This window comes from Bufo gargarizans, chromosome 4 (assembly GCF_014858855.1).
Source record: "Bufo gargarizans isolate SCDJY-AF-19 chromosome 4, ASM1485885v1, whole genome shotgun sequence".
In the NCBI taxonomy this organism is placed as follows: domain Eukaryota; kingdom Metazoa; phylum Chordata; class Amphibia; order Anura; family Bufonidae; genus Bufo; species Bufo gargarizans.
Window position 1 is genome coordinate 258853658 of NC_058083.1, and position 144179 is coordinate 258997836.

Here is a 144179-nt window from a genome sequence, read left to right on the forward strand (position 1 = left end):
ATCTCTAAGAAAAAAATTCCTATGCTCATAGTAAAATTATTTAGTACAATAATATTTTTGAACTAGAACTGCAAATGTTCTTTAAACAGGCAAAAATGTTGGCATATTGACCTTCTACTAATCATTCTGTATTAAAGATGCTATTATTTTCCCTTATAACCATTTTATAAGGGAAAATAATACAGTGAATAGACTTTCATCCATGCAACCATGCGTGAAAATCACACCGCATCCGCACTTGCTTGCGGATGCTTGCGATTTTCACTTAGCCCCATTCACTTCTATGTGGCCTGCGTTGCGTAAAAAACTGCACAATATAGAGCATGCTGCGATTTACACGCAACGCACAAGTGATGCATGAAAATCACCACTCATGTGCACAGCCCCATAGAAATGAATGGGTCCGTATTCAGTTCGGGTGCAATACGTTCACCTCACCCATTGCACCAGCATGGAAAACTTGCCTGTGTGAAAGGGGCCTTATACCAGATCACAGTAGTTCATACTTCATATTTATTGTTGATTACAGGGCTTGATAAAATCCCCCATAGTGCACTGAAGTCTATGTTATTATAAAGCTTAAGATGGTGCATATTCATGAGGGGAGGGCTTCTTCAACCTCTTCCTGCCTCTCCCAACACTCTTCTTCAGTCATCGATGGGCTTGGGCTGCTTTGTGTCTGCAATATTTTTTTTATGAAATTTGGACTAACAGTAGAGTGGGCTTTCAGATTCTCTTTAAACTGGAAAGCATACAGTTTGATGAATGCATTGTATCCTGTTATACATTCTACTGATCACGTTATGATTTTTTAACACTGACCACTTTGTGCGATTTGCATCAGTTGTGTTCAATTCATTTTATTTGTCTAAGGCCTCATGCACACGACCGTATTTTGTTTCCGTGTGACGATCATTTTTTTTTGCGGATTCATTTCAATGGGTCCGCAAAAAACCGTGTGCTGTCCGCATCAGTATGTCCGTTCCGTTGCTCCGCAAAAAAAATACTGCATGTCCTATTTTTTTCTAGTTTGTGGACAAGGATAGGCATTATTACAATGGATCCACAAAAAAAATATGGATGCCATATGGAACGTCATCCGTTTTTTGGGCGGATCCGCAATTTGCGGACAGCAAAACACATACGGTTGTGTGCATGTAGCCTAATAAAGATTCACAATTTACTGTGTGAAATCTCATCAGTAGTTTGTACCTGTGAATTAGTATTACAGTTGTAGTTCCACTGCTGATAAGTTAGTGTTGGCATTAAAGGGGTATTCCCATCATAATGATCACTGTTAAATCTGTTAATGGCTTGACAGTGATCATTTTTGTAATTATATTTGATTAACCAATTCCCACCATTTAGGAGAAAATTCATCCTCACTAACCTCATTGTTGTCATTCAGTCTCCCGTGGTTACGGCCACCGCTCTTCTCTGGAATCCTGGTGGCCACACTTGCGCAGAAGACTCCTTCTTTGAAAATGCAAAGTGGGAATACCCCTTTAAACCCCAAAGTGCGGGTATATATTTAGTTCAAATGGAAAACCCCTTTAAATACTGAATTACATATTATTAGGTGAGCTTATGCCTAAACAGTCTTTTTATGTTTGTCACTATGAGTGAATAAAATGCATATCTAAATGTAGATATTTTAAAATAAGGAAAAAGGGGACTCTGTTTTTTATGGCTAGCGTTATTATGTTTTCTAAGTCTTAAATCTCTTTAGAAGCATGCAATGTTGAATGCACAAGCATTGTTCTTCTCCTGATATATTAGCTTATTATATATTTGGTGCTTTTGTTGAGATTTGTTTTATTCTGGGCACCTCTGTCTGCCCTCTTGTACTGAGCTCAAATAAAACTTCTGGAAAATGCTGTTCTTTCTGTATAATTTGACACTTGTGACATGTATACTTTGAACAATTTGACATATGTACTTTGTCCTGTTCTCCTAAAAGTTTCAGGATATATTTCCTTCACAAGTCCTTCTCAGCACATTTCTTTTGAAGCCACATGTGATTCCATCTGTGATTCCATATTGTCAGTTGAACAAAAGAACAAATCTTAGTGATGTTTCTTCATTGACTGACATCTGTTTCATAAATCTTGATACTCATCTGTAAAGTTTTTTGACTATTTATTGCAGTGCAGTATAGCCAGTATAATCAGCGTATAATGAGTCATCATTAAAAATGCCAATGCTTATTCCAAAATGTATTTAATAAAATATTTTCTGCCTAAACAGTCAAATCTCTATTTTCATTTTTCATTGTAGTTAATTAAAGAAATGCTTTTTTTCTGCTTTGTTGACCTGAAGCCAAATGCTCTACCATTGAGCTATAACCTCAGTTGCCTCCTGAATACTGTCTGATTTTGTTGAAAATTTTTATAAATTTTTTCCCTTTTTTTTTATATGGAGGAGCCCAATATGAGTTGCATGGTAATTAACTATTTTCATTTTTTTTGCAGGGAGTTTTAAAGACATTTTATCAACAAGTTTCATCCAGACACAAACCACAGTGTGCAGCCATTTGTGTCCTTCCTATTCTTGTCATTTTTGTCGGAATGTAGCTAGATCTCCATGGACATGTCCATGATCCATTAAACATAATAGGGATCACGGGCATTCTGGATCCGGAGAATTCCGTCAGGCTGTTCTTCATCAGTACAGCCTGCTGGAATATATGCTCTGGATGTGAGAAAGTAGACTTACTCTTTTAGATCCTGCAAATGTAATAAAACTACTCTTGTGTCTAAACAGTGCTGTTTTGATACCCTCTCAGAATGTCCACCTAAGGTATCTATTGTTGGGTCACAAAATCTCATTAGCCCAGTCTCATGTCTTGTTTTCTGACCTCCAAAACAGTTGATAATATAATTATTCTTCAAAAGAAAATAATCCAATATAGGCCTCAAAGGTACATTTCCAACAAAAAGGAGTATGTTTGTGCACTCAATATTCATAATCAACAGTGTTTTAGGCTTTTTGTCTGCTTTTTAATTGAAAATTAATTACAAAATTATTTATTTATTTAGCAGTCAATCCAAATGATAAGACCTCCTAAATAGATAAATAATTCATTGCCAGTTTACTGCTGCTGTGAGGGTAAAATCATGTTATCTGCAGGGCACTCTTCATGATAATAGTAGGTGCAGAATATTTTTTGACAGGTCTAGATAAAGATGCCCATGGAAGAGCTTTCCATTGATTAGCCTAATGTGTAATGCTCTAATTGAATCACCACATGTAGTTTGTCTATGTGCATAGTAAATGGTATGAGTAAGCTAAGTGAGTGTAATGGTGCAGAACCCAAGCAACCAGACAGAGGTTAAACAATAGTGGATTTATTAAATAAATGGCAGTACAGTCCAAACCAGTAAGCATATACAGATAACCAACCCTGAATAATAACCTGTGGAGGGAAAACACCAAGGGGACAGCCAGTGACCAGGCCAAAGTTCATATGCGCAGTATTAGTCCATGTAACATGGTACCTAGGGATGAGACGTCAGGATTTCCAGGGTCCTATCCAAGGTCATACACGAGACAAACTGTTCAGCAAAGATGAGGTATCCAGAGGCAGTCTCTAGAGATAAATCGAGGAAGGCAGAAGTTATGCACAGTTAAGTCTGGGCGAATATGAACCAAAACATACACAGTGGGCACTGACCAGCCAGGGAGATCACCTTTTAAGTACCTGCTAGCCAATCACAAAGTGCCATGTGCCTTATACTTAATAGGTCATATAATGATCCTAATCTCTGACACTTGTGCAGGCTGGTCCTTAGTCACTTAACCCATGCCTGCCCTCTAATTTACTAGAATTTTTGTACAGGTATTTTCCCCATCATCGGCCGGCGTAGCAAATAAGATGCGCCTACGTTCGTCGCGTATCCGTTTGCGAACCTCGTCTCAAGCGTGCATGGGGACGCTTGAGCGGCCCAGCATGAATCGAGTTGGCAAGGATGCCGGAATGGAACCCGTAGCTGATATCGAAGACGGGACCAGCCACTGCGTGCAGCCACCAGTCCAGTCAATCTGCCTCCGAGACCCCGGCAGTCTTCCTCTCCGGCGACCATGTGGTCACACTACCGCGTCTGCCCGCAAAGTAGTCGGAACCGAAGATTCCCCAGGCACATGCGTGACCTGTCCCGCTACTCCAAAGGGGTCCCCCGCAGGCTGAGCCCCACGAGGACCCCTGGAGGCCCCAGTGGATCGCGGAATAGGAGAGTGTCTTACAGTGAGACTGTGCCATGCTAAGAGTGAGACTGTCTGCCATGCTAAGAGCCCAAACAAATATTAAGTCATATAGGTTGATGTTAAAAAAAAATCATCTACAGAAAACGATCCGCTTTTTGTATTAAAACATTTTACATAAAATGTTCACATATCGGTTGTAAATATGTGATAAAAATCTTTGTTAGAAGGTTTAAAGGGTTTCTGTCACTAGAATATTCAGTATTAAACAGGCGGAGGACATTAGCGATGTGCTAATGTCAGCTGCACCTAACTCTGCTATTCTAATGATTGTACGTGCCCCCGTTACTGTAGAATTCTTAATTTTATAATATGTAAATGAGCCTCTAGGAGCAGGGGGGCATTGTTCCTGCACCTAGAGGTTCCCGTCTCCCACCTCAAGTCACGCCTTCCAAGTGTTGATTGACAGGGCCAGGCATCATTCACATTCTTCTGCCTGCCCTGGGGAAATCTTGCGCAGTTCAGTATTCTGCCAGGCGCAGTGAGGAGGCTGGCAGCCTGCAAACGTCCTTCCCTCACTGCGCCTGCGCAGAATAGTGAACGGCGCAAGATTTCCCCAGAGCACAGGGTAGGCAGAAGGATTAGCACATCACTAATGTCAGCCAGTTTAATACTGAAAATTCTAGTGACAGAAACCCTTTAAGGATTACAAACTTCATTTTAGATTAGTAGAGAGTATAAATGATTAGGAGAATTCATGTTGTTTAAACCAACATAGTCTAATTTGTTTTTTTAATAAGTTTATGATGACAGGGAAAGTGATTTTTTAAATTATTTTCAAACTGCATTACCACAATAGCTTTACAGAATGTAACCTTCCTACTATCTACCTCTCAAAGGTATTGATCCCCAATTTGTACATGAAAGCTATACACAGAAGGGTTCAATTATTTTTATTTATTTTACTTGGCTATATAGCACCAACATATGCCACAACACTTTACAATAGTATCATCACTTGCTGACTCACATTCTAAACTTATCAGTATTTCTTTAAATTGTGGGAGGAAACCAATGCAAACATGGGGGGGGGGGGGAGGGGGAGAGACTACAGACATTAGTTCAGCCTGTATAGCTGCCTAGGCATCTAGGCAAAACGTTTGTTCGAGAACTGCTATATAATTATGGCCTTGCACTTGTCAATTAGCTGTGGGACTTCAAGGGTCCCACATATTAAGGGACAATTATTAAGCTAATTGCGCCACATAGACATCAGTTTCTGGTGCATGGTAGGGCATTTGCCTCTTAATAAATTTGGTGCATCTCACTCCAGTTCAGGAAGATTAAGACTGGTGTATGGATGTGCCAGTCTTGATAAATGTTCCCCAGTGTGTTATCACAGGGGCTATCCAGAAAATCAGACAACTTTGATTGCCTTCCCAAGACATACAGGCAATGTGATTTGGGCAGTGCCATGAGGTGCTATTTACTTAAGGTAAAAAAATATATATATATTTTCCCATCTTGCGCCACTCACTTGGATATGGAAGAAAGGACTGCGTATGAACAAGCAATAACAATGTAAAGGGTCCATTTTCAAATAGATACCAATGAATTCTGAGGTATGCCCTTAACTTATAATAGGGACGGTTAGGTTTCAGTTGGATTCCAGTATTTGTTTCATGGCACATGTAACAGTGCAAACTGTGGCACACTTTCAGTAAAAATAAATTTTAAAAATGCTCAGCATAAATATTATACTCAGATTTAAATTTGTTGTAGAGGTTATTTTGCTTACATTTTATTTATTTAAAGGGATTGTAGAGGATTAGAAAACATGGCTGCTTTATTCTAAAAACAGTGCCATACCTCATCATAGGTTATGTCTGGAGTTGTGCTTGGCACTATTCAGACACAATCTTTTCAAGTTAAGTGTTACTAGAGATATGGAATCTGGTACCAACCAGTATACTTTTTAATATTGCAGAAACAGATTTTCTAATATAATGTAATATTTAGTATTTGTGGTTAAGAAGCTTTCAGTTCTCCTAACTCTTCATTGTTTTCAAGGTAACCATTAATGTTATGGTGTGGTAGGATGGAAAAAAAGCCATTCACTGGAAGGTTGTGAAGACCAGAAGGTATTTTTCAATTAATTGTGTTTTTATTGGGTTTTCAAAGGATGACATAGAAAAAATTATTGTAAAATAAGAAGTAACATTATGATATACAGGCAAGAGGAAACATGACTCTATTACTAGCACATAGAAAGGGAACATACAGTATTGGTATAGGTCAGGACAACAGTTCAATAATTGCCACTGAACTGTAGTATAACTGGCAGATACAAAGGACACATGGTCCGCGGGGTATTGTGTTATTTGATTTTGCTGTTTTTATTCATGACTATTTACTATAAAATATCAGTTAATTATCCCAAAAAGTAACTAGTAAACATGAAACATCATAAGAACTTGAGCAAGTAGAAATTCATGGCCTAAGGTCATACCTACCAGGTGTAACAGAGGCACTGAGCAGCTGATAGAGCAAGCCCCTTCTCTCTTCAAACTCCTGAGATGCCACTGTCTGTTTTACGGAGGCATCTATGGGGTTAAATCAAGGCCATGATCTATGGGGTTAAATCAAGGCCATGATCTATGGGGTTAAATCATGGCCATGATCTCTTCTTTTGGCTGTTACAGTGGGAGCCCAGCTGTAGCAAAAATACATTTATAGCTTAACTGTACACCCCAAACATGGTGTAAACAGCGTCTTAGATACACAAACCTATAAAACTGCCTTCAACTCTATCATCAACGGTTCCCTTCCCAATCCATTGTCAGAAAATCTACACAAAATGCCTAACAAGAGAAGGAGGTAATACTATCCAGATATTTATAAAAAATATCTAAATGTTATCAGATGCATCAAATCACATATCATTAAAAGGAACCTGTCACTAAAAAGCCACTAAGGGGAACAGCAATGTGTAACATTAAATGCGACATTAAAAACGTGATTATACAATTACATAAAATAATAGAAAACATAGTTGCACACATTGAAAATAACATTAATGACACCTAATGTGCAATAGATAGCAAGAAGGTTCACAGCAGCATATCCGGTGTGACTTTTTATTGGGAACCAAGAGTGCACACACAAGAAAATACAACGTTTCGGCTACGCAGTAGCCTTTCTCAAGTATACAGATACAAAAGGTGATCAATCATATATATACCCAAGTGGCCACCCATGTGACATGGTGAAACCAATAAGCAAAGACTCAATCTCATTAACACCTGTGCAACAATTAAATAGCTAAATATACCTGATACCCATAAAAAAAAACTCCAAGTGCCTCCATCATATCGGTTTCACATGTCAGCGTCTCCACAGATCTATTGCGCATGTCCGTGACGACATCATGTTAGCATATGGGCAGGCCGCCATCGTAAGCATCAACCGTACAGCCACACCTCTCTCCATGGTTACACTATATACGCCCAATTGACACTGCTATCGCAGGTCACGTGCAGGGCGCGTCATCGACCAACGTGATCGTCACCTGACCAGCAAAAGGTCCTAGAACCACCTAGGTATACAGAAAATAAATCCGCTTTATAAATATCTATTATATATTACGCTTAGTACATAAATATGGACCAACACTGTATCTCACTTATATCTACTCATGAACTAGAGCATTAGATAGATTATTTAACAAAGCTCCGACGAAAATAATTACTATGTCCCTACATATCTCATACAGGACAAATAACAATGTAATTATCCATGGACATCACCATAAAGGGAAAAAGAGGCTATAAATGGAACAATGAGTGTCAGTATATACTACGGAGCAAATGATCACAAAAAAATTTACCTAAAAAGGGACAAATAATTCAAGTGGATAAAGGGGTGTAAAAAATATACCTTAAAATACCAAGTAAAAACATAATATACTGAATCGGACAACATCCTATAAGAATATTCTACCCGTCTACATTGTTTGCATTAAATTCAATATTCAGTCCCTGGGGTTGTAGGGATTGTAATGTAAAAATCCATTTCAACTCTTTTTTCCTTAGCATGGGCTCCCTATCTCCTCCTCTCTTGGGAACCTGGACAGAATCGATGACCCGGAATCTCAGTCAGTTGGCTGACAGAGTGTCCACAATCAACAAAATGTTTGGTCACCGGCTTGTCTATCATTTTTTCCATATAGTGCTTTTGTGTTTGTTGATACACTCCTAATGTGCAACAGTGAACATGTTGTAAACATGTGATAATTAGTGATGAATGAGCATGCTCGGCCAAATACTTGTTCGGCTCGAGCATCTCTATGCTCGGTACATGGCGGTACTTGGCCGCATGTTCCGCGGCTGCTAAGTAGCCAATAAACGTGCAGGTAAGTACTGCCATCACTGTAATGCCAGTAGCCATGTTGCCTGCTGGCATTACAGTGATTGGCTGGCCAGAACATGTCATTAGGTGCTATAAAGCACCCGATGATGTGGGTTCGGCTAATTGCGAGTCAGGGAGAGCTGTGCTTAGGAAGAGACAGATAGTGTAGGGAGTTTGTGATCGCAATCTATTCAATTTAAAAACATTTTAGAGACCCAAAAGTCATTTTAAGGACTATTGTGTGAGATGGCAGCAATTTAATTGTGCAAAGTCGTACTCAATTTTTTTTTATACTTTTCGAAATAGCGATTTTTTTTTTTGCTTTATGGAAGGTGTCTGCAGTGACTTGTGACATCTGTGCAGCAATACCTTCTGTGTGTCAGGGGCAGAGATCAGAAGAATATTAGTGAAAATATTTTTTTTCCCATAGACAGTGTATAAAATGAATGGAACAGCTGCCAGCCCTGGTCTGAGAGAGCAATCTTTACTAGCCACAGGAGTGGGGGTGGCATGAAAAGAAGGGGTTGCTAAAAAATTACTGTGGGATGGAGCCCCATTAAAAAATTGGCTGTGGGGCCCAGACAATTCTAGCTAAGCCACTGATGCAGCCCACAAAAGCAAGTTGGGTTTATCGATTATAAAACCTTAATTAAATCTTGGGCTTAGTGATCAGTTTAAGGCCTTTTAAGCAGCATCAGCAGAAGCATGGTGACAAAAATGAGTGGCAAGGTGACATGGTGTGGAGATGGCAGCATGAGTCTGGATAAAAGACTAAGGCCACAGATTGCTAAGAAAGATGCAGATGGAGTTGTATAACACTCACCAGCAGATTAATGCAGCCATAAAAATCAAGTTGGGTTTGTCGGTTCCACCACAGCTCACCAGAAGTCCTGCACCTAAAATATTTTACTGGGTCAGCTCACCTGCATGCCCACAACTCCAATCTTTTACTGGGTTAGCTCATATGCAGGCCCGCGACTTAAATCTTTTACAGGGTTGGCTAACATGCAGAACCTCGCATAGAACTTTTTAGAGGGTCAGCTCAGCTGCAGGCCATTGCATAAAATGTTTTGCAGGGTCAGCTCACATGCAGGCACTAGCATATAATGTTTTACAGGGTCAGCTCACCAGCAGGCCAGAACCTAAAATCTTTACAGGGTCAGCTCAGCTTCAGGCCCGCAACTCAAATCTTTTACAGGGTCAGCTCACCTGCAGGCCCGTAAGTCATGCTGCCTTGATTTGAAGTAGTCGCCGTTTATCAGGCTCCCTCTCCGAAATCCAACAATGATCCCCCGTTACCGGTGGTCACCATGTTAGGCGCATAAAAGAACATCGAAAGTTGATAGGGAAGATATCCAAATGGATCATGGACGTCACTGGGACGTGCGATCAGGCAGAAATTATCTAGATTCAACAAAGTGACAGCAGGGCCTCTCCTGTATAACGTTTCCAAAATACCACAGTGACATTCCCTGTAATTTTTTATTACTCATTCCAATAAAAGGGCATCTTAAGAGTCCTGTATTGGTTTTTATTGTCTCTAACTCCCGAATCGGGAGTGGGTAATTGCTGCGCACCTGCTGCCTTCCTTGGATGTTTCTGCTTTAATAGCTTTACCCACCCTCTCCACCCAATCAGATTTCAGCCATTGACCTCCCTTGATGCAGCGCCGGCACCATGTTCTTCCCGTTGTCGGTAACCATGGTTCCGATTTTCAGTTGTTGCAGAGAAAGCCAGGATTCAATTTCTTGCTGAAGGATAAGGAGCAATTCCTCCCCTATGTGACTCCATTCGCCCAGGCAAACGAGATGCAGAACAGTGTGACACCGCCGTGCCCTGCACATGTGGTATGCTGGAGGGGCACTGTGAATTGTCCCTGCAGTGGAGGCTGAGGACACAGTGGAGGATGAGGAGGCAGAGGCGGACATTGTTGTAGGACCAACGGTGTGGCAATGTGGAGGCAGTAGCGGCGTCACCTGGCCAAGTTGTTGGTGTGGCTGTGCAGGAACCACATTCACACAGTGGGCCGTAAAGGACATGTATTGTCCTTGACCATATTTACAGCTCCACATGTCGGAGCTGCCATGCACTTTGGCAGACACCGACAGGCTCAAGGACTGGCCCACCTTCTGTTCTACATGTGTGTGCAGGGCTGGTATTGCCTTTTTGGACTTGGACAGGAGCATATTCAGCTTCTGCGCCATTGGATGAGTGCACGCTTACTGTTGTCTCTTGCAATCGCTACGGTGATCGATTGCTAACGGAATGTCTGACGACTAGTAGGAGGGGCAGGAGTATCAGGACCAGCATATGATGGGAAGGACAGACAGCTCCCTTCGGCTAAGGTGGTGAAGACTTGACTGCCTGAAATCGGGTGATCGCCACTGGGTGATGCAGCGGTTGCCACGGCAGGCTGGACCACTACATCGGAGCCACGGTTCTCCCAGGCCACTTTATGGTGACCCTGCATATGTTGAAGCAGGGCCGTAGTGCCAACATTGGCACCCTGGCCACGCTTCACCCTCTGCCCACAGATTATACATATAACCATGTTTACCTCTTCCGGCGCCTTAAGAAAAAACTGCCACAATGCCGACAATACAAGGGGGACAGAGCCTGAACGCAGAGGTGGATGGCAGCGTGAAGCTTCAGCTCCTCAATAGAAAGCCTGAAAAGAAGCATCACCCAATTAAAAATGGTCAAATACGGCAGGGAAAGAGGCACTGACCCCTCTTATACTCCAAGATCGCAATAAGGGGCAGCAGGAAATGCAGCGTTTTCTCAAGAAGAAAGCAGCACACTCACCGGGCTTAAGTGCCAAGATAGCGGCGGCTGCTGCACGGGCTGAAGAGGAAGACGAATCGGAGGTAGACAGCACAAGAGGAGAAGAAACAGAGTCCCAAGATGACTCTCCCGTTTCCAAAGCCTTTCTTACCAAGGTACTGAGTCAAGCGCTTGAGCGAGCTATTAAGCACGTCCTCACTGAACTGTCCAACATTAAAACAGAACTTAAGCAAATAGGCCATAGGGTAGAGGCCCTTGAAACAACGGCCCAAGAAGTAGTGATGCACTCTGCAGGAATAGCGGAACATGTGGAGCTTCATACAGCGGAGCTCGACAGGGTCATGATTTTAATTGAAAACCAAGAAAACCGCAGCAGGAGGAGAAATGTGCACATAAGGAGGATAAATGTGCGCAAAAGGTTTGCCAGAAACTTGGGCGAATGAATTGCTGCACAAGGTAACATTGGAAATCTTTGCAAATCTAGTTGGCCAGGATGCAGCCTCGTGCATTATAATTAAACGAGTTCATAGGGCCCTAAAACCGGCTCCAAAGCCTTCAGAGAGCCCTAGAGACGTGGTATGTGGCATTTTATCATACGTCGACACAGCCAGCATTTTATCTGCAGCGAGAGAAAAAGATCACATCTCATATGAAGGTGCAGAAATAGCTATCTACCAAGATATAGCACCTTCCACACTGGCAAAACGCTGTATCATGAAACCGCTGCTAGATGTTCTGAGGAGTCAGAGAATACCATACACCTGGATGTACCCTTTTGGACTTTCTATGCTCAAGAATGGGAAAAGAATAGTAATACACATGCCGGAGGATTTGAACAAAGCGTGGTCGGTTTTGAGTCTCCAGCCCGTAGAGATACCCACTTGGATGCCAATTGTACAACCAACATCACTACCGTGCCTACCGGTAATTGAGCCCTGGAAGAAGATACCCATGAGCAAGGTGACCAAAACAATGAGAAACACAAGCAGACCATCTTCACCTCCACCGTGACTAACTAAAGAAACAGAGGATTTTCAGGATTTCAGTTAGATGTGGTCACTTTGATATGCCTATTCCACCCGACCTGACTAGGATGGGGGATAGAGTGACAGGCCCGGGGTTTAGCAGGGCAATATGAGGCAATAACCCAGATTTTCTTAAGATCCGTCACCACTTAAAAAAAAAGAAAAAAGTTTTTCCTTTCAGAAAATGTATTATATGCGAAGCTTAGCTATAGCCTATCTGGAGTCATAGCTGGTAACTGCATGGCAGTTCCATATCCACATCTTACACCTATAGGGGTTTCTCTTTTTCAAATAGGCCTAGCTGTGCCTATAGAGGCCGACTACATTGAGACACCAGAATTAATCCAGTAAAAGATTACATAGTCGGTTTTACTGTTACTGCTATATTATACTTAATTTTACAATTGCTGTTCATAATTTGTGAAGGTTTACGTGTTTGTATTTGTTTACTCTCTCCTCATACCTAACCCCTTATTCCTTCCAACCCGATTCCTTCTTACACACTATACTCCCGTAACAACATAGAGTAATCTTTCAAAATAACAACACAAGCTATCCTGCCAATCCTTCAGAAGTAGTGCATTATGAGTGATTTAAAGATCACAACATTCAATGTTAAAGGGTTAAACTATTGATGCTCACACTTAGAAAATTCCACTCTCACATTATATTCCTCCAAGGAACACATGTCCGCCAAGGTAAAATACCAAAAGTGCAAACTCATCCATATAAACAATGGTTTCACAGCACACATCCTACCTCTGCCTTCAAAGGAGTTTCGATAGCCATTCACCACACTATTCCGTTCACCATAAGACAACAACTATCAGATGCAGAAGGCAGATTGCTGCTGCTAAAAGGTGACATAGGTAGTCGCAGATTCACATTTGTGAATTTATACGCTCCTAATACATCCACAGTTCCATGGCTGATAAAAAGCTTTGATACACTTAAAACGTTTGCTGAAGGACACATAATTCTAGGGGGAGATCTTAATCTGACCCTTAACCCTCTAGTAGACTCATCCACTACTAGAACACACATCTCGCAAAAGCATATAGGTAAATTGCATAAAAAATTGCAAGAGTTACACATAGTAGACGTGTGGAGATGTCTTAACCCCACAGTTAAAGATTTCTCTTTCTTTTCCAATCCGCACAAGTCCTATATAACAAGCGCTATATAACCTTAGCTATATAACAACCTATATAACCTTAGCAAAAATGAAGACAGGGATAGCGCAAACACTAGGAAGGAGGACACCACTAAATTTCTAAGCTCTCTAAATCTACCCTGCCTTTCACCTGAAGGAGCATATTATTTAACAAGCCCAATTAGACATATAATAAATAGTTTTCCCCCGGGTAAAAGCCCAGGCCTAGATGGACTTCCCCTGGCCTGTATAAAAAGTTTGAGGACACCCTTATCCCCAGACTCACAGATGTGCAGGGAGAATCGTTGACACGACAAACACAAGAATCCTTTGTAATGCTGATACACAAAGAGGGTAAGGATCCACAACTCTGTGTCAGCTATAGGCCTGTTTCACTACTGAACCTAGACCTTAAAATTTGGGCAAAAATACTGGCTACCCGATTGAGTGGGCTCCTTCCTGATTGAATAGGGTCTGAACAGGCAGGGTTTGTAAAGGTAAGAGAGATTGTAGGGACAACTCTCATTGAGTGTTTCATTCCATTCATGTAGCACAAACAAGAAAACTGCCATTAGTATTTTTAGGAATTGACGCTAAAAAAATTGTTCGACAGGGTGAATTGGAGTTACGTAAGAGCAACCCAAAATAAATTTGCCCTACCAGAACCCTTTATCGACGCTATAGTCACTCTGTATGAACAACCGAATGCCAGGCTGAGAGTTAACGGCACACTCTCACCAACGTTCGAAATTACGAATGGCGCTAGACAGGGCTGCCCTCTCTCCCCATCATTATTTATTTTAGTGGCCGAGACACATTTACAAGCGGTCAGACAGGACCCAGAAATCACAGGAATTAAATATCGAGAGAAAGAGCTTAAATGCACAGCATTTGCTGATGATCTCCTGTTTCTTGTAACAAACCCAAATGTAGGACTAAGTAAGTTAGAAGAAAAAAATAGAGGAATTCGGTTAGCTCTCAGACTTTAAAGTGAACACTGCCAAGTCAGAGATTCTTAATATCACACTCTCTGAGGATAAAGTAACACAACTAAAAAGAGTATCCCCCTTCTGTTAGTCCAAGTGACCTATTAAATACTTGGGAATAAAAATTTAGGAGACTTATTCAAACACAACTATGTACCACTATGGGATAACATCAAACAATTACTTCAAAAATATAATATACCATTCTTGTCATGGATGGGCAGGAAAAATATCATTAAAGCATACGCACTGCCCAAGATCCTGTACACTATGCAAATGGTGCCAATACACATCTCACCGCAATTCTTTTCAGACATAAAGAATCTGTTTTCCAACTTTCTCTGGTCTGGGAGGAGACCGCGCATATCATATAAAGTCCTGATAAAGAGCAGAGAGAGGGGTTGCCTAGGATTACCCGACATAGGAAATATAACTACATAGATGGCTTAAATTAGCAGACCCAATAAGACAGAGAAATGTCAAGGACCTATGTGAATACAGTGTGGGGTCTTCTTTTCAAAAATACCTTTGGCTCCCGAATAAAAAGACAGATGCAATAGAGGACATGGACCCTATGTTTAAAGGAGTGTATGAGATGTGGAGCTCTGAGAGTGGTAGTTTGGCTCATAGTCCATCTCCACTGATGCCAACGAGTCTCCTCCCAGATCTGTTAGAAATTCCGATAAAAATGTTCCCAGAACTATGGTCTTCTCTTACGCATTACGATTAGAGTGTGAGATTTTATGGGAGACACAGAACACTATTTAACCACTTCAGCCCGGCTAGGTGAAACCCCCTTCATGACCAGAGCACTTTTTACACTTCGGCACTACACTACTTTCACCGTTTATCGCTCGGTCATGCAACTTACCATACAAATGAATTTTACCTCCTTTTCTTCTCACTAATAGAGCTTTCATTTGGTGGTATTTCATTGCTGCTGGCATTTTTACTTTTTTTGTTATTAATCAAAATGTAACGATTTTTTTGCAAAAAAATGACATTTTTCACTTTCAGCTGTAATATTTTGCAAAAAAAACGACATCCATATATACATTTTTCACCAAATTTATTGTTCTACATGTCTTTGATTAAAAAAAAATGTTTGGGCAAAAAAAAAATGGTTTGGGTAAAAGTTATAGCATTTACAAACTATGGTACAAAAATGTGAATTTCCGCTTTTTGAAACAGCTCTGACTTTCTGAGCACCTGTCATGATTCCTGAGGTTCTACAATGCCCAAACAGTAGAAAACCCCCACAAATGACCCCATTTCGGAAAGTAGACACCCTAAGGTAATCGCTGATGGGCATAGTGAGTTCATAGAACTTTTTATTTTTTGTCACAAGTTAGCGGAAAATGATGATGATTTAATTTTTTTTATTTTTTCTTACAAAGTCTCATATTCCACTAACTTGCGACAAAAAATAAAAAATTCTAGGAACTCACCATGCCCCTCACAGAATACCTTGGGGTGTCTTCTTTCCAAAATGGGGTCACTTGTGGGGTAGTTATACTGCCCTGGCAATTTAGGGGCCCAAATGTGTGAGAAGAACTTTGCAATCAAAATGTGTAAAAAATGACCGGTGAAATCCAAAAGGTGCACTTTGGAATATGTGCCCCTTTGCCCACCTTGGCAGCAAAAAAGTGTGACACATCTGGTATCGCCGTACTCAGGAGAAGTTGGGGAATGTGTTTTGGGGTGTCATTTTACATATACCCATGCTGGGTGAGAAAAATATCTTGGTCAAATGCCAACTTTGTATAAAAAAATGGGAAAAGTTGTCATTTGCCAAGATATTTCTCTCATCCAGCATGGGTATATGTAAAATGACACACCAAAACACATTCCCCAACTTCTCCTGAGTACGGCGATACCAGATGTGTCACACTTTTTTGCTGCCAAGGTGGGCAAAGGGGCACATATTCCAAAGTGCACCTTTCAGATTTTGCAGGCCATTTTTTTACACATTTTGATTGCAAGGTACTTCTCACACATTTGGGCCCCTAAATTGCCAGGGCAGTATAACTACGCCACAAGTGACCCCATTTTGGAAAGAAGACACCCCAAGGTATTCCGTGAGGGGCATGGCGAGTTCCTAGAATTTTTTATTTTTTGTCACAAGTTAGCGGAAAATGATGATTTTTTTTTTTTTCTCTTTTTTCCTTACAAAGTCTCATATTCCACTAACTTGCGACAAAAAAAAAAAATTCTAGGAACTCGCCATGCCCCTCACGAAATACCTTGGGGTGTCTTCTTTCCAAAATGGGGTCACTTGTGGCGTAGTTATACTGCCCTGGCAATTTAGGGGCCCATATGTGTGAGAAGTACTTTGCAATCAAAATCTGTAAAAAATGACCGGTGAAATCCGAAAGGTGCACTTTGGAATATGTGCCCCTTTGCCCACCTTGGCAGCAAAAAAGTGTGACACATCTGGTATCGCCGTACTCAGGAGAAGTTGGGGAATGTGTTTTGGGGTGTCATTTTACATATACCCATGCTGGGTGAGAGAAATATCTTGGCAAAAGACAACTTTTCCCATTTTTTTATACAAAGTTGGCATTTGACCAAGATATTTTTCTCACCCAGCATGGGTATATGTAAAATGACACCCCGAAACACATTCCCCAACTTCTCCTGAGTACGGCGATACCAGATGTGTGACACTTTTTTGCAGCCTAGATGCGCAAAGGGGCCCAAATTCCTTTTAGGAGGGCATTTTTAGACATTTGGATCCCAGACTTCTTCTCACGCTTTAGGGCCCCTAAAAAGCCAGGGCAGTATAAATACCCCACATGTGACCCCACTTTGGAAAGAAGACACCCCAAGGTATCCAATGAGGGGCCTGGCAAGTTCATAGAATTTTTTATTTTTTTTGCATAAGTTAGCGGAAATTGATTATTATTTTTTTTCTCACAAAGTCTCACTTTCCGCTAACTTAGGACAAAAATTTTAATCTTTCATGGACTCAATATGCCCCTCAGCAAATACCTTGGGGTGTCTTCTTTCCAAAATGGGGTCAGTTGTGGGGTGTTTGTACTGCCCTGGCATTTGAGGGTCCCCGCAATCATTACATGTATGGCCAGCATTAGGAGTTTCTGCTATTCTCCTTATATTGAGCATACAGGTAATGAGATTTTTTTTTCCGTTCAGCCTCTGGGCTGAAAGAAAAAAATGAACGGCACAGATTTCTTCATTCGCATCGATCAATGTGGATGAAAAAATCTCTGCCAAAAAAAAAAAATGGAGGGGAAAGGCGTCTGCCAGGACATAGGAGCTCCGCCCTACATCCATACCCACTTAGCTCGTATGCCCTGGCAAACCAGATTTCTCCATTCACATCAATCGATGTGGATGAATAAATCATTGCCGGGATTTTTTTATTTTTTTTATATATATATATACAAAGTGCTTGCCAAAGCATAGGAACGCCGCCTCCTCCTCAGCTCGTATGCCTCGGCAAACGTATCTGTCACTGCAGAGGAGAAAATCCTGTCTTGCAGCGCCGCATACACCGACTTGCGTGTAATCTGACAGCAGCACAATGCTTCTGTCAGAATGCACATCGATGCTGCAGCTAGTCAATCGGTTGGTCCACCTGGAAGGTAAAAAAAGAAAAAAAAAAAAAAAGAAAAAACCAGGCCGCAACGCAATAATTTTATTAACTTTGCAACAGAACATATAAACTTTAACTTTTTTAACTGAACATTAACGTGTTTGCTTACTGGTGTGTTTTTTTTTTTTTTTTACCTTTATAGAACAAACCTCTCCTTCCCCATGGGTCAATGTGCAAAGCGCAAATCGCCCAAAGATGTGGCGAAGTGCGTTATGCACTTTGTCCCATGTGAAAGGAGACGTTTGCAGCAGCAGTGAGTGAATGGGCCCTAATAGCCCTGTGTGCCTAGTCCTGGTGAGATGATCCCTATGCTAATAGTGTACCTGTGAGTGGTACTTCCGGAAACACTCTCCAAAGCATAGGGCAGGGTGGTCCGGACAGTCAGGACAGAAATAGCGGGTGTCACGCCTTATTCCACTCCTGCTACAGACACGACATCTTTTTCGGGGTGACTGTTGGGTTGAGGTACCAGGAACGACATTGGGGAAATGTCGCTCGTGTAGACGGCTAACTACACTGGTGGTTGGGGCCACGGAACCTCCTGGATACAGGAGGTTCTCGATGATCTCTTCCTGAAATTTGAGGAAGGATCCAGTTCTCCCAGCCTTACTGTAGAGAACAAAACTATTGTACAGAGCCAATTGAATTAAATATACAGACACCTTCTTATACCAGCGTCTGGTGCGTCGGGAAACTAAATACGGAGACAACATCTGGTCATTGAAGTCGACCCCTCCCATGTGGAGGTTATAGTCGTGGACTGAGAGGGGCTTTTCAATGACACGGGTTGCTCGCTCAATTTGTATTGTCGTGTCTGCGTGAATGGAGGAGAGCATGTAAACGTCACGCTTGTCTCTCCATTTCACCGCGAGCAGTTCTTCGTTACACAGTGCGGCCCTCTGCCCCCTTGCAAGACGGGTGGTAACGAGCCGTTGGGGGAAGCCCGCGCGACTAGTTCGAGCGGTACCACAGGCACCAATCCGTTCTAGAAACAAATGCCTAAAGAGGGCCACACTTGTGTAAAAATTGTCCACATAAAGATGGTACCCCTTGCCGAATAAGGGTGACACCAAGTCCCAAACTGTCTTCCCACTGCTCCCCAGGTAGTCAGGGCAACCGACCGGCTCCAGGGTCTGATCTTTTCCCTCATAGACCCGAAATTTGTGGGTATAGCCTGTGGCCCTTTCACAGAGCTTATACAATTTGACCCCATACCGCGCTTGCTTGGGATGTATTGTTTGAAGCCAAGGCGCCCGGTAAAATGTATCAGGGACTCGTCTATGCAGATGTTTTGCTCTGGGGTATAAATATCTGCGAATTTCTGGTTGAAATGGTCTATGAGGGGCCGAATTTTGTGGAGCCGGTCAAAAGCAGGGTGGCCCCTGGGACGGGAGGCGGTGTTGTCACTAAAGTGCAGGAACCGCAGGATGGCCTCAAAACGTGCCCTGGACATGGCAGCAGAGAACATGGGCATGTGATGAATCGGGTTCGTGGACCAATATGACCGCAATTCATGCTTTTTTGTCAGGCCCATGTTGAGGAGGAGGCCCAGAAAAGTTTTAAGTTCGGAAACTTGGACTGGTTTCCACCGGAAAGGCTGGGCATAAAAGCTTCCCGGGTTAGCGGTGATAAATTGTGTGGCATACCTGTTTGTTTCGGCCTCAAAAAATCCCAGGGCCGAACCGATCTGAGCCGTCTCAACCCGAACTCCAGACTGGGCAGTGAAAGGGAAAACTACAGGTGCGGCTGAAGTTGGGGACTGCCAATCAGGGTTTGCCAGCACCTCTGGGATTCTAGGGGCTCTACGGGCACGTCTTTGCGGTGGCTGCGACGGGGTCACTACTGCACGTGCCACCGTACCAGCTTCAACTGCCCTTCTGGTGCTCGCTACTTCACCAGGTTGTACGGCAGTGCTGGTACTAGGTCCAGGGAGGGCTGGGCTGCTGGTGTATGCCTCACCACGTAATCCGACAGCACCAGCCCCACTCTGCTGCTCTTGAAGCGGATCCTGCGCAACCTGCGGTCTAGCGACACGGGGCCGGGTACGCCTGGTGGTATCAGGGACCTCAGCCTCCTCGTCCGAACTTTGGGTCAGAGAGCCACTGCTTTCTACAGGTTCGTATTCTGACCCGCTGGATTCATCAGATGAGGGTTCCCACTCCTCATCCGACTGGGTCAGAAGCCTGTAGGCCTCTTCAGAAGAATACCCCCTGTTAGACATGTGGGCAACTAAATTTAGGGGTATTCCCTGAGACTACCCAAGAAAAAAAAAAGCAAGCCTGTCTTACAAAAGGGAGGCTAGCGAAGTACCAGAGGCCGCTGCGGTTGATAAAAAATATCAAAACTGATTTTTTTATCGCCGCAGTGCGTGTAAAGTGAATGTGCAGTGATCAAAAAAATATTATAATATTTTTTTTGTCACTGCGGTGGGGCGGGTGTGGGCGAACGCACGTGTGGGCGAACGCACGTGTGGGCGACCGATCAGGCCTGATCGGGCAAACACTGCGTTTTGGGTGGAGGGCGAACTAAAGTGACACTAGTACTATTATAGATCTGACCGTGATCAGTTTTGATCACTTCCAGATACTATAAAAGTACAAATGCTGATTAGCGATACGCTAATCAGCGAATAACGGACTGCAGGTGCGGTGGGCTGGGCGCTAACTGATCGCTAACTACCTAACCAAGGGACCTAAACTATACCTAAAACCTAACGGTCAATAACAGTGAAAAAAAAAAGTGACAGTTTGCACTGATCACTTTTTTCTTTTCACTTGTGATTGACAGGGGTGATCAAAGGGGTGATCAAAGGGTTAATTGGGGTTCAGGGGGGTGATCAGGGGCTATAGTGTAGTGTTTGGTGTACTCACTGTGAAGCCTGCTCCTCTGCTGGATCCAACCGACGAAAAGAACCAGCAGAGGAGCAGGCAGCCATATAACAGATCATATTTTCAAATATGATCTGCTATCTGGCACTTTGATTGGATTTTTTAAAAATCAGCAACCTGCCAGCCACGATCATTGGCTGGCAGGTTGCTGACGAAATACTTCTGTGCGAAATGCCGGCGCGAACTGCGCATGCGCGCTCGCATAGTCGCGTCATCTCGCGTCTCGCGAGATGACGCGTATATGCGTGACTGTGCGCAGCGCTGCCACCTCCGGACCGCACATCTGCGTTAGGCGGTCCGGAGGTGGTTAAAAGAAAAGCTCACTGAAACAATTAGAAAATCTCCAACATTTTTCTTGGCCAATTCACATATAAGAACTGTGTGCAGGAGAGGGAAATTCCTCTTTCAGAGACCCCTTATCGACTTAGAGACACTGCTGACAAAAACTCAAGCAAAACAAAGGAAAGTTTCTGAGATCTGCTTGGTATTGGGAGGTCGAGGTGTGGTTACAAAACCACCATACTTATTGGCATGGGAAAAACCGGAGTTCTTATTCAAAAGAGGGCTTTCTGATTCCCAGCGGTGTTGGAGATGTGAAGAAGGAGTGTGCTCTTTATCACAAACAGTACAGACCAAAAGTTTGGACACGCCTTCTCATTCAAGAGTTTTCTTTATTTTCATGACTATGAAAATTGTATATTCACACTGAAGGCATCAAAACTATGAATTAACACATGTGGAATTATATACATAACAAAAATGTGTGAAACAACTGAAAATATGTCATATTCTAGGTTCTTCAAAGTAGCCACCTTTTGCTTTGATTACTGCTTTGCACACTCTTGGCATTCTCTTAATGAGCTTCAAGAGGTAGTCACCTGAAATGGTCTTCCAACAGTCTTGAAGGAGTTCCCAGAAATGCTTAGCACTTGTTGGCCCTTTTGCCTTCACTCTGCGGTCCAGCTCACCCCAAACCATCTCGATTGGGTTCAGGTCCGGTGACTGTGGAGGCCAGGTGATCTGGCGCAGCACCCCATCACTCTCCTTCATGGTCAAATAGCCCTTACACAGCCTGGAGGTGTGTTTGGGATCATTGTCATGTTGAAAAATAAATGATGGTCCAACTAAACGCAAACCAGATGGAATAGCATGCCGCTGCAAGATGCTGTGGTAGCCATGCTGGTTCAGTATGCCTTCAATTTTGAATAAATCCCCAACAGTGTCACCAGCAAAGCACCCCACACCATCACACCTCCTCCTCCATGCTTCACGGTGGGAACCAGGCATGTAGAGTCCATCCGTTCACCTTTTCTGCGTCGCACAAAGACACAGTGTTTGGAACCAAAGATCTCAAATTTGGACTCATCAGACCAAAGCACAGATTTCCACTGGTCTAATGTCCATTCCTTGTGTTCTTTAGACCAAACAAGTCTCTTCTGCTTGTTGCCTGTCCTTAGCAGTGGTTTCCTAGCAGATATTCTACCATCAAGGCCTGATTCACACAGTCTCCTTTTAACAGTTGTTCTAGAGATGTGTCTGCTGCTAGAACTCTGTGTGGCATTGACCTGGTCTCTAATCAGAGCTGCTGTTAACCTGCAATTTCTGAAGCTGGTGACTCAGATGAACTTATCCTCCGCAGTAGAGGTGACTCTTGGTCTTCCTTTCCTGGGGCGGTCCACATGTGAGACAGTTTCTTTGTAGCGCTTGATGGTTTTTGTGACTGCACTTGGGGACACTTTCAAAGTTTCCCCAATTTTTTGGACTGACTGACCTTCATTTCTTAAAGTAATGATGGCCACTTGTTTTTCTTTACTTAGCTGCTTTTTTCTTGCCATAATACAAATTCTAACAGTCTATTCAGTAGGACTATCAGCTGTGTATCCACCTGACTTCTCCACAACGCAACTGATGGTCCCAATTTATAAGGCAAGAAATCCCACTTATTAAACCTGACAGGGCACACCTGTGAAGTGAAAACCATTTCAGGTGACTACCTCTTGAAGCTCATCAAGAGAATGCCAAGAGTGTGCAAAGCAGTAATCAAAGCAATAGGTGGCTACTTTGAAGAACCTAGAATATGACATATTTTCAGTTCTTTCACACTTTTTTGTTATGTATATAATTCCAAATGTGTTAATTCATAGTTTTGATGCCTTCAGTGTGACTCTACAATTTTCATAGTCATGAAAATAAAGAAAACTCTTTGAATGAGAAGGTGTGTCCAAACTTTTGGTCTGTACTGTGTCTGGTGGTCTTGCCCCCAGATTATAAAGTATTGGGAAGAGGTAAATAAAGCGGCTTAAAAAATAGCCACACCAGACTTTAACATCACTCTTGAGATTGTAGTTCTCTCAAAACCTTCTAGCCAGTACACTCCTGCAAAGAAAAACCTAATAACACACCTGATAGCAATAGCTAAGGCACTCATACCACTACACTGGCTAGATACATGGCCTCCCACATTTCAAGAATGGAAAGCCAAAGTAGATCAAATCTATAGTTTTGAGGAATTAACTAGCTGGATAAATAGAAGTCATGATAGTTTCCTTAAGGTTTGGAGATTTTGGGAACTTGTGAAAGCTGTTGGTTAGGAATTTACAGAAAAGTGAGATGGCAGTGATATATTGAATCACAGTCAAGAATGTGGAATCAATTTAAAACTAATTGAAAACCAGATAATAGCTAGCTAGAAAGGGTAAGGAGGAATTTGCTGCCCTTTCCCTCCCTCCCCCCTTTTCCCACGTTTACACAGTCCCCCCCCCTCCCTGATACCCTGATACCTTGATACCTCGAGGTTCTGATAACATTTAGCAACACTAGGTTCTTTGACCATGACAGTCCAGAATTTTATATTGGATTTCTGTTGAAGGAGGGCAAGATATATGTGTATATGCAACACAGAGGATCTCCTCCTAAACAAATATGTACAACAAGTGTATCTTGTAACAACTGCTATTTTTGGCTGGTTTGGACATAAGTCGATTGAGAGACAGTTATCAGATTGTCATTGAAATGTTTATTGAATCTGATAAAAAAAATGAAAATAAAGTATTTAAAAAACAACAAAAGGCTTTACAAGAAATAACTGTAATGCTGAGCGGCAAATATATTTTTTCTTTTTTTGCCCTAATGCACATCACAAAAGGCTTTACCAGAAATGGCTGTACCACTGAGCGGCAAATATATTTTTTCTTTTTGCGCTAATGCACATCACAAAAGGCTTTACAAGATATAACTGCACCGCTGAGCTGCAAATATATTTTTTCTTTTTATGCTAAAACACCCCACAAAAGGCTTTACAATAAATTACTGCACCGCTGAGCGGCAAATATATTTTTTCTTTTTGGGCTAATACACGTCACAAAAGGTTTTACAAGAAATAACTGCACTGCTGAGCGGCAAATACATTTTTTTTAACTCTAAAACACACCACAAAAGGCTTTACAAGAAATAACTGCACCTCTGAGCGGCAAATATATTTTTTCTTTATCTGCTAAAACACCCCACAAAAGGCTTTTCTACAAATAACTGCACTGCACAAGCGCAAATACAGGGTAGAAATATTGCCTTGTAATAGCCCTTGTTAATGTCTGTATAATTCACCACGTGCACCCTAATAAGAACGGTTTGCTGGAATTACAGAGCTGTATAATGGCAATTACGGATCCACGGATACATGGATCGGATCCGCAAAACACATACGGACGTCTGAATGGAGCCTTACAGGGGGGTGATCAATGACAGGGGGGGTGATCACCTCATATACACTCCCTGATCACCCCCTGTCATTGATCACCCCCCTGTCATTGATCACCCCCCTGTAAGGCTCCATTCAGACGTCCGTATGATTTTTACGGATCCATGGATACATGGATCGGATCCGCAAAACACATACGGACGTCTAAATGGAGCCTTACAGGGGGGTGATCAATGACAGGGGGGGATCAGGGAGTGTATATGAGGTGATCACCCCCTTGTCATTGATCACCCCCTGTAAGGCTCCATTCAGACGTCCGTATGTGTTTTGCGGATCCGATCCATGTATCCATGATCCGTAAAAATCTAACGGACGTCTGAATGGAGCCTTACAGGGGAGTGATCAATGACAGGGGGGTGATCAATGACAGGGGGTGATCAGGGAGTGTATATGAGGTGATCACCCCCCTGTCATTGATCACCCCCCTGTAAGGCTCCATTCAGACGTCCGTATGTGTTTTGCGGATCCGATCCATGTATCCATGGATCCGTAAAAATCATACGGACGTCTGAATGGAGCCTTACAGGGGGGTGATCAATGACAGGGGGGTGATCAATGACAGGGAAGTGATCAGGAAGTCTATATGCGTGATCACCCCCTTGTCATTGATCACCCCCCTGTAAGGCTCCATTCAGACGTCCGTATGTGTTTTGCGGATTCGATCCATGTATCCCTGGATCCGTAAAAATCATACGGACGTCTGAATAGAGCCTTACAGTGGGGTGATCAATGACAGGGGGGTGATCAATAACAGGGAAGTGATCAGGAAGTCTATATGCGTGATCACCCCCTTGTCATTGATCACCCCCCTGTAAGGCTCCATTCAGACGTCCGTATGCGTTTTGCGGATCCGATCCATGTATCCGTGGATCCGTAAATATCATACGGACGTCTGAATGGAGCCTTACAGGGGGGTGATAAATGACAGGGGGGTGATCAATGACAGAGGGGTGAGTCTATATAGGGTGATCAGTGGTTCATAAAGGGTTAATAAATGACAGGGGGGTGTAGTGTAGTGTAGTGGTGTTTGGTGCTACTTTACTGAGCTGCCTGAGGTGGTCGATCCAAACAAAAGGGACCACCAGAGGACCAGGTAGCAGGTATATTAGACGCTGTTATCAAAACAGCGTCTAATATACCTGTTAGGGGTTAAAAAAATCACATCTCCAGCCTGATAGCGAGCGATCGTTCCGCTTCGCTTACCTTCCGTTTCTGTGAGCGCGCGCGCCTGTGTGCGCGCGTTCACAGGAAATCTCGGCTCTCGCGGGGGGACGAGTATATGAGTCCACCCAGAAGAGCAGGGCCGCCAGCAGGACGCAATCCTGCGTACGGCGGTCCTGTAGCGGTTAAGTCACAACACAGATTTTCAATTATATTCAGGTCTGGGGACTGAGATGGCCATTCCAGAATGTTGTACTTGTTCCTCTGCATAAATGACTTAGTGGATTTTGAGCAGTGTTTAGGGTCGTTGTCTTGTTGTAGATCCAGCCCCGGCACAGCTTCAGCTTTGTCACTGATTCCTGGACATTGGTCTCCAGAATCTGCTGATACCGAGTGGAATCCATGTGTCCCTCAACTTTGACAAGATTCCCAGTCCCTGCACTGGCCACACAGCCCCACAGCATGATGGAACCACCACCATATTTTACTGTAGGTAGCAGGTGTTTTTCTTGGAATGCTGTGTTCTTTTTCCTCCATGCATAACGCCCCTTGTTATAGCCAAATAACACAATTTTAGTTTCATCAGTCCACAGCACCTTATTCCAAAATGAAGCTGGCTTGTCCAAATGTGCTTTAGCTCACCTCAAGCGGCACTTTTTGTGCTGTGGGCAGAGAAAAGGCTTCCTCTGCATCACTCTCGCATACAGCATCTCCTTGTGTAAAGTGCGCTGAATGGTTGAACGATGCACAGTGACTCCATCTGCAGCAAGATGATGTTGTATTTTTTTTAATATTTTTCACAAATGTTTAATTACTATATATTATTAATTATCATATGCATTTATGCTTAATTAGCTCTATTTATTATAACATGTTTACATGTTGCTGTTCACTGTTGTATGTCAGTTGTCTTTAATGAAATTATTTTTATTTATTTTTTTATTGTGGACATCTATGTTTTCAATTTATTTTATGTAATTATATGATGGGTTTTAGGCTTCATGTTTAATGCAGTGATAGATTGCTATTTTACGTAATTGCATGATTGGGATTTTGGTGTCAAATTTAATGATTGATTGCTATTTCCCTTAATTAGGCTTTGAATATGTGGTTCCATTGTAAACTCAGGGTTAATTTGCCATCTTGTGACAATATCTCTCTTAGATCTTTTCTATACAGGCATTCAGTTATTAGTCTCCATGGTCATAGCATCGTGTCACTTGTGTGCACTGTGTCTGCACCATTGGGGATCGCCGATTTAGTAGCTGCTATGGTGGCGACATGCTACGATATGACGCTACATGGTAGCCTGCCGCTGCATGGATGTGCTGTAACAGGCATTTCCTAGAAGACATACATGTCATGTCCCCTATCATAAGCATCACCTGTCTCAAGGGGCACACTCCTGTCTATATATTGCTGTGCTACCCCACAGTTCATTTGACCTTCTGATGAAGCTTATCTAAGAGAAACACGCATTGAGGCGGACTGGTCTCACAGACACAGCATCCCATAACATGTCCAAGGATGGGTAGTTTTTAGGGGTAAGGGGCATATTGGTTATCCACATTAATTTGAGCTTTTAGCAGCACTGTACTTGAGTTAGTGCAGAATTGTTATAATATAATGTTATGTGTGTGACGTTTTGTAAGCATTGATCATTACAATACAAGTGACACGGTATGTCTGTAGTACACTGCTGACACATCGATGTGGTCTGTTTCTTATTTGACTCTATTAGTGGGGTTATTTGTTAACCCGTTTCTGACTTGCAGTATTATTGATGTGACTACATGAGTGTGCCAGCATATTGTTGCTTCCATAGCCCTTGGTCTCTCCTCTACCTGATTGAAACTACAGTGTATGTGATAATATCCTTTTGAGGGACTCTGTGGTATATCCTGGGAGAGTGTTTTTTGGGGACAGCTTATGTTAGTATTTCTCATTTTATTCATCTAAACTAAATTAAACTATTCTGTTATTAATTACAGGTGAAACTCGAAAAATTTGAATATCGTGCTAAAGTAGATTTATTTCAGTAATCAACTTAAAAGGAATTGCATTAATGCAGCTTAAAATTAGAATTTTGTGATAAGGGTCAATATTCTAGGCTCAAAGTGTCACACTCTAGTCAGCTATTTAATCCATACCCCCTGAGCAAAGGGTACTTGAAAATTGTGACTTTGGGGTTTTCATGAGCTGTAAGCCATAATCATCTAAATTATAACAAATAAAAGCCTGAAATATATCACTTTACATGTAATGAGTCTATCTCATATGTTAGTTTCACCTTTTAAGTTGCATTACTGAAATAAATGAACTTTGCACGATTTATTCAAGTTTTTCGAGTTTCACCTGTATATGTGATTTGATCCATCTAGTACAAGTTTGACACTTTTATAAATACTTCCTTACCTTCTGGGGTATGTTTTCAGAGTCATACTGTATACAGCCTAAGAAAACATCATTCTTACATCTGATTGTATAACTTCTTGATAGTTTTCACTGTGTGCATTTTTAATGGAATTGTGCAGGGTTAGAAAAACATGGCTGTTTTCTTCCAAAAATAAAGACACAACTGTTCAGATTTGTATTGCACTGCAGCTCAGCTTTATTCATTATAATAGTGCTGAGCTGCCAAGGCCAATATGATTATGGGGTACACCAAAATGGGCATAGATGCCCGTGATGAGAACATAGTCCTGGCACTTTAAAAATCACTACTCAAACCACACATGGAGTACTGTGTACAGTTGTGGGCTCCTGTGAACAAGACAGACATAACAGAGCTGGGGAGGATTCAGAGGAGGGTGACTCAAATAATAACTGAAATAGGTGGCCTACAGTAACCAGAAATTTTATCAAAATTAGAGTTATTCATTTTAGAAAAAAGACAACTGAGTGGAAATCTAATAACTACTGTATGTATAAATATATCAGGGGTCAGTACAGAGATCTCTCCCATCATCTATTTATCCCCAGGACTGTGACTGTGATGAGGGGACATCCTCATAGAAGAGGATTCTTTACGGTAAGAGCAGTGAAACTATAAAACTCTCTGCCTGAGGAGGTGGTGATGGTGAACTCACAGAAGACTCCTCATGTTGATGAGCTTCTGACTTTCCTCACCCCTCTGTAAATAATTGACATATTTTTTTTAAAAAATCAGTTGGAATCAGTGGATGGGTGAAGAAGAGGACTCCCTTATGAGTGCTCTGTATTAAACAGCTCCAGTGCTTGGCCTTGTAGCTGTCCTGTACAGATTTTAGCAAACTGGTTGGGTCATTTCAAGTAAGATTATCTGTTAAACTTATCAGTTTATGTTGCCCTTAGATAGAGCATCATAAAACTGGTGACAGATCCCCTTCATTGTGAAATCTTGCTTTTGTCACAAGAAATATGACTCAGGAAAATAATACATTCATATGAAAATAATGTTGCAATAAGGACAGCACTGACACCAGGGCAAGTAATGTATGTGCTGAGTGTGGGGAATAGGTGTTAAATATTATTTGTGATTGCAGCAACTGAAAAAAGTTCATTTCAAAGTCACCATTTCATTACATAAATAAAGCTTATTGTAATGATGATGACTACTATAAGTTCTTCATCCTAGATTAGAAAAAAACTTGAATTGCACACACAAACATCCAAATAATGAATTTCCTTTGTAGGGCTTAGTTTGTCTTCATTACAGAGCTAGTCTGCATGCATCGTTTTAACTAAGCTGCAGTTGTTCATCAAACTCAATGTTGTAGAAAAGGCAAACAGAAAATACACTAATAAAAATAGAATGTTTACTCAATGTCCTTGCCATTAATACTCTAATTTAAGAAAGCACCACATAAAGTCTGGATTTTTTCTCCACTTAAAAATATGAGGCTCAATAAAATCAAATGGTTTACCAACTTTAAAGATGTAGGCAAGGCACAACAGTGCATTAAAGCAAGTAATGAATTGAAATATTTACATTGTGCATCACATCATTGAAGAATGAATGTAGCAATGTTAAAGTGCATTCGCAATCATTATTTCTTCTAAGGGAATACAAGGAATATATTTAGTGCTCTTGGAGAGAAGCAAATAAATTAGTATTCAGAAATAATTTATTAAACTGCTTCGAATGGATGTGACTTTTTATTTCATTGTAGTTAAATTTCATGTTAATGTCTTAGTAGCTATGTGCATTACAACTTAGTAGAAGAGCATGACTAATAGTATGGAAAGTGGATTTTTAATGAAGAACAGTAAGTTGAGGCTGCATCCACGTGAAAAAGCCATATACATAGACCCAGTTTGACAGCACACAATGACTATAGTTTAATATTAAAAATAATACGTCCCCAACTTTATGCTGCCCTAAGGATATGATCATAAGCCACATTCATGAGCCATTCGGGTTGCAATCAGCTGCGGTAGAGATTTGCACAGCCAATTAAACCATAGCTGCCTTTAACTTAACTAATGAGGCCGTACTGTATAGCCGATCTTCACTATTAACAACTGGGCAGTATTGATGGTGCCACGGGGCCATTAACATTGAAGACTGGCTATACAGTGCAGTCTTCTTTAGTTAAATAAATAGAAGTTGCAGCCGTGTGGTTCTCTAACGCAGCTGGCTTTGACCAAAATGGCTCACGACCGCGCCATGTGGTCGTACCCTCACTCCTAAGACCTAACAGTTCTAGTACATCCTGATGAGCTCCCAACTGTCCCCACCCACTTGATCCTGGTTGACAATTTTTGCTTACCACAATTAGGCTACATTCATAGGAAAGTAAAACAAAAAGAGAAAACTGTGCTGCTCAGAATAAGTATAAGTTCTTATCTCCTAGAGAACAGAAAAAATAGCCCGACATAGTGAAGTACTGACAACTGAGTTAAAATACAAGGATGTATTCTACTCACAAGATCCATAAAACAACAATAATATAAAATGTGCACGTCCTCTCATCAACGACCGACCCAGGTTTCGCCTCCTTTTCGTCAGGGGCACGACCCATGTGCGTTCCGCAATTTGCGGACCGCACATGCCGTGGCTATCAGAGAAATGCCTATTCTTGTCCGCAATTGCGGACAATTATAGGACAAGTTCTATTTTTTTTGCAGGGCCGCTGCATGGAGCAGAGATGCGGACAGCTCACCGGGTGCTGTCCGCATCTTTTGCTGCCCCATAGAAATTAATGGGTCCTCACCCGTTCCGCAAAAGTGCGGAATGGATGAAGACTCATTTATAGGGTTGTGTGAATGTAGGCTTAGCGTCAGGGCAGAACCTCATGAATATCAGGACTCATCGGCATGCACTGCACAAGATTTTAGCAAAAATGACGAGTCATTAAAGAAAGCTGCACAGCACTTTGCGAAAGGGATCTATCAATAATTTATGCTGCCCCTAGTTAGCAAGGCAAAAAAGTGGTGACGGATTCCTTTTAAGGCATTATCTCTCTATTGAAAAAGCTAAAGAGTAAGGTCACCGCTTGATAGCAGAAATCCTGGGTCGTCACAGGAAAACATGGATATACAGAAAAGAGGCAAAAAAGATTTCTTCCAGCACTTAAATAAAAATCTAGTTTTTATTATTACACTTTAAAAAATATCAAAGGGTTTGGAAGAGACGCTCACGTGAAGCATTTGACTTTCCTTAAGGTGTGATAATAAAAGTTTGAAATTTTTTGTCCATACTGGAAGAAATATTTTTTGCCACTTTTCTGGATATCCACTACCTCTCTATATTCTCCTGTATGATACTATATTCCCCCCGAAGAAGCAATACTTGTAGGTAAGAATACAGTACTTCTGCAATATGACATGTGTTTCCGCATAAAAATGGAGTCACATAGATGCACAGGATAGGCCCATTGCAGGTTATGGTGTCCATATTACAGATCTAAACAACACATGTGCATGAGACCTTAGGGTAAGTTCAGATGTTTCATTCCAAAATATGCATAGATTTAGGAACAGATTTTTTTGGCAGATTAGTCCTGAATTTGCATCAATTACCTAAATAACTAAAAACGAATAATGGGGGCTACATGGTGACTTAAGACTCTTTACATGGGCTAATGTTTGGGGCAGTTATTGGAAAGGCGTGTACCTAGAAACACTTATTTCCTAAAGCAGCTTTCTAACAACAGAACATTTGAAACTGTGTTCTGGTTTCTTAATATTATTTACTGTGTAAAGGCTTGACCAGTCACCCAAAGAACAAGCAAACACTTGTTCATCAGGTGAAAGCATCACTGCTGCTGACACCTAAATAATATATTTTCTGGCAGCAGATCATGCTGTGCAAACAGCTATCTGCTGCCCAGAAGCAATGATGGGTATGAGTGATTACAGTAGCAACTGCTAGTCGCCCTTTAGAGGAGATGATTGCTGCATGTGAATGTAGCTCTCCTCATCTGACACGCAGGCAATTATTGGGAATGAAAGGTTTGTTCAAGATAATTGCTTGCTGTGTTTGCCTGTGTATGTGCAGGAATTGTATGGAGATTGTCGATTACCTTTCATATTGTAAAAACCATTACAAAATTTCTTAACCACTTTGTAAGAGAACAATTTTTTTTTACATGATTAATATACAACTACTTTGTAAAGCCTGACTAAAACCCACACTGAATATGAGTTGTCTGTTGTCTAACAACAATAGTGTAACTTGAGCATGAATAAAAATATAAGAATTGTAATCGAAACAAATAAACATTTTGTATGGTAAATCAAATACAAGAGAAGAGAGTACATTTATCCCTGTATCAACCAGTAAATAATATTAACAACCCTTAACACAGTTTCAAATGTTCTGTTGTTAGAAAGCTGGTATCACTGATATTTGGAACTAGTGTTGAGTGAAGCGAAGCATTCGAAGTGGAATTCAGTCCGAAGTTTAGTAAAACTTCAATTTGCAACAAATCCGAATTTTCTTGTGCTTTGTGGTAATGAATCAGGTTTTCCTAAAATGGTGTCTGCACATGTTACAAAAGCGAAACTAAGTGTAGAGGAGACAAGCCTGGAACACAAGATGACCCATAATACTGTGCAGCCAGCCAATCCAGAGATGGCCATCCCCATGTGCTAGGGACAGTGTTTGTGAAAACGATTTATAGATGAATATTGAAGAGGAACAATGCAGAGAGACTTAGGGTTCATTCACACGTCCGAAAAAGGGTCCACATCTGTTCCGCAATTTTGCGGAAAGGTTGCAGACCCATTCATTTTCAATAGGGCCTCAAAATATGGGGGCAGTTCACAGTGTGCTGTCCGCATACGCACTTCCATCCCGCAGCCCCACAAAAAAAAAGAACATGTCCTATTCTAGCCCGCAGACACGGACAAGAAAAGGCATTTCTATTATAGTGCCAGCAATGTGCCAGCCGCAAATAAGTTACGGATGTGTGAATAGACCCTTATTCTGCATCAGTTTTATTTTATTTATTTATATTTACTAATATCCAGAGTAACCGCTGTAAGCAGCTCAGACAGCAGCTAGCCAGGCCCAGAGTGACTCAGTAAGATCCTGGCCGATTGTCAGTTGGGACACTATACAAATCGTGAATAAAAACTGAATGCAATGATGTAGAGGTGCCAACTTCTAATATTTTATTCAGAATAGAACAGAAATCACGGAACAAAAGTTAAAACTGAGAAAATGTACCATTTTAAGGGAAAAATATGTTGAATCAGAATTTCATGGTGTCAACAAATCCCAAAAAAGTTGGGACAAGGCCATTTTCACCACTGTGTGGCATCTCCCCTTCTTCTTACAACACTCAACAGACGTCTGGGGACCGAGGAGACCAGTTTCTCAAGTTTAGAAATAGGAATGCTCTCCTATTCTTGTCTAATACAGGCCTCTAACTGTTCAATCGTCTTGGGCCTTCTTTGTTGCACCTTCCTCTTTATGATGCGCCAAATGTTCTCTATAGGTGAAAGATCTGGACTGCAGACTGGCCATTTCAGTACCCGGATCCTTCTCCTACGCAGCCATGATGTTCTGATTGATGCAGAATGTGGTCTGGCATTATCTTGTTGAAAAATGCAGGGTCTTCCCTGAAAGAGATGACGTCTGGATGGGAGCATATGTTGTTCTAGAACCTGAATATATTTTTCTGCATTGATGGTGCCTTTCCAGACATGCAAGCTGCCCATGCCACACGCACTCATGCAACCCCATACCATCAGAGATGCAGGCTTCTGAACTGAGCGTTGATAACAACTTGGGTTGTCCTTGTCCTCTTTGGTCCGGATGACATGGCGTCCCAGATTTCCAAAAAGAACTTCGAATCGTGACTCGTCTGACCACAGAACAGTCTTCCATTTTGCCACACTCCATTTTAAATGATCCCTGGCCCAGTGAAAACGCCTGAGCTTGTGGCTTCTTCTTTGCACTGTAGAGTTTCAGCTGGCAACGGCGGATGGCACGGTGGATTGTGTTCACTGACAATGGTTTCTGGAAGTATTCCTGAGCCCTTTCTGTGATTTCCTTTACAGTAGCATTCCTGTTTGTGGTGCAGTGTCGTATAAGGGCCTGGAGATCACGGGCATCCAGTATGGCCTTGACCCTTACGCACAGAGATTGTTCCAGATTCTCTGAATCTTCGGATTATGTTATGCACAGTTGATGATGATAGATTCAAAGTCTTTGCAATTTTTCACTGGGTAACACCTTTCTGATATTGCTCCACTATCTTTCTGTGCAACATTGTGGGAATTGGTGATCCTCTACCCATCTTGGCTTCTGAGAGACACTGCCACTCTGAGAAGCTCTTTTTATACACAATCATGTTGCCAATTGACCTAATTAGTGTTAATCTTCCAGCTCTTTGCTATGCTCAAATTTACCTTTTCCAGCCTCTTATTGCTACTTGTCCCAACTTTTTGGGGATTTGTTGACACAGTGAAAATTTGAATCAACGTATTTTTCCTTTAAAATGATACATTTACTCGGATTAAACGTTTGGTCTGTCATCTACGTTCTATTACAAATAAAATATTGACATTTGCCATCTCCACATCATTGCATTCAGTTTTTATTCACAATTTGTTTAGTGTCCCAACTTTTTGGGAATCTGGTTTGTATATTACCAGGTGTTAGAATAGCACAGTGGTATATATAAGGGAATGGGAGAAAGAACTTAACACTGTTTTTTCTGATCATGATCTTAAAAAGATTCTAGCATTTTCACATGGAACTTCACCGTGTATACGCCTACAAGAAAACCACTTCAAGCTTCTTACCAGATGGTATAGAACTCCAGAGTTCTTACATAGATGTGGTGTGGCCCCTGATCGACTGTGCTGGAGATGTGGCAAAGACACAGGCTCACTGTCTCATATTTGGTGGTCGTGCCCACTGATCATACCATTCTGGGATAACATCACCAAGATAATTAAAAAAGTTACCACCCCTGAGTTCAAGCTCACTGCGGAAATGGTTTTCTTCTCCCTGCCAACTGACACATATAGGCCATCAAAGCATAACTTAGTGACCCATCTCATTTCGGCAGCTAAGGTCATTATCCCTCTTCATTGGAGAGATACCAGCACCCCTTCCACACAGGAGTGGGAGGCCAAAGTAAATCTAATATCCCAATTCGAAGAAATGACAAGTTGGATCAACAGAAACCACGAGAGATATCTAAAAACTTGGCAACCTTGGAAGAAACTGAATGAGGGTGGGCGAGGTGCCTCGCTCTAGTGCTTATGCTGAGAGTAGGTCTGGAGACAAAGACCAGTGAGTGACCAACAGGGAAAACAGCTGCAAGCTGTTCAAGGATATTGACGGACTCAATTGTATTAGGCTTCGATGTACTCACCCTCCCCCTCCCCCCCTCCCCTCTTCAGTTTTTCTCCTCTCTTCATCTTTCTTCTTTTCTTTTCCTTCTATCCTTTTCTTTTTCTTTGTCTTCTATTTATATTATTTCTTCATGCCATTGTCCAGGCCTTTACTGCATGAATGTAATGTATGACATTCTCATCGCCATATTGCCAGGATGCCTCTAATTAGTCAAAGTTGTTCAAATGACTATGATATTGTTATGCGATATTTAAAATGCCATGCCTGGATTTTGTATCCCTCCTTATGTGGAGGTAAATGATTGTCTACTGGATACTTATGTTTATATTTCTATTGAAAATTCTGAAAATAAAGAATTTATAAAATAAAAAAAAATAAAAAAAGAATAGCACAGTGGTGGAAAAGCTATGGAACTAGCAGTAGGCTGTCTATTATAGATAAATTATAAAGTACATGGATGATATACTATATTGGTATTCTGTTTAAATTGACGTGTTAGTATCTTGTAATTTTTTTTAAAATGTGGGTTTTGGGTTTGCCATTTGAATATGTGTATATATATATATATTTATGGTCGGTGCGACGGCCCAGGGCGTACTAAAACCGGACTCTAAAGATGGCTGATTAATGCCGGGAGCCAAGGACGAGGGTAGGCCTAAAAGGGGGCTTACCCTAATGAGAACTGAAGAAAAAAGGGAGGGAGGGTGGGTGGGGTACCTGGCTGCACGTCCCGCCGCTGTGTTAGCACTGAGTTATAAAGGAGAAAACGGAGGGGGAGGCCTCAGCCCCTCCCACAAATACAGGCTGTGGGGCAGCCTTAACTACATATATATATATAATACATACAAGTTTTTTCAAATGAGGTATTAGTCAGTTTTTTTTAAAAACCATTAATTCCAATTTTTGTTGGATTTTCAAAAAAACCTTAGCTCGCAAGACCACGTCAAGGGTCCTCATTGTCTTGCGAGTCCCTAATCTAATCTAACAATATGGGAACTAACTAACTATAAATGTAAATTTAGATAAATTTAGATAACCCAAGTTTTATCTACGACTACCACGAATGCTGTTCAGCTGCCATGATAATGCACCTTCTCTACTAATGAAGTAATCCGCAAAGAGTTCTCGAACTGCTAGTCCAGCAGATCCAGGTCTTCCATGCGGATTATGGTCTAATCCAACAGATGTGATAGTCGGAGAAGGGGCCACTTCAGGTTCGGAGAGTGCATCATGAATCCTGGTGAAATTGTGTAAAATCACACAAGCCTGTATCACCAGGGTGGCATTTTGCGGACTCATTTGCAAGGATGACATGAACACTCTCCATTTATTGGACAGTATTCCAAAAGCGCATTCAACATATAGACATGCACGAGACAGACGATAATTGAATACGCGCTTTCGGTCATCCAAATCGCGTCTAGGAAAAGGTTGCATTACATGTGGAGATAACGCAAACCCTTCGTCAGCCACGATTACAAATGGAGCGGCTGAAGCAGAAGATCCAGATAGTCGTTTGGGCTCTAGCAAGGCAAGTTGGTTGGCGCAAATCTGTTCACCAAGAACAGAAGATGCAGGCTTCTTCGCTTCTATAGGTCCCAATATCAACAATAATAAATCTATAATTTCTGTAAACTAAGGCCAACAGCACTATAGAAAAATATTGTTTGAAAAAAAATATTGGGACCCTGAGTGAGGCGGTTTCTTAACACATATGTTTTTGCCATCCAATGCCCCTATGCAGTTTGGAAACTGTGCAGATTGATAAAACCCATCATCAATTCTAAGCCAATCTTCTGTCTTGGGTTGGGGCATCACCACATCTCTGAGTTGCTGCCAGATAAGTTGACATGTGTGACAGACAATCCCAGATATAGTTGCGATTCCCAACAGATACTCATAATGCAAGGAGGCAAAAGAGTTCCCAGTTGCAAGGAACCTGTGAAGAGAGAAAATACATTTTTAAGTTTCCATTTTTCAAATCTACAAATTTTACAGTTATAATTCAAGATAGACTAATAAACTTACCTCAACGTGACTAGAAGTCTTTCTTCAGGAGAAATGCTGCACCTCATGTTATAGTGTTCAGGAAAGTCAGTCCAGAACGGAGAGACGCCAGCAACATATCAAAAGTAGCTACTGTCATACAGCAATAACCCATACATTTATCAGGGTGCTGCCGCAAGTCGAAGTACAAGGTGTAAAAGTGGCCCTTCTGTAGGCGCTGGGAGACAATGGGATGAACCAACCGCCTCCTCGGTTCTTCAGACAGCATAGCTGGCTGCTGTCCAAATCTCTGAGGAACTAGCCAGTACAAAAGAACCTTTCGTTCATTAGCCATGATACACAAGAAATATAGCCCAAAACCAATGCCGACCAAGCACAAGTTTCACACTAAGCTCTCTGTGCAATCAAAGCCAGACAAAATGGCGCTAAAGCATTCTGACAGGATTATTTTATACACATTTTCAAAAAAAAAATTCTAGTCAACACTTACATCTTTATATAAAATGTAAAATATTTTGCTGATCCGCAAAAAAACTGATCCTATTTTATATGGAAGAACGGATCCGCATTTTTGCGGATCCACAAAGCCATACGGTCATGTGAATGGACCCTACGGGTTTCGCACCAGATTGCAAAACTTCCTTAGGCTGCTGTGTCACTATATTTATTGCCAATCAAGCATTTATGGGGCCAGCTGGGATGCCAGCTTCAGCAACCTATGAGTGTCCAGGATCTGCGGGCCCAGATGCAACATCTGTGGAGAAATGTGCCACGGAATACCATATGGAACCTTCATGCCCAACCATATCTCATCTTGTATCCAGGCTAGAGGTGAACTGACGGGTACTAGAGCCTCCTTTCAATTCTACAGTTTTCCCCAATAAACATATGATTTTCCTTTAATATTGCAATCATTTACATATATAATCATAACATTCAGGGATGTATTTAGAGTTCATGCTGCCCTAGGCTTTTAACCCCCTCCTCGCATTGATGTCCATACAGTTTAGAAAAACTCTCCTAGGTTGTCAGGTATCCTTCCCAACTCTCCAATATGCTTGCAAGCTTAACTGAAAGCCACACCACAAAAACTATACAAAACACAATCGGACAGATTATACTACTGCTGACATTTTCTATGAAAGTGTTACTAAGAAGCCCATTGATGTGAGGTGTATCTAATCTATTAGGAGGTATACACCACTTGAAAAATGAGGTGCCTTTTTCGGCAGTCCATGCAACTAAGTACTAAACAATGCCAGCTATGAACTATGCCAAATTTTGTTCTGCTAGCAAGGTTAATGTCGCAGAGGAGATTGGAAATTATCTCTCCTACACACACCAGAACCATACAAGTCATTATAAGGGGTCTTTCTCACGAGCGGATGCTGTGCGTGGAATCCGCTGCATGAAAGAGAGCCAAGCCCCGTTCCGGACAGCAGAGACAAGGAACATTAACATGATTGATAATGCTCCGTACCTCTCTGTGATCTTTTTACTACAAAATCTCAATGAGATAAAATTGTCACTGTGAATTTGTAGTAAAATGGTCACAGATCATGTTAATGCTCCATGTCTCTGTTGTCCGGAACGGGCTTGGCTATCTTTTACTCAGCGGATTCCACGCACTGCATCCACTCCTGTGAAAGAGCTATAAAGAACTGGGGGCGGAGCTAGCGCCGGATGGAGATGGCCGTCTGATGCAACAGCTCAGGTGTACTAGAGCACCCTTTTAGCCTGGTAATACCGCATTAACGATTAACGATGGTCAAAATCGGAATTCCCAAGACAGGGGAACATACCGGTCACCCGAAATCCGGGACAAGCGGAGGAGACATGGAGAAATACATAAAGAAAGCCGCTGCTACTTACGTCTCCAGAGACTCCAAGATGGCGCCGGCAACTCCACAAACGGCTAGCCAGAGACAGCCAGAAGATGCGGGAGCAGCTTGCGGGGGTGAGGTTGAACCAGATAACCTCCCTATATCCCGCTCATACTTCAAAGATATACTGGCATTCTCTCTTACCTCAGCTTTGGAACTGCTGAGCGCAGACCTGACAACCATAAAGCAGGATGTTCGCCAGATAGGGACAAGAGTGGAATCTTTAGAAGACTCTCAAACCCTAATCCTCCAACACCAAGCAGCAATAACACAGCGCCTGCAAGTGTTTCAAACCAACTTAAATATTATGTATAACGCAATCAAAGACCAAGAAAATCAGGGGAGATGCAATAACCTGCGATTCCACGGAATCCCAGAAACAGTAGGTACAGGCGACATCCCTAACACAATTGCTCAAATATATCTGCAACTTCTGGGCCCAGATAAATGCCCACAAAATCATACTTGAAACAGCACACAGAGCCCTTCGCCCGAAACTAACTTCACATGAACCACCAAGGGATTTAATTTGTAAGTTCCTGAGCTTCCCAGTGAAAGAGGCCATTTTATCTAGAGCATGAGACGCTAACAATATTGTGTGGAATGGCCAGGAAATCTATGTCTTTCAAGACCTTGCTTAATCCACGCTAAAAAGAAGAAGAGCACTCAAACCCCTGACTGATTGGTTACGGTCACACAAAATCATCTACAGATGGTCCTTCCCTTTTGGCATATCCTTTGCACACAAGGGACGCAGAATCCAGATATCCTCTTTCTGTGACTTAAATGCCGTTTATAACCTGTTACAGATTGAACCACTGGCTATTTCTAACTGGGACCCCGTCCAGGAACTAGTGAACCTTCCTGAACTGCCAAGACAAGATCCATAGGAAAGGCAACATACTCCCAAATCCACAAGAGATAAAAGGGAAAAAAAGAATGCTACTACCAGAAGACTTCCAACAGGAGACTGACCTGTTTAAGCTTTATTCACTGGGTGCATTTACCCTAATCTCAATGCTCTCTCAGATATTGCACCTTTAGTAGGTTCTGGTCCCCCTCTTTTCTGGCTCTGCCGATTTACACCTTTCCTTCCCTTTCCTACTTCACCTGTCTAGCTTACCTGAGCTTTTGACCTGATCCTTATTTCTACCAAAGGGTGTTATAACACACTACTGTCTTCACTTCTCCCTCTCTCTCCCTCTACCCACTTCTAACATTTACTCAAAAGGCTATTTATGTTGAAGGTAGCCTCACAGTTTATACCATGTTTTTGGTTATTTTGGTCTGATATTATTTTCTGTTCCAGTGAATACTACTTAACATATGACTCTCCAAAAACATTGCAGTGGAAATCTTGCGGAGCCCCTTCGCTTCACCTCGGGAGGCTGAGTATACAAGTTCATGACCTACATTATAAGACATGTCAAATAGGAAAAGAGCTCCATTCACATGTACAACCAATCTATCATAGCTAATCTCAAAATAGCCTCTTACAATGTGAAGGGACTCAATTCCCCCTCCAAGAGGTGCCAAAATCTTTTCACATTTGAAGAAAATGGGCTGCTCTGTCCTGCTATTGCAGGAAACTCATTTTAGATCCAACCACTACTCAAATCTTTCCTATTCAAGGTTCCTTATTTGGATCAGACTCATCAGCCTCCAGGGGTGTAAGTGTGTGGGCTTCAGCAAAGATACACCTTTCCAATATTGCAACCATATCCAAGATCCTGAAGGTAGATATATCTTAGTGAAAGGCAAATTAGCCAACCAGACATATACAGTCGTGGCCAAAAGTTTAGAGAATTACATAAATATTGTAAATTGGAAAAGTTGCTGCTTAAGTTTTTATAATAGCAATTTGCATATACTCCAGAATGTTATGAAGAGTGATCAGATGAATTGCATAGTCCTTCTTTGCCATGAAAATTTTAATCCCAAATAAACCTTTCCACTGCATTTCATTGCTGTCATTAAAGGACCTGCTGAGATCATTTCAGTAATCGTCTTGTTAACTCAGGTGAGAATGTTGATGAGCACAAGACTGGAGATCATTATGTCAGGCTGATTGGGTTAAAATGGCAGACTTGACCTGTTAAAAGGAGTGTGATGCATGAAATCATTGTTTTCTACCATTGTTAACCATGGTGACCTGCAAAGAAACGCATGCAGCCATCATTGTGTTGCATAAAAATGGCTTCACAGGCAAGGATATTGTGGCTACTAAGATTGCACCTCACTTAACAATTTATAGGATCATCAAGAACTTCAAGGAAAGAGGTTCAATTCTTGTTAAGAAGGCTTCAGGGCATCCAAGAAAGTCCAGCAAGCGCCAGGATCGTCTCCTAAAGAGGATTCAGCTGCGGGATCGGAGTGCCACCAGTGCAGAGCTTGCTCAGGAATGGCAGCAGGCAGGTGTGAGCGCATCTGCACGCACAGTGAGGCAAAGACTTTTGGAAGATGGCCTGGTGTCAAGAAGGGCAGCAAAGAAGCCACTTCTCTCCAAAGGACTGCTGAGGACTGGGGCAAAGTCATATTCTCCGATGAAGCTTCTTTCTGAATGTTTGGGGTTGTTATCAGTCAGGAATTGGCCCGGAAGTTGATTGAGAGCAAGCCCAGTCAAATTGCAGAGGTCCTGAAAAAGAAGGGCCAACACTGCACATACTGACTCTTTGCATAAATGTCATGTAATTGTCGATAAAAGCCTTTGAAACGTATGAAGTGCGTGTAATTATATTTCACTACATCACAGAAACAACTGAAACAAAGATCTAAAAGCAGTTTAGCAGCAAACTTTGTGAAAACTAATATTTGTGTCATTCTCAAAACCTTTGGCCACGACTGTACGTTCATAAATATCTATGCCCCTAATGTTAATCAATTAGCCTGGTTCAAGTCTCTTTTCCCAATTATAGAATCCTTTAGTGAAGGTGTGATCGTCCTGGGCGGAGATTTTAATATTACTTTAGAACCCCAATTAGACTTATCCTCCCAAAGATCTGCTTTGTCTCAGAAAGCCCTTAACCTGTTTACTGGTACGGCATGATGTCCCAGTACTTAAGGACACATGACGTACTAGTACATCATGTGTAGTTCCGATCACCGCCGGCGGTGCCTGATGAAATCAAACAGCAGGCACCGTGGGACAATGGCAAGGGGGGTCCTGTGACCACCCCGTGTCGGTGATCGCAGCAAACTGCAGGTCAATTCAGACCTGCGGTTTGATGTGTTTCCGGGTTATTCGGGTCTCTGATGACCCGATAACCCGGAAAGGACAGTGATCAGTGATGTGATAATACGCCACCAATCACAGTGGGGCAAAGTTCGCGAACACCCATGCCCCCACACACACACGCACACTGAATAAAGATTTACACGCACGCACACACACTCTCCTATGGCCCGCCGGTTGTTTTCGGCTGTGGAGGCATACGCCCTGCTTGCCTCCGAGTCCGAGAGCCCAAGTGAGGACGAGGATGACCCCACTTTCCTGTTGTCATCTGCATCCTCCTCATCATCTAGCGATGATGATGAGCCCCCAAAGCTGTGGATCAATGGGACCTCCATAGCAGGGACCCTGTGGCCCACGCTAGTACGAGCAGCTGTGGGGATTGTACTAGTTTTCCGGCCCACCAGATCAGCCCACCTGAGCCCCCTGCCGGTAAACTTGTCAGAGAATTTTGAGCCCGCGATGCCTGATTTTGTAGACTAACCAGGAATCCAGATTTCCACAGTGGGCTTCACTGAATATGTCTTTTTTTCAGTGGACACTTTGTAAATCTGATGGTGGAGCAAATGAACCAGTAGGCCCAACAGTTCATTGCTCAACACCCGGGCTCCCTTTTGGCTAGGGCCGGTGGCTGGACTCCGGTCAGTGCAGCCGATATGAGGACGTTTTGGGGCCTCGTGCTGCACATGGGCATAGTAAAAAAAAAACTGTGTCAGGCAGTACACTCCCAGACCCCACTCTACGTCCTCTACCAGACCCCACTCTACAGTATGGCCATGACACGTACCCGGTTTGAAGCCACCCGGAAGTGCCTGCATTATGCAGATAATGCAGCATGTCCCCCCCAAGGTGATCCTGCCTATGACGGCCTGTACAAAATCAGGCCGGTCATGGATCACTTTAGGGCCAGATTTGTGGAGGCCTATGTTCATGGAAGGGAGGTCGCGGTTGATGAGTCTCTCATTGCTTTCAAGGGGAGACTTATTTTCCACCAGTATGTTCCCTCTAAGCGTGCGAGGTATGGCGTGAAGCTGTACAAACTTTGTGAGAGTACCTCAGGGTACACTTGCAAGTTTTGTGTGTACGAGGGGCGAGATTCCCCCCCCCAGGAATGTCCCCCCACTCTGGTTGTTAGCAGGAAACTTGTGTGTGCACCCACTGCTAGATAAGGGCTACCACCTGTGCGTGGATAACTTTTATACTAGTATCCCCTTGTTCCAGTCCCTTGCCGCGAGATCCACGTCCGCTTGTGGTACCGTGCGGAAAAATCAGCGCGTCCTCCCTACCTACCCCCTCCAGGTACCTGTCCCATGGGTGAGATCCATGCCCTTACCAGTGGAAACCTGCTGCTGGTCAGATATAAGGACAAGAGGGATGTCCTTGTACTGTACACAATTCACTGTAAAGGCATCACCCCTGTCCCTGTGTGAGGTACCACGGCAATGGTCCTCAAGCCCGATTGTATCGTCAACTACAATCAGTATATGGGAGGAGTTGATCTCTCTGATCAAGTCCTCAAGCCATATAACGCCATGCGAAAAACCCGGGCATGGTACAAAAAAGTTGCGGTCTACTTAATGCAGGTTGTCTTGTACAACTCTTTTGTACTGTCTCAGAGCGCTGGCAACATAGGGAAATTCCTTCAGTTCTATGAGGCAGTCCTCAAGGCCCTGATCTTTTCTGAACGGGAAAGAGCAGGCGGGAGTACCTCGAGAACTGGAGGCGCTTGGATCGTCCCTGGCCAACACTTTCCAGGTGTGGTCCCCCAAAACTGGAAAGAAGGGACGGACCCTAAAAAGGTGCGGAGTGTGTCACAGGAGGGGGATACGAAAGGACACCACCACTCAGTGTGACATGTGTCCCGATCATCCAGGCCTCTGCATTATTGGTTGCTTCAGGGAGTACCACACTTCCATGGAGTACTAAATTTATTATCCCCTTCCCCAATTTAGCCACTGACTATCGGAAAAAAAAACTATGGTTCTCAGACTTGAGACACCCCAATTTATTTTTTTCCACAAATAAACTTAGTAAAATCAGTTTTGCATACCTTAAGAAGTGTAGTTTCTTAGATGGGGTCACTTTTTTGGAGTTTTTACTCTAGGGGTGCATCAGGGGTTCTTTAAATGGGACATGGTGTCAAACAAAAAAAAAATCAAAAGCTGCCTTCCAGAAACCATATGTTGTTCATTTCCTTTTGCACCCTGCCATTTGGTCATAGAGCAGTTTATGGGGCGTTTATGTAAACTGCAGAATCAGGGTAATGAATATTAAGTTTTATTTGGCTTTTAACCCTTGCTTTGTACCGGAAAAAATTGATAAAAATGAAAAATGTGTCAAAAATAGCTGTTTTGGCACCGTTTTTATATTTTTTTTTTGAACCGTGTTAATCTGGGGGGTTAGGTCATGAGGTATTTTTATAGAGGAGATTCTTATGGGCGCGGCGATACCTAATATATCTACTTATTTACATTTATTTAGGTTTTACCCTATATTATCCTTTTATAAACAAAAAAAATAACATTTTAGTATCTCCATAGTCTAAGAGTCATTTTTTTATTTTTTATTAGCCGATTATCTTAGGTAGGGGCTCATTTTTTGCAGGATGAGGGGACTGCTTTATTGGCACCATTTTGGGGCTATGTGACTTTTTGATCGCTTGCTATTACACTTTTTGCTATGTAAGGTGACAAAACAATACCTTTTTTGCACCTTTTTTTGCTTTTTCTCGTGTTAATCTGGGGGGTTAGGTCATGGGGTATTTTTGTAGAGGGGATTCTTACGGATGCGGCAATAATAACTAATATGTCTGCTTTTTTATTTATTTTAGTTTTACTAAATATCATTAACCCGTTAGGTCTTCCTTAGCAGTTTATGGCAAATGGAGATGAAAAATGTAATATAGAGCAACTAAAAATCATATGTACCCTTAAAATAGTCCCAACAAAACCGCCACCTTATCCCATAGTTTCCAAAATAGGGTCACTTTTAGGGAGTTTCTACTGTAGGGGTGTATCAGGGGGGCTTCAAATGGGACATGGTATAAATAAACCAGTCAATCAAAATCTGCCTTCCAATAACCACACGGCGCTACTTTCCCTCTACGCCCTGCCGTGTGGCCGTACAGTAGTGTACGACCACATATGGGGTGTTTCTGTAAACCGCAGAGTCAGGGCAATAAATATAGAGTTTAGTATGGCTGTTAACCCTTGCTTTGTTAGTGGAAAAAAAAATAGATAAAAATGGAAAATTTGGCAAAAAATTGAAATTCTAAAATGTCATCTCCATTTGCCAATAACTCTTGTGGAGCACCTAAAGGGTTAACATAGTTTGTAAGATCAGTTTTGAATACCTTGAGGGGTGTAGTTTCCAAAATGGGGTCACTTTTAGGGAGTTTCTACTGTAGGGGTGCATCAGGGGGGCTTCAAATGGGCTTCAAATGGGACAAATAAACCAGTCCATCAAAATCTGCCTTCCAAAAACCACACAGCACTCCTTTACCTCTATGCCCTGCCGTGTGGCCGTAAGGTAGTGTACAACCTCATATGGGGTGTTTCTGCAAACCGCAGAGTCAGGGCAAAAATTATTAAAATGGAAACTTTGGCAAATAATTTAATGATTTTCCTAGTTTATGACGTAAAGTCATGATTTTATTAAAGACACGGAGGCGAATATTGCTTTCTCTTCCTTTACTAAATCCATAGCAGCAAGAAGAGTAACCATGGTAACAAAAACGAAACACCCCTAAAGGTAACCCCTCCCTCCATACGTCCATAAATAGCCCTTCCTCAGGGAACACTTCCTCTTTCTTGGTCCAACTGTAACAGCACGAAAATCCAGAAGACACTGGGATCCACTAAACCGGTGCACTCCAACGGGAGACGAACAAAACCGCGACCCAGAGTTGTAACGATCAGCACAGACATGCACCCAGATAAGGAGATTCAACCTAGGGGAAACGGAAACAAAACAGTATGGTAATCTCAGAGTAAAGAACACTGCAAAAAGATAGCAGTAGTATCACAGCCAAAATAAACTGAGCAGCATATATATAGACACAAAATGACATAACGAAAATGCAATATCACTGAAACAACAGGCAAATATCGACTGGCACATAAATATAAGTAAAACATATAAAACGGGAGGGAAAGGGCGGGCAATATTCGCCTCCGTGTCTTTAATAAAATCATGACTTTACGTCATAAACTAGGAAAATCATTAAATTTTATAACAAGACAAGGAGGCTTCATATTGCTAGTTCAAAGCTAAGGAATAACTGAAGAAAACGCATGAGGACCAGGCCTGAAATAAAAATCCCTAAACGTAGAGGCCCTGGACCAGTCCGCTAGTTTCAAGATATCCTCCAAACGGGCCCCCGAAACCGCCATAGACGTAGCGGAAGCCCCACAAACCGAATGTGCGGTAAAGATGGAAGTATCGACCCCCGCAAGAGACAAAATCCAGCGAGAAAGGGTAACACTAGTAACCGGGGTAAACGGCCTGCGAAAAGACACAAAAAGCTGCGGCGAGTCCCTAGACCTAAGGGACGCCGTACGAGAGAAGTAAAAAACAGGATACCGGGCAAACCGCGGGGCAATCAGGAAAGGCCGGATAGGCCACTGTCGAAATGCTCGTCTTGGTACGACGAGAAACATTAAAAGAAATCCCCTCTGGAGTGAAAGAGACCGCGTCGAAGTCCAAGGCCCGGACATCCGAAACGCGCTTACACGAAACGAGGCAGTATAACCTAACCAGCTTTGCTGAAAGCTGACGCAAGGAAAGATCCGGATTCGAAGGCCAACGAGATAAGAAGTCAATGACTAAGGACACATCCCACAAAGAGGAGAACCGAGGTCTAGGCGGCCTAGAAAGACGAGAACCCTTGAGCAACCGGCGAACCAGAGGATGTTGACCTGCCGGAAGACCCGAGAAACCTTGATGACGGGAAGAAATGGCAGATCGGTACAAATTAATCATACGATAGGCCTTGCCATCCTCGAAAAGAAACCGCAAAACATCCTCTACAGGAGCCGTAAGGGGATCCAGGTTCCGTCCCACACACCAACTAGACCAGACTCCCCAGGCTGCCCGATAAGCCCGAACGGTACCGGGGGCCCACGCACTTTCCAGGAGGAATCTAGTCGTCTCCGATATTCCAGTGATGTCCCAACGGCCCCTGAGATCTTGCACGCCAGAAGACGGAGAGTGTTGTCCAACAGAAGGGGGTGGTGCTGACCCAGCGGGCCCCGAAGAAGATTCAGTCGGGTCGGAAGAAGAACTAGGTCCGCAATCAACATCTCCATCAGCTGTGGGAAGCAAGTCTGCGGACGCCAAAACGGGACCACCAGGACTAACTCCACCTGCTGACGACGCCCCTGAGAAAGTATCCGAGGTATCAAGGCGAAGGGAGGAAAAGCGTATAAGAGGGCGCCTGACCAGTCCTGGAGCAATGCGTCCACCGCCTCCGAACGAGGGTCCAGCCTCCAACTGTAATACCTGGGCAGCTGGGCGTTCCAACGAGAAGCAAACAGGTCCAAGGAGAACGGGCCCCAAAGGGATTCGATGGAGGAGAACACCGCAGAATCCAACATCCAGTCGCTGAAGTCCGAGATGTAGCGTGAACTCCAATCCGCGTGGACGTTGAGGAGACCTGGAATATACTCCGCCACGACCGTGATCCCCCTGTCCAGACAATAGGACCAGAACTTCTTTGCTAGGTGAGTCATCATTGCTGACCGAGTGCCGCCCATGGAGTTCACATAACGAACGGCCGACACATTGTCCATCCTGAGTCGAATACAAGCATTGACCTTGCCGTTGACGAAGCTCCGAATCGCAAAGGATCCCGCCAGTAGCTCCAATGCGTTGATGTGCAGAGACGCCTCCGACGTAGACCATGGCCCTCCGGTGGACACACCATTGCAGCGAGCACCCCATCCCTGCAGGCTGGCGTCCGATTCTATCACCACGTCCGGCTGAGGACCCACAATAGCCTTGCCATTCCACGCTTCGAGATTGTGAATCCACCACGTCAGCTCGTCCCTGGTGTCCTGATCCAGGACCACCAATTCCCCGTAGGAAACCCTCGCCTGAAGATGGGCTATCTTGAGCCGTTGAAGTGCCCGATAGTGGAGCGGGGCCGGAAATACCACCTGAATTGAGGAAGACAGAAGACCCAAGACACGGGCCAAGTGACGTAGGGAAACCTGAGGCAACCGGAGAGTGTGACGTAACTCCCTGCGGATGGCTCGAACTTTGGACATCGGAAGACAAAGAGTGCGGGTGGAGGAATCCACATGGAATCCCAGGAACTCCATGGATCTGGATGGTTGAAGACAAGATTTCTCGAGATTGATAACAAATCCCAGACCTGTTAGCAGGGAGACGGACAGACGCAGATGTGCCCGGAGGGTAGCAGGATCCCGGGCAATCAGGAGCATGTCGTCCAGATAAATTATCAGACGGACACCCTGACCCCGAAGCCACGACACCACCGGCTTCATGAGCTTGGTGAAACACCAAGGGGCTGATGACAGGCCAAACGGGAGACATGTGAATCGCCATACCTGATCCCCCCACAGGAAACGCAGAAGATCCCGGGACTGATGGGCAATGGGCACTGTGAGATAGGCATCCTTTAAATCGAGTTTGACCATCCACTCGCCCGGAAGGAGAAGGTCTCTGAGCAGATGAATGCCCTCCATTTTGAAATGGCGGTATCGCACATAAATGTTCAGATTCTTCAGGTTTATCACTAGACGAAACTGTCCCCCTTTCTTTTCCACAAGGAAAATATCGCTGATCACACCCCCGTGGGGGTCTGGAGCTCTTTCTATGGCACCCTTTTCCAGAAGGGACAAGAGTTCCGTGTCTATGAGAGTGCGAGACTCTAGAGAGAACACTCGCGGTCTGAATGGGGGCAGACAAATTGGGGTGTCTACCAGTTCGATTTGAAAACCCCTGATCGTAGACAGCACCCATGGGTCGGTGGGGATGCGATCCCAGGCATGCAAAAAATGTCAGAGCCTGCCCCCAATGCATGGGGAAGAAGACAGAGGACAAACTTGGGGACTTACCAAATGGACGTCGGGAACCTGGAGCTCCTCTGAAGCCTCTGGACCTTCCGAAGGTGCCTCTGGACGGAAAGAATGGTGTCTGTCGTTGATCTTGAAACGTTTGGCGCTGCTTAAAGGAGCCTCGACCAGTGTTACGGGTCTGGAAGTGGGTACGGCCGGACAGGCGGCCCCTTGAGCTGCCGGCCCTGGTAGAGACCCTATTCTGAAAAACCTTGTGCATACTAGATTGCGCCTTATCCAAAGCCGTGAAGGCTCCCACAAATTTGCCTAACTCCTTAATAAAGGAGTCTCCAAAAAGGAGTCCCTGTGCATCTTTGCCAGATTCGGACAAAGCCATGTTGGTTAATTTAGGCTCGATTTTCATGAGGATCGCCTTCCTCCTCTCAATCGCCAGGGAAGTGTTGACATTTCCCGTGACGCATATGGCACGTTGCACCCAGCCCCTGAGCTCATCTGGGTCAATCCGAGTGCCATCCGCCTTGGCAGACTCCACCAGCTCAAAAATTTTTGTGAGGGGCCCTAAGATGTCCAAAAGTTTATCTTGGCAAGCTCGCAGGGCCAAGTCAAGGCCCCTGCGAGGGTTAAAGCCCGTTTTGGCCAGAAATTGGACCATTTTAGGGTCTACGTTAGGAGTCTCACCGACTTTATTGGGGATAATGGGGCGTGGGCATTCCAACCTTAGCTTGTTGCGGGTCTCCTTGCATAGCGGAGTTCTAATTCTTGCCTCCAAGTAATGAGCCACATGGGATGCGGGGACCCATTCAGCCGACCTGGGATGGTGGAGGCTATTGGGATCAAATAATGGCTCCCCAGCTGGATCAGTAAGAGGGGTGTCACTAGAGATGGCCGCCCCTGAGGCCCCACTAGTGGATGGCCGGGAAGCTGGGACGTAATCGTCCACATCAGGATCCACCATAACTCCGGCAATATCATCATTCGAACCATCAGGGCGGAAACTCAAAGCCTCCTCATCAGACTCATTTTCAGAGTGATCACTAGGCTCGTACTGATTGCGAGCAGATTTCCACCAACGCGACTTTTCTGCCTGGCGCGGAACAGGCTCGTTTGCGTGTGCTAGGCACGCTCTCATGTGATAGAACAGTGCTATCAGTGACAGGGTTTCTGGAGGCAGTAGCTGCAGGTAGCGGAATGCTGGGAGAAGCCATAGGGATAAGGGCCTGTGAAATGGACTGTGTGATAACAGACGACATAGATCCCATGGCAGAAGCAATCGCCTGGGATATAGATTGCTGAAGGGCCAGAGCCTGGGCCTCAGCAGGGGAGACAGGGAATGACCCAAGGCTATGAGCAGATCCCTGGGGTATGGGGACTAGAGGGCTGGGGACAGGGGTGGCCGAATCCTGGGCAGACATTATATTTATCAGGAGTTACCGAAACCGAGAGGAGAGGCTGATCCTACCTAACCTGAAACGCTGGAACTAAAATGGCGCCGGGAAGCAAGATCGCGGTCGTCTGAATAAAGGGGAAATGCCCCCTCCGCTCCCAGAACCAATAGGAGCGGGGAGGAGGGAACTTGACGCCCACAGAAAGGACCGCCCCTGGAGGCGCGTCCAGAAAGCGGTGAGGGACACCAAGATGGCGCCCGAGACCTGAACTGACTACCTGCAAGATGGCGCCCGAACTCTCGTGCCTCGCGAGAGTTCGGGCGCAAGAAGAAGGCTGAAGAAGATGGCGCCGAAACGCCCAAGAAGACAGGAACAAGAATGAACCGGTAAGAAACAAAACGGCAGGAGGTGGAGGGGGGAGGAGGAGACAGAGGGTGAATATGAGGCACCCGAACGGAGGGTAGCCGCGGCGCCCAAGGGGATAAACTTAAGTACCAAAGTAAATGTAGGAGTACACTAAATAAAGTGAAAAACAAAACGGCCTGCTAAAACCGGATAGGTGGCTGGGGAGACCCCCGACAGAGACACAAAACTAACACAATTTGGGAAAACAATGGGCTTATAAATCAAGACACACAAATATGACACAAATCTCACTACTTATCTGCTATGGAGCAGCAAGAAAGAGGAAGTGTTCCCTGAGGAAGGGCTATTTATGGACGTATGGAGGGAGGGGTTACCTTTAGGGGTGTTTCTTTTTTGTTACCATGGTTACTCTTCTTGCTGCTATGGATTTAGTAAAGGAAGAGAAAGCAATATGTCTTGTTATAAAATTGAAATTCTGAAATTTCATCTTCATTTGCCAATAACTCTTGTGGAGCACCTAAAGGGTTAATGATGTTTGTAAAATCAGTTTTTAATACCTTGAAGGGTGTAGTTTTTAGAATTGGGTCATTTTTGGGTTGTTTCTATTATGTAAGCCTCACAAAGTGACTTCAGACATGAACTGGTCATTAAAAATTAGTTTTTTGAAAATGTTCAAGATTTGCTTCTAAACTTCTAAGTCTTGTAACATCCCCAAAAACTAAAATGGCATTCCCAAAATAATCCAAACATGAAGTAGACATATGGGGAATGTAAAGTAATAGCTATTTTTGGAGGTCTTACTATGTATTATATAAGTAGAGAAATGAAAACTTGGAAATGTACAAATATTTCAAATAAATTTTGTATTTTTTTTAGAAATAAAAAAGATTTTTTTAACTTCATTTTACCAGTGTCATGAAGTACCATATGTGATGAAAAAAACAACCTCAAAATAGCCTAGATAAGTAAAATCGTTTTAAAGTTATCACCGCATAAAGTGACACTGGTCATACTTGCAAAAAATGGCCTGGTCCTTAAGATGAAATATGGCCGTGTCCTTAAGGGGTTAAAATTATACGCTAAAACCTATATAACATTCACCTGGTTGATGCCTAGTGAATGCTAAATCCCTCCAGCCGCGACTACACCTTCTTCTCCAATGTACATAGATCCTACCAAAGGCTAGATTATTTGTTCATCTCAAAAGAACATTTACAACTCTGCCAGGATACACAAATAGGATCTATTCATCTATCAGATCACTCACCTGTGTTCCTGAAGATCTCCACAGCAGAACAAGCTCCTAGAGCCTTCAACAATGAGCAATTAATTTGCACCGATACTCAGAAGGAGCAGGTGCTAAAGTTGCTGGATGAATATTTCCTATTGAACTACCTCCCAGAAACTTCCCCCACGTGCTGTGGGATGCTCACAAAGCCTTCAATAGAGGCCAATTCATTAGCATAAGAGCTAGACTCAAGAAAGAAAGGGCAGCACGGATAGATGCTCTATTAGCTGAGATACATAAATTGGAACTTCTCCACAAACAATCCTTAATTACCTCCCACTTATCCAAATCGACAGATCTTAGGTCAGAACTTAAGAACCTTCTAAACACTGCTTCTGCCAAATATTTTTTACATTCCCAAAATAAATACTTTGCCCATGGGGATAAAGCATCTAAGTTCATGATGAGCAAACAGAGGAAAGCCCATAACTACATTTGTAAAATCCATAAACCAGTTGGAGATATAGCAGTAACAACAAAAGAAATAGCCCACCAATTCCAAAATTTCTATCTAGAGCTATATAATATTCCCTCCCAAGACTCAGAGAAAGATCCAACCTCTTCTCAATGTCCCATTGACACTTTTCTTGACTCTCTAACACTCCCTAAATTAAATCATACCCAGAGAGAATTTCTGCAATCTTATTTCACTGAAGAGGAACTTCTAGCTGCCATAAAAAGCCTTCCCAATGGTAAGGCCCCAGGACCTGATGGCCTTCCAGCCCTTTATTACCGCTCCTTCAGCAAATCTATACTCCCCCACCTATTGGCTATATGCAATCAATCACTACAGGAATCCCCTCTCACGCCAGATATGACTAGAGCACACATAACAATAATACCTAAAGAAGGAAAGGACTCAGGTCACTGTGCAAATTATCGCCCCATATCGCTATTAAATTTAGATTTAAACTTATCGGCAAAGATGCTAGCAGTTCGCCTATCTGCCTACTTGCCCTCTCTGATACATAGGGACCAGATGGGGTTTATAAAAGGGAGAGAAGGCCGAGACAACACAGCAAGAATATTAAATATACTATGTCACACTAAAAAACATTCCCTTCCTTTAGCCTTCTTGAGCACTGATGCCGAGAAGGCTTTTGATAGGGTTAGTTGGGAATTCATGCGATTTACTCTAAAAAAATTCGACCTCCCAGACCCATTTATAAAAGCTAACTTTTCAATGTACAGTAATGCCTCAGCAGCCATCATAGTGAACGACATTCTGTCCTCCACGTTCCCTATTGGAAGCGACACTAGACAAATACTGAGCCTAGGCCTCAAATTCACCGTAAGGAAAGACCTCGAGATGAAATTCCCATTTAATTGGAACGCCCCATTTCTTACTTACCTAGGAGTAAAGATAGGACCCGAACTTCACAAACTATTCCAACCTAACTACCTTCCATTGCTGAAATTCATACAGGAACAGCTCTCCTCACTGCAATTTCCAACACTGTCATGGTCTGGACGCAAAAACCTAGTAATGTCTTTAGTAACCCCCAGATTAAACTTTCTTCAACATGTCCTCACAATCTTGGTACCAAGATCATTCTACACATCCATAACCCAAAGCATTCTCTCCATTTGGGGAAGCAAATGCTCCAGATTGTCTACATCACTTCTTCAGAAGTCCTCTGGTGGTATAGGTCTTCCTAATCCGTTATTATATGGTAGAGCTATCTTTATGTCTAAAATAATATGACTGGTTTAGACAACCACCAAATAGATCTTGGGTTGATATGGAAGCAGCTAATCTCTCGATGTCCTCTAGGAGACTCTTGATAGGAACAACAGACCTTAATGTCCTTAATTCCCAAACTAACTATATGGTTTGAGCTACCTTTGATACTTGGAACTTGGATCCACATGGGGGATCCCTCTGCCTTCTCCGCTCATACAGTGGAGAGATTTGATTAATGCTGCCCTATTAGAACTGAAACAAACTCTCCCAATAGAGATTCGCCATCTGGAAATACCAGTACTTTCCCTTTATGATGAGAAAGGTTCAGTGTTGGATGTGATAACTAGTGTTGAGCGCGAATATTCGAATATCAATTTTTTTTTGCGAATATCGGCACTTTGCTAATTCGCGAATATTTAGAATATAGTGCTATAAATTCGATATTTTAAATATTCTTCTTTTTTTATTTTTATTGGTATATGCTTCCCAAAAGTAGTTCTTACTAGAGTTGAGCGAACACCTGGATGTTCGGGTTCGAGAAGTTCGGCCGAACATCCCGGAAATGTTCGGGTTCGGGATCCGAACCCGATCCGAACTTCGTCCCGAACCCGAACCCCATTGAAGTCAATGGGGACCCGAACTTTTCGGCACTAAAACGGCTGTAAAACAGCCCAGGAAAGGGCTAGAGGGCTGCAAAAGGCAGCAACATGTAGGTAAATCCCCTGCAAACAAATGTGGATAGGGAAATTAATTAAAATAAAAATTAAATAAATAAAAATTAACCAAAATCAATTGGAGAGAGGTTCCATAGCAGAGAATCTGGCTTCCCGTCACCCACCACTGGAACAGTCCATTCTCAGATATTTAGGCCCCGGCACCCAGGCAGAGGAGAGAGGTCCCGTAACAGAGAATCTGTCTTCATGTCAGCAGAGAATTAGTCTGCATGTCATAGCAGAGAATGAGGCTTCACGTCAGCCACCACTGCAACAGTCCATTGGCATATATTTAGGCCTAGCACACAGGCAGAGGAGAGAGGTCCCGTAACAGAGAATCTGGCTTCATGTCAGCAGAGAATCAGTCTGCATGTCATAGCAGAGAATGAGGCTTCACGTCAGCCACCACTGCAACAGTCCATTGGCATATATTTAGGCCCAGCACACACACAGGCAGAGGAGAGAGGTCCCGTAACAGAGAATCTGTCTTCATGTCAGCAGAGAATTAGTCTGCATGTCATAGCAGAGAATGAGGCTTCACGTCACCCACCACTGCAACAGTCCATTGGCATATATTTAGGCCTAGCACACAGGCAGAGCAGAGAGGTCCCGTAACAGACAATCTGGCTTCATGACAGCAGAGAATCAGTCTGCATGTCATAGCAGAGAATGAGGCTTCACGTCACCCACCACTGCAACAGTCCATTGGCATATATTTAGGCCTAGCACACAGGCAGAGGAGAGAGGTCCCGTAACAGAGAATCTGTCTTCATGTCAGCAGAGAATCAGTCTGCATGTCATAGCAGAGAATGAGGCTTCACGTCAGCCACCACTGCAACAGTCCATTGGCATATATTTAGGCCCAGCACCCAGGCAGAGGAGGGAGGTCCCGTAACAGAGAATCTGTCTTCATGTCAGCAGAGAATTAGTCTGCATGTCATAGCAGAGAATGAGGCTTCACGTCAGCCACCACTGCAACAGTCCATTGGCATATATTTAGGCCCAGCACACACACAGGCAGAGGAGAGAGGTCCCGTAACAGAGAATCTGGCTTCATGTCAGCAGAGAATCAGTCTGCATGTCATAGCAGAGAATGAGGCTTCACGTCAGCCACCACTGCAACAGTCCATTGGCATATATTTAGGCCCAGCACACACACAGGCAGAGGAGAGAGGTCCCGTAACAGAGAATCTGGCTTCATGTCAGCAGAGAATCAGTCTGCATGTCATAGCAGAGAATGAGGCTTCACGTCAGCCACCACTGCAACAGTCCATTGGCATATATTTAGGCCCAGCACCCAGGCAGAGGAGGGAGGTCCCGTAACAGAGAATCTGTCTTCATGTCAGCAGAGAATTAGTCTGCATGTCATAGCAGAGAATGAGGCTTCACGTCAGCCACCACTGCAACAGTCCATTGGCATATATTTAGGCCCAGCACACACACAGGCAGAGGAGAGAGGTCCCGTAACAGAGAATCTGGCTTCATGTCAGCAGAGAATCAGTCTGCATGTCATAGCAGAGAATGAGGCTTCACGTCAGCCACCACTGCAACAGTCCATTGGCATATATTTAGGCCCAGCACACACACAGGCAGAGGAGAGAGGTCCCGTAACAGAGAATCTGGCTTCATGTCAGCAGAGAATCAGTCTGCATGTCATAGCAGAGAATGAGGCTTCACGTCAGCCACCACTGCAACAGTCCATTGGCATATATTTAGGCCCAGCACACACACAGGCAGAGGAGAGAGGTCCCGTAACAGAGAATCTGGCTTCATGTCAGCAGAGAATCAGTCTGCATGTCATAGCAGAGAATGAGGCTTCACGTCAGCCACCACTGCAACAGTCCATTGGCATATATTTAGGCCCAGCACACACACAGGCAGAGGAGAGAGGTCCCGTAACAGAGAATCTGTCTTCATGTCAGCAAAAAATTAGTCTGCATGTCATAGCAGAGAATGAGGCTTCACGTCACCCACCACTGCAACAGTCCATTGGCATATATTTAGGCCTAGCACACAGGCAGAGCAGAGAGGTCCCGTAACAGACAATCTGGCTTCATGACAGCAGAGAATCAGTCTGCATGTCATAGCAGAGAATGAGGCTTCACGTCACCCACCACTGCAACAGTCCATTGGCATATATTTAGGCCTAGCACACAGGCAGAGGAGAGAGGTCCCGTAACAGAGAATCTGTCTTCATGTCAGCAGAGAATCAGTCTGCATGTCATAGCAGAGAATGAGGCTTCACGTCAGCCACCACTGCAACAGTCCATTGGCATATATTTAGGCCCAGCACCCAGGCAGAGGAGGGAGGTCCCGTAACAGAGAATCTGTCTTCATGTCAGCAGAGAATTAGTCTGCATGTCATAGCAGAGAATGAGGCTTCACGTCAGCCACCACTGCAACAGTCCATTGGCATATATTTAGGCCCAGCACACACACAGGCAGAGGAGAGAGGTCCCGTAACAGAGAATCTGGCTTCATGTCAGCAGAGAATCAGTCTGCATGTCATAGCAGAGAATGAGGCTTCACGTCAGCCACCACTGCAACAGTCCATTGGCATATATTTAGGCCCAGCACACACACAGGCAGAGGAGAGAGGTCCCGTAACAGAGAATCTGGCTTCATGTCAGCAGAGAATCAGTCTGCATGTCATAGCAGAGAATGAGGCTTCACGTCAGCCACCACTGCAACAGTCCATTGGCATATATTTAGGCCCAGCACCCAGGCAGAGGAGGGAGGTCCCGTAACAGAGAATCTGTCTTCATGTCAGCAGAGAATTAGTCTGCATGTCATAGCAGAGAATGAGGCTTCACGTCAGCCACCACTGCAACAGTCCATTGGCATATATTTAGGCCCAGCACACACACAGGCAGAGGAGAGAGGTCCCGTAACAGAGAATCTGGCTTCATGTCAGCAGAGAATCAGTCTGCATGTCATAGCAGAGAATGAGGCTTCACGTCAGCCACCACTGCAACAGTCCATTGGCATATATTTAGGCCCAGCACACACACAGGCAGAGGAGAGAGGTCCCGTAACAGAGAATCTGGCTTCATGTCAGCAGAGAATCAGTCTGCATGTCATAGCAGAGAATGAGGCTTCACGTCAGCCACCACTGCAACAGTCCATTGGCATATATTTAGGCCCAGCACCCAGGCAGAGGAGGGAGGTCCCGTAACAGAGAATCTGTCTTCATGTCAGCAGAGAATTAGTCTGCATGTCATAGCAGAGAATGAGGCTTCACGTCAGCCACCACTGCAACAGTCCATTGGCATATATTTAGGCCCAGCACACACACAGGCAGAGGAGAGAGGTCCCGTAACAGAGAATCTGGCTTCATGTCAGCAGAGAATCAGTCTGCATGTCATAGCAGAGAATGAGGCTTCACGTCAGCCACCACTGCAACAGTCCATTGGCATATATTTAGGCCCAGCACACACACAGGCAGAGGAGAGAGGTCCCGTAACAGAGAATCTGGCTTCATGTCAGCAGAGAATCAGTCTGCATGTCATAGCAGAGAATGAGGCTTCACGTCAGCCACCACTGCAACAGTCCATTGGCATATATTTAGGCCCAGCACACACACAGGCAGAGGAGAGAGGTCCCGTAACAGAGAATCTGGCTTCATGTCAGCAGAGAATCAGTCTGCATGTCATAGCAGAGAATGAGGCTTCACGTCAGCCACCACTGCAACAGTCCATTGGCATATATTTAGGCCCAGCACACACACAGGCAGAGGAGAGAGGTCCCGTAACAGAGAATCTGTCTTCATGTCAGCAGAGAATTAGTCTGCATGTCATAGCAGAGAATGAGGCTTCACGTCACCCACCACTGCAACAGTCCATTGGCATATATTTAGGCCTAGCACACAGGCAGAGCAGAGAGGTCCCGTAACAGACAATCTGGCTTCATGACAGCAGAGAATCAGTCTGCATGTCATAGCAGAGAATGAGGCTTCACGTCACCCACCACTGCAACAGTCCATTGGCATATATTTAGGCCTAGCACACAGGCAGAGCAGAGAGGTCCCGTAACAGACAATCTGGCTTCATGTCAGCAGAGAATCAGTCTGCATGTCATAGCAGAGAATGAGGCTTCACGTCACCCACCACTGCAACAGTCCATTGGCATATATTTAGGCCTAGCACACAGGCAGAGCAGAGAGGTCCCGTAACAGACAATCTGGCTTCATGACAGCAGAGAATCAGTCTGCATGTCATAGCAGAGAATGAGGCTTCACGTCACCCACCACTGCAACAGTCCATTGGCATATATTTAGGCCTAGCACACAGGCAGAGCAGAGAGGTCCCGTAACAGACAATCTGGCTTCATGTCAGCAGAGAATCAGTCTGCATGTCATAGCAGAGAATGAGGCTTCACGTCACCCACCACTGCAACAGTCCATTGGCATATATTTAGGCCTAGCACACAGGCAGAGCAGAGAGGTCCCGTAACAGACGATCTGGCTTCATGTCAGCAGAGAATCAGTCTGCATGTCATAGCAGAGAATCAGGCTTCACGTCAGCCACCACTGCAACAGTCCATTGTCATAAATTTAGGCCCAGCACCCAGGCAGAGGAGAGAGGTCCCGTAACAGACAATCTGGCTTCATGTCAGCAGAGAATTAGTCTGCATGTCATAGCAGAGAATCAGGCTTCATGTCAGCCACCACTGCAACAGTCCATTGGCATATATTTAGGCCTAGCACACAGGCAGAGGAGAGGTTCATTCAACTTTGGGTAGCATCGCAATATAATGGTAAAATGAAAATAAAAATAGGATTGAATGAGGAAGTGCCCTGGAGTCCAATAATATATGGTTATGGGGAGGTAGTTAATGTCTAATCTGGACAAGGGACGGACAGGTCCTGTGGGATCCATGCCTGGTTCATTTTTATGAACGTCAGCTTGTCCACATTGGCTGTAGACAGGCGGCTGCGTTTGTCTGTAATGACGCCCCCTGCCGTGCTGAATACACGTTCAGACAAAACGCTGGCTGCCGGGCAGGCCAGCACCTCCAAGGCATAAAAGGCTAGCTCTGGCCACGTGGACAATTTAGAGACCCAGAAGTTGAATGGGGCCGAACCATCAGTCAGTACGTGGAGGGGTGTGCACACGTACTGTTCCACCATGTTAGTGAAATGTTGCCTCCTGCTAACACGTTGCGTATCAGGTGGTGGTGCAGTTAGCTGTGGCGTGTTGACAAAAGTTTTCCACATCTCTGCCATGCTAACCCTGCCCTCAGAGGAGCTGGCCGTGACACAGCTGCCTTGGCGACCTCTTGCTCCTCCTCTGCCTTGGCCTTGGGCTTCCACTTGTTCCCCTGTGACATTTGGGAATGCTCTCAGTAGCGCGTCTACCAACGTGCGCTTGTACTCGCGCATCTTCCTATCACGCTCCAGTGCAGGAAGTAAGGTGGGCACATTGTCTTTGTAGCGTGGATCCAGCAGGGTGGCAACCCAGTAGTCCGCACAGGTTAAAATGTGGGCAACTCTGCTGTCGTTGCGCAGGCACTGCAGCATGTAGTCGCTCATGTGTGCCAGGCTGCCCAGGGGTAAGGACAAGCTGTCCTCTGTGGGAGGCGTATCGTCATCGTCCTGCCTTTCCCCCCAGCCACGCACCAGTGATGGACCCGAGCTGCGTTGGGTGCCACCCCGCTGTGACCATGCTTCATCCTCATCCTCCTCCACCTCCTCCTCATCCTCGTCCTCCTCGTCCTCCAGTAGTGGGCCCTGGCTGGCCACATTTGTACCTGGCCTCTGCTGTTGCAAAAAACCTCCCTCTGAGTCACTTCGAAGAGACTGGCCTGAAAGTGCTAAAAATGACCCCTCTTCCTCATCCTCCTCCTCCTCCTCCTGGGCCACCTCCTGTTCCATCATCGCCCTAAGTGTTTTCTCAAGGAGACATAGAAGTGGTATTGTAACGCTGATAACGGTGTCATCGCCACTGGCCATGTTGGTGGAGTACTCGAAACAGCGCAACAGGGCACACAGGTCTCGCATGGAGGCCCAGTCATTGGTGGTGAAGTGGTGCTGTTCTGTAGTGCGACTGACCCGTGCGTGCTGCAGCTGAAACTCCACTATGGCCTGCTGCTGCTCGCACAGTCTGTCCAGCATGTGCAAGGTGGAGTTCCACCTGGTGGGCACGTCGCATATGAGGCGGTGAGCGGGAAGGCCGAAGTTACGCTGTAGCGCAGACAGGCGAGCAGCAGGCAGGATGTGAACGCCGGAAGCGCGAACAGACGGCCCGCACTTTATGCAGCAGCTCTGACATGTCGGGGTAGTTGTGAATGAACTTCTGCACCACCAAATTCAGCACATGCGCCAAGCAAGGGATGTGCGTCAAATTGGCTAGTCCCAGAGCTGCAACGAGATTTCGCCCATTATCACACACCACCAGGCCGGGCTTGAGGCTCACCGGCAGCAACCACTCGTCGGTCTGTTGTTCAATACCCCGCCACAACTCCTGTGCGGTGTGGGGCCTGTCCCCCAAACATATGAGTTTCAGAATGGCCTGCTGACGTTTACCCCGGGCTGTGCTGAAGTTGGTGGTGAAGGTGTGTGGCTGACTGGATGAGCAGGTGGAAGAAGAGGAGGAGGAAGCCGAGAAGGAGGAGGTGGCAACAGGAGGCAAAGAATGTTGCCCTGCGATCCTTGGCGGCGGCAGGACGTGCGCCAAACAGCTCTCCGCCTGGGGCCCAGCTGCCACTACATTTACCCAGTGTGCAGTTAGGGAGATATAGCGTCCCTGGCCGTGCTTACTGGTCCACGTATCTGTGGTTAGGTGGACCTTGCTACAGATGGCGTTGCGCAGTGCACACTTGATTTTATCGGATACTTGGTTGTGCAGGGAAGGCACGGCTCTCTTGGAGAAGTAGTGCCGGCTGGGAACAACATACTGTGGGACAGCAAGCGACATGAGCTGTTTGAAGCTGTCTGTGTCCACCAGCCTAAATGACAGCATTTCATAGGCCAGTAGTTTAGAAATGCTGGCATTCAGGGCCAGGGATCGAGGGTGGCTAGGTGGGAATTTACGCTTTCTATCAAATGTTTGTGAGATGGAGAGCTGAACGCTGGCGTGTGACATGGTTGAGACGCTTGGTGACGGAGGTGGTGGTGGTGGTGTTGGTGGTACATCCCCTGTTTGCTGGGCGGCAGGTGCCAACGTTCCTCCAGAGGCGGAGGAAGAGGCCGAGGCGGCAGCAGCAGAATAGGCCGAGGCGGCAGCAGCAGAAGAGGTAGCAGGGGGAGCCTGAGTGACTTCCTTGGTTTTAAGGTGTTTACTCCACTGCAGTTCATGCTTTGCATGCAGGTGCCTGGTCATGCAGGTTGTGCTCAGGTTCAGAACGTTAATGCCTCGCTTCAGGCTCTGATGGCACAGCGTGCAAACCACTCGGGTCTTGTCGTCAGCACATTGTTTGAAGAAGTGCCATGCCAGGGAACTCCTTGAAGCTGCCTTTGGGGTGCTCGGTCCCAGATGGCGGCGGTCAGTAGCAGGCGGAGTCTCTTGGCGGCGGGTGTTCTGCTTTTGCCCACTGCTCCCTCTTTTGCTACGCTGTTGGCTCGGTCTCACCACTGCCTCTTCCTCCGAACTGTGAAAGTCAGTGGCACGACCTTCATTCCATGTGGGGTCTAGGACCTCATCGTCCCCTGCATCGTCTTCCACCCAGTCTTGATCCCTGACCTCCTGTTCAGTCTGCACACTGCAGAAAGACGCAGCAGTTGGCACCTGTGTTTCGTCATCATCAGAGACATGCTGAGGTGGTATTCCCATGTCCTCATCATCAGGAAACATAAGTGGTTGTGCGTCAGTGCATTCTATGTCTTTCACCGCTGGGGAAGGGCTAGGTGGATGCCCTTGGGAAACCCTGCCAGCGGAGTCTTCAAACAGCATAAGAGACTGCTGCATAACTTGAGGCTGAGACAGTTTCCCTGGTATGCATGGGGGTGATGTGACAGACTGATGGGGTTGGTTTTCAGGCGCCATCTGTGCGCTTTCTGCAGAAGACTGGGTGGGAGATAATGTGAACGTGCTGGATCCACTGTCGGCCACCCAATTGACTAATGCCTGTACCTGCTCAGGCCTTACCATCCTTAGAACGGCATTGGGCCCCACCATATATCGCTGTAAATTCTGGCGGCTACTGGGACCTGAGGTAGTTGGTACACTAGGACGTGTGGATGTGGCAGAACGGCCACGTCCTCTCCCAGCACCAGAGGGTCCACTAACACCACCACGACCATGTCCACGTCCGCGTCCCTTACTAGATGTTTTTCTCATTGTTATGGTTCACCACAACAACAAATATATTATTTGGCCCAATGTATTGTATTCAAATTCAGCGGGATATAAATTTGAGGCCTAGTATTTAGGCGCTGGGTGACCGGTATGGATTTAGTGACAGAATTAGACTTGGAAATGCACAGAAGCGTGTGTGTGAAGTTATTCTGAATGACCCAATGTGCACCTTGAATATTATATACCCTTTTTGGGATAGATTTCAAATAGCTCTGATATAGCAGGAACCACTAAATTATGAAATTGCTAAATTGGGAATTGTACTTCAACCCAGAACAAAAAATGTGCTTTGACGGGCACTAAATAACTTTCCCAGCTACAACAGTACAGCGGTAACGAGAGATTTAGAGGGATTTAAATTTGAGGCCTAGTATTTAGGCGCTGGGTGACAGGTATGGGTTTAGTGACAGAATTAGACTTGGAAATACACAGTAGCGGGTGTGTGTGAAGTTATTCTGAATGACCCAATGTGCACCTTCAATATTATATACCCTTTTTGGGATAGATTTCAAATAGCTCTGATATAGCAGGAACCACTAAATTATGAAATTGCTAAATTGGGAATTGTACTTCAACCCAGAACAAAAAATGTGCTTTGACGGACACTAAATATCTTGCCCAGCAACAACAGTACAGCGGTGGGTAACGAGAGATTTAGAGGGATTTAAATTTGAGGCCTAGTATTTAGGCGCTGGGTCACCGGTATGGATTTAGTGACAGAATTAGACTTGGAAATGCACAGAAGCGTGTGTGTGAAGTTATTCTGAATGACCCTATGTGCACCTTCAATATTATATACCCTTTTAGGGATAGATTTCAAATAGCTCTGATATAGCAGAAACCACTAAATTATGAAATTGCTAAATTGGGAATTGTACTTCAACCCAGAACAAAAAATGTGCTTTGACGGACACTAAATATCTTGCCCAGCAACAACAGTACAGCGGTGGGTAACGAGAGATTTAGAGGGATTTAAATTTGAGGCCTAGTATTTAGGCGCTGGGTGACAGGTATGGGTTTAGTGACAGAATTAGACTTGGAAATACACAGTAGCGGGTGTGTGTGAAGTTATTCTGAATGACCCAATGTGCACCTTCAATATTATATACCCTTTTTGGGATAGATTTCAAATAGCTCTGATATAGCAGGAACCACTAAATTATGAAATTGCTAAATTGGGAATTGTACTTCAACCCAGAACAAAAAATGTGCTTTGACGGACACTAAATATCTTGCCCAGCAACAACAGTACAGCGGTGGGTAACGAGAGATTTAGAGGGATTTAAATTTGAGGCCTAGTATTTAGGCGCTGGGTCACCGGTATGGATTTAGTGACAGAATTAGACTTGGAAATGCACAGAAGCGTGTGTGTGAAGTTATTCTGAATGACCCTATGTGCACCTTCAATATTATATACCCTTTTAGGGATAGATTTCAAATAGCTCTGATATAGCAGAAACCACTAAATTATGAAATTGCTAAATTGGGAATTGTACTTCAACCCAGAACAAAAAATGTGCTTTGACGGACACTAAATATCTTGCCCAGCAACAACAGTACAGCGGTGGGTAACGAGAGATTTAGAGGGATTTAAATTTGAGGCCTAGTATTTAGGCGCTGGGTCACCGGTATGGATTTAGTGACAGAATTAGACTTGGAAATGCACAGAAGCGTGTGTGTGAAGTTATTCTGAATGACCCTATGTGCACCTTCAATATTATATACCCTTTTAGGGATAGATTTCAAATAGCTCTGATATAGCAGAAACCACTAAATTATGAAATTGCTAAATTGGGAATTGTACTTCAACCCAGAACAAAAAATGTGCTTTGACGGACACTAAATATCTTGCCCAGCAACAACAGTACAGTGGTGGGTAACGAGAGATTTAGAGGGATTTAAATTTGAGGCCTAGTATTTAGGCGCTGGGTCACCGGTATGGATTTAGTGACAGAATTAGACTTGGAAATGCACAGAAGCGTGTGTGTGAAGTTATTCTGAATGACCCTATGTGCACCTTCAATATTATATACCCTTTTAGGGATAGATTTCAAATAGCTCTGATATAGCAGAAACCACTAAATTATGAAATTGCTAAATTGGGAATTGTACTTCAACCCAGAACAAAAAATGTGCTTTGACGGACACTAAATATCTTGCCCAGCAACAACAGTACAGCGGTGGGTAACGAGAGATTTAGAGGGATTTAAATTTGAGGCCTAGTATTTAGGCGCTGGGTGACAGGTATGGGTTTAGTGACAGAATTAGACTTGGAAATACACAGTAGCGGGTGTGTGTGAAGTTATTCTGAATGACCCAATGTGCACCTTCAATATTATATACCCTTTTTGGGATAGATTTCAAATAGCTCTGATATAGCAGGAACCACTAAATTATGAAATTGCTAAATTGGGAATTGTATTTCAACCCAGAACAAGAAATGTGCTTGAACGGACACTAAATAACTCGCCCAGCTACAGCACTAGGGACAGATTTAGCTGGATATAAATTTGAGGCCTAGTATTTAGGCGCTGGGTGACCGGTATGGATTTAGTGACAGAATTAGACTGGGATATGGCCAAAAAATGAACAGACTATTGCTGGTTAAATGCACTTGGTGTGACAGCTTCACCCTGATGTAGGCTTTAGCCAAAAAACAACCACACCATTGAGGGTTAAATGCACTTGGTGACAGGCGCAGCTTGCCCCTGATTTTGTATATGGCCAAAAAATGAACAGACTATTGCTGGTTAAATGCACTTGGTGTGACAGCTTCACCCTGATGTAGGCTTTAGCCAAAAAACAACCACACCATTGAGGGTTAAATGCACTTGGTGACAGGCGCAGCTTGCCCCTGATTTTGTATATGGCCAAAAAATGAACAGACTATTGCTGGTTAAATGCACTTGGTGTGACAGCTTCACCCTGATGTAGGCTTTAGCCAAAAAACAACCACACCATTGAGGGTTAAATGCACTTGGTGACAGGCGCAGCTTGCCCCTGATTTTGTATATGGCCAAAAAATGAACAGACTATTGCTGGTTAAATGCACTTGGTGTGACAGCTTCACCCTGATGTAGGCTTTAGCCAAAAAACAACCACACCATTGAGGGTTAAATGCACTTGGTCGCAGCTTGTGCTGGCGCACCACAAGACACAAAATGGCCGCCGATCACCCCAGAAAAATGAGACTGACAAACGGTCTGTGCAGCCTAAAAACAGTGAGCAATTGAGGATCAGCAGCTCAATGATCCACAGCTGCAGATCGATCAGTTAATCAAGTCCTTTGGAGGAGTTAATCTGCCTAATCTCGCCCTACTGTCGCAGCCGCAACCTCTCCCTACGCTAATCAGAGCAGAGTGACGGGCGGCGCTATGTGACTCCAGCTTAAATAGAGGCTGGGTCACATGGTGCTCTGGCCAATCACAGCCATGCCAATAGTAGGCATGGCTGTGATGGCCTCTTGGGGCAAGTAGTATGACGCTTGTTGATTGGCTGCTTTGCAGCCTTTCAAAAAGCGCCAAGAAAGCGTCACAAAAGCGCGAAGAAAGCGACGAACACCGAACCCGAACCCGGACTTTTACGAAAATGTCCGGGTTCGGGTCCGTGTCACGGACACCCCAAAATTCGGTACGAACCCGAACTATACAGTTCGAGTTCGCTCATCCCTAGTTCTTACCTGTCCTTAGGATTCCTGGCTTCCTGGCTGCTCCAGTCAGTGCCTGTTGCCGCTTCTGCCAACTTCCGTGCTCACGGAGCAACCCCATCACCATGGGAACGTCTCCATACTAGAATGTACTGTCGGATTTGAGAATTACGTTGAAATCGCAATTCTATTAATTCAAGTTATAATAATCGAATTGCGATTTCAACTTGGACCTTGTTTACTATGGTTGGCTTGGTAGAATTATCGAATACGATGAATGTATTCGTCATATTCCTCAAAACGAACATAACAAATTATTCTCCATCTTCGTTTTAACTACCTATTTGTCAACTAATTCTAAGCTAATTCTAGCAATCAAATAGGAAAGTTGAGTATAGAGACAGGTAAGTTTAATTCGATATACGATTATATTACTTTGCTTTATTTTTTTTAAATAGAATAATTATAATACTTGATAATTATTATAATTATTCTATTTATAAAAAAAATATATAATATTATAATCGCATAGCGAATAAAAAACAGCTGTCTCTATACTTAGCTGTCTCTATAGTCAACTCTCCTATTTGATTGCTAGAATTAGCGAAGTTAACGAATAGGTAGCTAAAACGAAGATGGAGAATACTTCGTTATCTTCGTTTTGAGGAATATGACGAATACATTTGCCATATTTGCTAATTCTACCAAGCCAACCATAGTAAACCAGGTCCAAGTTGAAATCGCAATTAGATTATTATAACTTGAATTAATCGAATTGCGATTTCAACTTAGCACTGCTGTATTCCATATTAGGCTACAATTAACGAATATGGAATATAGCAGTACTAAGTTAAAATCGCCATGCGATGACTTCAAGTTATATTAATCGAATTGCGATTTCAACTTGGTTTACTATGGTTGACTTGGTAGAATCAGCAAAAATGACGAATATGACGAATGTATTCGTCATATTTCTCAAAAAGAAGATAACAATGTATTTGTTATCGCATTATATCGCAGTATAATCGCATAGCGAATTAAAAACAGCTGTCTCTATAGTCAACTTTTCTATTTGATTTGCTAGAATTAGCGAAGTTGACGAATAGGTAGCTAAAACGAAGATGGAGAATATTTTGTTATCTTCGTTTTGAGGAATATGACGAATACCTTCGTCATATTAGTCATCTTCGCTAATTCTAGATATCAAACCAATAGGAAAGTAGCCTTAAGTTATAATCGCAATACGCAATTATTTAATTTTGATTTATTTATCGCATTTTAATCGCGATAACTAGAATAATGATGAATATTCGATTTCGACAAATATGAGACGAATATTCTAGCGAAATCGAATATGGCACCTCCCGCTCAACACTAGTGATAACCCTTGTATCCATGTTCCCAGTTCTGAAGTCCCATCTACTTTTGAAATCCTTTTATATATACCATATACAGTACAGACCAAAAGTTTGGACACACCTTCTCATTCAAAGAGTTTTCTTTATTTTCATGACTATGAAAATTGTAGATTCACACTGAAGGCATCAAAACTATGAATTAACACATGTGGAATTATATACATAACAACTGAAATATGTCATATTCTAGGTTCTTCAAAGTAACATAGTAACATAGTACATAAGGGCGAAATAAGACATTTGTCCATCCAGTTCGGCCTGTTATCCTGCAAGTTGATCCAGAGGAAGGCAAAAAAAAAACCCCTGTGAGGTAGAAGCCAATTTTCCCCACTTTAGGGGAATAAAAAATTCCTTCCCGACTCCAATCAGGCAATCAGAATAACTCCCTGGATCAACGACCCCTCTCTATTAGCTATAGCCTGTAATATTATTAGGCTCCAGAAATACATCCAGGCCCCTCTTGAATTCCTTTATTGTACTTACCATCACCACCTCCTCAGGCAGAGAGTTCCATAGTCTCACTGCTCTTACCGTAAAGAATCCTTTTCTATGTTTGTGTACAAACCTTTTTTCCTCCAGATGCAGAGGATGTCCCCTCGTCACAGTCACAGTCCTGGGGATAAATAGCTGATGGGATAGATCCCTGTACTGACCCCTGATATATTTATACATATTAATTAGATCTCCTCTCAGTCGCCTTTTTTCTAAAGTGAATAGCCCTAATTTTAATAATCTTTCAGGGTACTGTAGTTGCCCCATTCCAGTTATTACTTTAGATGCCCTCCTCTGGACCTTCTCCAGCTCTGCAATGTCTGCCTTGTTTACAGGAGCCCAGAACTGTACACAGTACTCCATGTGTGGTCTGACTAGCGATTTGTAAAGTGGTAGGACTATGTCCTTATCACGGGAATCTATGCCCCTTCTGATGCAACCCATTATCTTACTGGCCTTGGCAGCAGCTGCCTGACACTGGTTTTTGCAACTTTGTTTGCTGTTTATTAAAATTCCTAGATCCTTTTCCATGTCAGTGTTACCGAATGTTTTACCATTTAGTATGTACAGGTGACTTGCATTTTTCCTTCCCATGTGCATAACTTTACATTTATCAGTGTTAAACCTCATCTGCCACTTATCTGCCCAAGCCTCCAATCTATCCAGATCCCTCTGTAGTAGTATACTGTCCTCATCAGTGTAAATTACTTTACACAGTTTAGTGTCATCTGCGAAAATTGATACTTTACTATGCAAGCCTTCTACAAGATCATTAATAAATATATTGAAGAGAATAGGGCCCAATACTGACCCCTGAGGTACCCCACTAGTGACAGTGATCCAATCTGAGTGTGTACCGTTAATAACCACCCTCTGTTTTCTATCACTGAGCCAGTTACTTACCCACATACAGAAGTTTTCTACCAGTCCGAGCATTCTCATTTTATATACTAACCTTTTATGTGGTACAGTGTCAAATGCTTTGGAGAAGTCCAGATATACGACATCCATTGATTCGCTGCTGTCAAGTCTAGAACTTACCTCCTCATAGAAACTGATTAAATTAGTTTGACATGACCGATCCCTCATGAAGCCATGCTGATATGGCGTTATTTGCTTATTTCCGTTGAGATGCTCTAATATAGCATCTCTCAGAAAACCTTCAAACAGTTTACCCACAACAGATGTTAAACTTACCGGCCTATAGTTTCCAGGCTCTGTTTTTGGCCCCTTTTTGAATATTGGCACCACATTTGCCATGCGCCAATCCTGTGGGACATTCCCTGTCAGTATAGAGTCTGCAAATATCAGAAATAAGGGTCTGGCTATGACATTACTTAATTCCTTTAGGATACGGGGGTGTATGCCATCCGGTTCTGGCGATTTGTCTATTTTAATATTTTTAAGTTGCTGATGTACTTCTTCCTGGGTCAGACAGGACACTTTTAATGAAAATTTATTTTTGCATTCTGCATGTCATCTGACAGTGTCACGGAAGGTGTACAGGAAACAAGACAACACAAAATGAATATACGACTCACTGGATCCAAAACTAAGGAACAAAAAGGGAGACCCCTGCATCAGACCTGGTACTCTCCCTGACTGCTCAGCCTATGCGAAAATCCCAATGGTAGATAATCGCATATCCTCGTACCTCGACTGTATAACACCTGAACACCCTATAATAGTGAGGGGACACGACCACCGGCTCCCTACACTAGATACGGAGGGAGTCAGGGTCACCTGGGATCCAGCAAACAGAAAAACACAAATGAATGCACAACACTTATCTTGTAGAAGACTGGGAAGTAGGATCAGCATGCACACACACTCCAGGAAGTAATATAAACCGCAAACTGATGCACTATGGGGAGGAATTTAAAGGGATGAAATCAGTACAACTACATGACAGCTGAGAGAGGCTAACGAGATGAGGAACTGAAAGCAAAACAAAGGAAGCTCAAGGAGGAGGTTTTGAAAGGCATCTGTCAGAGCCTCTCAGATGTCTGGTGGTGACAGTACCCCTCCTTCTACGAGTGGACTCCAGACACTCAGAGCCCACCTTCTCAGGATGGGACCTATGGAAAGCCCTGATGAGACGAGTGGCCTTAATGTCCGTCACAGGGACCCACATCCTCTCCTCAGGACCATAACCCTCCCAATGAACGAGGTACTGGAGAGAACCGCGGACAACGCGAGAATCCACAATCCTAGAGACCTGAAATTCAAGATTACCATCAACCATAATCGGAGGAGGAGGCAAAGACGAGGGTACAATGGGTTGGACATAAGGTTTTAATAAGGACTGATGAAAAACATTATGGATCTTGCAAGTCTGAGGAAGATCAAGACGGTAGGCAGCAGGATTGATGACAGACAAGATTTTGTAAGGCCCAATAAACTTAGGACCCAACTTCCAGGAGGGAACCTTCAATTTGATATTCTTAGTAGACAACCACACCAGATCACCAACATTCAGGTCTGGACCAGGCACACGTCTCTTATCTGCCACACGCTTATATCTCTCACTCATGCTCTTTAGATTATCCTGAATCTTTTGCCAAATAGATGACAAAGACAAGGAGAATCAGTCCTCATCAGGTAAACCAGAAGACCCCTCTCCCGAGAATGTACCAAACTGCGGATGAAACCCATATGCACCAAAAAATGGTGACTTATCAGAGGACTCCTGACGACGGTTATTTAAAGCAAACTCAGCAAGGGACAAAAAAGAACACCAATCCTCCTGATTCTCTGCCACAAAACAGCGCAGATAGGTCTCCAGATTCTGATTGACGCGCTCTGTCTGGCCATTCGACTGCGGGTGGAAAGCAGAAGAGAATGACAACCGAACCCCCAAGCGAGAACAGAAAGCCTTCCAGAATCTGGAAACAAACTGCGTGCCCCTATCAGAGACTATGTCTGAAGGAATAAAATGCAATTTGACAATGTGATCAATAAATGCCTGCGCCAGCATCTTAGCATTGGGCAAGCCAGGAAAAGGGATGAAATGCACCATTTTGCTAAAATGGTCCACCACCACCAGAATCACAGTCTTCCCCGAGGAACGAGGCAGGTCCGTAATGAAGTCCATGGACAGATGGGTCCAAGGACGGGAAGGAATGGGTAAGGGAAGGAGAGGACCTGATGGCTGTGAATGAGGGACTTTGGCACGACTTTGGCACAGCAAACAGAAAAACACAAATGAATGCACAACACTTACTTGTAGAAGACTGGGAAGTAGGATCAGCATGCACACACACTCCAGGAAGTAATATAAACCGCAAACTGATGCACTATGGGGAGGAATTTAAAGGGATGAAATCAGTACAACTACATGACAGCTGAGAGAGGCTAACGAGATGAGGAACTGAAAGCAAAACAAAGGAAGCTCAAGGAGGAGGTTCTGAAAGGCATCTGTCAGAGCTTCTCAGATGTCTGGTGGTGACAGACAGTTTATTTTCCTCAGTGAATACATTGGAGAAAAAAATATTTAACAGCTTTGCTTTCTCCTCATCGCTCTCTGCGACTTCCCCCTCATTACTCTTTAAAGGGCCGACACCTTCAGATTTATACTTTTTAACATTTATATAATTGAAGAACATTTTAGGGTTAGTTTTACTCTCTTTGGCAATTAATCTCTCGGTCTCTAGTTTGGCTGCTTTTATTTGTTTTTTACATGTTCTATTTTTTTCCTTATAGTTTTTCAATGCTTCCGTGCTACCCTCCTGTTTCAGTGAATTATATGCTTTCTTTTTGTCATTTATTGCTTTCTTTAAAGTTTTATTTATCCACATTAGTTTCTTTTTGTTCCTTAACCTTTTATTACCATACGGCATGTACCTCTCACAATGAGATTTTAGGATGTTTTTAAAGATATCCCATTTTGTGGCTGTATTTTTATTTTTGAGGACCTTATCCTAGTTAGTTGGGCCTATGGCCTCTCTTAGTTGGCTAAATTTAGATTTTTTGATGTTTGGTATTTTTGTTCCTCCCTGTAGAAACACTCTTTTGAATGATAATTGGAAGGTTATTACTTTATGGTCACTATTTCCCAGGTGTCCCCCAACCTGCACGTCTGTTGTTCTATTAGGCCTATTGGTTAATACTATTTCCAGTATGGCCGTCCCTCTAGTCGGGTCCTGAACCAGTTGGGATAGGTAATTTTCTTTGGTTATTGCCAAGAACCTGTTTCCCTTATGAGATATACAAGTTTCAGTTTCCCAGTCTATATCTGGGTAGTTGAAGTCCCCCATAATAACCACCTCATTATGATTTGACCCCTCGTCTATCTCGTTTAGTAGTAGATTTTCTGTGGACTCTGGTATATTAGGTGGTTTATAGTAAACTCCTATTAGTAATTTATTGTTGTTTTTAGCTCCATGTATCTCTACCCACAGTGACTCCACATGTTCATGTCCCTCACTTCTATCTTCACGGAGTGTGGGCTTTAGATAAGACTTTACATAAATGCAGACTGTTTCTCCGGTTTTGACGATCTTTTCTAAACAGACTGTAACCTTGTACATTAACTGCCCAGTCATAGCTATCATCCACCCATGTCTCAGTTATTCCCACTATGTCATAGTCCTCCTCACACATCAGTAATTCCAGCTCCCCAGTTTTATTAGTCAGGCTTCTGGCATTAGTATACATACATTTGAGAGGTTTATGTATATTTTTTACCCTACACCTTTCCTTCTTAACTGTTCTAGTCCCTCCTTCCATTCCTCCCCCAGTCCTACTACCTTGCCCCCAGTCTCTATCTCTATCGGTCTCTATCTGCACTATCTTCCCCTTCTATAATGTAATTTCCCTCCCCCAGTCCCTAGTTTAAACACTCCTCCAACCTTCTAGCCATCTTTCTCCCCAGCACAGCTGCCCCTTCCCCATTGAGATGCAGCCCGTCCCTACGATAGAGCCTGTAGCCGATAGAAAAATTGGCCCAGTTCTCCAGGAACCCAAACCCCTCCTTCCTACACCAGTTCTTGAGCCACTTGTTAATCTCCCTAATCTCCCGTTGCCTTTCTTGTGTGGCTCGTGGTACAGGCAGTATTTCGGAAAATACTACCTTAGAGGTACTTTCTCTCAGCTTTTGACCTAAATCCCTGAAATCATTTTTAAGGACTCTCCACCTACCTCTAACTTTGTCATTGGTTCCGATATGGACCATGACCGCTGGATCGTCTCCAGCCCCTCCCAGTAATCTGTCAACCCGATCCGCGATGTGTCGAACTCTAGCGCCAGGAAGACAGCACACTGTTTGGCGATCACGGTCTTTGTGACAGATTTCCCTATCTGTTCCCCTAATAATGGAGTCTCCCACTACCAGCACCTGTCTGGAATGCCCTACTCTCCTGGTTCCCTGCTTACTGGAGCTGACATTCCCCTGACTGGCAGAGGAAGTGTCCGGCTGCAGCAGTGCCGTCCCTGGACTGACATCTCCCTCATCTGCCAAACGTGCAAACTTGTTAGGGTGTAGCCACCTTTTACTTTGGGAGTAGCCACCTTTTGCTTTGATTACTGCTTTGCACACTCTTGGCATTCTCTTGATGAGCTTCAAGAGGTAGTCACCTGAAATGGTTTTCACTTCACAGGTGTGCCCTGTCAGGTTTAATAAGTAGGATTTCTTGCCTTATAAATTGGGTTGGGACCATCAGTTGCGTTGTGGAGAAGTCAGGTGGATACACAGCTGATAGCTGCTGTTAGAATTTGTATTATGGCAAGAAAAAAGCAGCTAAGTAAAGAAAAACGAGTGGCCATCATTACTTTAAGAAATGAAGGTCAGTCAGTCCGAAAAATTGGGGAAACTTTGAAAGTGTCCCCAAGTGCAGTCACAAAAACCATCAAGCACTACAAAGAAACTGGCTAACATGCGGACCGCTCCAGGAAAGGAAGACCAAGAGTCACCTCTGCTGCGGAGGATAAGTTCATCCGAGTCACCAGCTTTAGAAATTGCAGGTTAACAGCAGCTCAGATTAGAGACCAGGTCAATGCCACTCAGAGTTCTAGCAGCAGACACATCTCTAGAACAACTGTTAAGAGGAGACTGTGTGAATCAGGCCTTCATGGTAGAATATCTGCTAGGAAACCACTGCTAAGGACAAGCAGAAGAGACTTGTTTGGGCTAAGGAACACAAGAAATGGACATTAGACCAGTGAAAATCTGTGCTTTGTTCTGATGAGTCAAAATTTGAGATCTTTGGTTTCAATCACCGTGACTTTGTGCGACGCAGAAAAGGTGAACGGATGGACTCTACATGCCTGGTTCCCACCGTGAAGCATGGAGGAGGAGGTGTGATGGTGTGAGGGTGCTTTGCTGGTGATACTGTTGGGGATTTATTCAAAATTGAAGGCATACTGAACCAGCATGGCTACCACAGCATCTTGCAGCGGCATGCTTTTCCATCCGGTTTGCGTTTAGTTGGACCATCATTTATTTTTCAACAGAACAATGACATCAAACACACCTCCAAGCTGTGTAAGGGCTATTTGACCATGTAGGAGAGTGATGGGGTGCTGCGCCAGATGACCTGGCCTCCACAGTCACCGGACTTCGAGATGGTTTGGGGTGAGCTGGACCACAGAGTGAACGCAAAAGGGCCAACAAGTGCTAAGCATCTCTGGGAACTCCTTCAAGACTGTTGGAAGACCATTTCAGGTGACTACCTCTTGAAGCTCATCAAGAGAATGCCAAGAGTGTGCAAAGCAGTAATCGAAGCAAAATGTGGCTACTTTGAAGAACCTAGAATATGACATATTTTCAGTTGTTTCACACTTTTTTGTTATGTATATAATTCCACATGTGTTAATTCATAGTTTTGATGCCTTCAGTGTGAATCTACAATTTTCATAGTCATGAAAATAAAGAAAACTCTGAATGAGAAGGTGTGTCCAAACTTTTGGTCTGTACTGTATATACCATTTATATCTAAACATATTCCAAAACAAGCTCTCGTTAGACCTCTCACCTGGTTTAAAAGCTTAATAGATAGGTCTACTCCGCTAGCGAAACCAATTTCCCCTCCACATCAAAACATGCTTTTGGCGGTTCATAGGAACGTGATTTGGGTTTCTCCTTTACACCAGACAAATGTTCCAAATTACTCATGATTAGAGTTGAGCGGACACCTCTATGTTCGAGTTCGACGTGTTCGGCCGAACTGTGGAAAATGTTTGAGTTCGGGACCCGAACTTGATCCAAACTTCACCCAAACTTGCCCCCGAACCCCATTGAAGTCAATGGGGACCAAAACTTTTAGCGCTAAAAAGGCTGTAAAAATGCAATGAAAAGGGCTACAGGGCTGCAAATTGCATAAAAATGTGGTTAAGAGCATGGCACGTGCTCTGCAAACAAATGTGGATAGGGAAATGACTTTAAACAACATAAAATACGTAAAAATAAAAAATAATAATCTTGATCTAGGAGGACGAGGTCCATATGGAGTAGGAGGTTGAAGAGGCGGTGGATGTGGCGGTGTAGGTGGAAGCGGCGGTGGAGGAGGAGGTAGTCTACACTGCTTTTTGGTTTTAAATGTATTTTTATTTTTTTTAATTAGGGTACACCCCAAACCATGCTGAAATATAACCTGTGATAACCCCCTGCAGTTGTGCTAAACACACGTTCAGACAATACACTGGCTGCAGGGCAGGCCAGCATCTCCAAGGGGTAAAGGGCAAGCTCAGGCCATGTGCCCAATTTGGAGACCCAGAAGTTGCAGGAGCTGACCCCTGTCAGTCAGTTTGTGTAGGCATGTGCAAACTTACTGCCCCACCATGTTGCACGTCCCCGTGATGTTCTCGATCCAATTTAATATCTGCTCTATCAACTTTCGATGTTCTTTTCTGCACCTACCATGGTGATCACGGGTGGCAGGTGAATCAGGGTTCCATGCCGGAGAGGGAGCATGAGAAAGAGAGACCACATCCAAGGGAGGATTAATTTTTTCAAATGTAAAATTATAGAGTTGAATTATGGGACAAATAATTAAAGCATAAAAGTGGGGCAACTTTTTAAAGTTTAAGCATTGAATGAAAGGATGTGGCGCACATTAATTACTGAAGAATTTATCAAAAATGTATTCCCTGTCAACTATGCAGAGCAGGGGTTTCTATCCGGCAAAATTTGAAAAATGTCACCTGACAATGTAATTGACGATTTTTTTAAATGTATGTTCCTTTCACCTATGTAGAGGTGGCCCAGTGACATCCACCATCCATTTGGATATCTTCTCTATCAACTTTCGATGTTCTCTTCAGAGCCTACCATGTTGATCATAGTTACCGGCGAATCAGGGTTCCACGCCGGAGAGGGAGCGTGAGAAAAAGAGACCAAATTTAAGGGAGATAAATTTATAAAATGTTTTGGGGATCGAGCGGAAATGTGGTAAAAGCTGTTAAATTGCAAATGTGGGACAAATTACAGAAGCTCAAATGTGGGCCAAAAGAGTAAAGTGGAAATGTGGGAAAAGCTGTTAAAGCGCAAATGTGGTACAAAATACAGAAGCCCAAATGTGGGCCAAAAGAGTAAAGTGGAATTATGGGAAAAATTATTGAGGCAAAATTTTTGACAAATTACAGAAGCCCAAATGTGGGCCAGAAGAGTAAAGCAGAATTATGGGCAAAATTATTGAGGAGAAAATTTCGGACAAGTTACAGAAGCCCAAATGTGGCCCAAAAGAGTAAAGCAGAAATGTGGGATAAAGTATTGGAGCGCAAATGTTGGCCAAAAGAGTAAAGCGGAAATGTGGGACAAATTATTGAAGCGCAAATGTGGTACAACTTGTTAAAGTTTAAGCATTGACTCAAAGGAGGTGGAGCTCACCAATTAAATAAGAATTTCAGAAATTTTATTCCCTGTCACCTATGTAGAGCAGGGGTTTATTCACGTCTAAAATTGTATTATGTCAACCCAAGAATGTAACAGAAAAGTTTAGTGAAATTTATTAACCTGTCTACTTGGTAGAGCAGGGGTCTATGACAGAAAAAAATTGGTGAATTTCACCAAAAAATGTAACTGACAATTATCATTTTTTTTAAACCCGTCTACTAGGTATAGCAGTGGTACATCACACCCAAAAATTGGTGAATTTCAACTGAAAATGTAACTGACAATTTTTTTTATTATTTTTCCGGTCTACTAGGTATAGCAATGGTACATCACACCCAAAAATTGGTGAATTTCACTGGAAAATGTAACTGACAATTTTTTTTATTATTTTTCCGGTCTACTAGGTATAGCAATGGTACATCACACCCAAAAATTGGTGAATTTCACTGGAACATGTAGCTGACTTTTTTTTTTTTTTACCTGTCTACTAGGTATAGCAAGGGTACATGACACCCCAAAATTGGTGAATTACACTGGAAAATGTAACTGAGAATTTTTTTTTAAACCTGTCCACTAGGTACAACAGTGGTACTTCACACCCAAATTTTTTTGAATTTCAACAGAAAATACAACTGACACATTATATTATTTTTTTTACCTGTCTACTAGGTATAGCAGTGGTACATGACACCCAAAAATTGGTGAATTTCACAAGAAAATGTAACTAACAAATTATATTTTTTTTTTCGGTCTACTAGGTATAGCAGTGGTACTTCACACCCAAAAATTGGTGAGTTTCACCTGAAAATATAACTTACATAACTGAGTAGTGAAATGACATAAAATAAAATACGTACAAATAAAAAATAAAAAATTGATTTATGAGGTGGAGTTCCATATGGAGTATAAGTTTGAGGAGGCGGTGGACGTAGCAGTGTAGGTGGAGGAGGACAAGGTAGCCAACACAGGTTTTTGGTTTTAATTTTATTTTTAAAATTAGGGTACACTCCAAAAGAGCAATTGCGCTGCAGTATAACAATGGGTGGTTAATGCCAGTATACATGTCTATTCTGCACAGGGTACGGACAAGTCCTGTGGGACCCATTCCTGGCTCATTTTAATGAACGTGAGCTTGTCCACATTGGCTGTGGACAGGCGGCTGCGCTTGTCTGTGATGACGCCCCCAGCTGTGCTAAACACACATTCTAATAATACACTGGCTGCAGAGCTGGCCAGCACCTCCAAGGCGTAAAGGGCAAGCTCAGGCCATGTGCCTAATTTGGAGACCCAGAAGTTGAAGGGGGCAGACCCGTCATTCAGTACGTGTAGGCGTGTGCACACTTACTGCTCCACCATGTTGGTGAAATGCTGCCTCCTGCTAAGACGTTCCATATCAGCTGGTAGTGCTAGTTGTTGTGGCATGCTGACAAAGCTTTTCCACATTTTTGCCATGCTAACCCTGCCTTCTGAGGTGCTGGTGGTGCCCCAACTGCGTTGGCGACCTCGTCCTCTGCCTTCGCCTTGTGCTTCCACTGTGCCCCCGCTGTCAGATGGGAATGCCACCAGCAGCGCTTCTACCAGTGTGCACTTGTACTGGCGCATCTTACGATCACGCACCAGTGACGGAATTAAGGATAGTACATTGTTCTTGTAACGGGGATCCAGTAGCGTGGCCACCCAGCAATCAGCACAAATTAAAATGTGGGCAACTCAGCGGTCATTGTGGAGACACTGCAGCATGTAATCGCTCATGTGTGCCTGCCAGCCTGCCCAGAGGCAACAAAAAGCTGTCCTCTGTGGGAGGTGTATCGTCTGTGTCCTCTCTATCCCCCAGCCATGCACCAGTGATGGCCATGAGCTGGTCTGGGTGCCACCCTGCTGTGAACATGGTTCCTCCTCCTCATCCTCTACCTCGTCATCCTCCAAAACTGTGCCCTGGATGGACAATTGTGTATCTGGCGTTTGTGGGTGCAGAAACCCACCCTCGGAGCCACTTGGGTATGACTGTCCGGAAACCCTACGAAATGATCCCTCTTCCTCCTCCTACTCCTGTGCCACATCCTCTTCCATCATCGCCAGCAGCGTTTTTTCAAGGAGGCATAGAACTGGGATAGTTACGCTGAGAACGGTGTTATCGGAACTGGCCATGTTGGTAGACTACTTGAAACAGCGCAACAAGGAACACAGGTCTCGCATGGAGGCCCAGTCATTGGTGGTGAATTGGTGCTGTGCCACCGAGCAACTCACCCGTGTGTGATGCAGCTGAAACTACACTATCGCCTGCTGCTGCTCGCACAGTCTGGCCAGCATGTGCAAGGTGGAGTTCCACCTTGTGGGCACGTCGCATATGAGGCGGTGAGCGGGAAGGCCGAAGTTATGATGCAGCGCTGACAGGCGAGCAGCAGCAGGGTGAGAACGCCAAAAGCGCTCACAGATGGCCCACACTTTATGCAGCAGCTCTGACATATCAGGGTAATTTTTAAGGAATCTCTGCACCACCAAATTCAGCACATGCGCCAGGCAAGGGATGTCTGTCAAACCGGCTAGTCCCAGAGCTGTTAGGAGATTTTGCCGATTATTGCACACTAACAGGCCGGGCTTGCTTGAGGCTCACTGGCACCAACCACTCATCGATCTGTTGTTCAAGGCCCGTCCATAGCTCCTGCATGGTGTGGGGTTTGTCCCCCAACAGATAAGTTTTAAAACTTCCTGCTGTCGTTTACCCCTGGCTGTGCTGAAGTTGGTGGTGAAGGTGTTATGCTGGCCGGATGAGGAGCTGGTAGAGGATGAGAAAGCAGAGTAGGCGGAGGAAGCAACAGGAGGCAAACTGAATCGCCCTGCAATCCTCTGTGGTGGAAGGACATGCGCCAAACTGCTATCCGCCTCAGGCCCAGCCGCAACTGTACTTACCCAGTGTGCTGTTATGGAGATATAATGGCCCTGACCGTGCTTACTGGTCCACGTATCCGTAGTGAGGTGCACCTTGCCACAGATGGCGTTGCGCAGTGCACACCTGATTTTGTCCCCCACTTGGTTGTGTAGGGAAGGGATGGCTTGCCTGGAAAAGTAGTGGAGGCTGGGCACGATGTACTCTGGGACAGCTACCGCCTTAAGGCCTTTAAAACTATCCGTTTCCAACAGATGCAATGACAGCATTTCAAAGGCCAGTAATTTAGAAACGCTGGCATTCAGGGCTAGTGATCGCGGGTGGGTAGGGGATACTTCCTCTTCCTCTCCAGTGTTTGGGAGATGGAGAGCTAAATGCTTCCGTGGGACATTGTGGAGATGCTTGGTTACCCAGGTGGTGGTGTTGCTGGAAGATCCTCTGTTTGCGGGGTGGCATGTGGCACTGTCACTCCAGAGGTGGATGTAGAGGCCGAGACTGCAGCAGAAGAGGAAGCAGGAGGAGCCAGAGACTTTTCTTGGTTTTTGAGGTGTCTACTCCACTCCAGCTCGTGCTTTGCAATTAAATGCCTGGTCATGCAGGTTGTGCTCAGGTTGAGAACGTCTATGCCTCGCTTCAGGCTCTGATTGAACAGCGTGCAAACCACTCGTGTCTTGTCGTCAGGACATGGTCTGAAGAACTGCCATGCCAGGGAACTCCTTGGAGCTGGCTTTGGTGTGCTCAGTCCCTTGCTGCGGTGGGCAGTAGCAGGCATACTGTCTAGAGGACGGCTGCTCCGCTTTTGCACCCTGCACCCTCTTCTGAGGTGCTGTTTGCTCTGTGCGACCACTGCCTCTTCATCCGAACTACATAGGTCACTCGCATGACCTTGATTCCATGTGGGGTCGAGGACCTCATCGTCCTCCACATCATCTTCCACCCAGTCTTCACCCCTGCCCTCCTTGTCGGTCTGCACACTTTCGAAAGCCCCAGCAGTTTGCACCTGTGTTTCGTCATCATCCGAGATGTGCTGTGATGGTCCTCCCATGTACTCATCTTGAAAGATAAGTGGTTGGGCATCGGTGCACTCAATCTCTTCCACTTCTGGAGCAGGGCTAGGTGGATGGCCCTGGGAAACTCTGCTAACAGAGTCATCAAAAAGCAGAAGAGACTGCTGCATGACTTGGGGCTCAGACTGCTTGGCTGATTTGCAAGGGGGTGAGGTGAAAGACTGATGGACATCGGCTGCAGGTGCCAACTGTGGTCTTTCAGGATAAGACTGGGTGGGAGACAATGTGAAGGAACTGGAGCCACTGTCAGCAACCCAATCTACTATTGCCTGTACTTGTTCAGGCCTCACCATTTGTAGAGTTGCATAAGGCCCGACCAAATACCGCTGCAGGTTCTGTCGCCTACTCGCACCTGAGGAAGGGGTTTCACTTGTGCGTGTAGCTGGCACAGATCAACCACATCCTCTCCCTGCAACAGGAGCTCCACCAGCAGCACCACGACCTGGGCCACGTCTCTTATTTGATGCTCTCCTCATTTCTCTAATTTAGGATCTTGCCCTAAATGGGTGTTTAATTAATAGACTAGAACGACAGTATGTACAGGGTGTATCTAACATTCCCTGAACCGGACTAGGCCTCAATTAAATTTGTTTTCCAAAAATGGCTGTATTTGAAATACCTGAATAAAACCACTGTATTTAAAGGGTGTATCTCACACGCCCTGAACCAGACTAGGCCTCAATTAAATGTGTTTGACAAAAATGGCTGTATTTCAAATACCTGAATAAAACCCCTGTATTTAAAGGGAATTTCAAACGTCTTGATGATGTAAGGGCGCAACAATTGTGTATTTTGCCCCAAAATGGGTGTTTTATTAATAGAAGAATATTAGCCCTGTATATACAGGGTGTATCTAACACTGCCTGACCCACACTAGGCCGCAATTTAAAGATTTGTGCACCAAATGGCGGTATTTCAAATACCTGAATAGAACCCCTGTATTTAAAGGGTGTATCTCACAATGACATCTGCAGCAAAGGCTGCCAACAATTTAACTTTTTTGCCCAAACGGGTGTTAGTTTAATAACTGAATATGACAGCAGTATATAACCCTGGAATTTCAAACGTGTCGTTGCTGCAAAGGCGCAACAATTGTGTATTTTGCCCCAAAATGGTTGTTTTATTAATAGAAGAATATAAGCCCTGTATATACAGGGTCAATCTCACACGGCCTGACCCACACTAGGCCTCAATTAACCACCTCAGCCCCCCTAGCTTAAACACCCTTAATGACCAGACCACTTTTTGCAATTCTGCACTACACTACTTTCACCGTTTATTGCTCGGTCATGCAACTCACCACCCAAATGAATTTTACCTCCTTTTCTTCTCACTAATAGAGATTTCATTTGGTGGTATTTCATTGCTGCTGACATTTTTACTTTTTTTGTTATTAATCAAAATTTTATGAAATTTTTGCAAAAAAATGACATTTTTCACTTTCAGTTGTAATATTTTTTTTTTAAAAGACATCTATATATACATTAAGACGCTATCAAAGAATTGTGCCCAAAATGGCTTTATTTCAAATAACTGACTAGAAAGACAGTATGTAAAGGTGGTATCTCACAATGACATCTGCACCAAAGGCTGCTAACTACAGTTTGTTTAATAACTGAATTTGACAGCAGTATATAACCCTGGAATTTAACACATGCTGATGCTGCAAGGCCAGAAAAATAGTGGAATCTGCACAATAGTGTGTTTTTAAAAATCCAGAAAATGATGGCTGTATTTCTAGCTTAAATTGCACACTGACTAATCCAGATGTTGTATATTGCCAAAAACATCTTTTTTTGGTAACAGAATATGAAAGCTGTATATATTAAACTTGAATTTAACACCTGCAGATCTGGAAAATAGTGTTTTTGGCCAAAAAAAGTGTGTTTTTAAAAACCAAGAAAATGATGGCTGCATTTCTAGCTTAAATTGCACACTGACTTATCCAGATGTTGTACAGGTCCTTCTCAAAAAATTAGCATACTGTGATAAAGTTCATTATTTTCTGTAATGTACTGATAAACATTAGACGTGCATATATTTTAGATGTATTACACACAACTGAAATAGTTCAAGCCTTTTATTGTTTTAATATTGATGATTTTGGCATACAGCTCATGATTTGAAAACCCAAAATTCCTATCTAAAAAAATTAGCATATTTCATCCGACCAATAAAAGAAAAGTGTTTTTAATACAAAAAAAGTCAACCTTCAAATAATTATGTTCAGTTATGCACTCAATACTTGGTCGGGAGTCCTTTTGCAGAAATGACTGCTTCAATGCAGCGTGGCATGGAGGCAATCAGCCTGTGGCACTGCTGAGTTGTTATGGAGGCCCAGGATGCTTCGATAGCGGCCTTAAGCTTATCCAGAGTGTTGGGTCTTGCGTCTCTCAACTTTCTCTTCCCAATATCCCACAGATTCTCTATGGGGTTCAGGTCAGGAGAGTTGGCAGGCCAATTGAGCACAGTAATACCATGGTCAGTAAACAATTTACCAGTGGTTTTGGCACTGTGAGCAGGTGCCAGGTCGTGCTGAAAAATGAAATCTTCATCTCCATGAAGCTTTTCAGCAGATGGAAGCATGAAGTGCTCCAAAATCTCCTGATAGCTAGCTGCATTGACCCTGCCCTTGATAAAACACAGTGGACCAACACCAGCAGCTGACATGGCACCCCAGACCATCACTGACTGTGGGTACTTGACACTGGACTTTAGGCATTTTGGCATTTCCCTCTCCCCAGTCTTCCTCCAGACTCTGGCACCTTGATTTCCGAATGACATGCAAAATTTGCTTTCATCCGAAAAAAGTACTTTGGACCACTGAGCAACAGTCCAGTGCTGCTTCTCTGTAGCCCAGGTCAGGCGCTTCTGCCGCTGTTTCTGGTTCAAAAGTGGCTTAACCTGGGGAATGCGGCACCTGTAGCCCATTTCCTGCACACGCCTGTACACAGTGGCTCTGGATGTTTCTACTCCAGACTCAGTCCACTGCTTCCGCAGGTCCCCCAAGGTCTGGAATCGGTCCTTCTCCACAATCTTCCTCAGGGTCCGGTCACCTCTTCTCGTTGTGCAGCGTTTTCTGCCACACTTTTTCCTTCCCACAGACTTCCCACTGAGTTGACTTGATACAGCACTCTGGGAACAGCCTATTCGTTCAGAAATTTCTTTCTGTGTCTTACCCTCTTGCTTGAGGGTGTCAATGATGGCCTTCTGGACAGCAGTCAGGTCGGCAGTCTTACCCATGATTGCGGTTTTGAGTAATGAACCAGGCTGGGAGTTTTTAAAAGCCTCAGGAATCTTTAGCAGGTGTTTAGAGTTAATTAGTTGATTCAGATAATTAGGTTAATAGCTCGTTTAGAGAACCTTTTTTTATGATATGCTAATTTTTTGAGATAGGAATTTTGGGTTTTCATGAGCTGTATGCCAAAATTATCAATATTAAAACAAAAAAAGGCTTGAACTACTTCATTTGTGTGTAATGAATTTTAAAATATATGAAAGTCTAATGTTTATCAGTACATTACAGAAAATAATGAACTTTATCACAATATGCTAATTTTTTTAGAAAGACCTGTATATTGCCAAAAAAAAGTGTTTTTCTTGGTAACAGAATATGAAAGCTGTATATATTAAACTTGAATTTAACACTTGCAGAACTGAAAAATAGTGTTTTTTGGCAAAAAAGTGTGTTTTTAAAAACCCAGAAAATGATGGCTGTATTTCTAGTGTTAATTGCACACTGACTAAGCCTGCAAATGCACTAGATGTTGTAAATTGCCCAAAAAATTGTGATTTGTTTACAAACAGATTATTTGTGATGTTTTTAAAGCTGGGATTTCAATGTCCCAAAAGCTCAGATGCAGTGCTGGTGCACTAAGCTTGCATAAAATGGCCGTTGCCGCCGTCCACCTTATTGACTTATAAAAGTTATTTTTCTTCGGTCACTGGGCTCAGGGCAGTATAAAAAAATTGTGCCCTGCACCCACACAACACAATGTATGTAGATCACTGAGTTAGATTCACGTTTTGAGCAAAGATTCTCTCCTATTCTCTCCCTGAAATCACCAGCAGCATCCTCTCCCTACACTAACCACAACAGAGTGATGTGCAGCACTACGTGACTGCAGCTTATATAGAGGCTGGGCCACATGCTACACTGGCCAATAACAGCCATGCCATTAGTAGGCATGGCTGTGATCTAAGGGCACAGAGTTAAACGCTTGTTGATTGGCTGCTTTGCAGCCTTTCAAAAAGCACCAAGAAAGCGCCGAACACCGAACCCGAAATTTTACTGAAATGTTCGGGTCCGGGGTCCAAAAATCCTAAAGTTCGGTACGAACCCGAACTTTTCAGTTCGGATTCGCTCAACCCTACTAATGATACCCCACACCGTGTCAGGATGTGTCAGAATCCAGGAAAATAGATACAAGATTCTAACTCGGTGGTATAAAACTCACCAGTAAATACGACCAGGCAAATAATGATACATGCTGGTGTTGCCAGGATGACAGAGGTTCCTTTTACCGCGTGTGGTGGTCATGCCCACTGATACAGAAAAGGTGGAGTGAGGTTTTTAATAAAAGCAACGAGGTTTGTGGAACGAGAATCCCCCTGTCTCCCAAACTGGCCCTGCTGGGCCTTTCTGCCCGATGCTCCGGGGAAGTGATACCTCCTTTCTTTAAGGAGGAATGTTACTAAGCAGAGTGGTGGAGCAGTAGTTCTCACTCACTGCTGCTCCACCAATTAGCTTAATACTTAGCACTGTTTCAAAACCCACAAAAGGAGTACATTATACCTGGGACAGTGGGGTATGATTCTACAATACACAGAATAGAAACCATAACCTATATGACAGCATGAGCCAAATTAAACTAGAAATCTACAACATCAATGATTGTTTTCCTCAACAAACTTGGTGCCTACTTGCAGTGGTGTACATAGAGAAGTCAGGGTCCCATAGCAAGGATCAAACCAGGCCCCCCACACAGGACAGAAGAGTTTCCACCTAAACCCCTTTCAAAGACTCTTGGGCCACTTTTTCCACTGCCTCCTTTGCTAAAAGTTGTTTCTTTACAGGGTAGAGTCCTGACCAAGTTTTCACCCCCAGTAGAAGATGAGATGATCCCAACTGGGCCCCTCTTGCCCTGGGCCCCATAGCAGTCGCAAATTTTTAGCGCAAAAATAGGTACTTAAAAAATTTGCGAATATTTAGAATATAGTGATATATATTAGTAATTTCGAATATTCGAGATTTTTTTATTGCAAATTTTTGTAATAGGAATTTTCGTAATGCACATTTTTATTGCAAATTTTTCTGAGTAAAAACATGATTCCTCCCTGCTTCTTGCTTGTGGACCAATGACTCATTGGCCCACAAGCAAGAAGCAGGGAGGAATCATGACTTTAAATGGGAAAAATGATGAATATTCTAAAAAACTAATATATATCACTATATTTAAAATATTCGTTTTTTCGAATATTCGTAATATTCTAAAACTAGAGTATAGAGCAATTTAGCTAATATAGTGCTATAATCTTCTTTGTCTAATAGTTGCAATTTTTTCTCATCTGAAGTACAGATTGGAAAAAAAATTCAACTATTGAAAAAATAGATTATAGCTCTATATTAGCTGAATTGCTCTACATTCATTTTTTTTTAATATATGAGCTGTATTGCTATATAGTCTTGTTTTAGAATGTTACGAATATTTGAAAAAATGAATATATAGTGCTATGACTCATTTTTCCACAAGCAAGAAGCAGGGAGGAATCATATTTTTGCTCGGCAATTGAAAAATTTGCTAGAAAAATTTGCATTACAAAAATTTGCATATTACGCGATCATTGCCTTTTTGATTTTTCGAGTAAAAAAAATCGTAGACTATAATGAATATTTGCCGAATATTCTACAAAATATTTGCAAAATATAGCGAATTCGAATATGACCCCTGCCGCTCATCACTGATATTATGTGACATCAGAGGACATTACAGGGAGGAGTCATAAGAGGAGAGAACTACAACTCCCAGCATGTCCAGGCTGTTATTAGATGATATCAGAGGACATTACAGGGAAAAGGTATAAGAGGAAGGAAGTACAACTACCAGAATTTCTCTGGCTCTCACACTGAAACCATCGCTTCTCCACTTTCTTCTCCTCCATACAAACTTCTAAATTCTTATGGAACATGATTAGAGATGAGTGAACTTCTCAAAAATTCGATTTGGCTGGTTTGCCGAATTTTCCGTAAAAATTTGTTTCGATACAAATTTATTCATGATGTATCATGCTAAAAACCGGCAATTTCCTGGCTGCAGAGAGCCTTTATAGTGGTGTAGAACTGAGTCAGTATAACATGTAGATGACAGGCGTCGCTCTTAGAATCTGCACACTTCACTTATTTGATGTATGGTAAGGTCAGGCAGCACTGCGCATTAGTCGGCGGGTGCTCAGTCTTGCGGATGTAATCTCAAAAGCTGCACAACAAAGAAAAACCGGCACTCCAATTTTCTTTGCTCAAAAGGATTTATTGGTCACTCATAAGACGCGCGTTTCGACACTCACAGGTGTCTTTTTTAAAAAAAAAAGTGAACAGCAGTATACAGTACAGATCAAAAGTTTGGACACACCTTCTCATTCAAAGAGTTTTCTTTATTTTCATGACTATGAAAATTGTAGATTTACACTGAAGGCATCAAACTATGAATTAACACATGTGGAATTATATACATAACAAAAAAGTGTGAAACAACTGAAAATATGTCATGTTCTAGGTTCTTCAAAGTAGCCACCTTTTGCTTTGATTACTGCTTTGCACACTCTTGGCATTCTCTTGCTGAGCTTCAAGAGGTAGTCACTAGAAATGGTCTTCCAACAGTCTTGAAGGAGTTCTCAGAGATCCTTAGCACTTGTTGGCCCTTTTGCCTTCACTCTGCGGTCCAGCTCACCCCAAACCATCTCGATTGGGTTCAAGTCCGGTGACTGTGGAGGCCAGGTCATCTAGCACAGCACCCCATCACTCTCCTTCATGGTCAAATAGCCCTTACACAGCCTGGAGGTGTGTTTGTCCTGTTGAAAAAGAAATGATGGTCCAACTAAACGCAAACCGGATGGAATAGCATGCCGCTGCAAGATGCTGTGGTAGCCATGCTGGTTCAGTATGCCTTCAATTTTGAATAAATCCCTAACAGTGTCACCAGCAAAGCACCCCTCACCATCACACCTCCTCCTCCATGCTTCACGGTGGGAACCAAGCATGTAGAGTCCATCCGTTCACCTTTTCTGCGTCACACAAAGACACGGTGGTTGGAACCAAAGATCTCAAATTTGGATTCATCGGACCAAAGCACAGATTTCCACTGGTCTATTTTCCATTCCTTGTGTTCTTTAGCCCAAACAAGCCTCTTCTGCTTGTTGCCTGTCCTTAGCAGTGGTTTCCTAGCAGATATTCTACCATGAAGGCCTGATTCACACAGTCTCCTCTTAACAGTAGTTCTAGAGATGTGTCTGCTGCTAGAACTCTGTGTGGCATTGACCTGGTCTCTAATCTGAGCTGCTGTTAACCTGCAATTTCTGAGGCTGGTGACTCGGATGAACTTATCCTCCGCAGCAGAGGTGACTCTTGGTCTTCCTTTCCTGGGGCGGTCCGCATGTGAGGCAGTTTCTTTGTAGCGCTTGATGGTTTTTGTGACTGCACTTGGGGACACTTTCAAAGTTTTACCAATTTTTCGGACTGACTGACCTTCATTTCTTAAAGTAATGATGGCCACTCGTTTTTCTTTACTTAGCTGCTTTTTTCTTGCCATAATACAAATTCTAACAGTCTTTTCAGTAGGACTATGAGCTGTGTATCCACCTGACTTCTCCACAACGCAACTGATGGTCACAACCCCATTTATAAGGCAAGAAATCCCACTTATTAAACCTGACAGGGCACACCTGTGAAGTGAAAACCATTTCAGGTAACTACCTCTTGAAGCTCATCAAGAGAATGCCAAGACTGTGCAAAGCAGTAATCAAAGCAAAAGGTGGCTACTTTGAAGAACCTAGAATATGACATATTTTCAGTTGTTTCACACTTTTTTGTTATGTATATAATTCCACATGTGTTAATTCATAGTTTTGATGCCTTCAGTGTGAATCTATAATTTTCATAGTCATGAAAATAAAGAAAACTCTTTGAATGAGAAGGTGTGTCCAAACTTGTGGTCTGTACTGTATGTGAAAGCACAAACAACAAACCTAAAGGGCTTCTGTCACCCCCAAAAGTCCTTCTTTTTTTGGGGCTAATTAAAATCCTTATACAGCGATTTTTCAATATATAGTGTTGTTACCCTTTTCTGTTGGCTAGTTAAAAACCGCACTTTTATAATATGTAAATTACCTCTCGTTTTTTTTAAAGGAGGATGCGGCGGCTACCAGCAAGTAACCGCCCTACTTGCTGGTAGAGAGGTAATTTACATATTAGTAATTAGTATAGTGTGGTTTTTAAAGAAACTAGCCAACAGAAAAGGGTAACAGCACTATATATTGAAAAATCGCAGTATAAGGATTTTAATTAGCCTAAAAAAAAAAAAAAAAGACTTTTGGGGGGTGACAGAAGCCCTTCAAATAGCCTGCCCATAGTCATGTGATGATGACATCACACTGCCAATGGTCATGTGATGATGACATCACGTTGCCGGGGAGACATGTCAACAACAGTATAAGTAGACATCTCTTGTTTAATCTTCACAGAGATGACGTCCTGAAGGATAAGTTTCAATTGCACTGCAAAGAGAACAATGTTGCCAAAAAAGAAACATATTTTATATGCACATCCATGATCCATGATGTATTGTATCAAATATACCCATGAATTTAAATAGCCCGCCCATGGTCATGTGCCCATGGTCATGTGATAATGACATCACATTGCCGGGGAGACATATCAACAACAGTGAAAATAGACGCCTCTTGTTTAGTCTTCGCAGAGATGACGTCCTAAAGGGTAAGTTACAATTGCACTGCAGAAAAAACTGTGTTGCAAAAAGGGACATATATTATATACACATCCATGATTCATGGTGTATTATGACAAATGTGCTAATTACTGACAATCGCAACATAGTGTGGCCAGGAGGGAGAGAGGTAAGACATGTAAAAAAAAGGAAGGATCTTACAGGAAGCTATTAATGGCGTAATCCCGATTTAACCCCTTAGGAGCCAATGTCTGTAAACGATGGATCCAAAAAGCTTTTCGTATGAGCAATATTTCTGTCCGATTCCCACCCCGTCTAGGTAGACTAATTTCTTCAAGGATCTGAAAGCGAAGTTGTGAGACATTGTGTCGTTGTTGATCAAAATGTTGGGGAATTGGGAGTAGTAAATTCTTATTGCGTATGGTGGATTTGTGATTCCCAAAGCGATCCTTCATGCACATGGTGGTTTCACCCACGTAACAGAGACCGCAGGGGCACTTCAACATGTAAACAACAAACAATGACATTTTTTGCAAATGGCGGGGCGGCCTAGAAACCCTGCAAGAATTTACCCATCACATTAACAACATCTGACCCAAGTTAAACTTCACACTGCACTGGGATCCCCTCAAAATATCCTTTTTGGATACCTGGGTGATAAAAGGTACTGATGGCAGGTACACCAAGGAAACTGACCGCAATAGACTACTTAGCTATGACAGCAACCATCCACCAGCAGTGAAAAAATCCTTACCCTATTCCCAATTCAGTAGAGTTAACAGGATTGTCAGTGACCCCACAACCCGTCAAACACGATTGTAAGAGATGGCTGACAAATTCAAACAAAGCGGATACCCCAGCTCAGTGCTACTACAGCAAAGAGCTAATATTCACAGTACTGAAACAATAACAAAAGATACCACTTCCAAAAGACTCCCGTTTTTGGTAAAGTATCACCCATGGATTAACCACATCAGATCCATCATGTACAAACATTGGAATGTAGTTAAGTCCTCTTACCCCACTGTTACAGAACTCCAGAATCCCCTGATGATCTGTTATAAAGGGGCAAGCAACATAAGAGACTTGATAATTAGGGCCGAAATAGGCAGCAATAAAACAAATATCAAAGGACACTTGCCATTGTCAAAAAGGGCACCTTCCCATGTCTCAACTGTATCCATTGCTCAAGTGCCATTAGAGGGGCATATGTCTCACACCCCAACACAGGTGAACAAATTCCTATTAAGGGACACTTCACATGTGACAGCACGTTTTTTGTCTACCTGTTGAAGTGCCCCTGCGGTCTCTGTTACGTGGGTGAAACCACCATGGGCATGAAGGATCGTTTTGGGAATCACAAATCCACCATACGCAATAAGAATTTACTACTCCCAATTCCCCAACATTTTGATCAATAACAACACAATGTCTCACAACTTTGCTTTCAGATCCTTGAAGAAGTTAGTCTACCTAGACGGGGTGGGAATCGGACAGAAATATTGCTCATACGCGAAACTTTTTGGATCCATTGTTTACAGACATTGGCTCCTAAGGGGTTAAATCGGGATTACGTCATTAATAGATTCCTGTAAGAGCCTTTCTTTTTTTAACATGTCTTACCTCTCTCCCTCCTGGCCACACTATGTTGCGATTGTCAGTAATTAGCACATTTGTCATAATACACCATGAATCATGGATGTGTATATAATATATGTCCCTTTTTGCAACACAGTTTTTTCTGCAGTGCAATTGTAACTTACCCTTTAGGACGTCATCTCTGCGAAGACTAAACAAGAGGCGTCTATTTACACTGTTGTTATGTCTGCCTGGCAATGTGATGCCATCATCACATGACATTGGGTAAATTTGTTACAATACATCATGGATCATGGATGTGCATATAATATATGATTCTTTTTTTGCAACATTGTTCTCTTTGCAGTGCAATTGAAACTTATCCTTCAGGACGTCATCTCTGTGAAGATTAAACAAGAGATGTCTACTTATACTGTTGTTGACATGTCTCCCCGGCAACGTGATGTCATCATCACATGACCATTGGCAGTGTGATGTCATCGTCACATGACCTTGGGCGGGCTATTTAAGTTTGTTTGTTTGTGTTTTCACATGTACTGCTGCTCACTTTTTGTTTGAAAAAGAAACCTGTGAGTGTCGAAATGCGTGCCACATGAGTGACCAATAAATCCTTTTGAGCAAAGAAAATTTGAGTGCCGGTTTTTCTTCAATTAACTTAATTGGGCAGTTACGGGGCCCAAACTGACCAAATACAGTAACTCAAGTGTGAACTCAGCCTTACAAGTCAATGTTAGCGCCAGGTATAAAGAACTGCGCAGAGGCCCAAGATCCTACTATAGCGTGAAAGAGCGCTCTCCTTTTACACTAATTCACTGATTCCACATGGATTTCTACATAACTTGTTCTATTAAACGCTTATACAAGTAGAGCCCTCCCGACTGCTCAGTTTTGCCCTAATGCATTCTGAATGTAAAAGGATCAGCTCAGAATGCATTAGTTTGCCTCCGATCAGTCTCCATTCCACTCTGATGGCGGACACCATAATTCTGCTTGCAGCGTTTTGCTGTCTGCTTGACGAAACTGAGCCAAACCATCCTGGCACACAATTTAAGTCAATGGGGATGGATCCGTTTTCTTTGACACAATCTGGCACAATAGAAAACGGATCCGTCTTCCATTGACTTTCAATAGGGTTCATGATGGATTTGTCTTGGCTATGTTACAGATAATACAAACAAATCTGTTCATGACGGATGCTTGCGATTGTATTATTGTAACAGATCAGTTTTTGCAGATCCATGATGGATCCGCCCAAAACGCGAGTGTGAAATATGTCTCAGCTGAAAAAAGAAAAATAATAAAAAAAAAATTATGAAAAAACAAAAATAAAAAATACCACATTCAATGGCAATATCACATTTTAGGTTGGATGAGCAATTGGTCCACTGATAGTCTTTTGAACAGCAGAAATTCGTGCAGCTGCCGTCAAATACTTTTAGCAGAAATCCCGTCAAATCGTTAATATCTATCGTGCATACAACCACAGTTGCGTTACATTTGCATATTAAAATACGATTTATAAGTTCAGGGAAAGGATAGGGAGGAATCATTTCACAGCATCCTAATGCAGGGAGAGACATCTGAAGTCGCTTGGGACAGTGCTAGAAAAACTTAATTGTGAAAAAAAAAATGCGATTTACAAGTGCAGGGAAACATTATTTGGGGATCCAAATAGCCATTATACAGCTCTGGCATTCCAGCAATTTGTTCTTGTTATTGTGGTGCAAGTGCTATGTTGAAAAGCCTTTAGTGGCTTACAGTCAGGTCCATAAATATTGGGATATCAACGCAATTCTAAGATTTTTGGCTCTATACACAGTGGGTTTGAAATGAAACAAACTAGATGTGCTTTAACTGCAGACTGTCAGCTTTAATTTGTTGGTATTTACATCCAAATCATGTGAGCGGTGTAGGAATTACAACAGTTTGCATATGTGCCTCTCACTTGTTAAGGGGCCAAAAGTAATAGGACAATTGACTTCTCAGCTGTTCCATGGCAAGGTGTGTGTTATTCCCTCATTATCTCAATTACAATGAGCAGATAAAAGGTCCAGAGTTCATTTCAAGTGTGCTATTTGCATTTGGAATCTGTTGCTGTCAACTCTCAAGATGAGATCCAAAGAGCTGTCACTATCAATGAAGCAAGCCATCATTAGGCTGAAAAAACAAAACAAACCCATCAGAGGGATAGCAAAAACATTAGACGTGGCCGAAACAACTGTTTGGAACATTCTTAAAAAGAAGGAATGCACCGGTGAGCTCAGCAACACCAAAAGACCTGGAAGACCACGGAAAACAACTGTGGTGGATGGCCAAATAATTATTTCCCTGGTGAAGAAAACATCCTTCGCATCAGTTGGCCAGATCAAGAACACTCTCCAGGAGGTAGGTGTATGTGTGTCAATAATCAAGAGAGGACTTCACCAGAGTGAATACAGAGGGTTCACCACAAGATGTAAATCATTGGTGAGCCTAAAAAAAACAGGAGGGCCAGATTAGAGTTTGCCAAACAACATCTAAAAAAGCCTTCACAGTTATAGAACATCATCCTATGGATGATGAGACCAAGATCAACTTGTACCAGAGTGATGCGAAGAGAAGAGTATGGAGAAGGAAAGGAACTGCTCATGATCCTAAGCATACCACCTCATCAGTGAAGCATGGTGGTGGTAGTGTCATGGCATGGGCATGTATGGCTGCCAGTGAAACTGGTTCTTTTGTATTTATTGATGATGCGACTACTGACAAAAGCGGCAGCATGAATTCTGAAGTGTTTCAGGCAATATTATCTGCTCATATTCAGCCAAATACTTCAGAACTCATTGTATGGCACTTCACAGTGCAGATGGACAATGACCCAAAGCATACTTCAAAAGCAACCAAAGAGTTTTTATAGGGAAAGAAGTGGAATGTTATGCAATGGCCAAGTCAATCACCTGACCTGAATCCAATTGAGCATGCATTTCACTTGCTGAAGACAAAACTGACGGGAAAATGCCCCAAGAATAAGCAGGAGCTGAAGACAGTTGCAGTAGAGGCCTGGCGGAGCATCACCAGGGATGAAACCCAGCGTCTGGTGATGTCTATGCGTTCCAGACTTCAGGCTGTAATTGACCGCAAAGGATTTGCAACCAAGTATTAAAAAGTAAAAGTTTGATTTAAAAACTTTTTTAAAAGTTCACTTCTGCAGTTATATGTGGTGAAAGCGTTCAGTATCCTATTTCAGTACAAAAAGGAAAAAATATACGCACTTCACTGTTGCATTTATTTGTGAAAGAGTTTAGTAGCCTATTTTAGTACAAAAAAGAAAAATATATACGCATTTCACTTTTGTAGTTATATGTGTCCTATTTCAGTACAAAAAGGAAAAAAATATGCGCACTTCACTGGTGCATTTATTTCAGCTAAAAGCGTTTAGTGGCCTATTTCAGTACAAAAAGAAAAATATATTCTCTGTTCACTTCTGCATTTATTTCTGCTAAAAGCGTTTACTGGCCTATTTCCGTACAGAAAGAAAAAAATATATGCACTTTACTGGTGCATTTATTTTTGCTAAAAATGTTTACTGGCCTATTCCAGTACAAAAAGAAAAATACATTCTCAGTTAAATTCTGCAATTATATGTGTTGAAATAGTACAGACAGAAAAATATATACGCACTTCACTGGTGCATTTATTTCTGAAAAAAAGCATTTACTGGCCTATTTCAGTACAAAAAGAAAAATATTTTTGTCGTTTTTAGGGGTGTTTTAATTTGCTTTTAATTTATTTAGTTCAGCTAAAAGTATGTCAGACAGAGAAGTGCCAGGCCATTCACAGAGGAGAGGCAGATGTATAAATGTTTCTGGCGCAGGCAGAGGTCGCAGCAGAGTAAGGGGGCGTGGCAGAAGTCGCAGCGAGAGGCCTGAGCTCCCAGTGTTATCTAGTGGTCGTGTCTTGACCAGCAACCCAGCGGTTCTTGATTGGTAAACTCGGTCAACCACTTCATGCCAAGTGACATCAGACACCCCCAGCCAACAGTCGGTGGGTTCGTCAGAGATAACCATTAGTTGGCATGGCCCGGGAACAGGCCCTGTGCCCTCACCTGTCCTCAACCTTCCTCTGTCCTTTTCTGTTCCCTCACCGCGAGAAGTATTATATGCTGTAAGCTCAGCTCCACTTTTCAGCGAGGAAGAGCTACTAGAGGACAGTCAGCAGCTTCTGCCCAGCCAAGATCTGGAGGAGATATCTGCCGCTTCCTCCGCTAGGCGGGCAAGTAGTGATGAGGAGATTGGCGTGGGAGGTGGTGTTGTGAGTGGTCAGGCTCCTGACCCAGAGACCGTTGAGGACATCACTGATGTGCAGACACTACTCGATGATGATGAAGCCGATTGCACTTGGGAGCCAGGTGCAGAAGGGGCTTCATCATCATCAGGATAAGAAGGTGCAGCTTGCCTATAAGGCAGTAGCTGAGCCAGCAAGGTGGTAGCATGGCTAGGAGTCAGCAGGGTGGCAGCAGTTGCAGGTCTGGAGCCAAACGTGCCCGGGTAAGACCACCTGCTTCGCACCAGCCTACCTGCCTGGGAAGTAGTGGTGCAGGGGTTCACGGAGGCAGCAGCGGTGGCAGTCAATAAGTACAGACTGTTGTGGGGAAAATCACCTACTGGGCGTGCATACAACCACAGTTGCGTTACATTTGCATATTAAAATACGATTTATAAGTTCAGGGAAAGGATAGGGAGGAATCATTTCACAGCATCCTAATGCAGGGAGAGACATCTGAAGTCGCTTGGGACAGTGCTAGAAAAACTTAATTGTGAAAAAAAAAATGCGATTTACAAGTGCAGGGAAACATTATTTGGGGATCCAAATAGCCATTATACAGCTCTGGCATTCCAGCAATTTGTTCTTGTTATTGTGGTGCAAGTGCTATGTTGAAAAGCCTTTAGTGGCTTACAGTCAGGTCCATAAATATTGGGATATCAACGCAATTCTAAGATTTTTGGCTCTATACACAGTGGGTTTGAAATGAAACAAACTAGATGTGCTTTAACTGCAGACTGTCAGCTTTAATTTGTTGGTATTTACATCCAAATCATGTGAGCGGTGTAGGAATTACAACAGTTTGCATATGTGCCTCTCACTTGTTAAGGGGCCAAAAGTAATAGGACAATTGACTTCTCAGCTGTTCCATGGCAAGGTGTGTGTTATTCCCTCATTATCTCAATTACAATGAGCAGATAAAAGGTCCAGAGTTCATTTCAAGTGTGCTATTTGCATTTGGAATCTGTTGCTGTCAACTCTCAAGATGAGATCCAAAGAGCTGTCACTATCAATGAAGCAAGCCATCATTAGGCTGAAAAAACAAAACAAACCCATCAGAGGGATAGCAAAAACATTAGACGTGGCCGAAACAACTGTTTGGAACATTCTTAAAAAGAAGGAATGCACCGGTGAGCTCAGCAACACCAAAAGACCTGGAAGACCACGGAAAACAACTGTGGTGGATGGCCAAATAATTATTTCCCTGGTGAAGAAAACATCCTTCGCATCAGTTGGCCAGATCAAGAACACTCTCCAGGAGGTAGGTGTATGTGTGTCAATAATCAAGAGAGGACTTCACCAGAGTGAATACAGAGGGTTCACCACAAGATGTAAATCATTGGTGAGCCTAAAAAAAACAGGAGGGCCAGATTAGAGTTTGCCAAACAACATCTAAAAAAGCCTTCACAGTTATAGAACATCATCCTATGGATGATGAGACCAAGATCAACTTGTACCAGAGTGATGCGAAGAGAAGAGTATGGAGAAGGAAAGGAACTGCTCATGATCCTAAGCATACCACCTCATCAGTGAAGCATGGTGGTGGTAGTGTCATGGCATGGGCATGTATGGCTGCCAGTGAAACTGGTTCTTTTGTATTTATTGATGATGCGACTACTGACAAAAGCGGCAGCATGAATTCTGAAGTGTTTCAGGCAATATTATCTGCTCATATTCAGCCAAATGCTTCAGAACTCATTGTATGGCACTTCACAGTGCAGATGGACAATGACCCAAAGCATACTTCAAAAGCAACCAAAGAGTTTTTATAGGGAAAGAAGTGGAATGTTATGCAATGGCCAAGTCAATCACCTGACCTGAATCCAATTGAGCATGCATTTCACTTGCTGAAGACAAAACTGACGGGAAAATGCCCCAAGAATAAGCAGGAGCTGAAGACAGTTGCAGTAGAGGCCTGGCGGAGCATCACCAGGGATGAAACCCAGCGTCTGGTGATGTCTATGCGTTCCAGACTTCAGGCTGTAATTGACCGCAAAGGATTTGCAACCAAGTATTAAAAAGTAAAAGTTTGATTTAAAAACTTTTAAAAAAAGTTCACTTCTGCAGTTATATGTGGTGAAAGCGTTCAGTATCCTATTTCAGTACAAAAGGGAAAAAATATACGCACTTCACTGTTGCATTTATTTGTGAAAGAGTTTAGTAGCCTATTTTAGTACAAAAAAGAAAAATATATACGCATTTCACTTTTGCAGTTATATGTGTCCTATTTCAGTACAAAAAGGAAAAAAATATGCGCACTTCACTGGTGCATTTATTTCAGCTAAAAGCGTTTAGTGGCCTATTTCAGTACAAAAAGAAAAATATATTCTCTGTTCACTTCTGCATTTATTTCTGCTAAAAGCGTTTACTGGCCTATTTCCGTACAGAAAGAAAAAAATATATGCACTTTACTGGTGCATTTATTTTTGCTAAAAATGTTTACTGGCCTATTCCAGTACAAAAAGAAAAATACATTCTCAGTTAAATTCTGCAATTATATGTGTTGAAATAGTACAGACAGAAAAATATATACGCACTTCACTGGTGCATTTATTTCTGAAAAAAAGCATTTACTGGCCTATTTCAGTACAAAAAGAAAAATATTTTTGTCGTTTTTAGGGGTGTTTTAATTTGCTTTTAATTTATTTAGTTCAGCTAAAAGTATGTCAGACAGAGAAGTGCCAGGCCATTCACAGAGGAGAGGCAGATGTATAAATGTTTCTGGCGCAGGCAGAGGTCGCAGCAGAGTAAGGGGGCGTGGCAGAAGTCGCAGCGAGAGGCCTGAGCTCCCAGTGTTATCTAGTGGTCGTGTCTTGACCAGCAACCCAGCGGTTCTTGATTGGTAAACTCGGTCAACCACTTCATGCCAAGTGACATCAGACACCCCCAGCCAACAGTCGGTGGGTTCGTCAGAGATAACCATTAGTTGGCATGGCCCGGGAACAGGCCCTGTGCCCTCACCTGTCCTCAACCTTCCTCTGTCCTTTTCTGTTCCCTCACCGCGAGAAGTATTATATGCTGTAAGCTCAGCTCCACTTTTCAGCGAGGAAGAGCTACTAGAGGACAGTCAGCAGCTTCTGCCCAGCCAAGATCTGGAGGAGATATCTGCCGCTTCCTCCGCTAGGCGGGCAAGTAGTGATGAGGAGATTGGCGTGGGAGGTGGTGTTGTGAGTGGTCAGGCTCCTGACCCAGAGACCGTTGAGGACATCACTGATGTGCAGACACTACTCGATGATGATGAAGCCGATTGCACTTGGGAGCCAGGTGCAGAAGGGGCTTCATCATCATCAGGATAAGAAGGTGCAGCTTGCCTATAAGGCAGTAGCTGAGCCAGCAAGGTGGTAGCATGGCTAGGAGTCAGCAGGGTGGCAGCAGTTGCAGGTCTGGAGCCAAACGTGCCCGGGTAAGACCACCTGCTTCGCACCAGCCTACCTGCCTGGGAAGTAGTGGTGCAGGGGTTCACGGAGGCAGCAGCGGTGGCAGTCAATAAGTACAGACTGTTGTGGGGAAAATCACCTACTGGGCGGTGTTGCAGTTTTTTTGTTAAGCTTCTGGAGGAGGTTAACATGGCCATATGTAAAATATGTGGGCAGAAGGTGAAGCGTGGCCAGGGTGCCAATGTTGACACCACGGCCCTGCGTCAACATATGCAGCATCACAATAAAGTGGCTTGGGAGAACTGTGGCTCCAATGTGGTGGTCCAACCTGCTGCGGCAACTGCTGCATCAACCAGTGGCACACACCCGGATTCAGGCAGTCAAGGCTCTACTACCTCAGCCGAAGGGAGCTGTCTGTCCTTACCATATTCTGCTGGTCCAGATGCTCCTGTTTCTCCTATTCCGCGTCATTCATTCTGTCAGCAATCGATCACCAAAGAGATTGCCAAGAGACAGAAGTATGAGTGCACGCATCCAATGGCGCAGAAGCTGAACGTACTCATGTCCAAGTTGCTGGTTCTGCAGTCCCTCCCTTTCCAAGTGGTGGACTCTGCACCTTTCAGAGATCTGATGGCTTGTGACAAGCCGAAATGGAGAGTAACATTGTGTCAGCACTGCGTCAAGTAAGGCTGAGCCATGTGATCTGCATGGCACACATGTTCAATCTGGCTGTCAAGCGGTTCCTGAAGTCTTCCACCCATCTGCAAGACATCCTAAAAATGGGCAGGAAACTGCATGCACTTCAGCCACTTGTACACCGCAAAGCAGAGCTGCAGCTGCAGAACGGCATCCCCCAAAATAGGCTAATATGTGACGTTTCCACCCATTGGAATTCCACCCTCCATATGTTGGTACTCCCCTGTGTAACTTCGATGTTAGCCAGTGGCAGCTTATGAGTGACACCTGCCATTTGCTCAGGCCCTTTGAGGATGCCACGTTATTTGTTAGTCTCCAGGAATAAATGACATCATTCCACTGCTTTATGTCCTGGAACAGATGGTGGTAACAATGGCTGGTCAGGGGACTGAAGATGTGGTGCCTAGATCTCATGGAAACTTGAGCCCTGTGGGGGCTGTGGGGGCTGAACTGGAAAAGGAGGAGGGGGGTGGAGGACATTGGAGCACAGGCAATGTGTAGCAAAATGGGTGGTTTTTACACTCAGGTGACAGGAGAGGAGGAGCAAGAGCAGCCAGAGGAGCTACAGGACGATGAGGAAAATGAGGCAGAGGACCCAGACACACCATGGCAGTAAGCAGTAGAGATGGCGGCAGGGACTCAGTTGCACATATGGCCCGATGCATGCTCACTTGCTTGCGTAATGACAGCCAAATTGTCACCATCTGGCTCTCCACCTTGTTGGACCCTTGCTACCTGTCCAGAATGCGTGCACGCATACTTCTGTCTCTTGGCAATCTCTTTGGTGATCGATTGCTGACAGAATGAATGACGTTTCCTGCCAGAGCGAGGACAAACTTAACTACTACAATGACATCCTATGTAATCAGTTTGTCGCTGCCTATCAGTGCCATCGTTCATTCTCTCACAGGTCTGACCAGGGGGGTCCTCTGCACTCATGTTCCACTGCCATGGCTGCTGGGGAGGAGTGGAGTGACAGGAGCAATACCAGCTCCATCAGAAGCACCCTTAGTCTACAGTTGCTGATGAGTAGCTTTCTTCACCCACATAGTGAAGAAACTACTCACCACCAGCAGCAGCAGGTAGACCTGAGCAGGATCTGAACCAGCAGGTGGTGGCATACTTGGAAAGCACCCTGCCAACCTACATTGAAGATCCGCTGGACTACTGGGCAGATAAACTGGATTTGTGGCTGCAACTAGCAGAGTTTGCTCTGGAAAATCTGTCCTGCCCGGCCACTAGTGTGGCATCAGAGTGGGTGCTTAGTGCGGTGGGGGTCATAGTTACCCTAAGGAGAACTCTCCTGTTCACCCAATATGTGGAGAGACTGACCTTTGTCAAGATGAATCAGGCGTGGATCAACCAGGATTTCCAACCACCAATTCCTGATGCATTAAACTAGATCATCCATGGCACCACACCAACACTTTGATAAAAGAGACCGGTTTCTTCTGACTAAGTGCCTCAGCTACTTCTCTGATGCTGCCTGCAACCCGCATGATGCTACCAATCTGATGCCAAGTGCTCCTTCTTTCACCCACCTTCATCAGTGGGTACTAGTATTACCACCCACCGCCCCACTCTGTCATCGGGGTCACTCTGTTGTCCCCTAATTCAGCTGCTGCTGCCATCTCCAGACTATGTCACCTTGCCACTCTGTGGTATCCTCCTGCTGCTGCTGCTGCCATCTTTACACTATGTCACCCTGCCACTCTCTGGTATCCTCCTGCTGCTGCTACCATCTCCACACTATGTCAACTTGCCACTCTGTGGTATCCTCCTGATGCTGCTGCTGTCGCCACCTCTAGACTCTGTCATTGTGCAACTCTGTGGCCTCCTCCTGATGCTGCTGCTGCTGTCACCACCTTCACACTCTGTCATTGGGCCACTCTGTGGTCTCCTCATGCTGCTTCCACCTCATCAATATGTCTTAGGTCCACTCTGTGGACTTCTCATGCTGTTTCTCCACCCTCCCCACTTCATGAATGGGCCACTATTTAGTCTTTTGGCCTGGCTGACATCATGATTTATGTGACCTGTCTTCTGATCTCTCAGAAGGAAGGAAAAATTAGACCTAAAACAGATCCTGTCTGTGTAGCAGCTATAAGGCGTGTATGGTCCCATCATAAGTGGCTTATGATTTGGGTACAAAACACAGAAGACATGCAAATATTCCATTCACATGTCATCTCTGTTTTACATCCACTCCTGTTTTTGTTTTTTTTGCATTAGCAATACTGATGGATTATTGAGCAAATGCTGATGAGTAAAGGCATATGCTCCACAGACAGGATCCGTTTTTTGTGAGTTATTGTTCTGACGGGTCAGATGAAGGGCAAATTAATCAGTGACGTCAACACAAACTTATTGCTGACACCCTCTATACTCTGTGGGGGGGGGGGGCTCTACTTGTATAAGCATTTAATAGAACAGGTTCTGATGACATCTACTGGAATCAGCTGGTGACTGTGTAGAAGTAGTGTGCTTCATCTCGGCACTAACATCAACCTGTAAGGCTAAGTTATTTGGTCATTTCTGGATCCGTGACTGCCCTAATAAGTGAAGTGTGCAGTGATTCTAAGAGTGACGCCTGTCATCTGCATGCCATACGGACTCACAATATTATTTCACTACCAAAGCAGACTCCCTATGCGTGTTACTGCAAGAAACAGTGTTCTACACCACTATAAAGACTCTCAGCAGCCAGGAAATAGCCGTTTTTTAATGTAATTCATTGTGAATATATTTGGATTCGGCGAATTGGCGAACCAAATTTTATAAAAATTCGCTCATCTCTACTCTACAGCTTCAAACGCGAGACTACCATCATTTTATAGACAATCGTCTTGGCTATCTCATACATAAATTGGACTTGCACATAGTTAGTTATGCAGATTCTTTTCATGTTACTGCATTGTTTCTGTTTTAATGTTTATTATTTTGTTAGTATTTTGTAAATCCACCTTTGGCTTTCAACACTGCCTAAATCCTTCTGGGCATGCTCTTGATCAGATTCAATCATGTCTTGACCAAAATCTGCTTCTACGCGTTTCCAATGTTGGTGCATACTGGTCGACTCACTTCGGTACAAATACAATTCTTAAACTTTACCCACAAGTGTTCAATTGGGTTGATGTCTGGGTACTGTGGGGGCCAATCCAGCACCTATGCTTCATTGTCATTGAACCATTTATTCACCAATCTTGACATGTGCTTCAGGTCGTTGTCATGCTGGAACACTATGTCATCCTATCAATTTCGTATCTTGTAGGATACTCACATATAGCTTAGCATTGAGACCGCCATCGATCCTGGTCAAGTATCTAGGCCTTTGGCTGTGAAACAACCTCATATCATCAGCCTTTCTCCAAGGAACTTGACAGTTCCTTAAATTCTTTGATCTGTTAGCCCCCTTTTCCCTTGTTTTTTCCAGACCCATTTGCACCCATGAGAACCCAGTCTATTGACTTTCATCTCATTGCTCCAAATCACCCATTTCCAATCGTCTACTGCCTACTGTTCGCACTTTTTTGGAATCTCGTGCCGACACTTCCTTTGACAATATTGAAATCGAGGCTTCTTCATCTTTTTTCGGGCCACTATTCCAGAATTGTGCAACACGTGTCGCACGGTGCTTTTATGGACATCTGTGATCTCACTATAATGAAGAATATGATCAAATGATGGTAGTCTCACATTTGAAGCTGTAGTGGATGGTGAGATATGGTGCCTGAAAGTCAAATGTTCAAAACATTGTTAACCTTTGGCTTCTCAGTTGTATCATACTGTAGCTTGCAAAGGGCAGATGTGCCCGAAAGGTCACTGATCATTATTACCTTTGGTGACCAAAGATTAGCAATAAATAACCCTTTGAGTGAGGTCTCTCATTTTGGATTTCTTAAGACTAGGACAGTGATCTGTGATAGTGGATACCACTACCCACAAGACAAGATAGTGCTGCTTACAACTAGATATGATTGTACCTACTGTCAAAGCCTGCAGCGCAAAAATTCCATATGTCCTAATGGAAATTGTAGTTTGTTTAATCTAAACTTGAGTTTCCATATTTTAATTCATTTCTTTGGACTGGTGTCATTATTTCAAGGCTACAGGATGATAAATAATCCCACTTGATGTAAGGTTGTGGAGATATATGTTAAATTAGATTTATTTTGACCATTTAAAGAATGAGACTATTGAAAATGCCTAATATGTTCACACAATGATAGTAGCCCTTAAGATATTTTACTGCTGACTTATTATACTGCATGAATTTCTATGAATATAGAGAACCTGACAGTTAATGAAGGAGATTATACAGTAATTTCCATGTGCTTTGACTGTTTCATTTGTATTGTCGAGTTATTATACGAGAGGCCAAAAAATACAAATATATGTAGAGCATGAAACTGTTAACATGTGACATTTATTTCCAATCCCATTTATCATACATCAATTATGCTATAGAGATTGTCCTCTTAGTCAGTCTGTATATGATGAAACAAATAAAAAGCCTGTTGTTCTGGAGACTGTGGCACATTCTAAATCAAATGTCATGACTTTATGTTACAGGAGCCACATCATTCTACAGTCTTGGAATAAAATAATTACTTGGCAAACTGCCACATACACATAGCTTTATTCCCAAGGTGTAAGGTAATTGTGTCCAGAAAGACATTATAAAATAGCACCTGAAAACTATGTTTCGGGCTGTTCACAATACTTTCTTAAAGTGGGAATGGTAATATGAGTGTACCACATATGATTTTCATTTCGGCGCTAGGACACTGTTAGGATCAGCAAGGGAGCAATTCTTTCCTCTTTAACTTCGAATTAGATAGATTTGTAGGGCTTCAACCTCTAAAAACTTTCCAATGCTGACCCTTTCTGCAAGAGAGCCAGGATGTTTTCTGAAATGTGGACAACATATTGCCTAGTTATGATAGAGCATTACAAATCTTTTCGCCTGGATTACATGTTAAAGTACAAAATCTACTTTTCAAAAACATCTGTCAAATTCTTATCACGTCAATCTAACCCCAGTGGTCTCTACCAATTACTTTAGCAAAGGCATTTTTTTTCCTTTTCTGAAACTATGAGACCAACAGGAGCCAAGTGGTAATAACGTCCACCTTCTTTCAAGCATCCTCAACAATTGGAATTTCTGACATCTCTTTATGACATTTATAAATTCTTTCAAACTGGATTTACATTTGTACATGTTTTCTATTACATTGCTAAAGGGAATCTGTCACCCCAATTTTGGACCATTAGCTACAGTAATACATGAGTACTACTGCTAAAATGGAGCCCTGATCATTATTTTTTTATTTTCCTACTGCCCCCTGATCCCCCACTGTCAGTGCTCAGAGCTATTTTGAAATACCATACATTATCAGGACTCCTGTCAATGCTCTCCATTATTTTACAAGAGCACAGTGTGTATTTTAGTGCAGCTATGAGCGCTGGCAAAACCAACTGGGCCAACAGTTTTGTCAGGATCTTGAAATTTACAATTTTTGCATTTTCACTTTTCACTACCTGCCTTCCTGGAGCCATCGGTTATTTTGTTGTGCACCTTACATAGGCATATGAAGGCTTGCTCTTTGCGGGTCAAGTTGCACTTTCTAATGGCACCACTTATTACTGCATACAATCTAGTGGGAAGTTAAAACAAAAATCAAAATAGTATGAAATTGGTAGAAAAAAAAGCAACTCCATCATAGTTTGATGGGTTTCATTTTTAGGGTGTTCCCTATGAGGTAAAACTGACCAGTCACCTTCATTCTTTGGGTCAGTATGATTACAGCAATACCACATTAATGATTTAAAAAATATATATATATATATATTTGCATTGCCATATTCTGAACCTCCTAACCTTTTGAATGGTTACATATACGAAGCTGTGTGAGGACTCATTTCTTTGTGGGGTGGTCTGTAGTTTTTAATGATACCACTTTGAAGTGTGTGGCTTCTTAATCACTTTTTATTCTATTATTTTTTTTTTTTTTGGTAGGATGAATCAACAAAAACTGGCTTGATTTTTGTCAGTTATGGCGCTCACCATACAGAATAAAAACATTTATAATTTAATAGTATGGGTGCTTTGCAAATTATCTTTATTTTTTATTGTTTATTTGTATTATAGGGAAAAGGGTGTTTGGAATTTTTATATTTTCACATATTTTTTAAAAATGTTTTCAATTTTTTTTTACCATTTTTAAGTCCTCTTAGAGAACTTGAATATACGATCTTCAATTAGCATTACAATCTATTGTAAATTTGCTATTTTGCTGCCACTATAGGGCTCTATAGAAACTACAACTGTAATAGCCTTGATTTCTTCAGAGAGACTGAGGCTATAAGACAGAAATGATGGCTTCCCCGATCTCCACACAGAGAAGCCATTCCAGCTACGGGAGCTCAGTGCTCCCAGGGAGAATTGCATCATATGTCTTGGCCATGATCAAAGTCTGATCTTTACAACACATGTTTGTTTAAGTCTATCAGGAACTCAAGGTAACCTCTATACAGCTAAAGTCCTTTCTCACATTAGCTAATGTCCGGAGGACATTGAAGAACAATGGTGTGCATGGCAGGATTTCAAGAACAAAGCTGTTGCTCTTGAAAATGAACATTGCTATGCAGTTTGCTAAAGATCACCTGGGCAAATCAGAAGACTTATTAGAAATATGGTTTGTGGATGGATGAAACCAAAATATAACTTTTCATTTTAAATTAGGATCATTATTTTTGGATATAGGAAAACTGCACTGCATTCCAGCATAAAAACCTCATCCCATCTGAAAAACACAGTGGTATGGGCCTGTTTTGGACTTGCTTTGCTTCATCCGGACCATGGTAGTTTGTCATCGTTGATGAAAAAGTGAATTATAATTTATACCAGAAAATTCTAAATGAAAATCTCAAGAGAATGAGGGTCATGCGGCAAGACAATGACCCCAAGCACACAAGTTGCTCTGCCAAAATTTGAGATAACAATAAAAAATGTTTAGAATGGCCTTACCTTAATCTAATAGAAATGTTGTGGAAGGAGCTGAAGTGAGCAGTCCATGTGTGGAAACCCACCAAAATAATAAGTTGATGATGTTTTACATGGATTACAAAGGGCTAAAGTCCTCTAAGCCAATGTGCAGCACTAATCAACAAATACTAGAAATGTCTAGTTGCAGTTATTGCTGCACAAGGGGGTCACACCAGAAAGAAAAGGTTCACATACTTTTGCCACTCAGAGCCATTTGATACTGAATCATTTTCCTCTTCCTGAAGGGTTCACAAACTTGTATGCATAACTGTATAGTTGGCTTTCCCATCCATCTGCACACATATGCTTCAAAAATAAATGTTAAAAAGGACACAGTGCACTATTGAAAGTATTGCAGCTTTGATTTTTGCATTATTATATTGAATCAGTTTATTTTTTATTTCATATGCATACAATGTTCGTGAGCTAATCACTAATATTCTTAGAAATACTACTTTACCATTCTACAAAATGTCCCAAAACTGCCAAGTACTGAACTAATTATAAAAGGCTATTAAAAGAATGTGCTTCAGTTCATCATATGGCCATTTAAAAGATCACAGATCATGGATAAAAGCAGACTGGCCGGTACAAAGACAGTACAGATTCCTATCTTGTCAAATCTGATTGTCTTTATAATATTGTGGATAGGAGGTGTGCTGAGCAAGCACTGTGGTTTATGACTGATTTCTTTTGTCTTTGAAGCCAGTATAAATCGTATAGATCCTGTGGAAATAATTATAGATAAGTAAAAGCCTCTTAGAGTACATTGATTGAGAATAACTTAAACTTGATTCATGTCTCTTCATGTATTTTTCTGCTTTCCAATTGTCTAAAACACATAAAAGAGAACAAGGACAACACCATAATGACACCTATATAAAAATCTTGGGCAGTAAATGTAAATGCAGCTGTTTGAGGAATAAAATGCGTGCTTTGAGTTATTGATTTTTCTTAAAGTGATGTGCCCAGAAAGAAATGGGTGAAGAACACATAAAAATATACCTGTGAAGAAAATACAAAAGGGATTAAGATAACAATAAGGTATTATCAGCAATAGGAGTTCTTTCAGCCTATATAATAGCAGGGTTCATTCCTGACTTGGCATTCACTATGTTAGAATGTCTATGTTTAACCACCTACTGTATGTAATCAGACAGCTTAAAGATGACAAAAATGGACAAGGACACATCCCTGGTGAGTGACTTTTGTTCAACAAAGAACATTTTTTTACTTATTTACCTGGCAATATATTTTAACATGGTATGCTAATATACTCCCAATTGAAAAATTCCACGTTTTAATTTGGAACAGCATTGCAATTGTGGTAAATATGATAGAAAGACTTGAAACAATCTCTTCATAAGACTCAGCAGGATGAGTTGTATTTATTAATGTCATCATTTAATTTACTATAGCTTGTATTAGAAAATGGTGAAAAAATTATTTGTGGGCTGAAATAAAAAAACTAAACAACAATTAAGCCAAGTTTTTTGGGGTATTGATATAACGTCATTCACTGTGAGTTAAAAATGAAAATATGTCCTGATTATATTGGGGGATGTAAAAAGAAGTTAGTGAGTCAAACGTGACAAAAGGTGGAATTGTGATGGCAAGATGTTAAAAGCATTTTCAAAATGGCACGTTTTTGGCAAATTTAATCTGATGGTGATAGAAGAGTCTCAAAACACACTGTGCATCACAACTTGTTGAGGGTGGGGCTGCATGGCCACAGTCCTATCAAAGTGCCCTTGCTGATCCCTGTCCACCAATTAAACACCTACAATGAGTATGTGAGCATAAGAAGTGGACCATTGCGCAATAGATGAAGGTGTCTTGGTCTAATTAATCATGCTTTCTTTTACATCATGTGGACAGCTGTGCTTGGGAAATGCTGGAAACAGAATGCACTATGTATGAACAAGGAAAGCTGGCAGGGGTAGTGTCATACTCTGAACAATGTTCTGTTGAGAAAACTTAGATCCTGGCATTCATGAGGATTTTACTTTTATATCTACCACCTACCTGAACATAATAATAATAAATAATTATTATGTTAAGGGGGAAGGGGCCACTATTAAAGGGGCAACTGCTGTGGAGGTCACTGTTAAGGCAGCAGGGTACTGTGAGGTCTTTTTTAAGGGAGCAGGATACTGTGGAGATCACTGCTAAGGGGGCATGCCCCTGAGGAGGTCACTGTCAACTCACTTTTAACTCACTGTTAAAGGGACAGGCTGCTATAAAGGTCAAAGTTAAGGTGATTGGCTGCTGTGGAGGTTGCATTTTAAAGTGGCGGGGCACTATGGAGGGGACAGTGTTAAGGGGTGGGGGACTGTAGAGTTCACTGTTAAAGGGGCAGGGTGCTGTAGAGGTCACTGTTATGGGGGATACTGTCAATGTCTTTTAACGACACACACAAACCCTTAAATGAAAAAGATAAAATATACACGTGCGAAGCGGAGTCCTTCTGGTAGTAAAAAATTATAAATGATAAAAAATATAACATACAGCTGTACTAGTAACAATATCCATGGGATGCTATACATGTCCTATTACACCATTATATCAAATTAAAAAACATAATTATTGCATTTATAAATACATACTAAATATGCTTATAGAATACCAATTGCAATTTCATGATTCCATGTTATGATTAATAATTTAGATTATCACATGATGTAGGTAATATCTGAAGAAACCAACCAGTGATTTTCTCAAATAAACTAAATAACTCCAGTGACAATAATTATTTAAATATAACTATGAACATATGGCTAAATATATAGTACGTTTTAGTTGGTTTTCATATGATTGGACAACTGGATTGAAATGCAATAGTTTGTAAATCTCCAGTTTTTCTCATATAACTCCCATTGTGTACAGTGGGGGAAAATTGTATTCAGTCATCCACCAATTGTGCAAGTTCTCCCACTTAAAAAGATGAGAGAGGCCTGTATTTTTCATCATAGGTATACCTCAACTATGAGACACATAATGAGAAAAAAAATCCAGAAAATCACATTGTCATATTTTTTAAGAATTTATTTGCAAATTATGGTGGAAAATAAGTATTTGGTCAATAACAAAAGTTCTTCTCAATACTTTGTTATATACTCTTTGTTGTCAATGACAGAGGTCAAACGTTTTCTGTAAGTCTTCACAAGGTTTTCACACACTGCTGCTGTTATTTTGCCCCTATTCTCCTTGCAGATGTCTGCTAGAGCAGTGATGTTTTGGGTCTGTTGCTGGGCAACACGTACTTTTAACTCCCTCCAAAGGTTTTCTATGGGGTTGAGATCTGGAGACTGGCTAGGACACTCCAGGACCTTGAAATGCTTCTTACGAAGCCTCTCCTTCGGTGCCCGGGCGGTGTGTTTTGGATCATTGTCATGCTGAAAGACCCAGCCACATTTCATCTTCAATGCCCTTGCTGATGGAAGGAGGTTTTCACTTAAAAATCTCACGATACATGGCCCCTTCATTCTTTCCTTTAGACAGATCAGTCGTCCTGGTCCCTTTGCAGAAAAACAGCCCCAAAGCGTGATGTTTCCACCCCCATGCTTAGGTATGGTGTTCTTTGGGTGCAACTCAGCATTCTTTCTCCTCCAAACACGGCGAGTTAAAAAAGTTTACCAAAAAGTTCTACTTTGTTTTCATCTGACCATACGACATTCCCCCAATCCTCGTCTGGATCATCCAAATGCTCTCTAGAAAACTTCAGACGGGTCTGGACATGTACTGGCTTAAGCAGGTGGACACATCTGGCACTGCAGGATTTGAGTCCCTGGCGGCGTAGTGTGTTACTGATGGTAGCCTTTGTTACTTTGGTCCCAGCTCTCTGCAGGTCATTCACTAGGTCCCCCCTGTGGTTCTGGGATTTTTGCTCACCGTTCTTGTGATCATTTGGACCCCACAGGGTGAGATCTTGCGTGGAGCCCCAGATCGAGGGAGATTATCAGTCGTCTTGTATGACTTCCATTTTCTAATATTTGCTCCTACAGTTGATTTCTTCACACCGAGCTGCTTGCCTACCATGGAATCATGGAATTGCAAATCATGGGATTCTATGAACATATTTAGTATGTATTTATATATGCAATAATTATGTTTTGTTTTTTTATTTGCTATAGGTCTAATGGTGTAATAGGACATATATAGCATCCCATTGATATTGTTACTAGTACAACTGTACTTTTTATTAAATAGTTCAATAGCCAGCCTTGATGGCAGCTCAGTCCTTTGAATCCAGAGGGAAAAAAGAAGGATGGTTTTAGATCTGCATTTATACAAGCAGCCAAATAACGCAAGTTTGTGAGCATTCATGTGTTTGGGTTCAAGTGTGTGTTTGCATTAAGTGATTATGTGAATTGAGATTCAGGGACATTAGAAGGGGACTGCAGTAAGTTAGATTTTTATCACTGCACTATATAGTATTTATTTATTTTCTTGCGTATTCCCCATTTAGTATGTGTTCCATTATTGACAGCTCAGTCCAGTGCACATCTTGTCTAATTGTGTCACGCAGAGCAGGGAGAGGATGATGATGCTGCTACTAGGGGGTCATACCATGGGGGAGTAATAAAGCCCACCATAATGTTCCCCCCTAGTAGAAATAATTCTCCTTATAATGTGACAGAGCAAAAAATACCCCATTGTAATGCCCCCAGTTGAGCTAATGTCCCCATAGTGCCCCCATAATGTCCCAGTATAAAATACCCCTATATAGTGCTCCTCTCCCCCCTTCCTGCTAGTACCCCACATAATTTACCAGTATAAAATGCCCCATATATAGAGCCCCAGTAGATGCCCTCAGTGTCCGGCCTCTGATAGGCTGCCGGCCTAGTGTCCCACATAATGCCCCCCAATAATGTGCCAGTAAGTGTCCCCATAGATGCCCCCCATCATGTGCCAGTATCAAATGCCTCTCTCCCCCCCCCACATGTCCTAGTATCATAGTGCCATCTCCCTCCCAATGTGCCAGTATCAAATGCCTCTCTCCTTCCCACCCCCCATGTGCCAGTGTCATAGTGCCAAACCCCCCATGTCCCAGTATCATAGTGCTTTCTCCCCCCAAAAATAAAGTGCCAGTATCAAGTGCCTCCCCCCCATGTGCCAGTATCATAGTGCCATCTCCCCCCCAAAAAGTGCCAGTATCAAGTGCCTCTCTCCCCCCATGTGCCAGTATCATAATGCCATCTCCCCCCATAAAGTGCCAGTATCAAGTGCCTCTCTCCTTCCCACCCCCCATGTGCCAGTATCATAGTTCCAACCCCCCCATGTCCCAGTATCATAGTGCTTTCTTCCCCCAAAAATAAAGTGCCAGTATCAAGTGCCTCCCCCCATGTGCCAGTATCATAGTGCCATCTCCCCCCCATAAAGTGCCAGTATCAAGTGCCTCTCTCCTTCCCAACCCCCATGTGCCAGTATCATAGTGCCAAACCACCCATGTGCCAGTATCAAGTGCCAACCCCCCATGTGCCAGTATCAAGTGCCTCTCTCCTCCCCCCATGTGCCAGTATCATAGTGCCATCTCCCCCCCAAAAGTGCCAGTATCAAGTGCCTCTCTCCCCCCCCATGTGCCAGTATCAAGTGCCTCTCTCCTCCCCCCATGTGCCAGTATTATAGTTCCAACCCCCCCATGTGCCAGTAACAGGTGCCAACCCACCTCCCCCCCATGTGCCAGTATCAGGTGCCTCTCTCCTTCCCCCATGTGCCAGTATCATAATACCAACCCCCCCAATGTGCCAGCATCTGGTGCCAACCCCCCTCCCCCCATGTGCCAGTATCAAGTGCCTCCCACTCCCCCCATGGCAGTAACAGTCAGGTATTTAAAAAAAAAAAACACTTCTACTTACCTCCATGTCAGCGATGCGATGCAGCCTCTTCCTGTGTCCCGCCCTGTATGTTCATATATCAAGTCAGTGATGCTTGTGTATTCTAATTTAGCCTGTATTTCAGAAAAGTTTCTGCTGGGATTAAAACCCACGACCTTCTGTATCAGAGGCAAAGCACTTACCCACACAGCCATAAGAGGTGCATTGCCACTGACTTCTACTGTTATAGCTGGCTAAGTGTATATCTATACACGACAGCTGCCCTAACACACCCAGCACTGCTATATATCTATATGACAGCTGTCCCAGCACACTCAGCTCTATATATGATGTACACTTAGCCAGCTATAACAGTAGAAGTCTCATATTTTTTTTCAGCCAGTGGCAATGCAGCTTTTATGGCTGTGTGGGTAAGTGCTTTGCCTTTGATACAGAAGGTTGTGGGTTTGAATCCCAGACACATCATCTACTAAGGATGACAATACAGTTGACTATGCCTGGGATTTGTAAATGAGAAGTGTGCAAGTGGCCGGCTGGCCCTGCTGGTGTCACCCGGTGTGGCCTGCACCCCCCTTGCAACGCCACTGCCTGGAACAGCTGTTTGAGGGTCCATATCTTTATTCAAAATCTGAGGAAATTGCCTGTTTTGAATTGCACATTGAGTATCTAAATGGGTGAATTTCAACACTGAGAAAAGAGTTTGCTGCTCAGTGAGCAAGCACTCTATGGGGTAGATGTGGGGGAGGGTGGTAGCGAGGAGGCTCAGAAAAGTTGAGGTAGCTATCTGGGTAACAGTTAGAAAGCAGGGTAGAGGGAATAATGCCAGGGAGGCTAGCCCTGATCTGACACACCCCAACAAGTTTGCATGGTTGCATGGTTGGCAGATGAGGGGGATATCAGTTCAGGGAGAGCACTGCTACAGTCAGACACTTTCTCTGCCAGTGAGGAAAATGTCAGCTCCAGTAAGCAGGGAACCAGGAGAGCAGGGCAGGCCAGACAGGTGCTGGTAGTGGGAGACTCAATTATTAGGGGTACAGATAGGGCAATCTGTCACAAAGACCGTGATTGACGAACAGTGTGCTGTCTTCCTGGCGCTAGAGTTCAACACATCGCGGGTTGACAGATTACTAGGAGGGGCTGGAGAAGATCCAGCGGTCATGGTCCATATCGGAACCAATGACAAAGTTAGAGGTAGGTGGAGCATCCTTAAAAATGATTTTAGGGATTTAGTTCAAAAGCCTAGGGCAAGGACCTCAAAGGTAATATTTTTGGAAATACTACCAGTACCATGAGCCACTCAAGAAAGGCAGCGAGAGATTAGGGAGGGACAAGTGGCTCAAGAACTGGTGTAGGAAGGAGGGATTTGGGTTACTGGAGAACTGGGCCAACTTCTCTGTTGGCTACAGGCTCTATCGTAGGGATGGGCTGCACCTCAATGGGGAAGAGGCAGCTATGTTGGGGGAGAAGATGGCTAGAATGTTGGAGGAGTGTTTAAAGTAGGGACTGGGGGGAGGATAATTACCTTATAGGATGGGAAGATAGTGCAGATAGAGGGGGGCAAGGTAATGGGACTTGGGGAGAAATGGAGGGAGGGACTAGAAAAGTTCAGAAGGAAAAGTGTAGGTACAAAATATACATACACCTCTTAAATGTACAGTATGTATACTAATGCCAGAAGCCTGATTAATAAAACTAGGGAACTGGATTTAGTAATGTGTGAGGAGGACTATGATATGGTGGGAATAACTGAGACATGGCTGGATGATAGCTATGACTGGGCGGTTAATGTACAGGGTTACAGTTTGTTTAGAAAGGATCGCCAAAACCGGAGAGGGGGAGGGGTCTGACTTTATGTAAAGTCCTGTCTAAAGCCCACACTCCGGGAAGATATAAGTGAGGGAGATGAACATGTGTAGTTACTGTGGCAAGAAATACATGGAGGCAAAAACAATAATAAATTACTAATAGGAGTTTATTACAAACCACTTAATATACCAGAGTCCACAGAAAATCTGCTGCTAAACGAGATATATGAGGCGGCTAATCATAATGAGGTGGTTATTATGGGGGACTTCAACCACCCAGATATAGACTGGGACACAAACTTGTATATCTCATAAAGGAAACAGGTTCTCGGCAATAACCAAAGAGAATTACCTTTTTCAACTGGCTCAGGACCCGACTAGAGGGACGGTCATACTGGACTTAGTATTAACCAATAAACCTGACAGAAGAACAGATTTGCAGGTTGGGGGACACTTGGGAAATAGTGACCATAATGTGATAACCTTCCAATTAACATTCAAAAGAGTGTTTCTTCAGGGAGGAACAAAAACGTCAAACTTCAAAAAAGCTAAATTTAGCCAACTAAGAGAGGGCAAAGGATTAACTAACTGGGACAAAGTCATCAAAAATAAAAAGACAGCCACAAAATGGGATATTTTTAAAAGCATCCTAAAATCTAATTAAGGAACAATAAAAACCAATGTGGATAAATGGAACTTTCAAGAAAGCAATACATGACAAAAAGAAAGCATTTAAATTACTAAAACAGGAGGGTAGCGAGGAAGCACTAAAAAACTACAAGGAAAACAATAGAATATGTAAAAGACAAATAGAAGCAGCAAAACTAGAGACCGAGAGATTATTTGCCAAAGAGAGCAAAACTAATCCTAAAATGTTTTAAAATTATATAAATGGTAAAAAGTATAAATCTGAAGGTGTTGACCCTCTACAGAGTAATGAGGGGGGAGTTGCAGAGAGCAATGAGGAGAAAGCATAGCTATTAAATATTTTTTTCTCCACTGTTTTCACTGAAGAAAATAAACTGTCAGATGAAATGCAGAATGTAAAAGTAAATTCCCAATTAAAAGTGCCCTGTCTGACCCAGGAAGAAGTATAGAGGCGTCTTAAAAAGATTAAAATAGACAAATCGCCAAGACCAGATGGCATACACCCCCGTATCCTAAGAGAATTAAGCAATGTCATAGCCAGACCCTTATTTCTGATATTTAAGGACTCTATACTGACAGGGAGTGTTCCACAGGATTGGCGCATAGCAAATGTGGTGCCAATATTCAACAAGGGGCCAAAAACAGAGCCTGGAAAATATAGGCCTATAATTTTAACATCTGTCGTGGGTAAACTGTTTGAAGGTTTTCTGAGAGATGCTATCTTGGAGTACCTCAATGAAGATAAGAAAATAACGCCATATCAGCATTGCTTCATGAGGGATCGGTCACGTCAAACTAATTTAATCAGTTTTTATGAGGAGGTAAGTTTTAGACTTGACAGCGGCCAATCAATGGATGTCGTATATCTGGACTTCTCCAAAGCATTTGACACTGTACCGCATAAAAAGTTAGTATATCAAATGAGAATGCTTGGACTGGAAGAAAATGTCTGTATGTGGGTAAATAACTGGCTCAGTGATAGAAAACAGAGGGTGGTTATTAACGCTACACACTCAGATTGGGTCACTGTCATTAGTGGAGTATCTCAGGGGTCAGTATTGGGCCCTATTCTCTTCAATATATTTATTAATGATCTTGTAGAAGGCTTGCACAGTAAAATATAATTTTTTGCAGATGACACTAAGTAATTGACACGGAAGAGGACAGTATACTGCTACAGATGGATCTGGATAGATTGGAGACTTGGGCAGATAAGTGACAGATGAGGTTTAACACTGACACATGTAAGGTTATGCACATGGGAAGAAATAATGCAAGTCACCCATATACACTAAATGGTAAAACACTGGGTAACACTGCAAACTAAGCTATAAAAAACAATGTCAGGCAGCTGCTGCCAAGGCCAATAAGATAATGGATTTCATCAAAAGGTGCATAGATGCCCGTGATGAGACCATAGTCCTACCACTTTACAAATCACTAGTCAGACCACACATGGAGTCAAGGCCATCTTTAACAAGGGGCAAAAGGCAGCTCCCTCTTGAGCCCTGCTGGCCACTGCCCCCGGGTTTCAGCCAATGGACCAGGGAAGCTAATCACAGTAAACGGCACCATGAAAAAAAAGCAATATATGAGGATTCTCAACGACAACATCAGGTAGTCTTCAGGGAAACTTGGCCTTGGGCGCCAGTGGACATTTCAGCATGACAATGACCCAAAACACACAGCAAAAGTGGTTAAGAAATGGTTAGCAGACAACAACATTAACGTTTTGGAGTGGGCCAGCCAGAGTCCAGACTTGAATCCAATTGAGAATCTGTGGAGGGAGCTAAAGATCAGGGTGATTGCAAGAAGACCCTCCAACATGAAAGATTTGGAGCTCATTGCTAAAGATGAATGGGCAAAAATACCTGTGGAGACATGCAAAAAGCTGGTCTGCAATTATAGGAAACGTTTGATTGCTGTTATAGCCAATAAAGGCTTTTCTATTAATTATTAAGAAGGGTATGAATAATTTTGGACTGGACACTTTTTGCTCAAATGTAAATAAAAGCTGAGAAATGTTTTTTTTCCCCACAAAAATGCCTCTTGTACATCGTTTTATTATCTTTTGGGGGACACCGATGTCATTTCCCGTCAAAAAATTACTTGCTGGTTGAATAAAAGTAACTTTAAGTCAGAATTTGCCTGGGGTAAAAAAAAAAAATTGCCTGGGGTATAAATAATTATGGGCAGCACTGTATATATTGTGACACAGTGAAGGGTATGGTCGGGAAGGACAGGTATTTTCCTCCCAGTATGTGCTGCTGGGCTGATTTGCAGCCAGGTGGGGTCAAACACCGGACTGGATTGTAAGTGTCGGTCCGGGTTTTGACAACACCTAGCTGTCCTTAAAAGACAGCTGGGCTCAGGAGCAAGTTGTCTCTGTTTTGGGATCTGAGGCATTGTGCCGTGCTAGAGGTCTGAGAGCCGCATGCGGGGAAATAGGCCCCCTAAAGCCTGTTGTGGACCACTGGAAAAGCCTGCTAACAAGGTGATTGTTTTGTTCTTTGGACTTTCCTTTGTGTGAAGGAACACCAAGACTGAAAAATGTTGCTTTGGCTTTGCCTTGTGTGTGAATAAACACACTAAACACTAAATAAGATACCAGATAAAATTATATTGTGGCTGCACAAACTATTAATATGGAACCTGACAGGTCCACCAGGCTGCTTACTCTTATACTACTGTGTGTAAAGATATGGTACACACACAAATACACAAAAAATGTCCTGAGGTAGGACACTGTGACACTACAACACTACATCAGGACCACTACCATTCCCATCCTCTACACTGGCTCCCACAGGAGCTCTTTCCACTACCTGATGCTGCTGAGACTAAGGGCACTTGCTTATAAGGGAGAATACGCCATTTACAGCACCAGTCAACCCTTCTTATAACATCTGGTCTGGTAGGTGTTTCATGGTTCAGTAGTTTTGAAGTTCTCCTGTGTCTATAATGGTAAGTTTTTGGTGTGCATCTCTACATGCAGTATTTTAAGACTAAGCGGTCTGGTGGGCATGTCAGGTTCCATATTGGTAGTTCGCACGGCCACTATATAGCATTATTTGGTATTTTGCTTTTTAGCAGTGGCGTCGCCAGGGGGGGGGGGGGGGGCAGAGGGGGCCACGGCCCCCCTACATCAATCTGTGTCCCCCCAACTAAAATGTCCCCCATTCATTTTGGTGTCGTTGCAGTCTCACTCTCTAGTCTCCACCCACCGCCGCCGCGCCGCGTCCCCAGACCTGGCCCCGCCCCCAGACCTGAGACCGTTGAGTCAGACTCAGTGGCAGTGCTGTGAATAAATCAGTGTGCCGCTAGTCGAGACTAGCTGGTTCTGATTCATTCATCTACTGGCAGCAGCTGCTTAACCGCCTCCGGACCGCCTAACGCAGATGTGCGGTGCGGAGGCGGCAGCTCTGCGCAGAGTGAAGCATATACGCGTCATCTCGTGAGAGCCGAGATTTCCTGTGAACGCGCGCACACAGGCGTGCGCGTTCACAGGAACTGAAGGTAAGTGAGTGGATCTCCATCCTGCCAGCGGCGATCGCTCGCTGGCAGGCTGGAGATGTGATTTATTTATTTATTTTTTTAACCCCTAACAGGTATTTTAGACGCTGTTTTGATAACAGCGTCTAATATACCTGCTACCTGGTCCCTTTTGTTTGGCTCGACCACCAGAGGACACAGGTAGCTGTGTAAAGTACCACAAAACACTACACTACATTACACCCCCGCCCCTGTCACTTATGAACCCCTGATCACCCCATATAGACCCCCCTGTCATTGATCACCCCCCTGTCATTGATCACCCTCCTGTCATTGATCACCCCCCCTGTAAGGCTCCATTCAGATGTCCGTATGATTTTTACGGATTCACGGATACATGGATCAGATCCGCAAAACACATACGGACGTCTGAATGGAGCCTTACAGGGGGGTGATTAATGACAGGCGGGTGATCACCCATATAGATTCCCTGATCACCCCCCTGTCATTGATCACCCCCCTGTCATTGATCACCCCCCTGTAAGGCTCCATTCAGACGTCCGTATGCGTTTTGCGGATCCAATCCATGTATCCGTGGATCCGTAAAAATCATACAGACATCTGAATAGAGCCTTACAGGGGAGTGATCAATGACAGGGTGGTGTATAGACTCCCATATAGACTCCCTGATCACCCCCCTGTCATTGATGAACCCCTGTAAGACTCCATTCAGACGGGTTTTTTTTGGCCCAAGTTAGCGGAAATTGTTTTTTTTTGTTTTTGTTTTTTCTTACTAAATCTCATATTCCACTAACTTGTGTCAAAAAATAAAATCTCACATGAACTCACCATACCCCTCACGGAATCCAAATGCGTAAAAATTTTTAAACATTTATATTCCAGACTTCTTCTCACGCTTTAGGGCCCCTAAAATGCCAGGGCAGTATAAATACCCCACATGTGACCCCATTTCGGAAAGAAAACACCCCAAGGTATTCCGTGAGGGGCATATTGAGTCCATGAAAGATTGAAATTTTTGTCCCAAGTTAGCGGAAAGGGAGACTTTGTGAGAAAATACAAAAAAAAATATCAATTTCCTCTAACTTGTGCCCAAAAAAAAAAATTCTATGAACTTGCCATGCCCCTCATTGAATACCTTGGGGTGTCTTCTTTCCAAAATGGGGTCACATGTGGGGTATTTATACTGCCCTGGCTTTTTAGGGGCCCGAAAGCGTGAGAAGAAGTCTGGGATCCAAATGTCTAAAAATGCCCTCCTAAAAGGAATTTGGGCCTCTTTGCACATCTAGGCTGCAAAAAAGTGTCACACATCTGGTATTGCCGTACTCAGGAGAGGCCCAATGTGTTTTGGGGTGTCATTTTACATATACCCATGCTGGGTGAGATAATATCTTGGTCAAATGCCAACTTTGTATAAAAAAAATGGGAAAAGTTGTCTTTTGCCAAGATATTTCTCTCACCCAGCATGGGTATATGTAAAATGACATGACAAAACACATTCCCCAACTTCTCCTGAGTACGGAGATACCAGATGTGTGACACTTTTTTGCTGCCTAGGTGGGCAAAGGGGCACATATTCCAAAGTGCACCTTTCGGATTTCGCAGGCCACTTTTTACACTTCTGCACTACACTACTTTCACCGTTTATTGCTCGGTCATGCAACTTACCACGCAAATGAATTTTACCTCCTTTTCTTCTCACTAATAGAGCTTTCATTTGGTGGTATTTCATTGCTGCTGACATTTTTACTTTTTTTGTTATTAATTGAAATGTAACAATTTTTTTTGCAAAAAAATAACATTTTTCACTTTCAGTTGTAAAATTTTGCAAAAAAAAAATGACATCCATATATACATTTTTCGCTAAATTTATTGTTCTACATGTCTTTGATTACAAAGAAATGTTTGGGTAAAAGAAAAATGGTTTGGGTAAAAGTTATAGCGTTTACAAACTATGGTACAAAATGTGAATTTCCACTTTTTAAAACAGCTCTGACTTTCTGAGCACCTGTCATGTTTCCTGAGGTTCTACAATGCCCAGACAGTACAAACACCCCACAAATGACCCCATTTCGGAAAGTAGACACCCTAAGGTATTCACTGATGGGCATAGTGAGTTCATAGAACTTTTTATTTTTTGTCTCAAGTTAGCGGAAAATGATTTATTTTTTATTTTATATTTTTCTTACAAAGTCTCATATTCCACTAACTTGTGACAAAAAATAAAAAATTCTAGGAACTCGCCATGCCCTCACGGAATACCCTGAGGTGTCTTCTTTCCAATATGGGGTCACTTGTGGGGTAGTTATACTGCCCTGGCATTCTATTGGCCCAGATGCGTGAGAAGAAGTTTGCAATCAAAATCTGTAAAAAATGACCGGTGAAATCCGAAAGGTGCACTTTGGAATGTGTGCCCCTTTGCCCACCTAGGCTGCAAAAAAGTGTCACACATCTGGTATTGCCGTACTCGGGAGAAGTTGGGGAATGTGTTTTGGGGTGTCATTTTACATATACCCATGCTGGGTGAGAGAAATATCTTGGCAAAAGACAACTTTTCCCTTTTTTTTTTTTTATACAAAGTTGGCATTTGACCAAGATATTTATCTCACCCAGCATGGGTATATGTAAAATTACACCCCAAAACACATTGCCCAACTTCTTCTGAGTACAGAGATACCACATGTGTGACACTTTTTTTCAGCCTAGATGCGCAAAGGGGCCCAAATTCCTTTTAGGAGGGCATTTTTAGACATTTGGATCCCAGACTTCTTCTCACGCTTTAGGGCCCCTAAAAAGCCAGGGCAGTATAAATACCCCACATGTGACCCCATTTTGGAAATAAGACACCCCAAGGTATTCAATGAGGGGCATGGTCAGTTCATAGAAATTCTTTTTTTTGGGCACAAGTTAGCGGAAATTGATTATTATTTTATTTATTTATTTATTTTTTTCTCACACAGTCTCCCTTTCCGCTAACTTGGGACAAAAATTTCAATCTTTCATGGACTCAATATGCCCCTCACGGAATACCTTGGGGTGTCTTCTTTCCGAAATGGGGTCACATGTGGGGTATTTATATTGCCCTGGCATTTTAGGGGCCCTAAAGCGTGAGAAGAAGTCTGGAATATAAATGTCTAAAAAAAAATTACGCATTTGGATTCCGTGAGGGGTATGGTGAGTTCATGTAAGATTTTATTTTTGACACAAGTTAGTGGAATATGAGACTTTGTAAGAAAAAAATAAAATAATTATTTCCGCTAACTTGGGCCAAAAAAATGTCTGAATGGAGCCTTACAGGGGGGGTGATCAATGACAGGGGGGTGATCACCCATATAGACTCCCTGATCACCCCCCTGTCATTGATCACCCCCCCTGTAAGGCTCCATACAGACGTCCGTATGCGTTTTGCGGATCCGATCCATGTATCCGTGGATCCGTAAAAATCATACGGACGTCTGAATGGAGCCTTACAGGGGGGTGATCAATGACAGGGGGGTGATCAGGGTGTCTATATGGGTGATCACCCCCCTGTAAGGCTCCATTCAGACGTCCGTATGCGTTTTGCGGATCCGATCCGTGGATCCGTAAAAATCATACTGACCTCTGAATGGATCCTTACAGGGGGGTGATCAATGGCTTAAAGGGCTTCTGTCATCCCACTAAAGTCATTTATTATTTTTTATTTTTTTTGGGGGCAACTTAAATTCCTTATAATGCGATATATCAATATATAATGCTCTAACTCCTTTTGGTTGGGCAGTTTCTCCAAAAAACTGACTTTTATAATATGTAATTGAGCTCTCTACTAGCAAGTAGGGTGGCTACTTGCTGGTAGCAGCCACATCCTCCTTCATAAAGACGCCCTCTCCTCATGTTGATTGACAAGGCCAGCGAACGCGCTCGTTCTCTGGCTGGCCCTGTCCCGTTCAGAATCTGGCGCCTGCGCCGTACCGGTCTTCAGTCGGGATGACAGAGGCCCTTTAAGCCAGCCAGGCCCAGACTAGAGAACAGACAGTGTGTGGCGTGGCCCTACCCTAACCTACCGATACCGAACAGACTGGACTGAGCCTGACCTAGTGGTGACGGTGTGTAGCAGGTTAACTTAATAATAAGGTACAACTTACAAGTAGTGACTAGTGACTGAGTGGACTGACTAAGTCTCTTTCTATTCTAACTAGAGAGATTAGATCTGACTCTGACTGAGTCTGAGAGGAGAGCTGGCTGGCGGCTGCCCCTGAATCTTTCTGATTTAAAAGTTAAAGGGGTTCGACACTTTAATTTAACTGATAAGCTATACTCTGAATAGATCAGCTTCTGATCGGCGGGGGTCAGACACCCGGGACCCCCGCCGATCAGCTGCTTGAGAAGGCACTGGCGCTCCAGTAGCGCTGGGGCCTTCTCACTGTAAACCGCCGGCCCAGTTATGTCACGAGTTACGACTAGTATCAACTAGAGTGGGCGCGGCTAAGCTCCATTTAAGTGAACAGAGCTTAGCCGCGCTCAGGCTAGTTGATACTAGTCGTGACGCCAGTAAGTGGGCCGACGGTAAACAGTGAGAAGGCCCCAGCGCTACTGGAGCGCTAGTGCCTTCTCAAGCAGCTGATCGGCGGGGGTCCCGGGTGTCTGACCCCCGCCGATCAGAAGCTGATCTATTCAGAGTATAGCTTATCAGTTAAATTAAAGTGTCAAACCCCTTTTAAAGTTACTGTCAGTACAGCCTGGATGATTACAGTGTTTACTACTTTACCGTTTAGAGAAATCATGTTCAAATGTGAGCGGTGGGAGGGTGATCTGTGGATGTCATGAGTCATTACACTGTTATAGGGGGGAGGGATCTGTGGATGATACTCTTATAGTGTTATAGGGAGGGGGATCGGGGGTCTTTGGATGTCATGACACTGTTACGGGGCGGAGAATCTGTAGATGACAATGTTATGGGGAGGGGGATCTGTAGATGACACAGTTATGGGGGGGGGGATCTGTGCCACTCTGTGGATGACACTGTTAGGCTCCATTCAGACGTCCGTAACAGCGGCAATGTGCAGGTCCACATATTTTTTGGGGGGAACCGAATTGCGGACCCAGAAGTGCGGGTCCGCATTTCCGTATCCGGAAGCACGTCGTGTTGCCCTATAGAAATTAATGGGTCCGCAATTCCGTTACGCAAATTTTGGATGTGTGAATGGGGCCTTATAGGGAGGGGGATCCCGATATGACACTGATATGGGGTGGATTTGTGGATGACACATAGCATAAGATGCTATAAACGATATGTGTCATCCACAGATCCCCAGGCAGCTAGGACATGTTGAAATCTGAGTGATTGGGGTTTTTCTTCCCTATTGCGGTTTTAGGTATTGGGTAAAATATCACAGCATTTCTAAGCGTACTTGTGAAAATGTATTGTTGTTATAGCTGGCCCCCAGTGTGCCCCCCCCCCCCAAATTTGAAAGCTAGAGACGCCACTGCTTTTTAGCCAGTAGGCAGTACCAGTACAGTAAAGTTGGTATATACCCTCCTCTCGCCTCCTAGAACTCATATTTTCTTTTTGAAAAATTGATATCTCTTTTCATTATTTTTATCTTTTTTTTTTTTTTTTTTTTTCCTCCCCCTTCCCCAAGCTCTGGAACGCAATGACAGCAATAGTGAATAATGTCTGAGTGACACTGACATACATAGCTGTGGGTTAACGCATGGTTAATGGTGTTAACATACAGTGTGTTTAAAAACACACTGCGTTGGCACATGTCTTTTCATATTCCCAAGCTTCCAAAAATTATCCTTTACTGGGGCAGATGGTGTTTAAACATATATGGTGTTCTGGGATAAAAAATAAAAATAAAAAGTGACTTCTTAGGGAATCAAGCATCCAAAACTGATTCCTTGACAGGGTCGTAATGCCTGCCCATACGATACGTACAAGTGTTGATTGTTAAAAGAAAAAAATGACTCGTTGTGAACAAGCCTAAAACTGGGCATTAGTGATGTCCCGAATAGTTCGCCAGCGAATAGTCCCCGGCGAACATAGCTTGTTCGCGTGCGGCGATGTTCGGCCTGCCCCCTATACATCATCATTGAGTAAACTTTGACCCTCTACCTCACAGTCAGCAGACACATTCCAGCCAATCAGCAGCAGACCCTCCCTCCCAGACCCTCCCACCTCCAGGACAGCATCCATTTTAGATTCATTCGGAATCTGCATTCACAGAGAGAGGAGGGAGAGTGTAGCTGCTGCTGATTCAATAGGGAAAGCGTTAGCTAGGGCATTGTTCTGTGTCCACAGACTCATCTGCTGTAAGGACAGCATCCAGACAGCACCCCAAAAAGCCCTTTTCAGGGCTGGTACATCAGTCTGCTTTTTTTTTTCTTTCATATATATATATATTGCAGTTGCCTGGCTGCCCGTGTGTGAGAGGCTGCAGGCTCAGTCATAGACAGCACTGTGTGCACAGTGCACACCATTCATACAGGGTGTGACAGAAAATACCTTGCAAAAATTCTATTTAATATTTTTCTGTGATCTAATCACATTTGCAAGCCCCTGTGTGTCAGGCCCACACAGACTGTACTGTGCCCACTGCCCACCACTTATATAGAGTGGCACAGTACCTTGCACGCATAGTAACACTTATCTAATAAAAAATGACAGGCAGAGGCAGGCCACGCCGCAGGGGCCGTCGTGTTCGTGGTGCTGTGATTTCCACTGGCCCTGGAATAATGCCCAGTGTTCAGAGGCCACGTACCCTGAACCCAAAAAATTCGGAGAAAATAGTTGACTGGCTTACACAGGACACCCAATCTTCAACAGCTTCCGCTAAGAACCTTGACGCACCATCCTCCTCCAGCTCAGCTTTGGTCACCACTCTCCCGCCCGCCGCCACTACCACCACAGCAGCTTCACTTGATCCCTCAGAGGAGTTATTTACACATCAGTTGGATGAAATTAGTGTTGTGCGACCATTATTGCCAGGGGATGTAGATGACAGGGATATGTCTCAGTCAGGCAGCATTACACACATGGATGTACAGTATGATGATGATGTTGTACCCGCTGTTGCTTCCTTTGCTGTGGTGTAAGATACAAGTGAAGTGGTGATGACGATGTGTCCGTGGATGCCAAGTGGGTGCCTGCTCGAAGAGAAGAAGAGGGGAAAGTTCAGAAGGGGAGACAGAGAGAAGGAGGAGATGAGTTGGAAGCAGGGGGAGGTCGTCGCAAGGAACTAGTGGCACAGTCAGACAGCATGTATCGGCACCCGGGGTCAGCCAGACAGCACGCCAATCAACGCATGCTGTTGCCACCACCAGAATGCCGTCATTGCAAAGCTCAGCAGTGTGGCATTTTTTGTTTTGTTTATTTGCCTCTGACAACAGCGATGCCATTTGCAACCTGTGCCAAAAGAAACTGAGTCGTGGGAAATCCAACACTCACCTAGGTACAACTGCTTTGCGAAGGCACATGATCGCACATCACAAACACCTATGGGATCAACACATGATGATGAGTAGAAGCAGCACACAAGCTCAAAGCCACCATCCTCCTCCTGGTCCAGCATCTTCAGCCATGTCAACCATTGCTGTCCTCCTTGCCCCTCTCAACCACCCGCCACTCTGCCTCTCCCCTTGAGCAGTTCCATCTCATCTGCCCACAGTCAGGTGTCTGTAAAGGAAATGTTTGAGCGTAAGAAGCCAATGTCACCCCCTTGCCCGGCGTCTGACAGCTGGCTTGACGGAACTCTTAGCCTGCCAGCTTTTACCATACCAGCTGGTGGAGTCTGAGGCCTTCAAAAAATTTGTCGCTATTGGGACACCACAGTGGAAGGTACCCGGACAAATTATTTTTTTCTAATAAGGCAATCCCAAACCTCTACTCGGTGATTGAAAAGGAAGTCATGGCATCTCTGGCATACAGTGTTGGGGCAAGGGTCTATCTGACCACTGATACCTGGTCTGCAAAGCACGGTCAGGGCAGGTATATCACCGACAATGCGCATTGGGTCAACCTGCTGACGGCTGCCAAGCATGGAATGCGTGGCTCTGCAGCGGAGTTGGTGACACCGCCACGACTTGCAGGCAGGCCTACTGCCACCTCCTCTACTCCTACTCCATCCTCTTCTATGACCTCCTAGGCTGAGTCCTCTTCTGCTGCGGCGTCTGGCTGCACATCAACTGAACCCCCCCTAGCACCCCAGGGGCTATTCCACATCCCGGATACGACAGTGTCACGCTGTCTTGGGGTTGAATTGCCTGAAAGCAGAGAGCCACACCGGACCAGCACTCCTGTCCGCCCTGAATGCACAGGTGAATCAGTGGCTGACCCCGCACCAACTGGAGATCAGCAAAGTGGTGTGTGACAATGGAAGCAATTTGTTGGCGGCATTGAATTTGGGCAAGTTGTCACATGTGCCGTGCATGGCACATGTGTTGAATCTCATCGTACAACGCTTTGTGTCTAAGTACCCAGGCTTACAGGACGTCTTCATGCAGGCCATTAAGGTGTGTGGCCATTTCAGGCGTTCCTACACGGCCATGGCGCACTTTTCAGACATTCAGTGCCGAAACAACATGCCAGTGAGGCGCTTGACTTGCGACAGCCCCACACGTTGGAATTCAACCCTCCTAATGTTCGACTGCCTGCTCCAACAACAAAAAGCCGTCAACGAGTATTTGTATGACCGGGGTGCTAGGACAGCCTCTGCAGAGCTGGGAATTTTTTTGCCACGTTACTGGACGCTCATGCGCAATGCCTGTAGGCTCATGCGTCCTTTTGAGGAGGTGACAAACCTAGTCAGTCGCACCGAAGGCACCATCAGCGACCTCATCCCATTTGTTTTCTTCCTGGAGCGTGCCCTGCAAAAAGTGCTGGATCAGGCTGTAGATGAGCGTGAAGAGGAAGAGTTGTGGTCACCATCACCACCAGAAACAGCCTTGTCATCATCGCTTGCCGGACCTGCGGCAACGCTGCAAGAGGAGTATGAGGAGGAGTCGTCAGAGGAGGAATGTGGCTTTGAGGATAAGGAAGACCAACCACAGCAGGCATCCCGGGGTGCTCGTTGTTGTCACCTATCTGGGACCCGTGGTCTTGTACGTGGCTGGGGGGAAGAACAGACCGTCAATGACATCAGTGAGGAGGAGGAACGGGAAATGAGTAGCTCGGCATCCAACCTTGTGCAAATGGGGTCTTTCATGCTGTCATGTCTGTTAAGGGGCCCTCGTATAAAAAGGATAAAGGAGAATGACCTGTACTGGGTGGCCACGCTACTAGACCCCCGGTATAAGCAGAAAGTGGCGGAAATGTTACCAAATTACCGGAAGTCAGAAAGGATGCAGCAGTTCAAAACCAAACAAAAAAATATGCTTTACACAGCTTATAAGGGGGATGTCACAGCACAACGGGAATCTAACTGGGGAAGATGTGTACATGCCTAATTTTTCTGGCCTCTGGTGCTGCACTGCGGCTGCAAAAACAAAACAAAAAAAAGGCACATACAAGCGTCAATTCCCCTTTTGTGATCGTTACCTTGTTGTGGTGAAGGGGCTTGCGTATCACAATGAAGCGATCATCACCTCTGAGTGTGTTGGCAATGTTGCCACACCCCAGATGATAAGGCCGTTGCTTCATTATGATCAGACCAAAAGCGATCGGGACGGCTGGATGTTTTTTCATAGAAAAAACGTAAATCTTTTTTTATTTTATCTTTTTTTAAATGGTATGGGTGGTTTTTTAATATATAAAATAAAAAAAATCATAGTCTCTTAATAGTTTATTAGAAATAATGCAGACAATTTAAAAAATCCACAACAATTCCAATACAAATCAAGTACAAAGCTCAGAACTAAATTATTCCAGGATGTCGTAATGGTTTGTTAATTCGACAATGGTTAATCAATTTGACACACGTCCCCGGATATGGGACGTAACAGGGATTAAGCTGATAGGAATGGGACTAGTTAAGACACCACTCATATAGGGTGTCACAGTACATTGCTCCGTGCACGCGCAGTGCCCCAACTTGGGAGTAGATACCCGGCCTAAATTATTTTTTTTTTTCACAAAAGGCAATGGCACCCTGCTATGGGACGTAACAGGGATTAAACTGATGAGAATAGTACTACAGAAAATAGCACTCATATTGGGTGGGACAGTAAATTGCACGGCGCAGACGCAGTGACCGTGGCGTGGCTTCAAACAAAGGGGAGGGAGCCAGCAATCTTTTAACCATCTCCCCGTTCGAAAAATCTATTTGACACTCCTTCAAGATAAATTAAGGACCTTTCATCTGGCAAAAAATTGTGAACTAAGTGCCATGATTTGTACAGCGGCGCCCAGGGATCTCACTGCACTTACTATTATCCCTGGGCGCCTCTCCGTTCTCTTGCTATGCCCTCCGGTATGTTCGGTCACTCTGTTATAGTAGGAGACTGCCCTTGTTCTCCTGGGCATCTCCTTCTCCTAGGCTGTAGCGCTGACCAATCGCAGCCAGATGAAAGGTCCTCTTTAAACAAATCACAGAAAAAAAGATAGAAAACATTCTGCATGATACGATAGTAAATATGTGGATTTGCATGGCTACATTTATAAAGTTACGAGTAAGAGATGCAAGCATAACATATGAACTAAGCCCTCACTCTTATGATAAGATCTGAGACTCTTAGGCAATACATTTTGATCAAAACACATCTGTGCCCACCTACCCAGCGCCAAGGTGGTCTCAGTTCAGACAGGTCCTACACTAAACCTACCTATGATTATAGTGGTACAAATAGGTATGTGTGCTCTCCCTCTCATTGGTTGCTGATGCACATAGAGGTAACTAGGTGCACCACACTATATGTGCAGGGTCTGCTCTCCTGAACATAAATGCATAACGGTATAGGTAGATTTAGCATAGGACCTGCCTGAACTGAGACCACCTTGGCGCTGGGTAGGTGGGCACAGATATGTTTTGATCAAAATGTATTGGCTAAGAGTCTCAGATTTTATCATTAGAGTGAGGGCTTAGTCCATATGTCTTGCTTGCATCTATTACTATAGTACATTATTTTCTGTGACTTTGTCTAAAACTAATCTTAATAAGATTCCACTTTTTGTGTGCCATTTGAAAAATAACAAGGATTGGACCAAACCCAGTTTGGTCCTAAGTGGTTCACTCATCCTTATGCTGCAGTATCTTTCACTGAGTGATCATGCCAGTGGTTTATTGTTTTATTATTAATAATAATAATAAAAATATTTATATAGTGCCACCATATTCCACAGCCTTTACAATATAGAGGGTACATCTACAAACTAAAGTAGATATATTATTCCGTAATTCCATTATATCATTGAAACACTAAGAGTGTGGGCCCTGCTCACTACAGTTTACAGTCAATTTTTGAAGAGCAAGTACAATCCTCCAGTATTCCTTAATATCACTAACCTTTTTTCTCCAGGCCCTGCCGCATAAAAGAAAATGTTCTGGAATGTTTGAGTAGTATGACAACAAGCTCAAGTTGATGACTTGACATTTCCTAGATGTCAATTCGATAGAGCATCTGTGGGATGTGCTGAAAAGACAAGTCCAATCCATGGGTACTATACCTAGTAAGGTACAAGACTTAAAGAATATCTGCTAACATCTTGGTGCCAGATATCACACAACACCTTGGGAGGTCTTGAGGAGTCAGAAACCTTTTGATAGGCAGCAGGTTGTAATGGTGGTCTAAATATGTACAAGTCATAGACTAAGTAAAAAATGTTTTGGCTGTTAGAATGACGGAAGGTAAAAATAAAATTAAGACACTTCCCTAAGAAAAAAACTGGACTCGCCCTTTGGCCTCCTGCACATGAACGTGTGCGCCCCGCGGCCGTGCTGCGGGCCGCAATGCACGAACACCCACTGTGGGGCAGCCGCAGTGGATCGAGGACCCATTTGCTTTAATGCGTCCGAGATCCGCCCAGTCCGCAAAAAGATAGGATGTTCTATCTTTTTGCGGAACGGAAGTACGGGACGAAACCCGACTGAAACACTCCGTAGTGCTTCCGTAGGGTTCCATTCCAAGCTTCCGCTCCACACCATTCCGCATCTCCGGATTTGTAAACCCATTGAAGTGAATGGGTCCGCATCCGTGGTGCAGAATGCAATACGGCAACGGGCAGCACACGTTCGTGTGCAGGAGGCCTTACATGGGAGGCAATAAAATAGGTCCTCTAAGAGTAGAATAATCCAATGAATGAACAATATACCTTACAGCTTACAGGAATTAAAAATTCTACTGCCAGCATCTTAGTGCCAGATACCACATGGCACTTGCTGAGGTCTAAGGTTGTTTTAATGATGGTCTAAATATGTTCAACTCATACACAACTTTGTTGGCTGGTAGAATGAAGTAAGCTAAAAATGAAACCAAACGCTGTTACTTTAGACTAAAATACGAGTTATCCTTACATTTGATTCAATAAAATAGGCCCTCTAAAAGTAAAATAATCCAAATACAAACTATTATAGAGATAGGGGGTCATTTATCAAGTCTGCTCTGCCTGTTTAGCGAAGTAAAAAAGCCACAAATGATGGCCATGTGCGACTTTTGGTGGTCAAATCTTGAGACATGATCCTCCACTTTTACTAGTGGAGTGAAAAGTAGGTCAGGATTTGAGATTATAACACTTAAATCTCATTTATGATGTACAACATTTTTCAAAGTTGCAAAAACTTTACTTTTACTGTATTTTTACAGACACAGGCACATACTAATTTGCAGTTTAGCCAAATATTTTACATTGCGTCATTTCATAAATTTGACGCATACCTCACGAAGCAAACACAGACTTAAAACGGGCACCAAAACGACTGCAAATGATAAATTCTTCCTATAATATACTGTTGTCAAATGCCATGCACCTCTAAATACCTATACCTAGTTACCTGTTGAGTATAAAACATCCCATAACATGATAAATCCTATTTTTCCATCAATTAGCAATTTGTTTTATTATTCCATTTAGAAATCAATCACTGGATACTGCAAACGGGAAAATATTTTGGAGTAACTGGAAGTTTTCAGTTTTTTTATAGTTTCTCTTGAAAACATTTTATCTGTAAGTCTTGAAAAATGATGGTTTTCCTATGCTTGTCTAATGCTGGTTTAAAATGAATAAAAATAGGCTTTAGCAAAAGGTAGAGTATTATTTTATGACATAATTAATGAGATACACAACATTTAAGATTAATGACTATGTTAAATCTTCTGAGACAACTATTTATATTTCGCAGCTAGAAATGGTAGTTTTTGTGTCCTAGTTCTTTAGTTAACCATGATTCATGTTTACTGCATTAGAGTTATTTTTAATAATGCAGTATAGATTAATCTCTGAAGACATATGCATACCTAAATAGTGCCTACTTCATATATAAGTTATGTATTTATTTATGGAGCTCCAATTTTGTCAAAACTTTACTTTACCCCATAAAATGTGCATCCAGTAGTTAGGATTTATTATGCATTTTTGCAATAATGTTTTATTCCTCTCTATTTGGAGGTAAAACTAGAGTTTTACTAGATTATATATTTTTTCAATATCTATTACCTTTAAAATATACAACTAAATTAAAAGGTAAGGTACCATTTAGCTACTTTCCATCTATATAGTAGAACTGAGACACAAAGATCAAACTGCATGAGAAAAATATAATAAAATTTGCTCAAATTAAATTTGCTCATATTACATTTTCCTGACACCTACTGTACATGTAGTGCAAAATCAAAAGGGAGTGGGCTCTAGAGTTGAGTGATCATATTAATAAAAAAAAAAAAAAAGAGAAAAGGTTAATAAAAAGTTTATAAAACATTCAAAGACCCAAAATGTGAATTAAAAAAAATATTTTTACCATTTAGAACATACAAGTCAAATAATAAAAAAGTAACATACTGTAACTGGTAAGAGGCTCTGCTCCCGCTTCCATAACAATGACTTTTAATGTAATGTCAGACCCTGTGAATCAAGCATTAGGTGAGCATTCTCAGCTTCGAGGACAACCTATTGCAGTTGCAGATCCCCCTTTTTTTTTCTGGTCAATAAAGTTGTGTGAAGGCTTGTGTTTTTTTTTTTTTTTTAATCACTTTTTTCAGTGGGCTTTAAAGTCACCTAAAAAAGTGATAAAAAAAAAACAAGCCTTCACACAACTCTATTAACCAAAAAAATTTAAAGAAAAAAGGGATCTACACCTGCGATGGGGAGTCCTCAAAGCTGAGAATGCTCACCTAATGCTTGATTGACAGGGTCGGACATCACATGAACAGTCATTTTTATGCAAGCGGAAGCAGAGATATGCACTTGCACTGCTCCTCACAGCAGCACAGGCACAAGATTGACAGTGACGGCCAAAATGTCTGCACCTGTCGAGCAGTGGGTGAGAGCATCCTCAGCTTCGGCGACACAATCCTGTTTAATGAGACAAATAGATTCTTACAAATAGATTCACTCATCTCTCACTTTTAACAGATTTCGTATTGTTGTAATTATACTAACCAAAAGAATAAATTTAACTTGTCATGTATATGACAGAATGAGCACTGCAAAACTAAAACACAGAAAACAATGACAGAACTCTAATTTGTCCATTCCTTCCCACAAAAAAAGGTTAAAAAGTTTTTTAATACAGTATATAGTAATATTAAAAAAAAGTCCACAAAAAATAAACTCTCATATTGCTAAGTTGCCCCCAAAAAATGTCTATTGTAAAGCAGGAAGTTGAAGATGAAAATAAAAAAGTTAAAAACTGACTGTCCATGTATGGGGGTAAATAATAAATTCAGCTTTCTTTATAAAAAAAATACTTTTTCCTGCGACTGTATATAAAAAGGTACAGTATTAAAATTATGTGAACCCTTTAGAATGATATGGATTTCTGCACAAATTGGTCATAAAATGTGATCTGATCTTCATCTAAGTCACAACAATAGACAATCAGTCTGCTTAAACTAATAACACGCAAATAATCAAATGTTACCGTGTTTTTATTGAACACGCCATGTAAACATTCACAGTGCAGGTGGAAAAAGAATGTGAACGCTTGGACCTCCTTTGGCAGCAATGACTTCAACCAAATGTTTCCTGTAGTTGCAGATCAGATGTGCACAACATTCAGGAGTAATTCTTGACCATTCCTCTTTACAGAACTCTTTCAGTTCAGCAACATTCTTGAGATGGCTGGTGTGAATCGGTTTCTTGAGTTTCAGCTGGTGGACAGATGGCCTTAAGTTCTTCTGCAAAATGTCTTGATAAACTTGAGAATTCATTTTTCTTTCGATGATAGCAATCCATCCAGGCCCTGACGCAGCAAAGCAGCCCCAAACCATGATACCCCCACCACCATACTTCACAGTTGGGATGAGGTTTTGATGTTGGTGTGCTGTGCCTCTTTTTCTCCACACATAGTGTTGTGTGTTTCTTCCAAACAACTCAACTTTGGTTTCATCTGTCCACAGAACATTTTGCCAGTACTGCTATGGAACATCCAGGTGCTCTTGTGCAAACTGTAAACGTGCAGCAATGTTTTTTTTGGACAGCAGTGGCTTCCTCTGTGGTATCCTCCCATGAAATCCATTCTTGTTTAGTGTTTTACACATCTTTACAGAACGGCCACTCCTAGGGAGAGTTGCAGCAGTGCTGAACTTTCTCCATTTATAGACAATTTGTCTTACCGTGGACTGATGCACAGCAAGGCTTTTCGAGATACTTTTATAACCCTTTCCAGCTTTAGGCAAGTCAACCATTCTTAATTGTAGGTCTTCTGAGAGCTCTTTTGTGCGAGGCATCATTCACATGAGGCAATGCTTCTTGTGAAAAGCAAACCCAGAACTAGTGTGTGTGTGTGTGTGTTTTTTTTTTTTTTTTTTTTTTTTTTTAATAGGGCAGGGCATCTGTAACCAACACCTCCAATCTCATCTCATTGATTGGAGTCCAGTTGCTGACACCTCACTCCATTTAGCTCTTGGAGATGTCATTAGTCTAGGGGTTCACATAGTTTTTCCACCTGCACTGTGAATGTTTACATGGTGTGTTCAATAAAAACATGGTAACATTTAATTCTGTGTGTGTTATTAGTTTAAGCAGACTGTGATTGTCTATTGTTGTGACTTAGATAAAGATCAGATCACATTTTATGACCAATTTGTGCAGAAATCCATATCATTTCAAAGGGTTCACATACTTTTTATTGCAACTGTACAATATAGAGTGTTATTGGTATACAGTTTGTTTGGTTATTCTATTTGGAACTGTGTGGTTCAACTATTTATTTAAAGAGTTGTCTTATGGAGACTTTATCCTCTACACAGGATAGGGGATAAGTGATTGGCGGAGGTCTGACTGCTGGTGCCCACACCAGTATTGAGAATAGGGGCCCATGCACCTCATTTGAATAGATTGGCAAAAGCTCAGAAATACTTGGCTATCTCTGTCTTCACTTAAGATGCCTGTGTGTAACAAGTCAGATAGGGCAGTAATAGTTAGGGTACATGTACATAAACAGGGAGTTGAGTATTGTCAAGAGGCAAGCTGGAAGCCTCTGTATGTTGACAGACTCTTTTTAGTAATGCTGTTAGAGCTTTGGTAAGAAGACTTTTTACAGCCTGTTCCTAGAACAAAGAATCATCTTTCTTTAAGTAGTATATTACAAACACATTCCTTTTGATACACATTATTAAAAATATACTGAAACAGGTAAGCTGCATTTACTATACATGAGCCAATAATCGTCCAGATTATCGGAATGATCATTAGTGATGGACAAACATCGGCCGGGACGGTTGACTTTAATGGCGGGCGAACCTGAAAAACGTCCATGTCATATTTGCAGCCCCCAAATACTTACTAGAAGTGCAGTAACATACCAGAGGGGGATCATTGGCGAAAATTCACACAAAAAATATGTATTTTAATCAGGGGCCATTTATATACATCTTAAAGGGAAACTCTCAAAAATGTGCCCTGCTGTAGCCTAGAAAAGTTGTATTTTAGGCCACAGGAGGTCAGGCTCCAAAAATTAGGCATTTACCTGACAGAAAATAACTTGTGATTATGTGGCTGGAGGTAGATTAGGCGGTCACTGGATAAAAATTTTACTGTAGGATACTGGAGTAGAGCCCCCAAAATTAGGCATTTACCTGACAGAAAAGGCCTTTTTTGTTGCTGTATATACATGACACAAGGACCATTCTTTGTCCTGTGTGGTGGCAGATATGTGTGGGCTGGCATGAGGAAATTCAATTACACGTGGTCACCATAGGTGTTGAATTCCTCCGAGATCTATGCCTCATTAATTTTTAGCTAGGTGAGTGCACTTATCGGTCATGATCACCTCCTGCTGAACTGAATGTTCATTCGGACAGGACACTCGACGAGGGGCAACCCAAGAGTTCCATGGCAAATTGTGCCTGTTCTGGCCACAGGTTAAGCCTGCACACCTAGTAGTCCAGGGGTTCCTCGCTTCTCAGATCATCCACATCGGTCGTTAACCCGATCTAGTCGGATACCTGTAGGTCTAGGCATTCCCTGAGGCTGGATCCGGAGGGTGGCTGTCGATGGGTTGGTTGCAAGAATGATCTCATATGCAAAGTGACCAACACCTCTTCAAACCACCCTCTTCCAGCATGCGCTGTAGAATTGGTACCCACACCTGTTTCACTGTGGGTGGAAATTCCTCTGCCAGCACCTGCAACAGCAGAATGCAGCATATCTCGTAGCAAGGCCTGGAAATGATTCCAGCCCTCTGTGATGCTGGTAACATGTCCACCATTTTGTGTTTGTACAGGGGGTCTAAGTACATTGCCACCCAGTACTGGTCCTTGCCCTTTATGATTTTCATACGGGGGTCCCTCTTCAAACACTGGAGCATGAAGGCCTCAATTTGTACTAAATTGGAAGCGGTGGAGCACCCTTGATCCTGCTCATTGTTTAGGAGAATGTCGTCCTCGGTCTCCTCCCCCCAGCCACGGACAACACCAGGGATCACCGAAAAGTTTAAAGTCCCCCACAAAGCCTTCTCTTTCTTATCCTTCTCCTCTTCCCCCATCCACCATCCTCCTCCGACTTCTCATCATAATCCTGCTGACTTGTCTCAGATTGAGTAGACCCCCCTGGGAATTCATTCAACATTGCAACTTCCTCATCTTCCAGCTCCTGCTCCTCCACGGCTTGATCAATAACACGATGCAATGCACGCTTCTGAAGGAAGGCGTAAGGTACAATGTCACTGATGGCGCCCTGACTGCGACTGACCAGTTTGGTGATCTCATCAAATGGCGGCAGAAGTCTGCATGCGTCGCGCATGAGCAGCCACTGGTGCAGTGAAAAGAAACCATGCTCCCTAGAACCTGTCCTGCTGCAGAGGTCATACAGGTAGTCATTAACGGCACGTTGCTGCTGGAGCAGCCCATTAAGCATATACAAGGTGGAGTTCCAGCGCGCTGGGCAGTCATAAATCCAACGTATGACGGGCAAGTGGTGTCGCCGCTGAATGTCAGCAAGGCGAGCCAGGGCCGTGTAAGATCTTCTAAAATGGCCAGAGATTTTCCTGGCCTGCCACAAAATGTCCTGGACCCGGGGTATTTGGCAACAAATCGCTGCATGACTAATTTCAGGACGTGTGCCATGCATTTTGCCCTGTTTCAGCACACTCAGCAGATTGGCACCGTTGTCGCACACCACTTTACCAACTGTCAAATTGAGTGGGTTTAGCCACTGATCGGCTTGTGACCGCAGAGCTGAAAGCAGTGTAGGACCAGTGTGGCTCTTGGCTTCCAGGCACAACAGCTGCAGCACAGTATGGCAACGTCTCCCCTGGGTCGTCGAATAGGTTCTGGGGATCTTGGGGGGCACAGCGGAAGAGGCAGTAGCAGTGGAAAAGGAGGAGTCAGCCAAGCAGGAGATTGAGGACGAGTAGGAGGAGGAGAAGAGGCATGCCTGCATGTAATCGTTGGCGGTAACACCAAATCCACACGGGAGCCACGGGTTACATGCTTGACGGCCATCAGAAATTTCACCCAGTGGGCAGTAAAAGTTAATTACCTTCCCTTCCCGTGTTTGCTAGATCACGTGTCTGTGGTCAGATGTATCTTGGCACCGACACTGTGTGCCAGAGATATATTTACTTTCCACTAAACGTGGCCATATAGCTCTGGGATGCTCTTCTGGGAGAAATATTTCCTTCCGGGGACCTTCCATTGCAGTGTGCCAATGGCCAAGTTTTCTAAAGGCCTCCGAGTCCACCAGTATATATGGCAGTAGTTGGCGGGCTATTAGTTCCAACAAGCCAGAGGTCAGCCGTTGGGCAAGAGGGTTATCCGACGTCATAATTTTTTTTACGCTCGAACATTTGGGCCACGGAACCCTGCCTTGTGCCAGATGAACGCGAAGATGGCATGGTGGAAGGTAGAGTGGAGGACAAATGGGAGGAAAGAGGAGAAAGAGAGGAGGCAGGACGTAGAGCGCTGGGAGTGTGGCCTCAATCAGTATTTAGTAGAAGCAGGTATATCAAACCCTTTAATCAGTATTTTGTGGAAGCAGGTATCTAGCAGGCCTCAATCAATATTTGGTAGAAACGGGTATATCAAACCCCATAATCAGTATTTTGTGGAAGCAGGTATCTCGCAGGCCTCAATCAATATTTGGTGGAAACAGGTATATCGAACCCCTTAATCTGTATTTTGTGGAAGCAGGTATATCGCAGGACTCAATCAATATTTGGTGGAAGCAAGTATATTAAACCCCTTAATCAGTATTTTGTGGAAGCAGGTATATTAAACCCCTCAATCAAAATTTGGTAGAAACAGATATATAAAACCCCTTAATCAGTATTTTGTGGAAGCAGCTATATTTAAAAACCCCTTAATCAGTATTTTGTGGAAGCAGGAATATTGCAGGCCTCAATTAATATTTGGTGGAAACAGGTATATCGCAGCCCTTAATCAGTATTTTGTGGAAGCAGGTATATCGCAGTCCTCAATCAAGAGTTAGTGGAAGCAGGTATATTGAACCCCCTAATCAGTATTTTGTGGAAGCAGGTATATCACACCCCTAAATTATTAATTTTTGCCACAACAGTTATATCACACCACCCTGTTTATTTGGTACAACAGGTATATCGCACCCCTTAGTCAGTATTTTGTGGAATAATGCATATCACACCCCTCAATCATATTTTTAGGGAAAACAGGTATATCACATCCTTTGCAAATAGTTGTTCCAATACCACTTGTCCCTCTATATAGCCGCGGTATCTCAGCAATACCGCACACAACTGCTACACAATGGGGTGTTGCTTTTTGTGTTCACTATATCTTGCGTGGCATCCCACGTGATAAAGCTGGTGAAGACTCCTGTATCAATAGTTTAAAGTGTATAATAATGTATAATATACTTATCTTGGTAACTGGAGTTGGATTAGCCCAGATCAGCTGTACAGGGTACTCTGTTCAAATGGCAGCTGTGTAAGATGCGGCGGAAAAGTTGTGCGCTGCAGAATGTAAGCTATGCTTGTTCAGCAGCTCGAGCAGCTGTCTCGAGCTTCTGCTGAGAATTACAAGGTATAGGCCACGTGCATTCAGCGTCCCACGTGTCTCAGATCCTTTTGGGTGCAGCAATATTAATGATATAGTTGTCACCTCTTCCTGAATCCTGTGGGTATAATTTCAGAAGCTTGTGCCTTATTTAGTTTTTTTGTGAAGCGCTCCACATTTCTTCAAAGATACAGTTAGAGATTGTATCCATAGTTGACGCCCATATTCTTCATAGTGTCCATAAGTCCAATTTATGCAAGACATGATTTTAGTACTTTAATTAGGTACATGATCATTTTCTATATATTTATACCATCGATAATTATTACATATGGTCATATTTATTCATTTTGCTCCATTTTCATGAGTTCCTATGACGCTATAATTAATTTTTATTCTATATCTCAATCATGTACCTGTTAAATCATGGCTTCTTCATATGCAAATGGTTTCATTCTCAGGATACATATATTAAATAGATCTCTGAAAACTCCCTTTTATCAGTTTAATGGCAGGCTATATTTTAAATTTGAATCATGATTTATAATCACTATACCCATTTATTATTCTCTTCGCAAGACGTTTATTTGCCTTTTGGTTTTAATATTAGATAGTCATATTGTAGTTATCAGTTAGGGAATGTGCCCTATATCATGTACAATATTAATAAGGGTTCATTTTGTTTGTATATAATAATGTATGTTTTCCTTCTGTCATACTAGGTAATTTGATTTCCTTTTGTGGGCACATTCCTATGGTAAGTATTTATTGCTTATAACTAGTTGGTATAGATGTTCTTGCTGTAATGGTGCAGAACCCCAAGCAACCAGACAGAGGTTAAACAATAGTGGATTTATTAAATAAACGGCAGTACAGTCCAAACCAGTAAGCATATACAGGTAACCAACTCGAATAATAATCTGTGCAGGGAAACACCAAGGGGACAGCTAGTGACCAGGCCAAAGTTCTTATGCGCATTATTAGTCTATGTAACGTGGTACCTAGGGATGAGACGTCAGGATTTCTAGGGTCTGATCCAAGGTCATACACAAGACAAACTGTTCAGCAAAGATAAGGTATCCAGAGGCAGTCTCTAGAGATAAATCGAGGAAGGCAGGCGTCATGCACAGATAAGTCTGGGAGAATATGAACTGCAACATACACCCGAGTTGTCAAAACAACAGTGGGCACTGACCAGCCAGGGAGATCATCTTTTAAGTACCTGCTAGCCAATCACAAAATGCCATGTGTCTTTTCCTCATAAGTCATATAATGATCCTAATCCATGACACTTGTGCGTCCTAGGCTGGTCCTTAACCCATGCATGCCCTCTAATCTTCTAGAATTTATGTACAGGTATTTTCCCCATCAGCGACTGGCGTAGCAAATAAGATGCACGTACAGTACAGACCAAAAGTTTGGACACACCTCATTCAAAGAGTTTTCTTTATTTTCATGACTATGAAATTTGTAGATTCACACTGAAGGCATCACAACTATGAATTAACACATGTGGAATTGTATACATAACAAAAAAGTGTGAAACAACTGAAAATATGTCATATTCTAGGTTCTTCAAAGTAGCCACCTTTTGCTTTGATTACTGCTTTGCACACTCTTGGCATTCTCTTGATGAGCTTCAAGAGGTAGTCACCTGAAATGGTTTTCACTTCACAGGTGTGCCCTGTCAGGTTTAATAAGTGGGATTTCATGCCTTATAAATGGGGTTGGGACCATCAGTTGCGTTGTGGAGAAGTCAGGTGGATACACAGCTGATAGTCCTACTGAATAGACTGTTAGAATTTGTATTATGGCAAGAAAAAAGCGGCTAAGTAAAGAAAAACTAGTGGCCATCATTATTTTAAGAAATGAAGGTCAGTCAATCCGAAAAATTGGGAAAACTTTGAAAGTGTCCCCAAGTGCAGTCACAAAAACCATCAAGCGCTATAAAGAAACTGGCTCACATGCGGACCGCCCCAGGAAAAGAAGACCAAGAGTCACCTCTTCTGCGGAGGATAAGTTCATCCGAGTCACCAGCCTCAGAAATCGCAGGTTAACAGTAGCTCAGATTAGAGACCAGGTCAATGCCACACAGAGTTCTAGCAGCAGACACATCTCTAGAACAACTGTTAAGAGGAGACTGTGTGAATCAGGCCTTCATGGTAGAATATCGCTAGGAAACCACTGCTAAGGACAGGCAACAAGCAGAAGAGACATGTTTAGGCTAAAGAACACAAGGAATGGACATTAGACCATTGGAAATCTGTGCTGTGGTCTGATGAGTCCAAATTTGAGATCTTTGGTTACAACCACCGTGTCTTTGTGCGATGCAGAAAAGGTGAACGGATGGACTCTACATGCCTGGTTCCCACCGTGAAGCATGGAGGAGGAGGGGGTGCTTTTCTGGTGACACTGTTGGGATTTATTCAAAATTGAAGGCATACTGAACCAGCATGGCTACCATAGCATCTTGCAGCTGCATACTATTCCATCCAGTTTGCGTTTAGTTGGACCATCATTTATTTTTCAACAGGACAATGACCCCAAACACACCTCCAGGCTGTGTAAGGGCTATTTTACCATGAAGGAGAGTGCTGGGGTGTTGCGTCAGATGACCTGGCCTCCACAGTAACCGGATCTGAACCCAATCGAGATGGTTTGGGGTGAGCTGGACCGCAGAGTGAAGGCAAAAGGGCCAACAAGTGCTAAGCATCTCTGGGAACTCCTCCTAGACTGTTGGAAGACCATTTCAGGTGACTACCTCTTGAAGCTCATCAAGAGAATGCCAAGAGTGTGCAAAGCAGTAATCAAAGCAAAATGTGGCTACTTTGAAGAACCTAGAATATGACATATTTTCAGTTGTTTCACACTTTTTTGTCATGTATATAATTCATAGTTTTGATGCCTTCAGTGTGAATCTACAATCTTCATACAGGGAGTGCAGAATTATTAGGCAAATGAGTATTTTGACCACATCATCCTCTTTATGCATGTTGTCTTACTCCAAGCTGTATAGCCTCGAAAGCCTACTACCAATTAAGCATATTAGATGATGTGCATCTCTGTAATGAGAAGGGGTGTGGTCTAATGACATCCACACCCTATATCAGGTGTGCATAATTATTAGGCAACTTCCTTTCCTTTGGCAAAATGGGTCAAAAGAAGGACTTGACAGGCTCAGAAAAGTCAAAAATAGTGAGATATCTTGCAGAGGGATGCAGCACTCTTAAAATTGCAAAGCTTCTGAAGCGTGATCATCGAACAATCAAGCGTTTCATTCAAAATAGTCAACAGGGTCGCAAGAAGCGTGTGGAAAAACCAAGGCGCAAAATAACTGCCCATGAACTGAGAAAAGTCAAGCGTGCAGCTGCCAAGATGCCACTTGCCACCAGTTTGGCCATATTTCAGAGCTGCAACATCACTGGAGTGCCCAAAAGCACAAGGTGTGCAGTACTCAGAGACATGGCCAAGGTAAGAAAGGCTGAAAGATGACCACCACTGAACAAGACACACAAGCTGAAAAGTCAATACTGGGCCAAGAAATATCTCAAGACTGATTTTTCTAAGGTTTTATGGACTGATGAAATGAGAGTGAGTCTTGATGGGCCAGATGGATGGGCCCGTGGCTGGATTGGTAAAGGGCAGAGAGCTCCAGTCCGACTCAGACGCCAGCAAGGTGTAGGTGGAGTACTGGTTTGGGCTGGTATCATCAAAGATGAGCTTGTGGGGCCTTTTCGGGTTGAGGATGGAGTTAAGCTCAACTCCCAGTCCTACTGCCAGTTTCTGGAAGACACCTTCTTCAAGCAGTGGTACAGGAAGAAGTCTGCATCCTTCAAGAAAAACGTGATTTTCAT